The sequence below is a fragment of the Castor canadensis genome, chromosome 16, assembly GCF_047511655.1.
Source record: "Castor canadensis chromosome 16, mCasCan1.hap1v2, whole genome shotgun sequence".
Taxonomy (NCBI): domain Eukaryota; kingdom Metazoa; phylum Chordata; class Mammalia; order Rodentia; family Castoridae; genus Castor; species Castor canadensis.
In genome coordinates this window covers 6,992,955-7,131,259 of record NC_133401.1, presented here as the reverse complement: position 1 = coordinate 7,131,259, position 138,305 = coordinate 6,992,955, and the positions used below count along the sequence as shown (strand labels likewise).

The window sequence follows — 138,305 nt, the reverse complement described above, 5'->3', positions numbered from 1 at the left end:
AGGAATGAACCACCAAACCCCACTTGAATTTCACTTTTTATGTTAAAACCACTTTCTAATTTCCCTGGAGCCATGAATTACTTGGACATGCCTTGTTTATTTTCTAAGTGGAGATTTTCTCTTTATCTTTTTATTTTCTTGTGTGTGTGTGTAGTGGTATTCATGCTTGCAAGGCAGGTGCTCTTACCACTTGAGCCACACCCCCAGCCCTCCTATTATCATTTTTTTTTAATTTCTAGTTTCATTTCATTATGGTCCACACATTATTTTCATCTTTTTTTGTGGTGCTGGGAGTGGAACCCAGCCAGCAAGCATTAATTTCAACTTGTATGTAACAAATCACCATACACTTAACACAGCATACATTTATTGGCTCACAGTTCTATAGGTGAGAAGTCCAGGAATGAAGTGTGAGCTCTGCTCAGGCTCTTGCAAGATAGTGTGTCTGTAGAACAGTCTGGCCTCTGGATGGCTGAATTCTGCCACCCGTTGCAAGGCTAAGGGTGGAGATCATTCTCTTTTTCTGCTGGCATCAGCTGGGCTCTGTCTGAGCTCTTAAAGACCACTTCTATTCCTTGTCATGTGGTCCATTTTTCGAAGATGTCAGCAGACATTTCTCGTATATCAAAACCCCTCTCACACTTCGAGGCTCTGACTTCTCTCACCCCTAGCTTCATATTTAAAGGCCTCACGTAATTAGGTTAGGCCTCCCCAGATAGATAATGTCCCTTTCTTAAAAAGTTAACTGGACCATAAACCTGAGCTAGTCACAGGAGCAAATCCTATTGGATTCCCAGTCTTAGAGAGTACATAGGGGTACAAACCAGGGGGCAGGAACTTGGGGGGTGTATTAAAGTCCTGCCTACCATGGGCAGATAAACACACACACACACACACACACACACACACCCTGCAAAGGCAGTGTTACCTTCCTTTCCATATGCTATGTCTACCCCGCTGCTTATCACACCGAGTAGAATTCCAGTACTATGTTAAAGAGCATGGACAGCAGACATCTTTGATCCTTGCCTTTTTTTTTTTTTAAGTGCTGGGATTGAACCTAAGGCTTCAGGCATGCTAGGCAAGCGCTCTACCGCTGAGCCACACCTTCAGGCCCTTGCCTTGCTCTTACTCCTAGAGGAAATCTGGTTTCTCATCACGAAGTGTAATATGTACTTGGTGTGTTTAAGTCTGTTACACCCATTACTTTATTATTTTATTATTTTTTGGCATTACAAGGCTAAGGAAGCACTCTGCCAACTGAACCACACCCAGCTATTATCATTATTACTATTATTTTGGTGGGCCTGCAGTTTGAATTCAGGACTTTGTGCTTGCAAAGCAGGCGCTCTGCCACCTGAGCCATACCTCCAGTCCATTTTGCTTGGGTTATTTTGGAGATGGGATCTCTTGAAGTATTTGCCTGGACTGGTCTCGGACCTCAATCCTTCCAACCTCAGCCTCCCAAATAGCTAGGATTCCAGGTGTAAGTCACCAGTGCCTAGTCTTTTTTTTTTTTTTTTAACTAAAGACTGGTAATTTGTTTTAAGAAAGAAAGAAAAGAAGGGAAGGAGAGGCAGGGAGGAAGGAAGGAAGGAGAGAAAAAGGAAGGAAGGAAGGAGAAAAAAGTAAGTTTATTTCTTACTGCTGTGGAGGCTGGGAAGTCCCAGATTGAGGGAACACATGGAGGAAGGGTCTTTTTTTTATCACCCCGCAGTACTGGGGCTTGAACTCAGGACCTCATGCTTGCTAGGCAGTCACTAAACCATCTGAGCACCCCACCAGCCCTCCAGCTATTATTTTTGATGGTAAAACTGCACCACTCTTGGCCACTGGAAGCACCTTCATGTAGCTCCCATGTCAAAAATGATTTGTTAAGAAAATCTTAAGTCATCCCAAGAAATGTGGCCCCAGGCATCTTTTAGATAATGGGTTTCCCAGAACCATCTGCCCTGGCACTTTCCCAATAAACTCTACTATCAGTTTCACTACAAAAATTGTTTTGAGCATACTTTATATAAAAATGGTACCTTTTCCCATTGTATTTCATTTTTTTGCAGTACTGGGGTTTGAACTCAGGACCTACACCTTGAGCCACTTCACCAGCCCTTTTTTGTGATTTTTTTTTTTCAAGACAGGGTCTCACAAACTACTTGCTTGAACTGTGATCCCCTGATCTCTGCCTCCTGACTAGCTTAGTGCCTGGCTATCACACTTTTTTTTTTTTTTGCAGTTTGAACTGGAAATTGAACTCAGGGCCTCACACTTGCTAGGCAGGTACTTTTACCATCTGAGCCACTCTACCAGCTGTTCTCATCATATTTTAAAATTGTCCCCTTCCCCATTATTAGGGGTGGAACTTAGGGCTTTTCACATGGTAGGCAGAGCTCAACCACTGAGCTACATGCCCAGACAGTTTTTAGTTTACTTTGAGGCAGGGTGTCTCTAAGTTGCCCAGGCAGGCCTCTAACATGTGATCCTCCTGGCTCAGCCTCCTGACCAGCTGGATTTACAGCTGTAAACCACCATGCTTGGCTAAAATTGGTTCTTAAAGTAGGGGGAGGGGAGAGACTGAAGAATGTTTACTAATTCACAGTTAGATAGAACAAGTACTGGTGTGCTATTGCACAGTAGGGAAATTATAGATAATGTACTGTACATTTCAAAAAGCAAGAAAGGATTTTGAATGTTTTGAATATTTTCACCATAATGAAATCATAAATAAAAGAGGTACATTTAACCTGATTTGAACATTACACAATATATACATGTATGGAAATATCACACTGTACCCCACTAATATGTAGTTACATTATCAGTTAAATTAAAAGAAAAAAAAACCCTTGTTCATGCTGATGGGTTTTAGTTTTCCACCTCTGCTTTCCGGCAGTTTTTCAGTTAATTCTTAAATTTTCCAGATATGTAATCATCCAAGGCATATGATATATTAAACTTTCTGTTTTAGCCAACTGTACTGATGAGCCCATCAAGAAAATAGTAGGGCTGGAGGAGGGGCTCAAGTGGTCAGGTGCCTGCTTAGCAAGCATGAGGCCCTGAATTTAGTCCACAAAAAAAGACAATAATAGCAATGACTATGAATAATAAAAAAGTGGCCTCAGAAGAGGCAAAAAGATTGAACTGTGGCCAGGCACTCATGGCTCATGCCTGTAATCCGAGCTACTCAGGAGGCAGAGATGAGGAGGATCAAGGTTTGAAGCCAGCCCAGGCAAATAGTTCGCAAGACCTTATCTCAAAAAAAAAAAAAAAAAAAAAAAAATCCATCACAAAAAAGGGCTTGTGGAGTGGCTCAAGGTGTAGGCCCTGAGTTTACACCCTGAGTTCAAGCCCCAGTACTGTAAAACAAAAAACAATTGAATTGCTCCTAAAGCCAACAGGGGGCAGTGTTGTCCACTGGGTGAGAAGGAACCCAGCCTTGGGAGGCAGCCGGCCTGGTTCCTGTCCAGGCCCCTTAGCTGATTCATGTGTGAACTATGCCATGTCCTTCCTTCTTCCCGTGCAGGGCTCCTAGTCTATAAAAATGCAGTCCAGAGGGCGTGTTCCCTCAAAAAAGTGACACTCAGAAGGTGAGAAGAACAGTAGCTAATACTTGACCCTAGAAGTTCTTGCTGGTTCTTTCACTATGAACAAGAAAAAGTAGTCAGAATCCACTACCTAAAAACATGTCACTAGCTCACTAGATTTTGTAGGCATTTTCACACCAAGTTTCCAGAAGCAGCCAATTCCTATGACATAGACATGGTTCCAGAACACAGAAACATCACGGAATTCTTCGTCAATCCATTTTATGTTACTGAACTGTGCAGTGGCTTAAGCCGAAGAGCACCTGAATGTTTTGCAAAAAAAAATTCATGTTGAATTATATCAAATACTTTTCATAATCTTATTTCATGAGATTTTAGTTCAGCCCATTGACAAAATTATTCCTGAGGATCCATACCTCTACTCCTGGAAAACCCTTGTTGGTCACTATTATTCTTTCAATACATGATGGATCTTGTTTGCTTTTATCTTATTTTGCTCCTGTGTTTCTAAGCAAACCATGCCTATTGCTTCCATTTTGGGACTTACTCTTATCTAGATCTCCTTGCATCAGATCCAGAAACATAAAATAAGTAACTTATTTATTTTCTTTTGGTGGTACTGGGTTTGAACTCAGGGCTTCACACATGCTAGGCAGGTGCTCTTACTGCTTGAGCCACTCTGGCAGTCCTCAACATGAATTTTTAAAAACTCCGTGGTCAGCCAAGAAGAGAAGAAAACATATAAAGTGGAGGCTTTTTTGGGGGGACAGTTTTTGGGGGGGTTGATCTTGGTCTTGCGCTTGCTAGACAGGTGCTCTACCATTTGAACCATGCTTCTAGTCCTTTTTGTGTGATTTTTGATACGGTCTTGCTTTATTCTTGGGGCAGCTGAGACCACGGTCCTTTTATTTGTGCTTCCCCACGTAGCTGGGGATGAAAGGCACATACCACCAGGCTCGGCCATTGGTTGAGATGGGGTCTTGAGAACTATTTCCTGGAGCTGGCCTTGAACCATGATCTTCCTGATCTTAGCCTTTTGAGTAGCTAGGATAACAGGCTTGAGCCACTGTGTCTGGTTGGAGATTTTTTAAAATCAGAAATCTACATCAATTGCTTAAAACAGTAGAATTACTACATGAAAAAGAGAAACAAGAACAAGGTACCAGGGGCCCACGCCTGTAATCCTAGACACTCCAGAGGCAGAGATCAGGAGGATCTCCGTTCAGAGCCAGCCAAGGTAAATAGTTCACAAGACCCTATCTCAAAAATACTCAACACAAAGAAAGGCTGGCGGAGTGGCTCAAGTGGTAAAGCGCCTGCCCAGCAAGTGTGAGGCCCTGACTCCAAACCTCAGTACTGCCAAAACCCTCCTCAAAAAAAAAACACCCCAAAAAAGATGGTAAATCTCAAATTGATAACTAATTAAAATAGGATTTAAAAAATGTAATATGGCAAACAGATTTTAGAGAAATCTAAGAAAAGAAAAGTTCCTAAGAAATTTTAGAAAATAACAATGAGAGAAGACTTGATCAATCAGATAGCAAATAAAGCTATAAAACTGTAGCAACTCAAACTTGATTTTGGGTCAGAAATAAAGTATAGGGAGCCATGTGTTGATTCTATATAAAGAAGATATTTAAAGCCAGGGGAAAGGACAAATTGACTTTGACTTTTTAAACTGGATACTCAACTGGAAGAATAAGTTTGGCTATCATTCCCTATAATACAAAAACAAATGGGCTGGTGGTTCACGCCTGTAATACTAGCCACTTGGGAGGCTGAGATTGGGAGGACTGCAGTTAAAGCCCAGTAGTTTGAGAGACCCTATCTCCAAAATAACCAAGCAAAATGGACTAGAATTATGGCTCAAGAGGTAGAGTGCCTGCTTTGCAAGTGTGAAGCCTTGAGTTCAAACTCCAAAATAAATAAATAAATAAATGATACAGTCTTGAAGAATTAAAAAGTTAATTATACAATTGCATAAAATACTAGAATGTATTTCCAAGTTTGCCCAAACAAGCCATAAAACTCAGAAAACATAAAAGTAAATTTTAACAAATTTGACTTGAGTTAAAAATTTCTGTGAAAGAACCACAAAAGTCATGTAAAAATATGAAAAAAAATTTAACAGAAAAAGGATCAATTTCCCTGACAAAAAAGAGCCTTTGTAAGCCTGTAATAAATAGGCAAGCAGCCATATAAAAATGGGCAAAGGACATCATTAATTTATAAAAGAAATGCAAAGAGTCAATAAACATTTGGAAAAGATAATTGTCTTAGCCAGCTAGGGTTGCCATAATAAAATACCGCAGACTGGGTGGCTTAAACAGTAGAAATTTATTTTCTCATGGTTGTAAAGGCCAGAAGTCTGTGATCTCTCGACAGTAGGTAGGTTTGAACTCAGGACCTTGCACTTGCTACATAAGCACTCAACCACTTGAACTACACTCCCAGCCCTTTTTGCTTCAGTTTGCTTTTTGGAGAGGGTCCTGCCCTTTTTGCCTCAGATCTGGATCCTCCTGTCTCCCTAGCTGGGCTCTGTAATGTCTACTTTTATAAGGGCACTCACTAATCCCATCACAAGGGTCCCTGCTTCCATGGCCTGATGTAACCCTAATTATCTCATAAAAGACCTAATTTCAAATACATTTCAGGGGGTAGAGTTTCAAGTATGCATTTCAGAGAAGGATACTATTTGGTGCATAGCAAGAATCAAAATCACTACTCATCAGAGAAATGAAAATTAAAGCAGTTTGTCATCAAAATGGCAGCCTTTCGTAAGAATTGGTGATCTGTCCTGGCAAGAAGACAATGAATGACCCATTTTGGGTATTTACTTTGCAACACTTTTGCAGAAGTCATCATGGGATGGGGCATGACAAATACAAAGCCATTCCTTCTACTTCCAATCCCCTAAAAAGAGCAATAGAGGCTGAGATCAGAAGGATCACAGTTCCAGGCAGGCCCAGCAAAAAAGTCTGTGAGACCCCATCTCAATGGAAAAACGTTGGGTGCAGTGGCAGGTGGTAACAGTGGGAAGCTTAAAATAGGATCATGGCCCAGGCTAGCCTGGGCAAAAAGCCAGATCCTATTTCCAAAATAACCAGAGCACAAAGGGGTGGAGGTGTAGCTCAAGCTGTAGAGTGCCTGAAACCCTAGGCTCAAACCCCAGAACTACCAAAAACAAACAACCCCTCCCCAAAAAAATTGAGACAAAGGGCAGAAGTTATCCTGGGGAAGGAGTGCCATCGTGCCTTGTTTCGGGTGCTGATTATATGCTGTGCTGCAAGTGAAATAACACATGCTGGCGTGTGTGTGTATCATTCGTACGCTTTTATGTATTTCAGTAACAAAAATATTTTAAGAGGGAGAGGACCCATTGTATGTTTGTTTCTAGATGTTTTAAAACAGCATATATTAATTATATAAAGAGATTGCATTGTGACCGTTCCATCCACACATATAACACACTTTGGTCAAAAGGTTCCCCCTTTCCAAACAATTTTAAGTGTTCATTATTCTATTTTCACACATGCATATGAAGTACTTGGATCATAGTCATCTCCTTTCACCCTCGTCCCTCCCAGTGGTTCTCACTCCCAAACTGTCCCTCCATTTTACACTCATGCCATTTAAGTCTAGATTCCAAATATGAGAGAGGACATGTGACATTTGTCTTTCTCAGTTTGGCTTATTTGCTTGACATGATTTCCAGTTCTGCCCATTTCCTGCAGATGACATAACTTCTTCCTTATGACTGAACCCACTGCACTATTGATTTAAATGACCTCCTGATTCCCTAACTGCATTTAAATAAGAAATCTAGCCCTGTCCTGGGTTCTTGGGGAGTATTTGTAAGGAGGGGGAATATTGATTTTTTTCCCTCTTTTTAACCCACACACCTTTGGAAAAATACCAATAGTCTCTTTCTGAGATAACAAGTAAAATTAAAAACATGTCCACTTTCTAAAAAAAAAAAGGATGTCAATTTTAAGTATTGCTACAAGGGTGACACATCAGAACTGAAGACTTCTAAGAGGTAAGAGTCACAGTCACCAGACATGGCAACAATGAATATCTTCAAGTGGAAGTTTTCTGAGCCAGGTGGCAGTGGCTCATGCCTGTAATTTTAGCTACTTCGGAGGCAGAGATCAGGAGGATCAAGGTTTGAGGTCAGCCTTAGGAACATAGTTCATGAGACCATATCTCAAAAAAAAAAAAATCACAATAAAGGGTTGGTGGAATGGCTCAAGACCCTGAGTGCAAACCCCAGTACTGCAGAAAAAAAGAAAAAAAAATCTGAAAGAGTACCTGTTGCTCAAGGCAAGGTTACTTGGCCTTGAGTTCAAAAACTAGTGAAATCCTAAAGACTCCATAAAGGGCTGGAGGCATGGCTTAAGGAGTAGAGTGCCTGATTAACGAGTGTGAAGTCCTGAGTTCAAACCCCAGTGTTGCCAAAACAAAAACAAAAACAAAACCTCCTAAGATTCTTAGCTCTGATAAATATTTTCAGGAAAGTAGCAGGATACAAAATCTACATATTAAAAAATGGTAGCTTTTCTAATAAACACCAAAAATAAATTCTCTGAGAAATCAGGAAAACAATCTATTCATAATAGCCTCAAAAAAAAAAAAAATCCCACCTAGCCAGGCAGACACCAGTGGCTACTTAAGAGTCAGAGATCTGAAGGATTGCGGTTCAAAGCCAGTTTCAGGCAAATAGTTCACGAGATCCTATCTTGAAAATATCTGACATAAAAAAGGGCTGGTAGAGTTGCCCAAGTGGTAGTGAGGCTGAGTTCAAACCCCAGTACCATCAAAAAAAAAAAAAGAAAGAAATCCCACCTAGTAATAAACGTACCCAAGGATGTGAAAGATCTCTACAATGAAAATTTTTAAGCACTAAGAAAGAAATTGAAGACTCTAGAAGGTGGAAAGATATCCCATGTTCATGGATTGGCAGAATTAGTGTGAGAATGGCCATATTACTGAAAGCCATCTACAGATTCAATGCAATCCCCATCAAAATTCCAATGATGTGATAGTGTGCCTGCTTGGCAAGTGTGAAGCCCTGAGATCAAACTCCAGTCCCACCCCCAAAAAATTCCAATCATGTTCTTCACAGAAATAGCAAAATAATCCTAAAGTTCATATGGAAGCATAAAAGAACCCGAATTACCAAAGCAATCTTGGGGAAAAAAAGTAAGGTTAAAGATATCACAGTATCTTCTTCAAATTATACTACACAGTCATAGTAACAAAAATAGCACAGAACAGGCACAAAGACACAGGCACATTGACCACTGGAATGAAGCTCATGCCTGTAATCCCAGTTACTTGGGAGGCTGAGATCAGGAGGATCATGGTTCAAAGCAAGCCCAGGCAAGAAGCCCAGCTCAAGAGATCCCATCTCCAAAATAACCAGAATAAAATGGACTGGGGTTGTGACTCAAGTGGTAGAACACCTCTTTTGCAAGCATGAAGCCCTGAGTTCAAACCCCAGACCTATCCCACACCCCCAAAAAGAACGACACTGAGATTCCATCTCACCCCAGTCATTTTGGCCATCATCAAGAAAACAACAGCAGCAAACGCTGAAGAGGGTGCCTGGTAAAGTGACTCTCATACACTCTTGGTGGCCATGTAAATTAGTCCAGCCACTATGGAAATCAGTATGGAGGTTCCAAGAAAAAACCCAACAAACTACTGTAGGCTCCAGCTAGACAAAGGAATCAAAGTGTTAGTATACATATTAGCACACCCATGCTTACTATGGAACTATTCGCAATAGTCAAGTTACGAAACCAGCCTCGGTGCCCATCAATGAATGAATGGATAAAGAAAAAAAGGTATATACAGGATGAAGTATTATTCAGTCATAAAGAAGAACAAAATGCCAGGAGCTGGTGGCTCATGCCTATAACTCTAGCTACTCAGGAGGCAGAGATCAGGAGGATTATGGTTCGAAGCCTGCCAGGGGAAATAGTTTGTGAGACCCTACTTTGAAAAACCCATCACAAAAAAGGGCTGGTGGAATGACTCAAGGTATAGGCCCTGAATTCAAGTACCACACACACAAAAAGAACAAAATCATGTCATTTGCAGAAAAATGGATGGAACTGGAGATCATCATTGTGTTAAGTGAAATAAGCCAGATTCAGAAAGACAAGTATCGCATATTTTCTCTTAAAATATGAAAGCAGAAGGGGAAAGGGAAGGGGAAGAGGATGGTGGGGGGATAAGTGAGGGTAGTAAGGGGCAAATATGATCAAAGGACATTATTTGCATATATGAAAATGTCATAATGAAGCCCATTATTTTGTGCAATTAATGTATGCTAATTAATTAGTGTAGAAAGTATACTATCATCATAAACTAGTGGCCTCAGTCCTGCAGCACACTCATGCAGGCACGATGAAATGCAAGCCCTATAGATTGAGCTAAAACTCTCCATCTCATTTTGTGGGTCGTGGGATTATGGAGACAAGGGTGCCGAATGCCCGTATGTCTCATTGTAGCAATTCAGTTGTCTCAAGACAGAGAATGCACCTTGCCAGTTTGCTTTGTATTTATGTGACGTAAATAGCAGAGGCGTGCCTGTGAGTGGGACGCAGGTTGGGGGGAGTCCGGAAGCTCTCTGATCTTGTAGCACCATGGGACTTCTTTGGGTCTGGGTGTTCATGCTGACGTGGACACTTCTGACCTGCCGTGTCTTTGCAGTTGAATGTGGTAGGCTCATCTGGGGCTGGTCTGAGAAGGGTCAGGGCTGGTTGACCCTCTAGACCCACTACACAGTGACCCCCTCTCCATACACTGCCATTGTCCCATAACGCATGTCATCCAGGCCAACAGAAGAGAATGCATGGTAACAGCTGCAGTTAAGGTGGACCGGGACCTTTCATGCTTCCTCCTCTTATTATTTGCGCTCTACCGCTTGAATAACACTGCCAGTGCTTTTGCCCTCTTAGTTTATTTTTCAGATAAGGTCCCATGCTTTTGCCCAGGCTGGTCTCCATCTTCCCAGTAGGTTACAGGTGTGTACCACCGTGCCCGGCTTCTGTTGGGTGGGACTTTGCAATGTTAACACCACATGTGCAAGAAATATGGCCATATTTTTCTGCATATTTTTCTCTGGTTAGGTGTATGGAAACAGACTTAACAGGACAGTTTATTTTCTGCTCAACCTCTTGAGGTGGTTGGGGGAAGAAGGCTGTTTCTAGAATGATTCAGGGGCCCAGGATGGGGGAGAAACTGACTTCATGAACTATTCTGCAAAATCAATTGTCATTCCTTGAGGTCTTGCCATTCCCTCACAAATGACAAAATCTGAAAGAGGTTTCTGTTTTCTTATCACGGCTCTGAGACACTAGAAGCCCCGTATCCCTGCTCGAATAGGAAAACACCTATTTCCATGTCCCTGGTTTTACCATCGGGACATTCTGAGTTCCACATAAAGTCTAGGAAACACAAGCCCCAGTGAAACACAGATACCAACACAGAAAACAAACAAACAAAACACTTACATGCAAACACGGGAGAAGCAAGAACATTCCCTTCCATTCTACTGGGTGAATAAATACTTTTCGGAAAACAGCAGCCCAGTGGAACTAAGAGAATCGAGGGCATGAGGTGTGGACCCCTAAGGTGGATAAAGACACGCGTGAGCTGGGTGGGTGAGGCGCTTGGATGTTGAGTTTCTTGGATGGTGGATTTCTTGGCAAGGGGGTGTCCCAGCTGTTGAGTTTCTTGCACGGTGGCTGGTCAGTGTCGGGGCGTGGAGCCCTGGGACGCTGGGCCTGGCCTTCAAACATACAGGAAGAACCCGTAAAAGAGGCCTAGGCCGACGAGGATGGCGTACACCGCCAGCCAGACCGTCCGGGCGGAGTTGTCATAGGCGTCTTCCCACTCGCTGTTCTGGTTGGCCTCTGTGGTCTGGGGGAGGCGGGGGAACCACAGATGAGGGTTTCTGAGCTCCTAGCCCTCAGGAACAGGGCTGGAGTCCTCAAGACGCTGGGAGAAAACCCCACCCGGGACCCGGGACAGGAGCAGGCGCAGGCGCAGGCAGAGGCCGTGGTCTGGGCGTGCTGGTTACCTTTTTGCTAAAGTGGAGAGCTGCCAGTCCCAGGGGGAAGAAGCAAACGATGCCAGCGATGGTCAGATGCTTGTAAACGGGAGCATAAAACTCCAGCTCCTCGGGTGTCTGCTCGAACAGCTCCTCCTCCTCCTCACCTGGAGCTTCGGCTTTTTCCGCGTCGCCTTTGGCCTCGGGCTGTGCGGCCTGGGGCTGTGCGGCCTGGGGCTGTGCGGCCTCGGGTTTGGCGGCCTCGGGCTGTGCGGCCTCGGGCTGTGCGGCCTTGGGCTGTGCGGCCTCGGGTTGTGCGGCCTCGGGTTGTGCGGCTTTGGGTTTGGCGACTGGTTTGGCGGCTTTGGGTTTGGCGGCTTTGGGTTTGGCGGCGGCGGCTTTTGGGGCTTTAGGTTTCGGTCCCATGGTCTTTCTGCTCAAAGACAGGTCCCCTTGGCTTGAAAACCGAAGCCAAGACCTACTACGCCTCCCCTTGCTCGAAGCGCAATCCCAAGAACCAGACCACCAAAAGCCCCAGTTCACAATGAAGATACCGGCACCTCAAGTCCTGATTGGCTGCCCTCACAAGAGGGCGTGGCCTTTCTGCTGTCTACTTCATTCATGCCTGGGGGGTGGAGCCGCTCAGGACATTGGCCACACCCCCTGCAAGGGATTGGTTGGAGGCCATAAATTTGGATGTTAACTCCTCCTCCATTCTGCATACACCCATATGCGAACAGCTAGGTGGTGGTACCAGGAAGGCTCCCAAGACCTTCGGGAGAAGGCAAGTAGACTAGCCCAGTAAGAAACTGGATTTACAGAGAAAAAAATGAACGCACGACAAAGTATAGAATTAACAAAGAGATTTTGTAGTCCATGTTGATAGGAAGAAAGAATAGAGAAAACAAATGAAAAAGGAGACTTTCCTTCCCTTTCCCTTTTTTTCTTTCTTTCTTGTATTGGGATTTGAACTCTGGGCTTGGAGCTTGCTGGGCAAGTGCTCTACTGCCTGAGCCACACCTCCGGCTTGGGGAGATCTTTCTTAAAGTAGACTCCCACCTACTAAATGTAGATGGGGTGATGGAATAGGAAATCACATTGTGGTAGGCAGACCACTGGGAGGACTCCAAGATTCCTGATCCCTGCTATAAGTAGCCCTTCTCCCAGTTTATTACATGAAGTACTAATCTGTGGTGAAGGGGTTTTGCAGATAGAATTATAGTCTCAAGTTGGTTAACTCAAAGTTAGGGAGAATAACCTCAGTGGGCCTAACCGAAACAGGTGAGTTCTTGCAGAGGATTTAGTCTTACGGCAAAAAGAGGTTAGATGTGTGAGAGGCCTGGAGGCAGGAGAGGCTGTTTTTGGCTTGAAGATATCTGGGGTCCTGTGGTTAGGAATGCAGGAAGCTTTTAGCTGAGTAGCTCCCCCACTCCACCAGCTGACAGTCAGTTAGGGAACAGGGACCTTAATACTACAAGAGCAAAGATCTGAATTCTGCCATCACTGTTATCTATCCATTTGAAGAGGACTCTGATCTCCAAATGAGCACCCAACCTCACAGACATACAGAACTGCGAGGTAATGATTAAGTTTGTGGGAATTTGTTATTAGAAAACTCATAGTAGCTTTCAGACGTGATAGTCACTCCGGTGAGAGTTGGAGCGGTGCGTCCCTTGGCTGGTAGTTTCAGGGAGGAGGAGGGTGTGTGGAACCAATTTGCTCGGAGTTGGAAGTGGATGGGAGGGAACACCATGAAGTCCACAAATGTAGAATCCAACATGGCATTTCAAAGACACAACTGTATTTAATCCCAGTCAGGGGCACAGAGCAGTAACAAGAACAGTAGGAACACATCTCATCCAAAAGTGAGGACGTTCTTTATAGAATGAATTGGTTCAGTGTTTCAAGGGGCAATGTAGATATTCCAGGACAAAACATATGGGGCCCTGAGATGAGAGAGGACTCAAGACTGGATGGGGTAAAGATTACATATTGGTTTCTGGCTTGAGTGGTAGGAATCTTGGAACGTGAGTGTGAGTGTGTGTGTGAGAGAGAGAGAGTGAGTGTGTGTGTGTGTGTGAGAGAGAGAGAGTGAGTGTGTGTGTGTGAGAGAGAGAGAGAGAGAGTGTGTGTGTGTGTGTGTTGAATAGTGAGTCCCTTGTCTGCAGGGGCATTGAGGTGTTAGCTTACCTAGGGTCTGTGCTCCTGGGCGCATACGTCTCTTGTCAGGTGAATCCTTTTGAAACTGGATTGTTGATCCCAAGTTCATGTCCTGGAGAAGTAGATGATTGAAGATGCCGGCCCAGGAGTTCAGAGTAAAGTGAGCACAGGTTTATTAAAAGGATAGCAAAGATGCCTACGTGGAGGGCTCAGTGAAAAGAGCTAAGCCAAGGAATGGCTGAGGTCCAGGAGATGATAAAGGGCTCTGCCTGACTTAGGTCTACCTATTCTACCTTGAAACTAGTTTGTGATTGAATATCATTGTAGTTGACTTCTCACTGAACCTGACCACCTGGTCACCCCCATCCTTATCAAACTGGACATTTTAGGAGGGTGTGGTGAGCCTTGAGGTTAGTTACTTACTTAAAGTTTAACTTACTCTTTACTTAAGAGTAGTTTATATCTGTATTTAACAAGACAACAGCCCAAATGTAGGAGCTGGATAGAGCAGAGGTTAGTAATTTCAAACAGAAACTCTCTATCAATTAGAGCAGGACATAGTTTATATAAGTAATCTCTCTTATAACAAGACACTGACCCCAAACCCAGGAGATCATTGCAGGGGCCAAACAAACCCAAAGCTTTAACAAACGTTCCAACTGTACAGCCCAACCCTGTCTTCTCTCCCTGGAAGTGACCTGCCCCCAACCTGCTGAAAGTGAATTTCTTTCCCAATGAACTGCGCCATTTCCACTTTATAGTTACCTTTTGGCCTGTCTCCCTTATTTAAGATAGCTCCCCTCAATTTTGACTATAGTGACACTTAGATGGCATGTTCTTTGGCTGAAAGGCTGCCTAACTTACAAGAGATGGGATATAGAAATTACATTTAGGTACAGTATCGTAACAGGCAAACCCTGGCGTAGCATTTGACACCAATTGCTCCTTCGCTATGTAACTGATCTTCAGTTATTTTCTTGATCTTTTGGGAGTGGGGATAAAAGAAGAATGTGACTTCACAGAGTGAATTGAAAGAACCACTCAGGATCTCCACAAAGGTTACAGAGCTGGGACATCATTTGCTTTTAGTTACTTGCTCTTAGCTTGTTAGAAATGAATTCAGAATATTGGGGTGTCACAAGAGAGACAACACAACTTGAAAGTCACTAGGCAAGGCAAAATTTTCTTTGGCAGCAGGGTGTGCCACTGACAAAAGTATCAGGTAAGCAAGCCCACTGGGCAAGAAGTCTGCTCAGGTTTTATTTCTAACTCATCTGCCCCTCACACTGATTGATTGGGTTTCAGGTTCACAATCTTTATTATTGGCTAATTTGGAAAGGGGGCATTTGGGGCAAGGGACCTTGGGGCAGGGAGAGCAAAGATTTACTTGAACAACAGTTGCCTTAAGCAAGCAGTTTTCGAAACTAGGGCACCTGGCAGTAATAGGAACTTGCTCAGCTAAGAACAGCCTTTGTTCAAAACAGGAATTTAAGCCAGGTGCAGGTGGCTCCTGACTACTCCTAGGTACTCAGGATGCAGAGGTCAGGAGGATTGCAGTTCAAAGCCAGCCTGGGCAAATAGTTCATGAGACCCTAGCTCAAAAACCCATCACAAAAAAGGGCTCCTGGAGTGGCTAAAGGTGTAGGCCCTGAGTTCAAGCCCCAGTACTGCAAAAACCAAAACAAACCAAAAAGGAATTTACAGGGTTAAGTGGCATCTCACAAGGCACGAAATCACCAATTCGAGGTGGTTAAGCTGACATCTGTACAAAGATAATATACTGTACATTAACCCTTTGACATAAAAGACTTGACTTTAGTTGATTCTCACAAGCTGACTTTAACAATCATTAATTTTGGAGATCACGAAGCTGGGTGATATATTGTTTGTCTCCCACTAGCTCTACTGTAGCTGACACTTCTGACATGGGTCATACTGACAATGGTTGCCAGGGTTAGTTATCGGGGTCTTGAAGACCACTTTTGTTGAAGCCATCGGCTCCTTACTTGGGCCTGTGCAGAGTCTGACATGTGATTTCTTTTGTTATAGTCATTGATAAACAGAAAATCCAGATTCTTATATCCCACATGAATGCATCCAGGTAAAATATGTATGCATAGCAAGTGCAAGGGTAATGATAAAAGTTTATTAAAGGTTAGGGAAAACAAGTTACAGATAGCCGTGATGGGCTAGGTATGAAACAGAAGCACAAAGAACTCCTATATCCGGGTGCTTTTAAAACCTGTGTTACCCTGTGGGAGGGGAAAAACCTGGGTGGTTCTTGATCACCAATAATCAGTGAGTGGGGAAGGATTTGGGTGGTCCCCGATCTCTTTCTTAGCCTGTCTCACTTTGACATTAGGGTACCAAAAACTCGCCCTCTGATCATGGTAACAGCACCATGTTTCTGAACTTGTGTCCTATGAGAATATATGAAGTTTGATTATACACGTGTAGGCACTGGCTGCTTTACCTCCAATCGCCTTTTATATTGCCTTGTTTATCCTGTAAATATCCCTAAGCCATATCCGTGGGGAGGCAGATTTGAGATTTGTCCTTCCATTTCCGCACGTGGTCACTTCATGAATAAACACTCTTGTGCAAAACTTATTTCAGAGATTGGCCTACTACATACTGGACAAAATGGGCCTGGTTTGATAACTGGAGAGCATAGACAAGAGTGTCAAACAGGTACTCTGGGTTGATAGGCAGAGAGATATTAGCTCCTTAGAAGAGGGAAATTTCAGAGGATTGGTAGGGAGCCATGGTGCAGAAGAAGAGAGGAGCGTAGATAGAGCGTAGACACTGTTTTCCAGAACTTTGGAGGTGAAAGAGGAAGGAGAGGCAGTGTGACAGCTGAGGAGAACGTGGTTTCCTCTTTGTGGGATGTTGTAGGGCTGATGCCTGTCTTTAGGGTGGTGAATTGAGTGTAACTTGTTGAAGTAGAGAGGATGTAGACACTTACTTTAAGCAGTTTGTCTCTAAAAAGCTAAGAAAAGCAAGACTGGGATAGAAGTGAGAGGGTGAGAATATTCTTTTTTAAAACACAGTGAAACTTTGAGGCAGGCTCGCAACAGGGAAAATAACCCACCATGGGACCCCTCTTTTTCTCTCTCTCTCTTTTTTTTTTTTTTATGGTACTGGGGTTTGAACTCAGGAACTTACCTTGAGCCACTCCACCAGCCCTTTTTGTGATTTTTTTTTTTTTGAGATAGGGTCTTGTGAACTATTTTTCTGGGGTTGGCTTTGAACTAAGATCCTCCTGATCTCTTCCTCCTGGGTAGATAGGATTAACCTCTTTGTAATGACTGCTTGGATTTTTCTCACTTTACAACTGATAAATTGGGCTAAAACAAAGAAATCAATGCTTCTGTGCTACTTGGCAGAGCTCACTGCTTTTTCTCTTGCAACACACCCTCTTCTTTCCTTTTCTTTCAATAAAGTGACACAAAAACTTGGAATCTTCTGGACTAGTGTCTTCTTAATGGAGATTCAGAAAAGATGGTGGCAGGAGTCCATGCTTTGTCCTCCCCCTCCTCCTTTTTTGTTTTTGTGGTTTTTAGGTACTGGGGATTGAACTCAGGGTTTCATGCTTGCTAGGCAGGTGCTCTACCACTGGAGCCACATCCCCAGCCCTTTTGCTTCAGTTTGTTTTCCAAGTAGGGTCTTGTACTAACTTTGCCTGGGCTGGCCTCAAATATTTATCCTCTTACCACTCTTCCAGGATAACTGGGACTACAGGCATGCGCCATCACACTCTGGCTTGTTTTTGAGATAAGGTCTTGCTAACTTTCTGACTGGGCTTAGCTTACCTTGGACCCTTGTTTCTTTTATATTTGCCTCCTGAGTAGTTGGACTATAGGCAGTCATGAGTCACGATACAAAAACAGATTTATAGCTCGGGTGCAGAGAGGCATCAGAGGGTGTGGTTTCAGTTTCTGGGTAACTAAAAAACACCTTCATTTTACCTTTATTCTTATTTTTTTTGACAGTACTTGGGGTTGAACTCAGGCACTCTATTCATACCCTAAGCCCATATGCTGTTGGTATTATTATTTTTTTATTTTTGGTGGGACTAGGGTTTGAACTCGGGGTTTTACACTTGCTCTTCTGCTTGAGCCACACTGCAAACCATTTGCTCTGGTTTTTTTGGAGATGGGATCTCTCAAAGTATTTGCCTGGGCTGGCCTCAAACTTCTTCTTTACTGGGCGGAGGAAAAGGACCCGCATCAGCCTTCAGACGGTATCAAATCCATCACATCCGTCACTTTTTTTTTTTTTTTTTTGCAATACTGGAGTTTGAACTCAGGGCCTTCACCTGAGCAACTCCACCAACACTTTTTTGTGATGGGTTTTTCGAGATAGGGTCTCTCGAACTATTTGCCCAGGGATGGCTTTGAACCTTGATCCTCTTGATCTCTGCCTCCTGAGCAGCTAGATTACAGGCGTGAGCCACCGGCGCCTGGCTTCCATCACTCTATTGAAAGAACTTCTTTTAACACTTCATCCTCGATTTGATTTGCTCAAAGTTTCCTCAAAAAGTTAGGTTAAATTCAGTTCTGGAAAATTCTTTGAGATTATTTCTTTAAATGTTTCCTCTGCAACATTCTCTTGTCTGGAGGTGTTGTAGGATGGCATGGTCTCTGATCAGATTTCCAAATCCTTGTGTCCAGCCTGGAGGCAAGACCCGTGGACATAGGAAGGGCTGTGACAGTTTGTTACAGGTCAGGGAGAGGAGCTGCAGAGGCCATGGCAGGGTCCCAGCTGCCAGATGGAAGGGAAGAAGCCAGAGGCAGGGGGAGAGGCAGTTTTAAAATTCCCGCTAACCTCTGGGAGTGGAAAGACCCCTGCGCAGTTTCTGATCGCCAATAACCAGCGAGTGGGGCGGGGTTTGGGCGGTCCCGGGGGTGGGGCGGGGCTTGGGCGGTCCCGGGGGTGGGGCGAGGGTGATTGACAGCTACTCTGCGCATGGCAAGCCAGCTCCAGGCACTCCAGCCGTAAGGCGGGGTGTGCCCAATACCCACGGGTTTCTGCTGAGGGACAGCGGAGGGCGGAGTCACAAGGAGTCCCCTGTGCAACCGCAGGGGACAGCATCGGGCTGAGGTAAGGAGTTTGGCATGAAAAGTGCCCAGAATAAGTGCCATGGGGTCTGAGGAGCCTGCCTCAGTCCGTCACATAAATGCCAGACCTTGCCGGTGGAGTGGCTAACGTGGTACAGCGCCTGCCTAGCAAGCGTGAGGCCCTGAGTTCAAGCCCCAGTACCACCCAAAAAAATTTCACTGTACTATGTTTAAAATTATAGGGCAGGGCGGATAATGGAGACTGATAGAGGGGGTGAATTCACCCATAATACGTTGTAAGGACCTTTGCAAATGTCACAATGTGCCTCCAGTACAGTAATAATAATTAAAAAAAAGTGACACACCTTCTTTTGTATTCCTTTCCCCCTCTACTCTGCAGTCTGTTTAGCTTTTTCTGACCTATATTTCAGTTACTTGTTCTCTTCTTCCGGGACTAATCTGAAAATCCCAGCCATTACATTCCGAATGTCATTTACTGGTGTTTCTCAATTCTTGAATTTGGTTTGCTTTCAAGTCTTCTCTGTCACTTTAGTTTCCAGTTTTTCCACTATTTTTTTTTTTTAGTTTATATTCATTACTTTGATTATAGTTATCATTCTTGTATCTAATGGTGACCATTATGGCTCTGTTTTTATTATCTGTCATTTCTTTTGGTTCTCACTCATGGAATCTTAATTCCATGTGAGCCTAGATATCATTAAGAGTTTGGCACTGCTGTAGTATGGAAATGTCCCCTGAAGGGCCATGTGTTTAAAGGCTTGCTTCCCATGGTGACACTCTTGGGAGGTGGTGGAACCTTTAAGAGGTGGGGCCTAGTGGGAAGTCTTTAGGTCATTGGTGGTGCACCTGTAAGGGGGATTGTAGGATCCTCAGCCCCTTCTTCGTTCTCTCTTTTGCTTTTTGTCCATGAATGAGTTGTTTTTTTCTGCCATGTGCTCCCATCATAATTTGATGCCTCATGACAGTCCCAAACCATAGGAGTGATGTCCTGCAACCTCCAGAACTGTGAGCCAAAACGAACCTTTCTCTACATAAGTGTATCATCCCAGGTATTTTGTTATAGTGATGGAAGCTAACTAATACTGGCACTGCATTTGAAAGTTATTATTTTTTTTTGCAGTGCTAGCCAGGGCCTCATGACTGCTAAGGTATATGTCTATATCTAATATATTCAACTTTTTATTTTGGTGGTACTAGGGTTTGAACTCAGGACTTTGTGCTTGCCAGGCAGGTATTCTATCACTTGAGCCAGGCCTCCAGCCCTCCAAAATTTAAAAATATTTTTCTTCCAAAAAATATTTTAAAGAATAATTTCAGACCTAGAATGATGTGTCTCCCTCCAGAGTGAATTTCCACTGTGTTCTGCCAGGTCTGTGGAAGTCCCGTTCATCTGGGCTGTCCATCCAAGGTCAGCCTTTGAGATTAATAGGTGAAGCACACCCAAGGCATGGGGAAGCCAGGTTGCAAGTCCTGATTTCCTTATGTATACTGAGGTTATAGTTCCTGGAGTATCGGCTAAAATGTGGGGATGGTTTCTTGGAATTCTGTCTTCAGCAGCTCCTGGACTTCGTGTTTTCCTCCCTTGACTATGAGGATGCTAGAATCAAACTCTGAGAACTAAGCTGGTCTTTGTAGAAATTTTTTTTTAAAGATAAAGTATAGTAGGAGTCCATACAATATTTCCAATTAAAAATCAAGACTACATTGCTTTTACCTGACTTTTTACCTTACATGCATCTCTCTCTCTCTCTCTCTCTCTCTCTCTCTCTCTCTCTCTCCTCTCTCTTCTCTCTCTCTCGCCATCCCTTTCCAAAGCCTCACTATATAGCCCAGGCTGCCCTTGAACTCACAACGTAGCACAGGCTGGTCTTGAACTCATGATCCTCCTGCTTCATTCTCCCAAGTGCTAGGTTTACAAGAGTGCACCATCAGGCCCAGCTTCATGCATCTCTTTTCTCATACCAAAAAATCCAAGTTGGTAATAATCCCAAGAGTGACAGAATTAGAATATCATCTAATTGCTTATTTTATCTTATTTATTTTCCCAGTGTCAGAACTGGGGAATACAGCACTACTACAAAAATTTTGACTCCTGAAAAAATTCAAGACTCTTTTTATCTTCTTTTTATCCTTATGGCATATCCATTGGGATGCAAAGTTAAATTATTGTGTTTAAAAATCTCTGAAATAATCTCTTTCTGTCTGGCTTTGCCACAACTAGACGCTCATTGAACTTCATTTATATTTCATTGTTAAGGATTGCATTTTAATTCCCAACTTATAAAAATAACCACATAAAACATTTACCTGGCTTCTAAGTCAAATCAACTAAACTTGAGATGTCCTAGATGCAGGTCTTCATCTAGCTACTCTAATTTGACAGTCTGCAAAAGTGTCCCTGTGCTTTTGTTAGTGTCTCACGTTCCTCTTCCCTTAGTCTTGTCACACTGGAGCACTAGCAAATCAGACATTGAAAACTTACCGCGATCTCTATCCTCAGAGTTCGTGGCAAGCACAGTCACTCAAACCTTTCCTTCTCTTCTGGAAACAGTGCTCAGTCTCGGAACTCCACAAGGCTAGGAAAATGTTTTAGTGCTGCAAACCAGTTATCACCATCAAAACCCTACAGAAGTCAGAGCCAGTAAAAGTTGGGTCCAACCAAAATAATACGTCAACTTTATTTGGTCCTTGCAATTATGAAAGCAGCCTTGAAAATACTTTGTAGGTGAGATTTTTTATGCCACACAGCAAATTCAATGTTAATCATAAAATAGCATTCAAATTCAAAGTTATAAAAATTATTTCCCCGGGTGGTGGTGGCTCACACCTGCAATCCTAGCTTCGCAGGTGTCTCCTCATCTTGAGGCCAACCTGCAAGTGGCTGGAGTTCGCAGATGCTTTTAGGAGGGGCACAGGAAAGTCCCGCCCCCTGTGGGAAAGGCAGACAATCACAGGAGAGTAATGTCCACAGACAGCCCAAGGAAACTGTAGTGTGCCAATTCCAAGTTAATCCTCAAGGGAAGGGGTGGGAGCTGGCAGAGAAACCACAGTTGGAGTGCTGTTGACACTGGAGCCAACCGGGAACCCCAAATCATGCTGCCTCACTCTTTTCTGGGCTGACTTTCCCTGAGGCCTTCTCTATGCAGGACACCCCCATCCCATGCGTGGACCCTGCCCGTTTCTCAGTAAACCCACAGAAAAAGAAGAAATCTACTACCCGCTCCCCACCCCCAAACTCTCCTTCCACCATGCTTTAGCTTGGACTATCCTTCAAAATGTGCCCACAACTCTTAGAATCAAACCCAAGCCTTCACTCAGGTGTGCAAGACCAGGGGCTCCTCTTCTTCCTCGCCTCCTGCCTCCTGCCCCTTCCTTAGTGCAGCCTAGCCACGCTGCCCTGATTTCTTAACCACTCCAACCTCCTTCCAACTCAGGACCTTTGCACTTGCTGTTGTCCACCAAATCTTTTCATGGTTGGATCCTTCTCAGTTTTCAGATGTCCTCCCTTCCCTCGCCCTTCTATCCATTGTCAAGTTGCCTTCCTTGATCACCCCTCCACATCGGACTATTTCTTTTCTTCCAGAGCAGGTGGTAACATCTGAAAAGTAACTCGGTATTTATTCATGGGATGTTTATCTTCTGTCTTCTCCAAGGAATGTGAACTCCACGAAAGTCATGGCTTTGTCTGGTTTTGGTCACCTCTTGGTTCCCAGAAGAACCAAGTATTTGGCACTGGGCCAGGAGCAAAGTAGGAGCAAAGTAGGTGACAAATGAGGATCTACGGAGTGAACTGGTAGCACTCATGGGATCTGTCTGCAGGGAGACTGGGGAAGAGCAGCTAGTTTCAGACACCCTCCCATTTGATATGAGATATCCGAGAATAATCTTGAGTTCAATGTCTTTTTCTTGTGGCCGTCCTGGGGATTGAACTCAGGTCTTGCCCTTCTTGGGCAAGGGCTCTACCACTTGAACGCCACCACCAGCGTGAGTTAAACTTGAGAAAGGAAAAGCAGGTATCTGAGTATCTAGTGCCAATCAGAAGATGGGGGCGGGCCTAGGAACCACGCCCTACATCCACCGAACCAATCAGGAGCCCAGATTGAAAGACAACCCTCGGAACTCCTCCCGCTTATGGGAAAGGAGCCAATGAATACCTTAGGTGGCGCACAGTCCAAGGCAAAGGGCCCATGCTTAATTTAGTGACGGTGGTACCCACAGTCCCCTGCCAACCTAGAGGGATGTTTAGAAGCCTTACTTAAGTGAGTTGGTTGAGGCTGCAGGGGTGTCAGAATGATAGAATAAGTTGTGAAGTTTGCCCCTTTTCTCAAAGGCTCTCCCCCATCCTTGCTCGTTCTTTTCCGTGGAAGCATTTCAGATGCAAATGCTCCAATCTGTCCTGTCCACGGGCGTTTGAGAATGAAAAATCATATAAGGCGCTCTTTGCCTTCTGACTAACCTTTCTCTTTCTGCGTGAGTTCCCTTGGGGTTCATTCAGTCACTCAGCAAACATCTACTGAGCACCCACTGTGAGCCAGGTACTGTTTTCAGCCTAGGAATACTGCATTGAAGAAGACAGAACTGACATTATCCCACAGAAGAGAAGAAGAAGAACAAATCATAAGGAAACAAGACCATTTCAGGCAAAGGGAGCACCTCAGAGGAAAGAGGGATGTGGCAGTGATTGGCGGTGTGACTGACAGTCAAGGTGTGGGTAGGATGGAAGGGAGTTCCAGCAGCTGGAATGGCAAGAACAACTACGGAGAGGAATTTGCCATGAGAGTGTTAGGTGGTGAGCTTGGAGAGAGGACAGTGGTCAATGCTGCAGCACCTTGAAGGCCATGGGTACTAAGCAGAAGGGAAGGGCTGGAAGATTAACAGGGGAGCGACATCTGTGTGCTTTCTCCTTCAAAGAAGCGCTAGCTGCTGAATGCAGGGTGGATTTGAGGGTGGGGCCTGCACGTAAGAATGAGTTTAGGTTGGGTCTTTCTATCGAAGGATTACATCAGTAGCCACTACTGTTGCAAAGAGTCTCACTAACTCGTTTCCCATATGCTCGCTTCATGGCCTCTGCTTAATCTGATGAAAGTTTCTATTAAGTACAAAAGGCTGTTTTCCTTAGCTGGGCAAGTTCCCGTTTCTGCTAGATGCCCTGGTTCCAGAGCTGACAACCTAAGTCAGTTAGTGCTTCCCTGAACTTTTAAACTGCTCTATCTCCAAAGCCCCTCTCCCAACTTGTCCCCTTTCCAATTCGCCAACCACAGAGACTGTGAACCCCAAACCTGCCCAATCCAGGTGAGGGGCAGCATTGCGTTAGAGATAAAACCAGAGCAGATGTCCCAGAATCTGTCAGGTGCACCCTCTCTGCAGAAGTAAATTTTGCCTTGCCTATTGACCTCTGAGTAGTGTTTTCTCTCTCATGACACCCCAATATCTTAAAGACTTTTCTAACCATGTGCAGACCATCTGGGATTTTCACATTGCCTAGGGAGCCATGGAGACCCCCACCTCAGAGGAGACGTGTCCTGCCACCTTCTTGTAGTGGCCCCAGGGCTGGGGGAATCTGCTATCTCTGTGGCCTACAACAAACTCAAAATCAAAACTCAGTTGGTGACGCAAGGAAAGAGGCTGGCCTAAGCAAGCTCTGCGATGGACCAGGTAACTTTGTGCATGGAACAAGGTGAGAAAGTCAAGCACCACATTGCCGGTTGGGACACCCCAGAGGCTGAGTGGGTATGGATGGGACTTGTTTCAGGCACAAAGCAAGGGCTGACTCCTGAGTCAGAAAAAGCACTTTGGGTAGAATATAAGAAACTTCCAATATGGGGGTTGGATATTCTTCTGGGGAGATAGGTAGAATGCAAGATACCTCCAATATGGGAGGTTGAGCTTTTTCCCAAGGAAACACACATCCAAGGTTAAGGGATGGGTAGCAAAAATTCAGTTCTAAAGAGGGAGACTCCCAAGAGAACAGATGCATCATCCACCATTCCACCTGGTAGCTCACTGGGCCTGATGTTAGCATCCTGGTCAGAGATAAGGTCCAGAACTAAGGGCAAAAAGAAACAAAAAATAATCAAATATTGTTGCTCTGAATACAAGAGCCAGTATTGAGGCCTTCTGTATTCTGGCCTAAATTTGGCTGCAATGAGTACTGGGAATGTCAGCTGCTTATGAAATAGGTTAAGTGGTAAGAGTCAAGTCAGTCAGGAAAAGATAGACTATGCCCTCTGCCGGCGGAGGGGACCTATGACCTTGTTCCCACTTAAAGTTTCTGGAAAAAAAAAAATGTGTGTGTGTGTGTGTGTGTGTGTGTGTGTGTGTGTGTGTGTGTGTCTCAAAGAACGAGGGAGAGAGAGATAAAATTTTTAAAAAGGCAGGGAAACAAAAATGAAGAATGAAACGAGGATGCATGGCTGACTGCAGCAGCCTCTGCTCCTCCTTCTTCCTTATACCCCTCTCCCTGGTCTAGAAAAAGAATTAAAGCAATGTAAAAAGGAAATCAAAAGCTGTTCCTTGATCTCAAAATATAGCCAAGGCCTTTGATGGTGCTGTAGAGAGCACTTGCTTGAGATCCTCCTAGAAAATTGGAGTGGAATCTGTGCTTTGGTTCAATTGGCTACCCTTTCACCCTGGCATTTCAACCACCCAGCCAGTCTAAGAGGGGACTTGAGTCCCAAAGTAAAAGAAGTACAGGCAGGGTGACTCCAAGTGTGTCATTTGACCCACATGTTTATACAGATTGGAGTCCCTTGGGGGGGGGGGTCCCTGATAAATTCAAGGCTAAAAATCAAATAATAGCTGACTTCAAGTCAGTCCTACTCTGATGGTTTACAGTCAATAAAAATGCAGATTAAATCAATTATATCTATTATAACCAACAGAGATTTGTCAACTACACTAGAAATGTCATCAAGGGAATAACAGAGCAATTAGATGCCACAAGCCAAATGGCATGGGAGAAGAGATTAGCCCCAGACATGCTGTTAACGAGAAAAGGAAGGTGTTTGGTAATGACAGGAGGTCAATGTGTCCTTCCATCCCCATAATGCCACCCCCGATGGCGATGGCACCATCACAAAGGCTTTGCAGTGATAACTACTCTTGCCAATGAACTTGCAAAAAAATTCCAGAGTAGATAATCCATTTAATAGCTCGATGAAACGATGGTTTGGAAAATGGAAGGGCGTGATGGTTCATTTTCACTTCCCTGATCAGTGTGTTAGGAGTAAGGACCACAGTAGGTGCTGAATCATCCCATATGAGAAGGCTCACTCACCGAACAGACTCCTGGCGCTTGTCAAAACAATCCCCTCTTGTTAGACACAGCCAAACAAAAAGTCAACTACTGCTGACTAAATTTGAAGAAGAGAACTGTTAAATAAAAGGAAAAGAGGAAATTGTAAGAATGAGTTCAGGTTGGATCTTTTCTGTCAAAGAATTTAATCAGTAATCATTGCTGTTACAAATAGTCTCACTAACCCATTTCCCATACACTTGCTTCACAAACTCTGCTTAATCTGATTAAAGTGTCTATTAAGAACAAAGAGTTGGGCTGGTGGAGTGGCTCATGTGTAGAGTGCCTGCCTGGCAAGCACATAGCCCTGAGTTCAAATCCCTGTACCACGAGAAAAAGAATAAAGTTCCCGTTTCTGCTAGATGTCCCTGTTCCAGAGCTGACAACCTAAGTCAGTTAGTGCTTCCCTGAACTTTTAAACTGCTTTATTGCCAAAGCCCGTCCCAACCTGTCCTCTTTCCAATTCGCCAACCATACAGACTGTGAACCCAAAACTTGCCCAATCCAGGCAAGGGGCAGCATTGCATCAGAGGTAAAACCAGAGCAGACTTCCCAGAGATTATGACACTACAGAGTGGAATTTTCACTATGCATGGGGGGTAAAGGGTAATCAGAACATAAGAGGAAGCAAAACCCACATCAGTTAAAACCTAATTTGAGGGCTTACTAGAACATATGCATAAATTGACAAATCCAGTCAGGTGCTGGTGGCTCATGCCTGCAATCCCAGCTACTCAAGAGGAGGCAAATCAGGAGGATCGAAGTTTGAAGCCAGTCCTAGGCAAGCAGTTCGTGAGCCCCTACATGGAAATAGCCAACACACAAAAGGGCTGGCTCATATGGTAGGGCACCTGCCTAGCAAGCGTGAGGCCCTGAGTTCAAATCCCAGTACCACAAAAAGTTCAAAATTTTAAAAAATTGACAAATGCAGTTCCCTGGGTCACTGACTCCAAGGACTTGTCAGCAGTAGTTTCTAAATGAGTTGGCTCTCTTGTGGTCATTTTGTTCTGGTGAGAATTAGTAAGAACTCGCCTTTGAAACAACTCAAGGGTGGCTCTGAGGTCACCACACCTTGGTTAGAAACTGGCAGATGACACCACTGAGACTGCAGCCCTCCAGGACTGGACCTCTAGGTGTGCATCTTCTTGTGTGACTTCTCTGAACCTGAGCAGCTTGCTGTAACTCCCCAGGGCTCTGTGGACATGCACCTTGACCTTCAGCCCGGCTTCTATGCTCTCAGTGGATCACCTTGGTCAGGGGTCATCTTGGCCAGATCTTTAAATATGTGACAGACTGGGATTTGAACTTAGAGCCAGGGTTTGAACTCAGGGCCTTGCGCTTGCCAGGCAGGTGCTCTACCTCTTGAGCCATGTCTCCAGCCCTTTTCGTTTTAGTTATCTTGCAGATAGGCTCTCATTATTTTGCCTGGGCCAGTCTCAGACCACAGTCCTTCTGATCTCTGCCTCCGGAGCAGCTGGATTTATAGGCATGCACTGTCATGCCCAGCCTTTCCTCTCTTCAGTAAGTTCCGGATCCTGTTCAGAGATGTTCCTGGGTGAGCTGGTCTGGGGACGGGTGACCCTGCTGCAGACTGTCCTGGAGCTGGTGTGAGTCCTGTTCACTTTGCAGGAGGCTCATCAGGTTCTTTACCCCAGCAGGGGCTCAGCTGACATGCAGGTGTTGCCTCTGCACCTCTGGATGAAGTCCCCAAGCAGGGTCCACGATAGCTCCGGGGTTCTGAAGTGTCAAAGGACCAGATGACAAGACAGGGACTGAGACCGGCTTGCCCTGCACTGCGCTGCTACCAAAAGCAGCCATCTGGGCATGTTGAACCTTCAGATCCGTTTAGGGCGTGCTGCTATCTTAATAATACTGACCTTCCTGAGCCACCAATGTGGGTGTCACTCCTCTCTTTCAATCTTCCCCAGTTCTTTCAGGAATGATTGATTGCATGTTTTTATGGTACAAGTTTTGTTTTTCTTTGATTCAACTTATGACTGATTGCATTGAGTCTATTATCTTATTATTTTTGATTCTATTTTAAAATGAAATTTTTGGATTGTTCATTTATAGTACATAGAAATATGACTGATTTTGTATTTTGATGTTCCATGCTGTGAAATGATTGGAACTCACCTGTCGGTTGGAGTCATTACTTGTGGATGGCTTAGACTTTAAGGCAAAGTCAGTGTGAATCAAGACAGGTTTTTTTTTTCTTCCTTCCAATCTGGGTGCCTTTTTTTCCTTTACAAAATAATGGGTTTCATTATGACATTATTCGTTTTGTACATGGATACAACATACATAGATTGTACTTACTCCCTGCTACCCTCTCTTGTGTCCTCTCTGCCCTCTCAGTAGTTCTCCTGCCTTGTCCTTGTCTTTTTTTTTTTTTGGCAGTACTGGGGTTTGAACTCAGGGCCTCATGCTTGCTAGGCAGGTGCTCTTACCACTTGAGTCACTCCTGCAGACCTTACTGAGTCTTATTCCTGTCTTTTTGTTTGTTTTCAGTTCTATATTCTGCATGAGAGAAACTATGTAATGCTTTTGTCTTCCCGGGTCTGATTTATTTCATTTAACACGATGATCTCCAGTTCCATCCATTTTCCTGCAAAAGACATAATCTCATTCTTCTTCATAGCTGAATAATATTCCACTGTCTATATACCCCATACTTCCCCCCCCCCCCCCGCGGTGGGTACCTGGGCTGGTTCCATAGCTTGGCCACTGTGAACAGTGCCATGATCAACAAGGGACGCTGACTGATTTCAGCCTTCCTGCCTTTTGTTTCTCTTTATTGACAGCTTGCACTGGCCAGGACCCAGCACATGGTGCCCAGTTCTGGGGTTTGAACTCAGGGCTCCCTGCTTGCTAGGCCGGTGCTCTAGCACTTGAGCCACACCACGTCCCCATCCTTTTTTTGTTTTAATTGTTTTTGGACAGGGTCTCAGGCTTTTTGTCCATGCTGGTCTTGAACCAAGATACTCTTACCTATGCCTCCTGTGTAGCAGGGATTACACTGTGCCCCACAACATCTGGCTTGTTTTTTGAGATTCGGTCTTGATAACTTTTTTTTTTTAGGCCCCAGGCTGGCCTTGAACCTTGATCCTCCAGATCTCCACCTCCCAAGTAGCTGGATTTTCAGGTACACACCACCATGCCATTCTTATTTTATTTGATATCTGAGCAGGAAAGCACTCAGTCTTTTACAATGAGACATGGCATTAATTGTGATTTTTTTTTTTTTTTGCAAATTTCCTTATCAGACTGAAGAAGCTTCCTCTTATTCCTAGTTTGTTAAAAATTTTTATCATGAACGAGTGTTGGGTTTTGTTAAATGCTTTGTTTTTCTTTACCTCTATAGAGATAATAACAGTTCTAAATTCTTCCTTCTCTCCCTTCCTTTCTTCCTTCCTTCCTTCCTCCCTCCCTTTTTTCCTCCCTTCCAGTGCTGGGAATCAAACCCAGGGCCTTGCACTTGCTAGGCAAGTGCTCTACCACTGAGCTACATCCCCAACCTAAAATTTATTCTTTTCAGTTACACCACCCTTGCACATCTGTGATAAATCCCACTTGGTCATGGGATGGAATCCTTTCAACACTGCTGAATTGAATTTGCTAATATTTTACTGAAGGCTTTTGCACTCATGAACGTTTACCTGACGTGTCATCGTCAGCCTTGGTCTTAGGGTGGCGCTGGCCTCGTATAGTATAACAACTTAGGAGGTGTTCCCTTCTCCTTTACAATAAATTCTGTGGTTTCTTTTAAATCATGTATTTCTGAGTATTTTATAATATTTATTTCTGTGGCAAAACCCTTTTTATGTTTCTATATTTAACTAATATGACATAGTATTTCTAGTATGGAAGTTATTTATTTAATGTATTTATTTGGTGTCTAAGCACCTTAATAAATTTGCTAGTGAGTCCTAACATTTTTAGTAGGGTTGTTTAGATTTTTCTAGCTAGACAATCACACGCTGCACAAATATAATCTGATATTTTCTGGTATTTATTGAATTATATTTCTAGATTACCTGACACTGAGCCATCTTTTAATTCCTGGAATAAATGCTATTTGGTCCTATGTATTTCTCCGTTGGCACAGTGATGAATTATGGATGCCCATTATAAACTCTGCACTTACAATAATAAATGAAATTGGTCTGTGATGAATTACTTATTTCAGCTTACAATTTTTCAACTTAAAATTCTTCCTCTTACCAGACACAGTGGCTCACGCCTGTCATCCTAGCTGTTCAGGAGGCAGAGATCAGGAGGATCGCGGTTTGAATCCAGCCCAAGTGAATAATTGGTGAGACCCTATCTTGAAAATAACCAACACATCGGTAACGTGATTTGGGTAGAGTGCCTGTCCAGCAAACGTCAGGCCCTGAGTTCAAACCCCAGTACTGACACAGAAAAAAAAATCTCCCTCCCTCTTTCTTTGTGGAGGTGGGGATCAAACCCAGGGCCTTGAACATTCTAGGCAGTGCTGTAGCACTGAACCATGTCTGCAGCTCTCCATGTGGTATTTAAGGCAGGCTAACTAAATGAATTGGGCAGATAGCTGTCATTTTCTATGGGGTGGAAACATTTAAAGATACTAAGAATTGGCAGTTCTGTAAAGGTGTGACCCCCATCTTGCTACTTTTTGAAAAGGTGAATATTAAATAACCTCTCCTCTGTAATGATTATCTTGTCAGGTTTTGTACCTTTTAGGGCAGGTGGCCATTCCTCTTAATGTAGATTTTGTTAGGATGATTATTTCGTCTAGGGTTTCAAATTTATGCCTCAGGGTTGTGCACACAATGTTCTCCTGTAAACTTTTAGTCTCTCAGGTCTGTGATTATGGTTCCCTTCTCACTCCTATTGCATCAATACTATCATATTTTTCTATTTTTCAACCAGAGCGTTTACTACTTTGACCAAAGACTGGATTTTTGCTTTATTTTTCCTACATTTGCTGTACTTATATTAAATGTGTTAACTTTCTACTTTTTTCCCTCTCTTTCTCTCCCCTTCCCTTCCTCCTTTCTTCCTTCTTTTGCCAGGGTCTTGCTACATAGTCTCAAACTAATGATGCCTCAGCCTCCTAAGAGCTGGGATTACAGGTAACCACCATGCCCGGTTTCTTTATCCTTCTAAAATCTAAAATTTGGTATTTAGGTCATTATATAATTTTTCAGATAATTATCTTCTTTATCATGTTCAGGCTGTATCCATTCCTTTCCCTCCTCCTCCTCCTCCTCCTTCTCCTTCCTTCCTTCCTTCCTTCCTTTCACAGTACTGGGGCTTGAACTCAGGCCCTTCTCCACCACTCCACCAGCCCTTTCTTTTCGTGATTTTTTTTTGTGTGTGTGATGTGCAAATAGGGTTTCGCAAGTTATTTGCCAGGCTGGCTTTGAACCATGATCCTCCTGATCTCTGCCTCCTGAGCAGCTAGGATTACAGGCGTGAGCTACCCTCTCGCCTGGCCTCTTGCATTTTCTCTTAATAGTCTGTAGCTTGGTTAATTCTTTCCCCACATAAATAATCTCGTTCATTCAGTCCACAAGTGTGTAGATTTCCACCTCATCCTTGAAGACTTTGATGGACTGTGTGTGAGGCTATAAATGGTTCCTAGCAACTGACTCAGCTTGACTCAGTCAGACTCAATGTCTGCCTTTGGGTTGGGTGAAGATATTCTAGTACTTTCCTCCACGTGCCTTTTTCTTCTTCTGGAACTGGTTTCTGTTTCTCACTTTCTTGAAATGCTCTTGTGCCACTATCAGTCTCTCACAGCTCCATTTCTTCTCTGCTTGTCCCCAAAGCCACAGCTTCTGGAACTCGGGTGTCCTGTTAGGGCCCAGACAGGAGAGGAACACCCAAAAGGTGCAAGATCCTGCAGCCAATGGCAAAGGGAAGTGTGGTCTTAGAAAAAGCAAGTTTTTATGGTTTCTGAGTCCATGCTTACTTGGCTTTGTTGTAGTGATGCAGAATATCATGGCATGCCCCTCACCTCATAGCATGTGGCGGGGGGAGGGAGAGAGAGAGAGAGAGAGAGAGAGAGAGAGAGAGAGAATCCCCCTAGCCAAGCACCCCCTTCTCCCAGGGACACCCTGCAGTCACTTCTCCTCATCTGGGAAGGTCACAGGGCTTCCTTCACTTGCTGGGTCTCCTCCAGCTCCATCCATAGGCTAAGGTAAAGGAAATGTTGAAAACCTTGACTTTGGTGGAAATCATTTTATAACTTTTCTGTAAGTCTGAATTTTAAATTTTTAAAATTTATTTATTTTTGCACTTGGGTTTCGAACTCAGGGCCTCGGGCTTGCTAGGCAGGTGCTCTACCACTTGGGCCACTCCCCCATCCCTTTTTTGCTTTACTTATTTTTCAGATGGGGTCTTGTTTTTTGCCCAAGGTGGGCCTCAGACTGTGATCCTCTTTCCCCTCCTGCCTCACTCTCCTGCCCCAGGGGCCTCTCAGGTGCCTTGGGGACTTGTCCCTTCCCTCTTTGCCCTCCAGCTGCTCTTGCTCCTCCCCAGGACATCCTTCCTGGCTCCTCTAACTCCTGTGTCCTGCCCACACCCAGTGCCCCTGAGGCAGGCTAGAGTTAGGGAAAGTTCCAGACTCATGGACGAGCACTGCCTTTCTGATTGCCCATCTCTGGCTCAGGGACTGCCCTCACTTGTCTGGGAGGCATCCAGGCCCCTCCCCACTCAGTGGCTATTGATGGAAGTCACCTGGTTCTCCCTTCCCGTGGGCAGGGGAGAAAGTTCTGTCCTGAGTCACACACATGAGGTATTTGTCTCCCTAAAACTTACATTATAGGGGTGGGAGGTGTGGCTCAGTGGTAGAGCGCTTGCCTAGCATGTGCTAAGGCCCTGGGTTCAAACCCCAGCACTGCAAACAAACATAAAACCATTTCAGATATATTGAGATAACAGACTGGGTAGAGAAGAGAGAGGGATATAAAACCACAAAATAGGTTTTAAAAGCACGTGAAGAGCAGAAGCACACTCGCTTGGCTTCTGGCTTCCCCCTGGGCCTCACCACGCTCCCCTTTGTATTTCCCTTCCTAACTTTGAATAAACTCCATTTACAGCCACATGTCCTGCCATGGATTCTTCTCCACAGGACACAAAGAATGTGGAAGTCTTCTGATCACAGACTGCACCCCACTGCCAACACCTCATCCTGTCCCCACCCCCCCCCCGCCCCGATCACTTTTCTGCTGGGAACAGAACCCTGCCCTTGCCTCCTTTGCCCACCATTCCCCATCTTGTGCTCCCCACAGGTGCCCCCCCCCCCTTGAAAACACTCCCACCAGCTTGACTGTGCCCCCCAGACCCAGAAAGCCAACCTCATTCTGGATCATAGGAAAGCGCAGGCATTTTCCCAGCTGGCCTTGGCCTTCGGCACCTCCAGCATCCTGGTGGGCTCCGTTATGGTCAGTAGCTCCATTGTAATCATGCTCTTGAAACAGAAATGTGAGGTCACCCCCAAAGCCTGCCTCCCTCCTGAGTCGTGGTCTCTCCTCCTGGAGCCTTTGGACTTGGACATCAGTGCTGCCAGGGCTGGAGAAAGTCTCTGTCCTGCAGTATGTAAGAGCAATAAAGTTGATGAGGAGGTGTCTGCTTTCCCCATTCCTGCTGCACGCACGGAGTACACACACCTGTCCACAGGGCCCTGCGGGAGCACCTTGTCAGACACTCAGTGAACATTTACTAGGAAACAGAGTCAGGCTCTGTTTTAAGCCTTGTGGTTCAGTCCTGAGTCACACACATGAGGTATTTGTCTCCCTGAAACTTACATTACAGGGGTTGGAGGCGTCGCTCAGTGGTAGAGCGTTTGCTTAGCATGTGCTAAGGCCCTGGGTTCAAACCCCAGCACTGCAAACAAACAAACATAAAACCATTTCAGATATATTGAGATAACAGAGTGGGCAGAGAGAGAGAGAGAGAGAGAGATGTAAAACCACAAAATAGTTCGAAGTCAGCACAGCCCAATAGAACTTTCTTCTAGAATATTCTAGGATCCACACTGCCAAACATGGCAGCCACTAGTCCAGGGTAGTTGTTGGTGCTTGGAATGTGGGCAGTGCAACTGAAGAGCTTAATCTTTTCTGCTCTAGAGCTATGGTTAAATTTAATTCCCCACATGTGGCTGCGGTACTGGGCGGCACAGTTCTAGTGAGTGACCAGTGTCACGAGAAAGCAGAATGAAACTGGGGAGCTGGAAGAGGGCCGTAAGAGGGTGTGGCTCAGGAAAGCCCCTTTCTGGGAGCCAGAAGCTGAGCCCTGACCTGAAGTGAAACAGCCATAGAAAAGTCTGGAAGAGATCCAAGCAGAAGAACAAGCACAAGGACTCCTAGGCGGGATGGAGCCTGGTTCTTCTGGGGAGAGAAAGAAAATCAATGGGGCTGTGACCACCCCTGAAGGTCACAGTGACAGAGGTGGCTTTTCAGTGAGAGGTTTGTTGAAAGAAGGTTGAGTTCCATGTTCCCACTGCATGTAAAAGGTCTCTTCTATAAGAGAAGAGAGAGAAAAAAAGAAACCAAGAAAAAAAAATTTTTTTTTTTTGGTATTGGAGTTTGAACCCAGGACCTACACCCTGAGCCCCTCTACCAGCCTGTTTTTGTGATGGGTTTTTTTGAGATAGGGTCTTACGAACCATTTCCCCGGGCTGGCTTTGAACCACAATCCTCTTGATTTCTGGTTCCTGTGTAACTAGGATTACAGATGTGATTACACTGGTGCCTGGTTCTTTTTTTTTTTTTTGCAGTACTGGTGTTTGAACTCAGGGTTTCATGCTTGCAAAGCAGGTGCTTTACTTACCACTTGAGTCACATCTCCAGCCCTTTTTGCTTTGGTTATTTTTGAGATCAAGTCTCCTTTTATGCCTAGGCTGACCTGGACCACAATCTTCCTATTTATTTTTTCTACATAGCTGGGATGACAGGTACACACCACTATGCCCAGCTTTTATTGATGGAGATGGGGTCTTGCTTTTTGCCTGGGTTGGCCTTGAACTGAGATTCTCCTGATTTCTGCCTTCCAAGTAGCTGGGATTACAGGTTTGAGCCATTGCACCTGGCTGGAATATATATTTATATATATAATATGAATAAATATATTTATTTTTTGGTGGTATTGAGGTTTGAACTCAGGGCCTCATGCTTGCTAGGCAGGCTTTCTATCACTTGAGCCACTCCGCCAGCCCTTAGGATCTCTTGAACTATTTGTCTGGGCTGGCCTGGAACCACAAGTCTCCTGATCTCTGCCTCCCGAGTAGCCAGGATTGCAGGCGTGAGCCACTGATAAAGACCTGAGAATATAAAGATGTATAAAAGGATTGAAATTTCAGATAATAAAGAGCCCTGCCCACTCGTGCCAGTTGGTGAGGCCAGAGCCCTTGAGGTGCTTCAGAGAAGCAGTGTGACTGGAACAAAGGAACCGGGGAAGAGCAGGAGGAGGGCTCAGGGGAGCAAGAGGGCCTCATCACCGAGCCTTGGCCTTGGTTGCCCGACGAGGACTTTGCTTTTAGCTGGAGTTGAGGTGCAGCCAGGGCAGGGCGTTGAGCCAGGAGGGCCCGATCTGGCTGCAGGTGGGAGACTGTGGAGCAGGGACAGGAGTAGGAGCAGGAGCAGGGAGGAGGCTGCTGGGATATTGAGGCAGGAGGGGTGGAGGCTGGGAGAAGAGGAGGAGAGAGAGTTGGATTTGGGTTATGACCTTGAGATTCCAGCACAAGGACAGCCTGGCAATTTGCTGGAGAAGCAGAGGGCTCTGCACCAGGCCTGGGATGTTGACCTTTCCAATCTGGACAAAGCCAGGGAAGGAGCAGAATGTGGGGGACCTGGCTGTCAGCTCAGCCAGCCTTGGGGCAACACCTTGCCCCTTGTTCTGGGACCCACCACCTGCCCTGAGCCTGCCCTGAAGAGAAGGGAGAAGCCAGGTCTCTACCTCAACGTTCCCAGAGGAAGTGACGGGAGTGAAGGGCACTGCTGAGCCCACTATCTTATCGGGGAGATGTAAACACACACCAAAAGTCACGGTCACAGTAAGGTCCCTCAATCAGCAAACACTCCCTGGGGCCAGCCTGGGCGGTGACTGAGACGTCTTGCATCCTGTCCTTGCAGAGTCCAGAGTGGTCATGAATCTCACCACTTAGGGCAGCCCAGAGTGCTCAGGACTGAGACAGGGAACCTGGGGGGTCGGGGGCCGGGGGACCAGACCCCTCTAGGGCGAGGGCCAAGGTTTGGGGGGGAAGCCACACCTGTGCCTAGCCCAGAAGACGAGCAGTTGAACTTGATGGGGAGGCAGAGGAAATTGCACGGGCCATGGTCCTGGAACCACCACTTTGAAAAGTGGAAGATCTGGGCTGATGTCTGAAGGGGAAAATGGCACGAGAGAAGGAGGAGCGACTGCCAGGGGTCTGCCTCATCGGGCCCTGGAGGGTGTTCAGTCCCTTAGTGTGCCAGAAAGTTCTTTTGAAATTCCCCTTAAAACCCACTCAATGTTCCCTATTTAATAATCCATCCTCTGGCGCTTCTTTCGCAGGAAAAGAAAAAAGTTTCAATTCTGACCACTAATGGTTTTCGAAAAAGCTTCCAAAGACCGGTGTGCCCCAGGCTCAGCAAGGGACCTGTTGCTCCTGTGGTAATTGAAGCCTGTCACATTTGCTATGTTCTGTGAGAAATCCTTGTCCCTGAGTTGGGCCAGGAGGTGGGGACTATAGATCATCAGGGAGCCAAAGATTTGGGGGCACTTCGCACTTTATCCAGAGGATCAAGAGGTGGACAGTGGAGAGGGTGAATTCGAGTGCAATGTCCCCCACCCAGCACACAACAACAATAATAAAAAAACAGGTGGACAGATGGCTCTGTGCCCCCTCCCAGAGGGGTGGTTAGTACTACTTGGACACCTAATGCAGTTAGAATAAGTTGCATGGGCAAAACAGCCCACCCTTAAAGACGCTGATTTTTTTTTTTTTTCTTTTTTGGTGGTACTGGGGATTGAACTCAGGGCCTCATGCTTGCTACTCAGGTGCCTCTGCCACTTGAGCCATGCCGCAGCCCTTTTTCATTGGTTATTTTTTGAGACAGGGTCTCACTGGGCCTTGATCATCTTATTTATGCCCCCTGAGCATTTCGTATGATAGGCAAGGCCAGGACCACCATGCCCAGCTATTGGTTGAGATGGGGTCTCTTGAACTATCTGCCCAGGCTGGCCTCACAAAATCCTATCTCAGTCTCCCAAGTAGCTAGAATGGCAGGTGTGGGCCACTGTGCCCAGCCTCTGTTGATCTTCTTATCTATCTAGGACAATGTAGCAATCATCAAATTTGGATGAAGGGTAGGCAGGGGTTATTTTACTATCTCTATAACCTATAGGTTTCAAACATTTAGAATAAGAAGGTGAATTTTCCAATAATATAGTAAAACTAAGAAGTGAGAATGAACACTGTGAGTTGAGTTCAGGGGGGCACCCTCTTTTGGCTGAGGTCTGGTAGGGTATCTTGGTCAACCATGGTGTCTTCTCTCCCATCTGTGACTTCATTTGGGGGTTCCTTGGTCTTTGCAGACACGACCCTGTAGTTGCCCCAAGCCCTGGGCATTTTGGGGGCAGAGGTCAGGGTGGAGGTGGTGGAGAACATCTGAGGCGTTCCCAAGGTCTGAGTGCCCCTCCAGCCTGTCCAGTGCTCCAGGTCCTTTAGTGGATATTCCCAGCAGTTAATGACATAAGTCCTGTTGCAGAATCAACAGTGTTTGTTAAGCGTCTACCGTGTGTTGGGAGGCTCTGTTTGGGGACTGCGTGTAGGACAACAAACACAACCAAGTCCCAGTCTTCCTCTCATTGGGCCAGATGGACACGAAGCAGATAAAAATTACATGCAATGTCAGATGGGAACCAGAGGTGTGAATGGGCCAAGGGCAGAGAATGGAGCATAATGGGAGTGCATATTGCAGGATGGACTCTTGGGAGAGGGGACGTTGCCCTGGGACCAGAAGGAGGTGAGAAGAGCCATGCAGACAGCTCAGGAAGAGGGTCCAGGCTGGTGGAGCTGTAGTGCCAAGATCCTGAGGCAGGAACAACCTTGGTCTACAGAAGGCATAGCCAGGAGACCAGTGCCCATGGAAGCAGGGAGGAGACTGAGGCAGGAGAGCTGCTCCTCCGGAACCACGTGCCTTTTATTCTGAGCAGGAAGGGAAGTCTTGGGAAGGTTATGAGCAGAAGACTGACGCAGCTGTTCTACACCCCTGGCCAGGCATAAGGAGCCCAGCCAGGGTGCAAATGGTACAGTGATGGCAGTCAGGGTGACTGCACCCTGAACAGCCGCCTCTCTCAGGGTCTCCTAGAGCCAGCTGGGGACAAGTGGCTGGGTGGGTGTGGGGGGGGCTCAGGCTGTCTACCAGCTTTGACTTCCCTGGGTGACCAGCTCCTGAGGAGAAGGACATCACCAAGGTGATTGTCTTATCAGGTACACTGGCACCTGCCCTTGGAGACACACCCACTCTGGGAGGCCAAGGCCCCTACTGTCCCACCAGCCCAGTCCTTCACTGCTGTCCCAGAGGTCCCTGCCCTGGGGGACTTGGAGGGGGCTCCCAGACTTCCTGGCACCTGGCAGTAAGCATCAACATCAAACTTGGACCAGGACCCTTGGACACATCTTGTTCCCACAATATGTTCCTCCATCTGGAACCCAGATGGGGGCAGGTTGGGGTGGGGGCAAAGAGAGCCCTGAAAGCCCTGATGACTGTAGCTTCCATTAATGTCCACTTTGAACCTCTCTGAGCCTCAGTCTCCCCATCTGCAAAACGGGAATAAAATAGTCACCTTCATAAGTGACCGGACATGTGCTATGTAGCTCACATGAGGACATTCTGCAGGTGGCCTACCTGGTTATAACTCCTCACACTACCTTCTCCTAGCTTGGAGACCCTTCCATGCCTCAGTTTCCCCATCTATAATGGAAAGTTAAATAATTTAATACACAAAAGCCCTCAGCACAGTGCCTGGCATGGGCATAATGAGCACCGCATGTTTGCTCTTTGTGCTGTTCCTGTGACTGTTCCCATTGGCTCCTGTGCTGAGTGGTAGATTGCAATGGGATGTAGGCAGGTTAGGGCAGCTGGTAGGAAATGCCTGGGCTGTCCTGGCCTGGAGGTCACTTCAAGGAGCCCTAATCAGGTGTAATCAGCCAGTTCTGTTCCACCCCCACCTGCCCTGGGTATATCAGGGCTCGTCCAAACCCTGGGCTCTGTCAGGGCCAAGGAAGGGACAGCACAGGCCACCATGGGGAAGGCAGTGAGTGGGACCCAGGGTCAGGGGCTGGAGGGTGAGGGCAGGGGTCCCACATGCATCTGATGCCTCCCCTGCTCCATTCCATCCCTAGGAGAATTACGAGCTATATTCAGTGGAGCTGGGCCCTGGCCCTGGTGGGGACATGGCCGCCAAGATGAGCAAGAAGAAGGCGGGTGGTGGGGGAGGCAAGAAGAAGGAGAAGCTGGAGAACATGAAGAAGGAGATGGAGATTGTGAGCCTGGGGCCGGGCATCGTCGGGGCGGGCTGGGGCTGGAAGGTGGGCTCTGGGCAGGGGAGGGGCTGGTGAGAACCAGGGTGAGTGTCCTGTCCCCCACCACACAGAATGACCACCAGCTGTCAGTGGCTGAGCTGGAACAGAAATACAGGACCAGCGCCACCAAGGTGAGCTGGGCACAGGAGGAGAAGGTGGGACAGAGAGGGAGAGAAAGCATTCAAGGTCAAAGTGTGTGTGTGTGTGTGTGTGTGTGTGTGTGTGTGAGAGAGAGAGAGAGAGAGAGAGAGAGAGAGAGAGATGGGAGATGGGGAGAGACAGAGAGGGAAGGGGACAGGGTGAGAGGAAGGCCCTCTAAACCCCACCAACCTCCCTCTTGCCACTCTGTCCTCAGGGCCTGACTGCCAGCCTGGCAGCTGAGATACTGCTGCGGGATGGGCCCAACGCACTGAGGCCGCCGCGGGGCACCCCGGAGTACGTCAAGTTCGCCCGGCAGCTGGCAGGAGGCCTGCAGTGCCTCATGTGGGTGGCTGCTGCCATCTGCCTCATTGCCTTTGCCATCCAGGCCAGCGAGGGTGACCTCACCACTGATGACAATGTGAGGAGCCAGTGCTGTGGGGCAGACTCTGGACTTAGGGACTGGGGTACAGAGGACATTCAGCCTGGACAAAGGGACATAGACTGAGGATACAGAAACATCAAGATGAAGTTCTGAGACACAAGTCCTGGGGGACAGAGATAAGTGAGATATGGCCCAGAGCCGAGGACATGGGTCACAGGGGCCCTGGATGAATCTTGTATAGGGGGACACAGGTGGGAAACACAGAAATGCAGTGTGCAAGATATGGGACTTGGGAAATAGGACATAGGACAGATTAAGGACACAGGGTATGGGGGACACTGGGACTCAAACATGGGACACCAGGGCAGAGAACACAAGGAACATAAGACATAGGATACAGCACATGGAGAAATATGACACTAGACATAGAGGTAGAGCAAAAAGACATACAGGACAAGGGGTCACGGACATGTGACAGGGTCAGAATGAAGGACCTGGGGACTCAGAAACTTGTGTGACATTGAACAGAGGCTTGAGAAGTCACAGGACAGGTGACACGGGACAGGGACTCAGAGGTACATAGACATGGGGACACTAACGATGGAGGACACGCAATATGAAGTCTTAAGGGGATGAGAGGACACAGGAACTTGTGGGCACAGTGGGTGGCATGCAGATTACTGGAAAGCTAGAATACAAAATTTGGGACACGGGGTGTGGGATGTAGAGACCTGAGGAGATGGAGTGCAAGACTCAGGGGACTCGGGAAACAGGAACACATAAGACCAAAGAACACAGTGACACGGGGCAATCCATAAGCCCAAGAAACGTAGTGACACGGAGCATAGGCTGCAGGACATGGAGATATGGGAGATCCAGGACTGAGCAGCCAGGGAATACGGGATTAGGGACAGAGGGGCACAAGGCATGGAAATACCGGGTCGACGAATGCAGGATGTGGAGAACATGGGGACGGGACTCAGATCACAGGGAACGGTGTATGAGGCGTCCTAGTAGAGTGGGGAAAACCCTGGAGGTGACCTCAAGAACACCAGGGAGCAGGTGGTGGCCCCGGGCAGAAGCTTCCAGTCCCTATGCATAATCCCGCGTCCCCCCTCCCCCCGCCCTGCCCCAGCTGTACCTGGCCATAGCACTCATCGCGGTGGTTGTGGTCACTGGCTGCTTCGGCTACTATCAGGAGTTCAAGAGCACCAACATCATTGCCAGCTTCAAGAACCTTGTGCCCCAGGTGGGTCCCCAGCCCCTGGCCTCTTCAGACTCCAGAAACCCCAGACTCACCCAGGAAGGCTCCTGCCGCCCCTTTCATCAGACCCAACCTGGACCCATCAACGACCTCCATCTCTCCCCGATGGCCTCAATTCTCCCTGTCCACATCGTGCTTAGCAGTGTCCACCCCCACCCCTGCCCCACAGCAAGCCACTGTGATCCGAGATGGGGACAAGTTCCAGATCAACGCGGACCAGCTGGTGGTGGGTGACCTGGTGGAGATGAAAGGCGGGGACCGTGTGCCAGCGGATATCCGTATCCTGTCAGCCCAGGGCTGCAAGGTGGACAACTCCTCGCTCACTGGAGAGTCCGAGCCCCAGACGCGCTCGCCTGAGTGTACACACGAGAGCCCCCTGGAGACCCGCAACATTGCCTTCTTCTCCACCATGTGCCTTGAGGGTCTGTGAAGCCCCTGCTTGCCCCCCAGTCCCCACACCGCCTTCTCCACGCTTCCCTCTGCTACCTTCAGTGACACGCATCTCACATCCCCAGGACAGCCGTGGAGAAGGCACGCCGCTTCTCTTCCACCTGCTATGCCACCCTCTTCCCACCCCACGCTGCTTCCACTGAACTCTGCCAGCAAACCCCTGCTGCTGCCCACCTCACCCTGAGCCGCCCTCTTGTCCCTGCTGCAGGCACAGCGCAGGGCCTGGTAGTGAGCACAGGTGACCGCACCATCATTGGGCGCATTGCGTCACTGGCCTCGGGGGTGGAGAATGAGAAGACACCCATCGCCATTGAGATCGAGCACTTCGTGGATATCATCGCGGGCCTGGCTATCCTCTTCGGTGCCACATTCTTTGTGGTGGCCATGTGCATTGGCTACACCTTCCTGAGGGCTATGGTCTTCTTCATGGCCATTGTGGTCGCCTACGTGCCAGAGGGGCTGCTGGCCACTGTCACAGTGAGTGGGGGAGCAGAAATGGCCACAGTTTGGCAAGAGTTTATCCATCTGTTTGCTCATTCATCCGGGCTTCCCCGTCACTTCCCTTCCTGTCCATCCCCCACCTTCCTGGCATCCATTCAACCAGGCTGCTCAGGGCTATGTCTGGTGCCACACCCGAGGGCGAAGAGACAAATAGGCAAGGTCCAGGATGGGCAGCCAGCGTGTAACGGTGCCTTCGACAGTCAGCAGCCAGTCTAAGATGAGTCAAGAGGAGACTTGAGATTATTTTTTTTCTTGTTTTGATTATGCTGATAAGGGAAGGCCCAGAGCCAAGGCTGGGGAAGCTTAGGGAGTTTATCCGGGCAGACTGGAGAGGGTGCAGGCTGGGCAAAAGCTTGGGGGCCAGAACAAGCCTGGTGGCTCCCTCCTCTAATCCTAGCTACTCAGGAGGCAGAGATCAGGAGGACTGCATTTCGAAATCTGCCTGGACAAATAATTCGTGAGATCCTACCTCGAAAATACTCAACACAAAAGAAGGGTTGACAGTGTGGTTCAAGCAGTAGAGTGCCTGCCTAGCAAGCATGCTGCCAAAAACCAAAAACCGAAAACCCACAAGCCTCTTTTGCTTCTTGGCAGAATTGCACTTGCAGTGCAGTGGCTGAGGTAGAGGGTCCCCGGTGCTGTGAAAGGAGAAAGGGGCGATTGGGGGCAGGGATTAGTGCCCATATCTGCCTTTCTCTTCTCTCCCCAGGTCTGCCTGTCCCTGACAGCCAAGCGGCTGGCCAGTAAGAACTGCGTAGTCAAAAACCTGGAAGCGGTGGAGACCCTGGGGTCCACATCAGTGATCTGCTCTGACAAGACGGGGACCCTCACTCAGAACCGCATGACTGTGTCCCACCTGTGGTTTGACAATCACATCCACACAGCTGACACTACGGAAGACCAGTCAGGTGTGGAGGTGCGGGGGACAGGGGCCGGGGTTAGGTTCCAGTTGATAGTGGAGGTCTGAAGGGGGCCTGGGGAAGGTTTTGCATTAACGGGGAGGGGACTCAGCTCCCGTTTCACAGAACGTTCAGTATTGGGCCTGGGAGAAGGCCCCGTCCTGGGGTATGAGGACAGGATCGAGTCCCATGCAGGCCGATGGAGGGGACTCGAACTGAACGCAGGGGGATGGGCTCGGTTCTGGTCCGGGAGATCCGACCAGAGGCCCGGACGCCTGGTCTTCAGGGCAGACTTTTGACCAGTCCTCGGAGACGTGGCGGGCGCTGTGCCGGGTGCTCACCCTATGCAACCGCGCCGCCTTCAAGTCGGGCCAGGACGCGGTGCCCGTGCCCAAGGTAAGAGCCGGAGTGCAGGGGGCAGGGACTTGGGGGGACTCCAGGAACCCGGCGAAGCCGGGCCCGACCCTGACCTCCGTCCTCGCTCCCAGCGCATCGTGATCGGAGACGCGTCCGAGACTGCGCTGCTCAAGTTCTCGGAGCTGACGCTGGGGAACGCCATGGGCTACCGCGACCGCTTCCCCAAAGTCTGCGAGATCCCCTTCAACTCCACCAACAAGTTCCAGGTGCGCCGCTGATAAGGCCGGCCCCGCCCCGCCCCTCGAGGCCACACCCACATTTAGGGCGGGCCTTCGCGCCTAGTCCCCCGCCTCTCCATGGCCAAACCCCGCCCCCACCTCTCGTCCTGCCCACTGCCTCAGCCAGCCTATGGTTAGGCCCCGCCCCCGCCGCCCGTGGCCCCGCCCCCAGCCCCGCCCCTCTCCCTCCACAGCTGTCCATCCACACACTGGAGGACCCGCGCGACCAGCGGCACGTGCTGGTGATGAAGGGCGCCCCCGAGCGCGTGCTGGAGCGCTGCAGCTCCATCCTCATCAAGGGCCAGGAGCTGCCACTGGACGAGCAATGGCGTGAGGCCTTCCAGACCGCGTACCTCAGCCTGGGAGGCCTGGGTGAACGCGTGCTTGGTGAGACCCGCCCTGTGAGGGGCGGGGCGGGGCGGGGTGGGGGGGGGTTACCGGTCCCCGAGGAGGAGGAGCTAGCACAGACCCCACCCCACCCTGACCAATGCATCCTTACCTGGCTGGACCTCCACCTTGCAGTGTCCTCCTCTTGACCCCGTGAGCTTCCCCAGTCCCTGCCTCAATTCAAGACTTTCCCAAAATCCTCGATCTGATGTTTGACCTCCCCCAATTTTTGTCTTGGCCCCCCCTAAACTTCCTTAACCCCTGCCTCTACTCTGGAAAGCACAGACCTGTTGTCCAATTGTGGGTCTTTCCCTTTGCTTGTGGTGTGACCTTGGGAAGAAGGGTTCCCTGTGCAACCTCAGTTTTCTCATCACCCCATGGGGGTGTGCCTCACCGTGGATGAGGGTGGATTCAGGTCCTGCAGATGAAGAGTTCGGCCCAGGGTTGGCCCATCCCTAGCTGCTTGGTGCAGGGGCCCTGCGAGAGTAGGGTCTGCCCAAACTCCTCCCTCACTGCCCTGTTTCCTGGCCAGGCTTCTGCCAGCTGTACTTGAATGAGAAGGACTACCCGCCTGGCTATGCCTTCGATGCGGAGGACATGAACTTTCCAAGTAGTGGTCTCTGCTTTGCGGGACTCGTATCCATGATTGACCCTCCCCGGGCTACCGTCCCTGATGCTGTGCTTAAATGCCGCACAGCAGGCATCCGGGTAAGCCACTGGGGAGAGGACTAGGCAAGGGCGAGGTCAGAGGATGGCAGTATTTGGGAGTGGGGAACACTGTGACAGAAACCCACCCGCAGTGGTCATAAACCAAAACATACTGGTTCATGACCCTGGGGGCTTGTAGGGAATGAAGCTTCAGGTACAGCTGGCTCCAGGAGCTCAGCATCCTCCCTAGGCATGCCATTCTTCCAGGAGTTCAAGTATTCTCTCACCTCAGGGCCTTTGCTCTGCTATTCCCAATACCAGGAATGTGCTTTCCATGAATTTCCACATGGCCAACTCCCTGACCTTAACAATTCCCTCCGTGGACAAAATTAAGTTGGGCTACCACTTCATGCATTGAGCCTATCCCGTCCTTCAAACACGCTATATAACTCATTTGTTTAGTCTATTTTGTTTTGTCTCCCTCACCAGAATGTCAGCTTTGCTAGGACAGACATGGTTGTCTGTTTTGTTCCAAGCACATAGCAGGTGATGCTTGCTTGAAAAAAATGAACAAGGGTATCAGCAGATGTCTACCTGGGAGGATGGGGAGACTGGGCTGACCTGAAAGGGTCAAGGGCCGGCTTGTCCCCCTCCAGGTGATCATGGTGACGGGTGACCATCCCATCACAGCCAAGGCCATCGCAGCCAGCGTGGGCATTATCTCAGAAGGCAGCGAGACAGTGGAGGACATTGCTGCCCGCCTCCGTGTCCCCGTGGACCAGGTCAACAGGAAGTAAGCCCTCCTCAGCCTAACGTGGTTCTCCCTATGCCTCCGGCAGGCTAAGGCCCCAGCAAAACCCTCCTCCCTCCCCAGGGACGCGCGTGCCTGTGTGATCAATGGCATGCAGCTGAAGGACATGGACCCCTCTGAGCTAGTGGAGGTGCTGCGCACGCACCCCGAGATGGTGTTTGCCCGCACCAGCCCCCAGCAGAAGCTGGTGATTGTGGAGAGCTGCCAGCGACTGGTGAGAGCCTGCTGGTGAGGGTGGCAGAGGGGCCAGGCCGGCCCTGCGCTGGCCTCTTGTTGACCACCCACCCACCTGATCCTGCCTGCAGGGTGCAATCGTGGCTGTGACAGGGGATGGTGTGAACGACTCCCCCGCCCTGAAGAAGGCCGACATTGGTGTAGCCATGGGCATTGCTGGCTCGGATGCTGCTAAAAATGCGGCCGACATGATTCTGCTGGATGACAATTTTGCCTCCATTGTGACGGGCGTGGAGCAGGGTCTGGGCCAGAGCAGGGGAGGGGCCGGCAGTGTGGGCGCAGGAGGCAGTGGTCTGGGAGGAGGCTGAAGTGCCTGCTGTGTCCCCACAGGTCGGCTGATCTTTGACAACCTGAAGAAGTCCATTGCCTACACATTAACCAAGAACATCCCAGAACTGACGCCTTACCTCATTTACATTACCGTCAGCGTGCCCCTGCCCCTCGGGTGCATCACCATTCTCTTCATAGAACTCTGCACTGACATTGTGAGTCCACGGTCCCAATGCCCTCACTCCACATGTGGCATCCACTACATACACCCTCAGACGGCCATCATGGACCAAGACACTCCGTACTCTTGATACAGAGTGACAGTCATGACATGTGCACACATCAATAGACAGCCAGAAGAGACACAGGAGTGGGCAGGCCGGGACAAGCAGAGGTCTTAGCAGACACAGGCATCCAGTCAAACATGGATCACAGACAGACACCCCTAAATGGATGTGGACCCAGAGATCCCTCAGACAGACCCCATGGTAGAGGGACAGAAAGCAGTCCCAGATGCAGCCCTGAAAGCCAATGCATGGTTGTGTTGACAGATGTTCATGTGACAATACTTGAATAGCACAGCAGTGGTGGGCCCCTGCTGATTTACTTACCGTGGCCCTCACAAGTGCCCTCAAAATGGGCTCTTTTATGGTCCTTCTCTTCTTACTGATTCACTCACGGAGACTCAGGCAGGCTGAGTGGCTTGCCCCAGGTCACTCTACTAGTAAATGACGCAGCTGGGATCTGAGCCAGGCAGTTGTAGGGCTGGGTCCCCTGTTCAGGGTACTTTGCTGCCACTCAGGAGTCACAGACAGATGAGGGGAACCCAGAAACTCAAGAGACACAGAGATAGTGGCAAAGACATAGAGACAGAGACATTGGGACAAACAAAACAGAGACAGTTATAGAGAAAGAGGTTGAATACAGAGATAAAGAAACAGAATAAGGGACAAGAAGAGAGAGACCAACAAGAGAACAGAGAAACCCTAGCTGCTGCAGGACCCCAGGGACCAGAATGTAAAAACACAGACAGAAGGAAAGGAGAAGAGGAGGAGATGGGGAGTAGGCGACGGGGAGGAAGAGAGGGCAAGCAGGAGAGCCAGTGACTGGAATAAAAGCAGACATTTTAATGGAGTTGGCCAACAGGACATGTCACATGGGACTCAGACATACTAAATTGCACAGGGGCCAGCTGGACTCAGGCTGTCCAGGTCAGTGGCTGTGTGGTCGCTGCAGATCCTGTCTTTGTTCTTGGCTGGAGGGTGGGGTGACTCAACAGTATAGGGGACAGGGGCCCAGGCAACCCTCAGTCCACTTCCTTCTGCTCCTGGCCAGTTCCCTTCCGTGTCCCTCGCATATGAGAAGGCTGAGAGCGACATCATGCACCTGCGTCCAAGGAACCCCAAGCGTGACCGGCTGGTCAATGAGCCCCTGGCTGCCTACTCCTACTTCCAGATTGGTGAGCACTGCGGGGCGCTGCTGTCCTCCCTCAGGCTCCCTGAGTCTCCGTGTTTGCATTTGATCTTGGGTTTCTGTTCTCTGTATCCCTGTCTGTCTATGGTGGTCTCTCTGGTCCCTGCTCTGTTCCTTGGTCATTGCCTTGACTTTTTGGTTTCTCTGTATGTCTCCCCTCCACCTGCTTTTGTTCTCTCTGTCCCTGTCTCTGTGTACGTTTCTTGCGTTTCTCTAGGGGCCTGTGCATGACTTTGTACCTGTCCTTGTCTGTGTTTCTACCTGTCTCTATGACACTTTTTGTGTCCTTGATGCACCTTGATGTGCATCTCTGTGTTCCTGTTTCCCCATGCTCCTGCCCATGTCTCCGTCTCTCACCCTATCACTCTATCTGTCTTATTTCTTCCTCAGGTGCCATCCAGTCATTTGCTGGCTTCGCCGACTACTTCACAGCCATGGCCCAGGAGGGCTGGTTCCCTCTGCTGTGTGTGGGGCTTCGGCCACAGTGGGAGGATCACCACCTACAAGATCTGCAGGACAGCTATGGCCAGGAATGGGTGAGCCCCTGTCTGCCCATGCCATCCCAGGGCTCTCTGGTTCCCAGTGCCACCTGCCTGGGGTCTTACCCTCGCTGCTTGAGGGGCCAGTTTAGCCACAGCCTCTCAGGCACCCTGGCTCTGCTGATGCTGGAGAAGGGGCCTTTCCTGTGCTGTCCTTGGCCTGCCCATTTCTGATGCTCTTAGCTGCATGTGGCCTCTCCCCACCCTGACAGGAGTGGAACAGTCCCTTTTGTCATTTTCCTAAAGGATCAGTCACAGAGTACTGGCATGGAGCACAGCAAGATGTGTCTAGTTTGTCCTAAAGAGTAGCAGGTTACAGATTCAGATATTTCCCGTGATCATTTACTATCATGGTTAAGAATGCAGACCTTGGAGCCTGATTTCATGGTCTGGAGTTGCTCCCCACAGGCTGTGTGATTCTGGACAAGTTGCCTGGCTTCTCTGTGCCTGGGCTTTCTCTCCTATAAATGTCTAGCTCAGTGGATTTTAGTGTGTTCATGGACCAGCAGCATCAGCAGCACCCAAGAACTCATTTGAACAGCAAATTCTCAGGCCCGACTCCTCCGGGGCCCCAAAACTGGAGGGGGGTGGGTCTTCTGGGGAGTCTGATGCATGCTTGTCTGAACATCAGCCATGTACCACAAAGGTTCCTGGGAGATTGGATGAGATTATACACAGGTAACACTGGCTACCCAGAGCCCAGGTGTTACCTTCACCATTAGCCATACTGAAGGAAGGGCCTGTACAGTGGCCGCCCATAGGCTCCTGTGCTCTCTCTTCCTTAAGGGCCCACACCATCCCCTTTGCTGTCATCCTGGTCTGTAGTCACTGGACTCCTGCCCAAGGACTCCAGTTCCCTGGTCCTGGCTCCTTCCCTTGGGTGCCCAGGAAGCTACTTCTCTGTAGTTGTGAAAGCCATGTGGCTCGACCCACTGAGTGCCAGGCAGCACCATTCAGGCTGTTAGATACCGGGGTTCCCCCAACCTGGCAGCCCGGGCTGTGATGTGAGGAAAAATGTAGGGGGTTTATGGTGGGGGCGGCAAGGATGTGCCTGGGCTCCGATTGCTCTTTCTTGTCTCCTGCCCCAACCCCTGTCCACAGACATTCGGGCAGCGTCTGTACCAGCAGTACACTTGCTACACTGTGTTCTTCATCAGCATCGAGATGTGCCAGATCGCTGACGTCCTCATCCGCAAGACACGCCGCCTCTCTGCTTTCCAGCAGGGCTTCTTCAGGTGCCCGCGGGCCCCCGCCCCGCACCTTGGCTAGCAAGTGCCAGCACTGGACGTGGTGGGCTGGGTGCCAACTACAGATCCATGCTTATCAGCGGGCCAGGTGCTCCCCTCACCCCCGCCCCAGGGCCTGCTCTGTTTCCACTGCCCCTCACTGGGACCGCCAGCCCCAGCCCACCACTGCAGAGGCATGGCGTCTGGTGTTTAGAACCTCTCCTGGTTGCTGTGACTCCTGGCCTACTTTGGCCTAAACCAAGTCCCACCTGGTCCCCAGCCTGCCAGTCTGAGCCTTTCCCACCGCCCCCTGCAGGAACCGGATCCTGGTGATCGCCATTGTGTTCCAGGTCTGCATTGGCTGCTTCCTGTGTTACTGTCCTGGAATGCCTAACATCTTCAATTTCATGCCCATCCGGTGAGGGGCTGTGAGGTGGTGGCAGAGGGGTGGTGGCGTAGGACACAGCCGGGTCCACCCTTCACTGTGCTGCTTCCCTGTGTGTTCAGGTTCCAGTGGTGGCTGGTCCCTATGCCCTTTGGCCTGCTCATCTTTGTCTATGATGAGATCCGAAAACTTGGAGTTCGCTGTTGCCCAGGGAGTGAGTGTGGAGGCTGAGGCCTGGGGTGGGGCTAAAACACTCTCAGAGCCATTCCTGATCTCTGATCCTCAACCCTTGACCTCCAAGCCCTTGACCCTCTGTATGGAACTGCCCCTGCTCCCTTGATTCAGCCCTTGTTCCCTCTGCCTACATGCCCCCAGCATTAAGTTTCCTGTCTCTCTCTCTCCCCCAGGTTGGTGGGACCAGGAACTCTACTATTAGAGGGACAGCTGCCTTCAGGCCATCCCTGCATCCACTTAGGCAGGTGGGGACGGGGCACATGGGACCATCTGGCTGACTACCAAAACACATTCGCACCTGAGTCCCAGCCCCACCTCTGTCCGCATCTGCAGCCCATGGCACCCTACCTGTGGAGCGACCCCACCCACTGCTCTTCCCATCGTAAAGCAGATCCTGGGCACACCATCCTGAGATGGGGATGGGGCCTGACAGGGAGCGTGTGGCTCCTGGTGAAGTGTCCTGAGGATGCCAGTCTGGACAGGAAAGCGGCAGTAATAAAACTGTCCTGTGCTGACTGGACTTGTGTGGTGCCAAGCTCTACCTTAAGCATTTCTCGTCAGCACATTGATCGCTCACAGTCCTGCAGCACAGACTATGTGTTCAGGGTCTAGAACCTGGTGTGGCAGATAGCGGGGACTCCACCAACCTTCCTGGGGAAAATGAATCTCTTATTTCCTCGCTCAGGGTTACAGAATTTGAAGGCAAGCTGGGATGTGCTCACAAGTCCCTCTAGAGCCTGGCTTTGAATCACTGCCCTGTGCACCCACCCTGGAAACTCCTCTCTCCTGGGGGACCCTAGCACAGGGGGGCCCAAATCTGCACAGCAAGTACCACTGCTACGCACACCTACACCCACACCTGCCTTAGGGCAGGGGCCTGCATTAACTCCACTTACTCACACCTTCACCTCTTTGCTGCAGTGGCCAGTCCTGAATGACTCCTGGCAGTCCCCTCCTCAGTCTTTCACCTGAAAAGTTAACCCTCCAGCTGTTGAAGTGCATCATCCCCACGCCTTGCACCTCTGGCCTCTTCCTTCCTCAGTGCCCTTTGCTTGTATTTCCTCTCCTCTTTGTTTCTATGGCTGGGTCCTGGACTTCTCCTTCCTCTTCCCCACAGACCCCAGGCCTCCAAGGTCTGCAGAAGATATGATGCCCATATCTGACTCCAGCCACCCACACTGGCATCTGCATCATCCCTAAACCTGTGCCATCTGCCACCCAATCTCAGATAGACTACTGGCCTGTCTGTGGATCTCTTCTTTGGGAAGCCCACTGCCAGCTTCCAAGCCCCAATCTTGTCCTCTATGCCTTTGCTTACCTGTCATCTTCCCCATTACATCCCCTGCAGATGAATAAAAGTCACTGGTCACCTCCACCTTGCTACTTGGCTTCTAGCCACTCCTCTCCCCTCTCCCGCTCCAGCCCTGGCCTCCTGGATTCAGTCGCCCCATCCTACAGCCATTGACAACACCTAAAAGCCAAGTCTGAGTTTGTCTTTCCCCTGCCTAGAACTCCCATGTTTTCCCATTGTTTAGGTCAGCTCTCACTCAGCCTGTAGAGATCTGTAGCCTTCCAACTTGTAGGCTAGTCTCACAAGCCCCTCTGAACTCATGTGAACAGTTATGTTTCCCAGCAGAGCCAGGCCCTCACTCTGACCTCTGGACTTTTCATGCTCACTGGCATTTCCTATTCCGACTCCTCCCACTAACTTCTTACAGGTCTCAGCTCACACACCCTGTACTCAAGGCCACCCCCTCCAGGGTATCTAAGGCAGTAACTCTGGATGCTCATAGCTCTCAGCTCTGTGACCCGGCTTATCAGGGTCCACCACTGTCTACACTTCGGTCAGAGCCCTGACCACTGTAGCCTGGCTCATCACCACTGCTCATGATTTAGTCACAGCCCTGATCAACGTGGCTGAGCTTTTCATTGTCCACCACTGCCCAGGTGTCATGAATATGCAATGTCCCCTACAGGCTTTTGTTGAATTCTTGGTTCCCGGCTGGTGGGATATGTTAAGTTTCTGGAAACTGTGGGAGGTGGAAGTAGGTCACTGGGGCATGTCCTTGGGGGCTAGAGCAGGCCCTCTCCTCTCTGCTTTTTTCTGCCATGTTGAACAGTGTCCTCCTCCACATCCTCCTCCTATTGCCACGACCTTCAGCCTCACCTCAGTCCCAAAGTAATGGGGATGGAGCCAGCCAACCATGAGCTTAAGCCTTTCAAACTGTGAACCAAAATCTTTCTTCCTTTTAAGATTTTTTTTTGCAGTACTGGGGTTTGAACTCGCGGCCTACACCTTGAGCCACTCCACCAGCCCTTTTTTGTGTTGGGTATTTTTTGAGGTAGGGTCTCAAGAACTATTTGCCTGGGCTGGCTTCAAACCACAATCCTCGTGATTTCTGCCTCCTGAAAGGCTAGGATTACAGGTGTGAATCACTGGTGGCCCAGCCTTTTTAGATATTTTGTCACAAGAAAAGTAACTAACACACTGGTATAGCCTTGATCTTGGTTATCAGTCCATCACAGGCCACTACTGCCCAGGCCACAGTCACATCCCTTATTACCACTGCCTTGGTCTTCCCAGGCCACCACTGTCTGGACTTCTCCATCTTGGTCCTGATAATTCTGGTCTGTGTTCCTATCTCAGCCTTAACCGCTCTAGTTTCTGTCCCTGATTCCATGTCACATGGGATTATTTCTGTAAGCTTCACTTGTCCCAATACATGTACTAGGCTAGGCAGGTCCTGACATGGGAGGGTGGGGATAAGGACCCCACCACGTATCTACTCAAGGCAGGCTGGGGGTGTGCTCTACCTCCTTTCCACAGAAAGTCAGGAAATCAAGCACTCCTAGGGCCCAAGAGACCTTTGGATGTCTTTACTCGGGCCACCCAGGAAGGGTGGGCTACATGGTAGCCTCCCCATCTAAAAGTAAAAAGCACCTTCTGAAACAGAGACTGTCATAGCAGAACCGAACAGAGCTGTCCTTTCCTAGGACTGAGTTTAAATATCAAGCATGACCTCAGCCTGGCAGAAGAGTGATGCGGCAATTGTCCTATCTTGCTGGAACAGGAAGGCTGGGAAGCACCTTCCTGAGAGGGGAGGGTTTGCATCAAGATGGAGCTTTAAGCATGACATTCAAAGCCCTCAGGAAGAAGAAAGGGATGGGGCAAAGAACTGGTCAAAAGGACTAAGTGTGGGTCCTGGTAGTGAAGGATGGCATGAAGGATGAGATCCAACTTGGTGAGCTCAACTGTTCTGCTATTTGGCTTTAGTTGACCCCGTACACCACTATGAGAACACATAGGCCAAGTTTGGTCTGAGGGTTAGAGTTGAATCGAAACACAGAGAAGCTAGAATCAAATCTATACCATGTTTCCTGCCCCCTTCCCAGTGGGCCCTATAGCTTGCATGATATTAAGAATCTGACTCGGTAAATCCTCCCAGGGAGTAGCTCCAGATAAATCCAGGGCAAAACCAAAGGTCACTGACTATCATACAGCGAGGAACCACAAATGTTATAAGCAGGGAAGGGTGACCTAGTGAGACAGGTTTCAGATTGATACCCCTGGCTGCATAAAGAGATAGATCAGCCTTGGAGGTAACCAGCCAGGGAAGGTTCCATGTGTGAAAGGACCTAGTTGAAGCTGAGGAGAGGAGCAGGAATACCCAAGAGCCTTCTCTTGGGTTCTAGCTCCCATTCCCTGGCCTCTTTTGTGCTCAAGTATCACTTCCTTCAAGCAGTCAGTCTACTGTGGGAGCAGAGAGCCTGAGGAACGGCTCCATAAGCACAGGACAAGTCAACCTGCCTATCAGGTTCTACAGCCAGAACAAAGGTCTCTAGGACAAAGGTGGACATGGTGGTGTTACACGGTTCCTAAGAGAGAAATAGAGGCAGAAACAACTTTCCAAATACTGTTTACTTCACTAAAACCTGGCACAAGGCGGGAAAAGGACGGCAACGTCTGAGACACCAAGCCTAGGAGTGCACATTGACGACAGCGACATACAAGGCCAAGGTGCTGAGGGCCAGCAGCCCCGTTACCACTGCACGGGCCAGCAGTGCTGTCCAGCTGCCCAGGGAGCAGAGGTGGACGAAGGTCCTGTGGGAAAAACATCACAATGAGGGACGAAGAATAGAAAATCCACCTCCATTTGGACCCAGCCTCAAACCCCACCCTGCTCACTCCATGACAAAGGCCTTGTAGACACTAAGGAACATCAGCAGGAGGACAGCTGGCCGGAAGGTGTGGTACAGATCATAGCGTGTTATCATCCAGACCTGGGCAGATGCGAGAATGTAATGGACCTGGAGGGAGGGAAGGAGGTGAGAAGGGGGGCCAGGCCTTGGGCAGTATGACCAGCAGCAGAAGGTTAAGCATGAGGGGGTGGGGGGGCGGTGGTGGCGGGGGTGGGGGCGGGGACAGGACTGCATACCAGACTAATGTTGGAGTCGATGCTCATCTGAATGTATTTCCAGTCAAACTCAATGCCCCGGGCTCCAACCCAGAGGGGGATGCAGCTGAGGAAGGCAAAGAGAGGCTATCTCCAATATCCCCAGAGCCCTCAGCACCAGACACTGAGCCCCCACCCTCCAGAACCCCTGTGGGACCCAGGGGTCCTTTCTCAGGAGTCTGGGCTCCAGGCTGCTGCACACACCGGGACATAATGAGCTCGGCGGTGGCCCAGCCCAGGGCAGCAACCATGATCTTGTACTCCCCCTTGCCGGCATTCCGGGACATGACAAGGTTTAGGCCTATCAGGTCTGCCACATCCACGCTGGCCTTCATGAACTCCTGTGGGTCAGGTTGAGGCTTGAGTGAGCTCAGGGACCAGGTGGCTCCACTCCTGCACTCCCTTTCCCTTCCTTGTCCCACTCACCCCAATGAAGTCATAGATGCCGCCTTCCCAGGTGGGGAAGAAAGTGGCCAAAAACAGCATCTGAGAAAAGAAAGCAGAAGGGCCACCTCCAGCTTTCACGGGAAGTTAGTGTGCACGTGGAGGACAGGCCACTTGGTTCTACAGGCCCATATGGGAGAGGTGGCAAGCTGCACGACTGGGGGAGTCAGAAGCAAGGGGGCTGGCAGTTCACGGGGGAATCTGAGTCAAGTCTACAGGTGACAGAGTACTGGGCTAGTGTCAGCAGCACCGTGTGACACCTTGGGGATCAGTTACGTTTTTAACTGTACCACAGTTCCTCTTAGTTGACTATCATAGTGCTGAAAGTTGCTCGGGTTCCTTCCAAGGTGCACCCTGTTAGGTGTTCGGGAGCCGTCCCTGTGCGGAGTCCCGAGGGCGGTCCCACCGTGGGGGATGGCGGCGGAGCCGGCTCCCCGGGCAGGGAGGACCTGGGGACCAAGACACATGGGGTCCGGGCGGCCCTCACCTTGCACAGCTGCACAAAGAGGTAGGTGACCCCGGCCTGGACGCATTTCCAGAAGGCGTTGTATTCAGACCTGGAGAAGCGGGCGGTGAGGGGTCGGCCCGGGCCCCGCGCCCCCTCCGCCCGCGCCCGCCCCGCACTCACAGGCCACTGCACTTGTACGTGATGAAGTAAGGGAAGTAGGCGAGGGCGAAGCAGTTCCCGAAGTGGAACAGGGTCATAACGCCGGCCGCCGGGGCCCGCCGGCGCGGGAGTCGCGAGAAGGCGTCTCCGGGCGCGGGTCTCCGCTTTGCCGGCGCTCTCGCCGGGACCGGGACCTGGCGCCCACCTGACTGGCCGCGGCCCGCGCGCGGCCTTCTGGGAACGGTAGTCTGACCTGCCGCGTCGCGCGCAGTGACGTCAGAGCGCCCGCGACCCGCCCAGCCGCTCCGCGCTCCGGAGCCGAGTCCGGTCGGGACAGCCTCCCCTCCACGCTGGCTCCCCCGCAGTGCGCCAGCTGTCCCGGCTTCCCCGAAGTGGAACCCGGCTCCGAACCGGAAGCCACCCCTCGCCGGTGGGCGAGCCTTGAACCCAGACCAGACCCCCTCGTGACCGGCACAGAGACACGGGCACAGCTGCGAGCACTCTGGTTTTTATTTCATCGCGGAGCTTGCGGCGTCAGGCCCTTCCGCTGCGCGCCCTCCCCCGCGTTCACTTGTTTCGGCTGAACATGTAGCGGAGGAGGTCGACCACCCGGTGACTGTACCCGTATTCGTTGTCGTACCTGTGGAGGAAAAGGAGGCGGCCTCAAAGGGATCCCCTCCCGACCACTCCCCCCACAATCCTCTCATCGCTTTCCCGCTCACCAGGCAATGAGCTTCACGAAGTTGTCACTGAGAGCAATGCCAGCTTTAGCATCGAAGATGGATGAGTGAGTATCGCTGATGAAGTCCGTGGAGACCACCTGGGCGTCAGAATTTCAAAGCTAAGGGTGGGTAGCAGAGCTCCGACCTCCAGGAGCTCAGACTCCGACTTTTAGGCACCTTGTCTACCCATTCATCTACGATGGTTGGAGTCCTACTGCGTCTGGGGATAGGGTGTGACGAAGGGAGAATGGGATCCTACAGGTGGGCTATTGGCAAAAAGTCACAGACCACAGAGACCCTTAATGCTGTACCAAGAAACATCACTTCTAGGGAACAACGTAAGCCTCTAGTATGGAGGCGATTCCATGAGCAGGATCTGCCTATTCCAGTACTCAGCACAGGGTCTGAGATGGAAGGAGCCTCAGGCACCAGGCCTTGGGGGTTTTATCCCTAATGCTGAAAGGCCACAAGAGGGTTTTCAGCAGCGGGGTTGATCTGATCAGATCCCATTAAAACAAGAGCTCCTGGCACTGTGAGAGTGGACCTGGAGGAGCAAATGCAGAGCTGTGACAACAAGGCAGCACAGAGATGGCATTTCTGATAGTAACATACAGTCCCAGGGAAGGCGTCCGGCATGGCCTGGCCCTAAGTGTGTGCTGAGTACCTGCTGTATGCCAGGCCTTGGGCAGACAGCTGGAGCTATACAGTGAAGAGACAGCTTTGAAATCCTTGCTTTCTTGGAGGGTATGTGCTATGGAAGCCAAAAGTGACTGTGTAATAAAATTTGTGATGAGGAAAAGGGCCACAAAGAGAAAACCTTTTGGAGTGGGGGACCTTGCTGAGGGGGGCAGGGATTGGAGTAGTGATCAGAAGTGGGAACAGGCCCAACTGGGAGGGAATGTTCCAGGCCAAGGAGCAGCAAGTGCAAAGACCCTGAGGTGGGGAGATCTACTTTCCCAGCCCTATGGTTCCTATCTTGACACATTGAGAGCACTCCCTGGTCGGTAGAAACCACACCCCCTCCCCAGAGGGCTTCTCCCAAGGATTCTTAGCTCCTACCTGATCCTCAGTGTAGGCAAGGATGCCAGCCATTGGCCCCTTGGCTGCTGCTTTTATGGCCTCCTTGATGGCCGAATAGGGGGCAGCCTGAGCCAGACGGCAGGTCAGGTCCACAACAGACACATCTGGGGTTGGCACCCGGAACGCCATTCCTGTTAGCTTCCTGGAGAATCCCACATTGGAGGGTGGGTGGGAGTCAGAGCCCAGGGACCTTCGCCTCCATTCCCCCTGCCTTGGGACCTGGCCATGCTCCTGCTTTCCCCTAAGGATGGGGGCCCCTCTCATCCTTCTGGGTCATGTCCTCATACCCTTTGAGCTCTGGGATGACTTTGCCCACAGCACTGGCAGCCCCAGTGGAAGCTGGGATGATGTTCTGGTGTGCACCCCGTCCATCTCGCCAGGCCTTCTTTGATGGTCCATCCACTGTCTTCTGGGTGGCCGTGTAGGAATGGACTGTGGTCTTGGAGAAGAAGAGGGCTGAGGTGAGGCCTTCTTGTGCCCAGGCTCCCGTGCCTCCTTCTCCTAGGGCTAGGTTGGTGGCTAGGTATGGAGGTTGCTGGGGCCACCACTGCAGACCACAGGAGAGGCACAGAGGCCAGGATCCAGCCTTGCCTGAGGGCTGCAAGGTTTTTCCCCTGGTGGGCCTCCCTTGAAATCACTGTCCCTGCTGACTCCACACACTATGCAGACCCGAGGACGAAGAGGTTGGGTTTCCCTGCTGTCCTCCTGCCCCAGCCCAAGCCCCAACTCACCATCAACCCTTCCACGATCCCAAATCGCTCATGGATGACCTTGGCGAGGGGGGCCAGGCAGTTAGTAGTGCAGGATGCATTGCTGAAACAGCCCAGGTGTGCCAGGACACAGTGAGATGAGTGAGATGGGGGCAAAAGGAGTCAGTGGGTACCATTAGATGAAGGGGGTTGCAGAAGTGCAGCTGGGGGAAGCTCCCTAAGCAGGCCCTCCAGAAGTCCTACTTCCTTTTTTCCCTTGCAGTGCTGGGGGTGGATCTCTGGGCCTTGCACATGTACTGAGAAGGTGCTGTACCACTGAGCTCCAGCCCCAGTCTGAAATTATGCATTTTTAACAGGTACTTTCAGGGTGACATTAACATGATGGCCTTTGAGACTTAAGAGTTGATGTGCAAGAAGCACCAGGGATGGAGTGGGAGTGAGTGAGGGAGGGGAGGGTGCGTGTCTTGAGGCACCACCCACACACCCCAGGATGCTGCTGCCCGTTACCTGACAATGTTCATGGAGTCAGGATTATAGTCATTTTCATTCACACCCATGACAAACATGGGCGCATCTGGGGAGGGCGCACAGATGACCACACGCTGGGCACCAGATGAGATGTGTGCCTGGGAAGGAGGTGTGTGTGTCGGGGGGAGGGTCAGGTGCTTCACGTGCCACAGCCCCCCAGCCAGCTCTGGATACCTCTCCCCACTTACTGAAGTTGCTGCTAGGGACAGGTACACGCCTGTGGCCTCCACCACGTATGGGCATCCGACATCCTTCCAGGGGATTTCTTTGGGGTCCTTGCTGTGGAGGGGTGACAGGTTGGTATCCCTGTGTGGGCCTCACCTTCAGAGTCCACAGTCTTCACCACTCAGAAGGCTGACCAGACACCTTCCTGCCTAGCCTGCCACTGCTTGTTCCACTACCCCATGCTCACCTCCCTGCTCCAGGTGGGTGCCATCCTGCTGGCCTTGTTTTTCATCCCTGTCCCCTTGCCCACCACTCTTTTTCTCTTGCCTGCACCAGTCCTGCTATGCCAGGCACAGGTTGCCACCTCCCAGCTCAGACCTCAGCTCCCTCAGGGGGATTCTTCAGGTCCTTTCAGCATCAGCTGTCCTGAGGGTGGGCTCCATGATCACCACCTGCATGGCTCTTTTCTGGTGCCCAGCCTGACAGCCTTGGGAGTCTTCCTATCCTCCTTGGGTCTTTACCACTCAGTTACACCCAGGAGCTTCTGCTGGAGGCCAGAAGTCCCTGAGGATGGACCCTCATGCACAGGGCAGCTCCTGGAGAGCCGTGGGCTACTTGTTTACAGTGGAAAGGTAAGGAAGCATTCTGTTTCCTGTTGTACAAAGGTGCTTTGTGTGTGTGGGGGACAGCAGTGGGGACTGAACCCAGGGCCTCTTGCGTATGACATTTTTGCTTGCTTTTTTATTTTTGAGACAGGCTGTCACTATTTAGCCCAGGCTGACCTTAAACTCTTGATTCTCCTGCCTCAACCTCCTGGGTGCTGGGATTACAGGTGTGCACCACCAGGCCTGGCTTTTACTTGATATTTTGACAAATATTTGTATGTAAAACATATTAAATACCTACTATTGTTGTTTTCTACTTGGCTTTAACAAGCAAGCATTCAAGCAGTCAACTGTATGCTTGTATTGTCCCTCACAGAGTTTATCATAAATGACAGGGATATTTGTTCTCTAATTATTTCTTTACATCTAGATCATTCCATAGCACAGGGCTGGGTGTTTCCTTTGCTATTGAGCTTGCTCCCTCCCATGGGAGCACAATCATGTTTGTGGGTTTTTAAATTGCTAAAAATTTTAATATCTTGGACTGGAGGCATGGCTCAAGCAGTAGAACACCTGCTTTGCAAGTGCAAAGTCCTGAGTTCAAACCCTAGTCCCACCAAAAAAATAAATAAAAAAACGTAACAATGAATTTCTCTCTGTGATGCTGGGAACAGAACCCAGGGCCTTGTGTGTGGTAGGAAGCTGCTCTACCACTGCGTGGTATCCCCAGCCTGTTAGTCATTTTACACGTGCTTCCTGAACACCTGCCTTGTGTCTGTTTCATGTGTTCTGGGTGTGCTGGCTGTATGAGATTCACAACCACACTCGAGGAATAAGCACTGTGGTTGTCATTTTTCAGAGGTGCCAGTGGCAGGGCAGCTGCAAAGGGAGTGAGAAGCAGAGCCAATCTGGAGTGTAGGCCACTGGCCCCAGGGTCTGCCCTCCTAGCCATACTGTCTGGATGAATGGATAAGCCAGCAGGTTTCCCCTTGCCTCCCTGGGCCACAACACATGGTTATTCTTCTCTGGTTTGTCATCTGCTGTCCCATAGCAGTTGCTGAGTTGGTGTGGTATGGAGTCAGCTCCAGGAGACCCCAGCCATCACGGGTCCTGCCTGAGGGCTAGTTTGATGACTCCACTCATCTGTTCTTTCTTCAAGGAAGTACTGAGTGTCCACCAAGAGCCAGGGCCTGTGCCTGCCAGTGCCAGGGCAACAACGGTGAGCACAAACCCACAGGGCCTTCCTACAAGGAGGCTGTGACCTCATAGGAAAGTGTCACATGTAAATGCCAGCCATGTTCCTGGTTCCTGCTGCGGGGTGCATGGTCACCATCCCCATCAGATACATCAGGCAGGTTTGGTCCTTTGCCCAAGGTCACTCCATGAGGAAAGGGTAGGCATGATAGAGAGCACACAAACACTGGTGCTAAGAGCCTGGACAGGAGGGGTGGGGACTCTGCAGTGACCAGAGAAGACAGCTTGAGTGGAGGAGCACATGGAGTGGAGATGAGGTTGGGGAAGGAGACGCCCCAAGTGGGAGCCACCACCTTGGTGAGGGTTGCATTGCAAGAGTGATTATGCCCACACAATTGGGAAAGGACATGGTGATTCTGACTGGAGACTGTCCTACTGGAATCGTTTTGGGGGTCATGATTTCATACTCTGGTCAGCAGCCTTCCATTTTCACTGACACTCCGGTCACCACCTTCCCTCACCCCCCCACTTCCTGCACCCATCCCTGACTCCTTATTATCCCCTCCCTCAGAAGGTAAAAGGGGAGCTGAGAGTGGACCTGCTGGGAGGGCATTAGAAGGCCACATATCTTGCCTGGGGCTACACAAATTTGAGGCAGGCAACCATGGGGCCAGTGGTGCTTAATGCTTTACTTTAGAAAGTAAGGTAGTTTTAATGTTTCCCATTTTTCAAATTTTTAATTCTTTTGATATTTTGAAAATGTTTATGTTTGAAACATAGTAACACAATGTTACTACTGCTTTTTTTTTTTCTTTTTTCTTTTGGCAGCATTGGGGAGCTCTAGAAAAGCACTCTACCAGTTGAACCATAACCCCATCCCTTTTTATTTCTCAGATAGGGTGTTACACTTTTGCCTGGTTCAGCTTTGGACTTTGATCCTCCTACCTCTGCCTCCCAGGTAGCTGGGACTATAGATGTTTATGACAACTCCCAGTTTTTTTAAAGATAGGGTCTCTAACTTCTGCCTGCACTGGTCTTGAACCTTGATCCTTCTGTCTCCATCTCCCTGAATAGCTAGGATTACAGGCATGAGCCACTGTGCCTAGTTACTGCTTCTGACATAAGGATTTTAAACCTATCTATAAACGAAGGGTGGGTTTTACTACCAGCAGGAACCATTCAGGTGGGGACTAGGAAGTCAGTATTGCCTGGGTGTGAGAACTGCAGGCCCAAGGTCCCAAGAAGTGGTGGCCAGTGGGGCATTGGATGGCGGCTGTGTGTGTAGTGCAGTGTGCGCTCGTCAGGAGCCGGGACCTCATCCAGGGTGAGGAGAAGCCATTGAGGGTTCAAGAGGGGCCCCAAGCTCTGGGGAGGCTTCACAAGAGCCCCTGGCTGCTGGGAGGAGCCGGCGTATGTCAGCCCTGGGAAGGGGGCGGGCTGACCTGGGTTGAGGGTCAGCAGAGTCGAGCTGTAGACACAGTGCACTGATAAGCGCATGTGTGTTGAGAGCAGGGCATCTTCAGACAAGTGTCTCTTCAGCACTCTAGGGGCCAAGGACTTTTCTGAGACCCTCTCTCCAAACTAGTACCCACAGCACTGCCATGCACGCATACAGTTGGGGGGTTACAACCTCTACAGGAGGGGCCAGAATCCGCTGGCTTGCTGTGTTGCTGAGGTGCCTTAAACGCTCCGCCCTTACCACTGGTACACCATGATCTCGTGGCTGTCCACAACCAGCCGTCCATTCTTGTGTTCCACGCTCCCCTTATATCTGCCGTGAGTGGAGTCATACTTGAACATGTACACCTGAGGGGGACACAGTGAGTCCTAGTCCTGGGGTGGCATGGTGAGCAGCCCCAGAGAGCCACCACCCACCTCGGTGAGGGTTGCATTGCAGCCTGAACCCCCTTCCCACCCCTATCCCACCCTTTCTGGTCCCACCCTCTGCCTGATGCGCACCATGTATTCTGGGTCAATGAATGGGTCGTTCACTGCCACCACCTTAACACCTTTCTCCATGCAGGCTCGCAACACCAGGCGACCGATGCGTCCGAATCTGTTCAGATATGTGGAGGAGGGGACTCTCTGGGGTTAATGTGGTCACTATGGTTTCAATGTCCCACCAAAACTCAGGTTGAGAAGTAATCCCATTGTGGGTACTGGAGGGTGGGACTTTGGGAAGTAATTAGGTTAGATGAAATCAGGAGGGTGGGAATCCCAATACCACTAAAGACAGACCCATGCTAACAAGACAGAGTCCCTGTGTCGCCTTGGACTCTGCAGGTTCCCACCAGCAAGAAGGCTCTCATTAGATGTGGGCCCTTGACCATGGACTTTCCAGCCTCTGAACTGTAAGAAACACATTTCCTTTCTTTATAAATTGTCAAATCTCAGGTATTTAGTTATAGCCACGGAAAACACTGAGATAGGAAAAGAGGCCCATTCAAAAGGATCAGGTGGGAGTTCGCTCTCTCTCTCTCTCTCCTATCTCTCTTTGAACTCAGGCTTCCTAGGCAGGTGCTCTACCACTCCTGCAGCCCCTACCTCCTAATCTTAATCTTGGAGCTTGATGGATCTGTTAAAACTTCAAGTCAGATTCTGTGTCTCAGCATGAAGACCTCCACATCTGTCAGTCAAACAAGACCCAAACTCCTTACCACGATGGACCAGGACCTTGCTGGACTTTCTCCCACCCCTTTTCTCTCTTCTCCTTTCTCCCCCTTGCCTGGCTGTCCTTGAATGCACTGAGCTTGTCTTCTCCACCCCAGAACCATTTCTTGTCCCTCAGCCTGGAAGACTTTCCCCAGATGGCTGCCTTTTGTCACTCAGACTTCACTCCATGGCCCTTTCACTGTCCCTTCCAGCCTCACTATCTGCTGGGATCCATGCTGCTTTCAGCACACAGCACAGACCCCTGAGCTGTCCTGTTTCTGTATTTCATTCTCGTCGTCTCCCTGGACAGCCTGGCAGAATGAGCAGTGATGGTGAGAAAGAAAGAGATGCCAGTCACCTGGCGGGGACAGGCTTTATGGTCCTGGCACAGGGAGACTCACCCATTGATGCCCACTGTCAGCTCCCGAACTGGGGTGATTTTCTTGGGTTGTGGAGGTGGGGACAGCTGTGGCTGGACCTTGACTTCCTCCTTTACTGGCTCTGCCTGGGGTTGGGGCTCTTCAGCCTTAGGCTCAGGCGAGGGAGGTGGTCTCACCACTGTAGGGATGAGGGAGGGAAGAGATGAACTATTTCAGCCTTTCAAGAGAATGCAGCTTTTGTTTTTTTCAGTATTGGGGAGATGAACTATTTCAGCCTTTCAAGAGAATGCAGCTTTTGTTTTTTTCAGTATTGGGGTTTGAACTCAGGGCCTACATCTTGAGCCACTCCACCAGCCCTTTTTTTAAATGAAGGATTTTTCCAAGATAGGGTCTCGTGAACTCTTTGCCCAGGCTGGCTTTAAACCATGATTCTCCTGATCTCTGCCTCCTGAGTAGCTAAGATTACAGGCGAGCCACTGGTACCTGGCTAGAATGAGGCATTTTTGCCACCCAGAACCTGCTGGTCTCCTGGCCCCTAGTGGCCAACCATGTAGCTAGTATTCCCCTAACCCACTTGAACCATAGGATGAACAATGCTTGGTGGTTTTATTTGGTGAATTAAAAAGATTTTCTTCTTTTGGCAGTACTGGGGTTTGAATTCAGGACCTCATGCTTGTTAGGCAGGTGCTCTACCACTGGGGCTCCAGCTGGGGCTGGTGGTTTTAAAAGATCAATGCTAGGGCCCTTCCCTGGAGGTTCTCCCTCAGTGGGTATGTAGTTTCAGCTGTTGCTCAGGGGTGTATGCTCTGTGCCTCAGTTTCCTCCTCTGTAAAATGGCAATCAAATGGCACTTTCTCGGAGGGTCACTGTGAGGACCAGATGAGACAATACATGCTTAGGAAGAGCCCAGGAAATATTCCTCACACATTAGTATTTCAAGGATCATTTTTTTTTCTGGTATTAGGGTTTGGTAGAGACCACTTGTGCCACACCCCCAGTCCATTTGCTTTAAGTTTGTTTTTAAAGAATCTATGCTTTTTCCTGGGGTGGTCTTGAACCAAGATCCTCTTACTTCAGTCTTTTGAGTGTCTGAGATTACAGGTAGGTACCATCATGCCCAGCCTTCAAAGATCATTTCTTGAATTGTCCAGTGGTCCCCAAATTGTTCTGATAAGACTTACCTGGGAGTTCTCGTCCTAGAAAAATCTGATTTTTTTTTTTTTTTTGTAGCAGTACTGGGCTTTGAACTCAGGGCCAACTGTTCTATCACTTTAGCCACACCCCCAGTCCTTTTGGTTTTTTAGCTTTTCAGATGGGGTGTTGTGCTAACTTTGCCTGGGCTGGCCTCAAACAATAGTTCTACCTCCACCTGTCCAGTAGCTGGGGCCACAGGCATGAGGCACCACACCGGGCAAGAGTTCCATCTTTAACAAGTGCTCAGGGGATTCTCATCCCGAAGCTTAGGAGAATATATCAAACAGGTGGAAACCTGAAACACATTCCCACTCCCATCCTGCACTAAATACCTGATTTTACTAGAAAAGGGCAGGAATTCTGGTACCCAGATGGTCATGAAGACAGGAAGAGAGACGAGAGGTGGGGAGCTGCCTTGAGCCCTGGAATCAGAAGCACCTGGGAGCAGTGGGCTAGGAGTTAGGGGCCTGTCTGCCTCTTTGACCTCTCCCTGCTGCCACAGACTTACGGCCCAGGGCTGGACTACTGGTGTTTCCAAGGGCACTGCAAGTTCATAAAGATATTTATTAGTCAGTATTTACTGGTGGTAGTGACCCTGTGGTCAATGGTGACCTTGAGGATGTGTGCATTCCTAGAGGCTTTGCCGCTGCTGTCATAAAATGGAGAGATTTGTCCACCTGGGTTAAGAATGGGTCCCAGAGCCACTCAGCGGCCTTTCAGAAGGTGGGGCCCCCTCCTCCCCTCCACTCTAGGTTGGTGGGTGGGTGGGGAAGAGCTGCTGCGCTGGCTGTGTACTCTTCAGGAACCATCCCTAACACATGAGGCCTGTGCTATAAACTTTTTACAGGGAAAATGAAGCCTGAGGTCACAGAGTGACCCAGTCCCTGATTGTTAACCTGTCTGCTGCTGTTTTCCTGGGTGTCATGGATCTTGGTGTCCTGCCAAAGCCAAATGTCCAGCCCCACCTCCCCTGCAGTGGCCTGCAAGCAACCCCTCCCACCCTGTGGGAAGTGAAGGAACAGAGGGGATGGGGTTTTCCTCTGGCTAGACCTGTGTTCTTCTGGCTTGAGTTGTGTGTGTGTGTGTGTGTGTGTGTGTGTGTGTACATGCAGGCACATGTGTGCATGCACACACACCTCTGACTGGGTGAGGCAGACTGCCCATGGCTGGCAGCAAAAATCTGGAGTCCCCAAGCTCTGGGTGGAATCCCAATTCCATCATTCCTTGGTTGAGAGACAGGGAAGTGGTTTGCCCTGGCTTAACCTCTGATGTCTAAAATGGGGACAGTGAACACCCTGGCCTCACCTGGCTGTTGTGAGGATTGAAGGACGGCATGCCTGGGAAGTGATTAGCATGGCCCTGGCAAATTGCACATGTCCTGGCTTTGTACAATTCAGGAGGACAAAGCCCACCAAAACCTGAAGGGGTCCTTTTCTCCTGGACGCCTGGGCCATCAATTATATGTGGCAAAACAGATGCCTAGGTTCTTGTCACGAATGCTCTTCTCTTCTCCCTCGGCTTGGGCCCTGCTTCTGCCGCTTCTACAGGCGCAAAGCCCCCCAGTCCTGGGGTGGGGCGCCAGTCCCCTGCCCCCTTTGCTATTGCTACAGAAACCCTTCATGGCAGATAAAAGCTTGGGGCTGCCCTGAGGGTGGGAAGCGGCTCCTGGGCAAAGGGACAGCGCAGGAACAGTGCGGTCCCACCCCTCCGTGGACCCGGGACTGTGCGCATGCACCTCGTGGATCCAGGGTTCGGGAGGCTGCAAAAGCCCTGTGCGGAGGGGGGTGGGGAGGGTAGAGGGGCTTCCCCGCCCCCTCCCCTTTGTTCCCTTTCCCAGCGCGCCCCAACGCCTCCCTCACCCGGGCATGGCTGTCGCAGTAGCTGGACAACGGTGACATTGGTGAGGACGATGTCGCGTTTCGACATGACCTCCTAAGGTATCATGGCCTAACCGTCGCGGACCCCGCCTTGATGTTACTGAAGTGCGAGGTGTGCGGTGCTGGCGGCTCCAGAGCTTCTGCTGGAGATGTCACAGGGCCTAGTGATGTCACAGAGGTGGCCTGTGGGCTGAGGACCCTGGGCTTCCGCCCCCGCCCACGTGGAGGCTGCGCACCATTCCGAGGCTGAGCTCTGACATCTGGAATGGAGTTCTCTGCTTTATGCGGAACCTCAGCTCCTTCCCTCTTCTCTTTTCAGGCACTCTGGCGCCATGTGTTCCCCTGAGCTGTTGCCTTCTGCCTGGAAGCGCCTGGAAGGTCCCACCCATGTCTTCTTGGCCGGCTCTTGGTTCCCCAAAGGTGCTGTCCTCTGAGAGAGGCCCTTTTGGACGCTCATGTAAAGTTCCTCCTTTCTCAGTGACCATCTATGCCCATCTTCCAGGGAGCCTTGTTTGATATCTCCATCCCGGGCTGGATGTTCAGTACGCAAAACTCCAAGCTGGGTGTGGTACCAGGGGCCTGGAGTCCCAGCTACTCAGGAGGCTGAGGCCTAAGGATAGGTTGAGCCCAGGAGTTCCAGTCCAGTTTGGGCAACACACCAACAAAATAAAGAAAAACCCAAACCACTTTAGAGCTGTACTACCTGCAATTTTATTTCCCTCATAGCATATGTAGAAATACCTAGTTTAATTTGTTTTCTTGCCAGTTGTCTCTGCCACTCACTAGACATAAGTTCTGGAAGGGCAGGGACTTCGTCTATCTTTGTCACTTCTATACACCATTGAGTAGAAGAGCTTTGACACTTAGATGGTGTTCACTTAGATGTATGTTCACTTAGATGGTGTGGACATACAGCAGGTTTCATTCCAGACCACTTTGGTGAAGCACATATTGCAATGAGGTGAGTCCCAGGAGGGCTTTGGTTTCCCAGTGTGTTTACATTATGCTGTAGTCTGTTAAGTGTGCAAAAGCATTATGTCTGCAAAACCAATGTGCATACCTTAATTGGGGGGCAGAGCTGGGGACTGAATCCTCAGCATCCCCCCCATGCCTTAATTAAAAATATGTAATTGCCAGGGCTGGAGTTGTGGCTCAAGCGATAGAGCGCCTGCCTAGCTCAAACCCCAGTACTGCCTGAGTACTGAGTTCAAACCCTAGTACTGCTGCCCCCACCCCCTCAAAAAAACAGAGAATTGTAAAATAGTGCCACTCTTTCTCTAATGAAGATATATTATTTATATTAACATGTAATGAGTTTATTGTTTCTTAATGAATTAACAAATATTTTTCCGGTGGGACTGGGGTTTGAACTCAGGGCTTTGTAAAGCAGGTGCTCGCAAAGTCGGCTTTCTACCCCTGAGCCACATCTCTAGTCTGAATTAAATATTTTTAAATTAAAAAAATGTTATTGCTAAAAAGTGCTGCTGACCACCTGGACTGTTGGAAAGTGGTGCCAGTAGACTTGCTGAACACAGGGTTGTCACAGCCTTCAATTTATGAAAACTTCCATTATCTACGAAGTGTGACATGTATTATGAAGTATGCCGGTTATTCAAAGAATAAACAAGTCTCCTTCTCCTTCTCCTCCTCCACCTCCTTTTTTGCAGTGCTGAGGCTCCAATCCAGGGCCTTGCAATATGCTAGGCAGGTGCTGTACAACTTGAGCCATCAACTCTTTTTGCCTTATTTTTCAGATAAGGTCTCGAGTTTTTTTCCCTGGGGCTGAACTTTGGATCACAATCCTCCTACTTATGCCTACTGCATAACTGGGATTACAGGTGTGTACACCATGTCCAGCCTGATTCCCCATCTTAAAGTGACCTCTAAGTCCTATCTTCTAACATCAGCCCATTTTCCTGCAGTTAGTTATATCCTAGTTACTGGTTTACTAGCTCCCTGCCTCCCTCTTTGGGCTCTGAGTCCCCTGTCGGGCATGTATTCTGGTCTCTCTTATCCACCACTGTGCCACCAGTATCTGACACAAGCAGGCCTTTAATAAGTATTTGGAGAAGACCAAGTAGATGAAGCCCTAGGGGTGGGGGCTTGCTTGTAAAATCAGTGACTCAAAGGATGGCACCCCTTCACCTGCAGGGTGGTTGACACGCAGCTGTGATCAAGGGGGTGTGGGGGCTTGCACCAGGTAGGAGTCACTATCCCAGAGAGAGAAGAGTGGAAATAAAAAAAAAAAATCACAGAATGACATCACCCCTTCCTGCCCCAACTGCATGAGAACACAGTTTGCCAAGCACCTGCCATGGGACAGGACTGGGGAGGCTCAGCTGCTTGGGTGGCCCAGGAGAAGTGGAGCTGAGAATAGACTGGGGGAAAGATGAGGTGATTTCAGTGAATCAAGACAAGAAGCAGATGATTACTCAAACAAAGGGGGACACAATCAAGGAGGAAAAAAATCCAGCATGAACACAGCCAGGATCCATTGGACACAATTTCATAACAACAGACATGAAAATCTAGGTGCTATTAAAATTATTCTTCAAAAAAAGAATCAGCTGGGCACCGATGGCTCAAGCCTGAAATCCTAGCTATTCAGGAGGCAGAGATTAGGAGGATCTCAGTTTGAAGCTAGCCTAGGCAAACAGTTTGTGAGACCCCATCTCGAAAAAAAACCATCACACACATACACAAAAACAGGCTGGTGGAGTGGCTCAAGGTGTAGGCCTTGAGTTCAAACTCCAGCACTGCAAGTACAGATATATCGGATCAAAACTGTTGAAGAGCTAGGTGTGGTGGTACACGCTTGTAGTCCCAGATACTTAGGAAGTGGAGCCAGGAGGACCCCTCTCTGAGGCCAGCACGGGCAAAAGGGTGAGACCCTATCTGAAAACCAACCAAAGTAAAAGGACCTGGGGGTACTACTCAAGTAGAGCACTTGCCTGGCAAGCACGAGGCCCTGAGTTCAATTCCTAGTACTAAAAAAGAAAAACAACTTGTGAAGAGCCAGGCATAGTTGTGCATTGCTGTAATCCCAACATTCAGGAGGCTGAGGTGGGAGAATGGAGAGTGTAAGCCCAGTATAGACTACATAGCAAGCCCTATCACAAGCAACTGGTATGGGAAGACTGGGCAAAGGAGCAGAAAGTTAGGATTTATCCTTCCAAAACTAGTTCAGGTCCAGGCAGTTTATGGGCAGATCTGCCCCAACACCAGGGAACACATATTTGCCATTCTACACTGACTCCTGACCTATGGCAACCCCTATGCAGAGAGGGCTGTGGGTGGGGCACGCTGTGAGGCCGTGAGGTGGGCAACTCCTCTGCGAGTACATGTGCTGTGCGGGGGGAGGGCTGTGATGGCTCAATACCAAACTTCCTCCGCCCACTCCAGGAAGCCCACACGACCATGGCTGCTGACTGGAGAAAGGACAACTCCAGATGCATCTCAGTTACCGACACAGATGCCAGAGATCTGAATCAAACAGTCACAAATGGGAACAGAGCTGAGGAGGGAGATTGGGGCTGACAGAGGGGGTAGGGATGGGCAGAGAGGAGGCAGAAAAGATGGGGTGCATTTCCAAAGGACAGGCTCTACCTCTCAATTTTGGGGTGGGTCAGGATTCTGAAACTTATTATCCACCCTTCTCTACCTGGCAGTGGCCTTCCCTGAGACTTCCATTATAGGGACTGCACAGGGTGGGAAAGCCACACCTGAGGTGGCCCAGGAATCTGCACTGATGAGCTCAAGCTTGTCGTAGTGGCCCAATTAGTCACCCTCTGTCGGCAGAGCCGAGGAAGGCAGAAGCTTATGGGTCCCTAGCCCAGGATACCTGATTCTGGGTGGGGTCCTGGGTCCTCTGAGGAGAGGGCACCTCATGCCCTGGTTTGAGCAAAGTCTGAAAACATATGCAGATTCCCACCACGCCTGGGCACCCACATGCATAATTCTGCTACCCTACTTGCTCACACCCTGCACATTCCTTCACGCCTGGCCTTCCCACCTGCAATCCCACTGCCACCCCCTCGCTCAGTCTCATCCTTGGCATCTAAACCCAAATATCCTTCACTCCTGTACCCAACTGTCCCCACCCTCTGGCTCTCATTCGCTTGCTCTAAAATAGCTCGCAGGTGGATGTGCTGCCACTGAGCTGCCACTGAGCTGCCACTGCCCTTCCCTCTAGTGGCTCTCTTCAGCCCTAGGCTAGACTCCCAGCTCGTGACCCCTTCAACCCGAGCCAACATGTCAATACTTGGGGCTTCAGGTCAGGGTTCTGGAGGCCCCAGGGGAGAAGGGCAGGAAGGAAGAGATCCTGGCCCCCAGCCCACATTCTGGCTGACAGCTCCTGTGCCTCAAGTCCTTGGCCCCTCCCTATGGCTGCCTCAACCGGCTTTTCAGGAGACACTGCGTCCTACCCCAGCTCATGGCAATCAGCCCCCTGCCCTTGCCCAAGGGCTGGGAGGCAAGAGGCCTGGATTTGGTGATGAGAATGTGGTCCTGGCTCCCAAATCTGCAACCCTACCTGAGGAACCCAGGACCGCTTCCCTCCAGCACTCTGGGAGACTCAGGCTTGGGCACTGACTGACTTCCCTTAGCTTTCTCTAATCCATCCCTGTGCTCCATCTAGAAATACTGACCAAACCCCAGTTAATGTTCACGAAGCTGGGTATACACAGTGACCAATACAAACGTCCTGTTCCCTGGAACTGTACAGTTTGGCAGGTGAAACAGAATAAAGGTGATTTCAGATCCTGGTAAGTGCTATGGAAACTAAAGGGCCGTGTAACTAGAATACCACGCTATGCTCAGAGGTGCTCAGGGATGGCCAGGGGGAAGGGTTTTTGGAGAAGGTGACAGTTGAACTAAGCAGAGAATGAGAAGAGCCAGCCACATGAAGCTCTGAGCTCTATATTCTAGGTAGAAGAGCTAATTGCCAAGGCCATGTGGCAACCATGAGCATTGGGTGCTTGGAGAACCAAGGCCTGTGTGGCTGCAGCACAGTGAGGGTGGGCCAGGGGTCCCCAAGAACAAGGGCTGATGACTCCCCCAATTCCCTAGGAAATCTCCCTGACTGCACCTCTCATCTCTCCAGACTCTTCCTGCTGGGGAAGCTGGAGGCCTGGATCCAAAAGGAGCAATGGGGCTGCAGAATCACTGGATATGAGGGATGGAGGTGACTGAAGATGGGCTTGGGAGAGGGTAGGCCTGGGCTTTGGTTGGTAGGGCAGACCCCTCTGCTGGGGTGGAGGGCCTTAGCAGAATAAGGAGCAAAGATGCTGGGGATCTTCTCCTTGCATGACTCACACTGTCTTCCTCCTTCTTTCTATTGCTCAATCTCAAATCTCCCTGGGAAATGCCTCCTTGACTGGGACCAAGTCAGTGCCTCACAGGGGCAATTGAGTCATGCGGGGTGGAGCAGAGGGCGGGAGGCCAAGGATAAATAGCAGCCTTGCTTCCTGGGCTCCTCTCTGTATCCTCCCCACCTCCCCAACAATATGCATCCTGCCAATTTGCTCAGCTCCTGCTGCCTCCTCCTGCTCCTAGGGGCGCTGCCTGCATGGGCAGCCAATGATGACCCCATCGAGAAGGTCATCGAAGGGATCAACCGGGGGCTGAGCAATGCAGAAAGAGAGGTGGGCAAGGCCCTGGAAGGCATCAATAATGGAATCACTCAAGCCGGAAGGGAAGTGGAGAAAGTTTTTAATGGACTTAGCAACATGGGAAGCCAGGCCGGCAAGGAGGTGGAAAAGGGGCTCAACAGCGGCTTGGACAAGGTATCCCATGGGATCAACAATGGCGTTGGACATGCAGGAAAGGAAGCAGAGAAGTTTGCCCATGGGGTCAACAACGCTGCTGGACAGGTTGGGAAGGAGGCAGACAAAATCATCCATCATGGGGCCAACCAGGCGGGAAGTGAAGCAGGGAGGTTTGGTCAAGGGGCCCACCATGTTGCGGGGCAGGCTGGGAACGAGGCTGGGAGGTTTGGCCAGGGAGTCCACCATGCTTTTGGTCAGGGTGGGAAGGAGGCGGAGAAGTTTGGCCAGGGAGTCCACCATGCTTTTGGTCAGGGTGGGAAGGAGGCGGAGAAGTTTGGTCAGGGAGTCCACCATGCTTTTGGTCAGGGTGGGAAGGAGGCAGAGAATTTTGGCCAGGGAGTCCACCATCCTTTTGGTCAGGGTGGGAAGGAGGCAGAGAAGTTTGGTCAGGGGGCCCACCATGCTTTTGGTCAGGGTGGGAAGGAGGCAGAGAAGTTTAGCCAGGGGGGCCACCATGCTTTTGGTCAGGGTGGGAAGGAGGCAGAGAAGTTTAGCCAGGGGGGCCACAATGTTTTTGGCCAGGGTGGAAAGGAGGCAGAGAAGTTTGGCCAGGAGGGCCACCATACTTTTGGCCAGGGTGGAAAGGAGGCAGAGAAGTTTGGCCAGGGGGTCCACCATGCTTTTGGCCAGGGTGGAAAGGAGGCAGAGAAGTTTGGCCAGGGAGTCCACCATGCTTTTGAGCAGGGTGAAAAAGAGGCAGAGAAGTTTGGTCAGGGAGTCCACCATGCTTTTGGCCAGGGTGGAAAGGAGGCAGACAAGGTTGGCCAGGGAGTCCACCATGCTTTTGGCCAGGGTGGAAAGGAGGCAGAGAAGTTTGGCCAGGGAGTCCACCATGCTTTTGGCCAGGGTGGAAAGGAGGCAGACAAGGTTGGCCAGGGAGTCCACCATGCTTTTGGCCAGGGTGGAAAGGAGGCAGAGAAGTTTGGTCAGGGAGTCCACCATGCTTTTGGCCAGGGTGGAAAGGAGGCAGAGAAGTTTGGCCAAGGGGGCCATAATGTTTTAGGTCAGGCTGGGAAGGAAGCAGAAGAGTTTGGCCAGGGGATTCACCATGGGGTTAATGAAGCCTGGAGGCAGGCAGAGAAGTTTGGTCAGGGGGCCCAGCATGCTTTTGGGCAGGGTGGGAGGGAGGGAGACAAAGTGGTCCAAGGAGCTCATCATGGACTTAGCCATGCTGCAATGGAGGCACAGCAGTTTGGCCATGATGGTTATTATGCCGCCGGGCAGGCTGGGAAGGAGGGAGAAAAAGTAATCTCGGGTGTCCATCCTGGGGCCAACCAGGCCGGGAAGGAGGTGGGACAGTTTGGCCAGGGACTCCACCATGCCGTTGAACAGGCCGGAAAGGAAGCAGACAAAGTGGTCCAAGGGGTCCACGATGGGGTCAACCAGGCCGGGAAGGAGGCAGAGAAATTTGGCCAAGGGCTCAACAGTGCTGCTGGTCAGGCCGGAAAGGAGGCGGAGAAACTTGGCCAAGGTGTCCACCATGCTGCTGGCCAGGCCGGGAAGGAAGTGGACAGGTTGCAGCAGAGTGCTCTTAATGGGGTCAACCAAGCCAGCAAGGAGGCCAACCAGCTGCTGAATGTAGGTGAACAGGGGTGGGGAAACTGGGGAGAAGGGGGCTGGGGGAGGAGAGGCTAAACCCTTGGGATTTTGGGGGAGCCCATGTAGCCTTTGTTTGCTAAAAGAAGCTTGAGCAGCATGTAACTGTGTTCCCCTTCTTCCTTCTCCATCTCCCTAAGCAAGGAGGTGGTGGTCAGCTGGTCAGATGGATTAAGCCATCTTATCTGCAAAGCCCACCCCAGACAGCATGGAAGGCACTTAGTCCCACATTCGGGAGCTGCCCTCCTAGTTAAGGGGCCTCATGAGGAGCAAGAAGCCTTTTCTAGGAACAGGAAACAGCTCTGAAGTTAGATCTCTAAGTGCAAACAGAAAGAGTGCTGAGAAAACTCAGAGCATGAGACAAAGGAGAGAGGAAGAGCTTTTGGAGATAAGCTGCGTTCTGTTTACTCTTCATAGCAATCCTCTGAGGTAGTGGGTGAGGACGCTAACTCCCTGATGCTCAGATAAGGACACTGAGGCTCAGAGAGGCTAAGAGCACTTGCTGGTCATGGGCAAGTGCCCAGCTGGTAATTTGCAGATGGGGTTCTTTCTCTTCCTCTGCACTGCCTCATGGGGGTGGGTTCTGCAGTACTCTTTTACCCGTTTAAATAGATGAAACAGATATTGAAGGCCAGGCAAGCAGCTCCACTCACAAAAGAATAGGGGCCAGGTGGACCCTGGGGACTAGCAGGAGGCTGACTCCTGCATGCCCCAGTCCCCTCCAACCTCCATGAGCAGTCATTGGATTCAGCAAACTGGGTCTGTCCCAGGTGTCAAAGCCCAGGGTTGTATGTGCTGCCAGGTGGGGAGCCAGGGAGGAGTGGATGGAGGAGAGAGTCCTGAGTCAGCCTGCTGGAGTGGCCTGGAGAGGGGCAGGAGCAGCCCAGGGGATAGGTGCAGTTGAGGAGGCACTGCTGAGAGACTGGGGATGGGGTCGCTGAGCTCGAGTTAGGGTTGAAGCTAGATTGTGTGCAGAACGTGAGCCATGCTGCTGGTGTTTGCATGGGTCCTCTGGGTTCCCAGTCACCCCCTTCGCAGTGATGGGAGCAGTGTCCTAATACCAAGATGAAGGGGAGTCTGGGAGGCCAGTGGGCAGGAGACGGATGACTGTGGTGACTCTGCTTACCTCTTGTCTCCCACAATGCGTGGGCTTTGGGGTCTCTCTGGATGGTGAATGGGTAGGCCAGAGGGCAGTCTGTGCCTCCCAGTCCTGCCCCATTTACCTAGAGGGCACTAGGAAAAGGAAGGTGGGAGACACTCCAGGGTAGAAAGGTCACAATGACGATCTGGGCTTTGTCCACAGGGCAGCCATCAAGGCGAGGCTTCCGGCCAACACGGAGGGACCGCAACCACCACATTAGTATCTGGGGTAAGTCTTGGGGTGGCCTTAGGGGATGGAGGCCACTGTGGGGTTCCGCGGGAAGGTGGTGGGACAGAGGCTGATGACTGACCTTGTCCTTGACTCCCAGGCCTCGGTCAACAAGCCTTTCATCAACTTACCGGCTCTGTGGAGGGTGAGTACCTGCCCCTCATCTGGAGACTGTCTCATGTCGCTCCCAAAGGCTGCCTTCAGACACCTTCCCTGTGGGCAGACTGGACCTCTGCAGAGACCAGCCCACTCCTCCCAGCTCTGCCCTTGCCCCTCTTCACCCGCCTTTAGCTTTCAGGTTCCTAGCGAGCACCCTACCCCTCTACCTGGGAAGCCCCAAACCAAGGGGCGACCTTCCTTAAGACTTTCCCCAGAACAGAAACAACTCAGAGCTGGTCTCCTCACTTCTTGAGAGGGGGTGGGGCAGGTATCTTAATCCCCCAACTGTACCCCTGCATCCACCCTCTCTCCTCTCTTCCAGAGCGTCGCCGACATCATGCCCTAAATTGACGCCCAGGCAACAGAATGTTCCTGTTGTCACACCAGCTGTCATGACCCAGAGGAGCTGGGGTGGGGGGTGGGATAGGTTCCGGAAGTCCCTTAGCAGGGCCATACTGAGATTTGTGAATAAATGTGACACATGTCCTCTGTCATCAAGGTCCACTGTGCTCCCTGAAGAGGGGTAGGCAGGGCAGGGTAGGGGTGAGGGCTGGCATTTCCTCTTCTTGATACCTGGCTGAAGGAGCTGGGGTCGGGGACACAGGATAGGTTGAGCTGATAGGAACAAGCCTCCCTTTCTTAGTGTGCAGTTTGTGCCACTCCCAGGAGAGTACTGAGGCACCTAGGTGGAGCCCGAGGGGACAGCGTTCTTTGTGGGGGGGCTCCCCAGAACACAATAGCAGCTTGTGTTCATTGTACAGTGAAGACAAGCTGGGCTCTTTACAGGCTTGGCATCACCACCCTGCAGCCACCCAGTTAGGTAAGAGGTGCTGTAGCTGCCCCCACGTGGGACACATGTGGAGGCCTGTAGAGCTGGGAAACACCAACCGCTGGAACAGAGAGAGAGAGTGGAGGGAGAAGCGGCTCAGAGCTCCAAACACTATTCTGCTTGGAAGGGGGGCGGGCAGTGAATATGGCCAGAAGACAAAGGAGAAGGATTGGGGAGGATGGAGGCTCAGGTAGGAGACACTCCCATGACAGGAGGGAGGGGAGAGCGACACAGAAGGCCCATTGTTCAGATTCTTAGACCACTCAAAGCCACCACTGTGTACTGAGCACTTACTAGGTTCACTAGAAGCCACTCTGTGATCACTTAAGTCTCCCTCGACCTAACTGCACCAGTCCTCTCATTAGCCCCAGTGGATGGATGAGCAGTTGAGGAGCAGGGGACAGGGCACTTGAGGGGAACCTGTTAGAGAGCAGCAGGCCCACATCTGGTTCCCGGCCCATCACCAGAACCCAGCGTCTCGCAGTGGCTCCAAAATCTCTCTCTGGCTCCCCAGCACTGGCCCGGGTGGGGGAGAGCTGCATTTCAGTCTGGAAACAGGTGCCTGTAGGCAGTTTACACACCACCCCCCCCCCCGCCCCAGGGCCACCATTGCCTCTGCATAAATCAGGATGAGGTGTCTGTGGTGAAGGCTATAATCACTGCTTCCAGCTCTCAAACTCCATCAATCGTGGGACCAAAAGGAAGAGTCAGAGTTCTTGCCCTTGGGGAGTTTGGCCTTTCTGGGGACAAGGTGTATGAACAGATTATGAAAACAAATAAAAACCAACACACCAGTAAGAACTGACTGACACAACTGCATTGGTATAATCAAGGCGATCTTCCTGACATGTATTCTCTTCCTTTTCCTTACTTTGTACGACAGCAGCGTCTTATTACCTCTCTTCCTTCCCTCTACCCGCAATATGTAATTTTGAGACTGTTTCAACCATGCTGAAAAGATGAAAGGATTTTACAGTGGACACCTGCGTTCTTACACTTAGATCCCCCATTATCACTTTGTTATACTTGTTCCATGATGTACCTACCACATATCAATGCTTTTTTTCTTCTTTTTGGTGGGCCTGCAGTTTGAACCTAGGGCTTTGTGCTTGAAAAGCAGGCACTCTACCACTTGAGCCACACCTCCAGTCTATTTTGCTCTGGTTATTTTGGAGATGGGGTCTTGTGAACTAATTGCCTGGGCTGGCTCTGAACCTCCATCTTTCTGATCTCAGCCTCCCAAGTAGCTAGGATTATAGGCCTGAGTCACTGGTGCCTGGCCTTTTTTTTTTCTGAGACAGGGTCTGCTTTGTAGTCCACGCTGCACTTGAACTTGTGATTCTCCTGCCCCAGCCACCTGAGGGCTGGTATTACAGGTATGCACCGCCAAACCCTGCATCAATACACTTTTGATGCTTTTTTTTTTTTTTGTATGTGTGGTACTAGAGATTGAACTCTGGACCTCTCACTTGCTAGGCAAGTGCTCTACCACTGAACCACACCTGCAATTGTTTTTAGTTTGTTTTTCAGATTGTGTCTCATGCTTTGCCTAGGCTGGCCTTGGACCAAGATCTTCCTACCTGTCTTCTGAGTAGCTGGGATTACAGGTGTGCACCATCACACCGCATCCCTCATTTTTTGAAGCATTTCAAAGTAAACTGCAGACATCTGTTTGGTGCACTTTAATACACAGAACCATTCATTTGTATCACACACTTGAGGGTCTACTCTGTGCTGGGCTGGTGAACTGAACCAGTCCCTACTTAAAGGAATCCTACAGTGGCTGCTTTGGCAAAGGCAATAGTCAAAAGCATCACTCTTTATCAAGTAAAAGCTTTCACTGACTTTATTTTATGCATATTTTCTTGTTGGGTTGATTTGCAGGGAGTTCTGAAAGAACCAAAGAAGTCTGAGATAATCCCTATGTACGAAGGGTCAATTCTGGGAAGCTTCTGGAATGGAGAGTTTCAAGTGGTCTTGAAGGGAAGAAGAGGTGCACAGGCCCCTCTCCTGCCTGGGGCCTTTTCTGCCATCTCTCTGCTAGGACTGTTCTCCATGTCCCCCTGTCCCCACACTGTTTCCTCCAAACCCCTCAGGTCACAGCTACCTTGACCCCCGAGCCTAAACCAAAGTCTACCCTTGTCATCACCTCTCATGGCACCCTGATCTGTCCTTTTTGGTTTTTTCCTTTGGCACATTGGGGCTTGAACTCAGGGCCTCACACTTACTAAGCAGGTGCTCTACCACTTGAATCACTCTGCCAGCCCTTTTATGTGATTTTTTTTTTTGAGATAGGGTCTCACAAACTATTTGTCCAAACTGGTTTTGAACCGCAATCCTCCTGATCTCTGCCTCCTGAGTAGCTAGGATTTATAGATGTGAGCCACCAGTGCCCAGCTAATCTGTCCTTCATCTTGCTTGTGACAATTTGCACTTATATTACAAATATTGCTTAACATCCATTTCCCTCCTAGACTAAGAGGTTCAAGAGGCAAGGTCAAGGCCAGGCACAAATGTCTAGCATTTGAGCAACTGGCTTGAGAAAGACAATGGAAGAGGGTGAGCAAGAAATAGGCTGCTTTGCCAAGAAGGGTGGAGCGGGGCCAGGAAGGGCTGGTTTCTGTAGATACTGGGGAACAGGGCAAGGAATCTGGGTGGCACCCTCACAGCCACCTTTTATTGGGTGCTTACTGGGTCTGTGTTGAGCACTTACAGACATGATTCATTTTATCTGCACAACTACTCCATGGGGCAGGTACCACGATTATCCCCTCATGGATGATGAAGAGGAGGCTCAAGGAAGGGAGAGTTGCCTGTGGCCACCCAGCTAATAACAGTCATGGCAAGGCTCCAATCAAGAGTGTTCTCTGCTAGTGGGGTGGGCTGCCTTCCTGCCACCAACAGCAATGGGAGTGCCTGTTTCAAAATGGGTCCTGCAGGGGCCTGGAGGTGTGGCTCAAGCAGCAGAGCACCTGCCTAGCAAGCACAAAGCCCCGAGCTTAAACCCCAGTGCCACCAAATGGGTTCTGCACAGTGGCTCATGCCTGTAGTCCCAGTTACTCAGGGGGCATAGGTAGAAGGATTGCTGCCTGAGGCCAGCCCTGGAAAAAAATACAGGCCCTATTTAAAAATAACTAATAGCAAAAAGGGCCGGGGGCATGGCTCAAGAGATAGAGTGCCTGCCTACCAAGTGCAAGGCCCTGAGTTCAAACCCCAAGTTCCACCAAAAGAAGACAAGAGGAGGAGGAGGTAGTAGTGGTGGTGGGAGTAGTCACAGTACTTTCTGCATTTGGCTCTTTCAGAACAGGTGTGTGTGTGAATCGAACAAATGTCAAGAAAGCATTCCCACACACCCAGCACTACCGAGGAGATGTCAGTGGAGGGCTTCTGTGTGCCCTCAAAACGCACTTTTCTAAGCTCTATGTTCTGCTACTCCGAGCCTTATACTCACCTGTCTTTACAGAGGTGAAACTGTTGCACAGATGAATTAAATATCACAGCCAGTAAGTGATGGAGCTGGACTTCAACTTGGGCTCCAGGAGGGGAACTGAGGATCCCCGGAATCCCATTGAAAGGAGCAGAGACATCACCTGCACTCAAGACCTCATCATCCTGTGATATTTGAGTGCAGCCTCTGTTGTCTCCCTAAAGCCTCCTCCCTGGCATCTGTACTCTGTATTCCACAACCTGCATCCCTCCCATCTATTAGCACCCTAAGGGCTTCTGAATACACTGAGTCAAAACCGAAGTCCTCACATGGTCCTCAAAGCCCCAGGATCCCCTCTCCCTCTATGACTTCAATTCCTCCCATTTCTCCTCTGCTCCAACCACAAATGGTCCTCAAATACAGTGAGCAGGCCCTGCCTCAGGGCCTTTGCACTGTCATCCCTCTGCCTGGAATACTCTATCCTAGATACACCCATGATTTGCCTTCCCATTTCTTGCAAGTCTCAGCACATTAGGCACATCTCAAACAGCCCTTCCCTGACTGCCCTATTTAAAATACCTCCTGTCTTCTCTGTTTCCCCCACTGTTTTTCTTTGTAGGGCTTACTACCACCTGATTAGCTTATTGTTCGACTTCTCCACCACCGTGAACCTGAGCACCCAGAAAAGGAGCCTTGTTCATCGTGCTCCCTAGTGCCTAGAAGAGGTGCAGTGCACAACAGGAGCAAACCCCATAAAAATCTGCCAACTGAAGGGCTGGTGGAGTGGCTCAAGTGGTAGAGCGCCTGCCTAGCAAGCATGAGGCCCTGAGTTCAAATCCCAGTACCAGCAAAAGCAAAACAAAACAAAGATTTGCAGAATGAATGAAGCAGTGAATTAGAGAGAAGATGAAACCAGTGGGTCTCAGACATGACACACATGTCAGTTTTGGGGATGTTTTTAGGGATGTTGAAGAACAAGCTCGGTCAGAAGGATCTGGGTCATGGTTTAACAGTTCCATTGCATCACAGTCATTTCACATATGACCTTGGGTGTGTTTAACCACTCTGGACCTCAGTTGCCTCATGTACGAAATGGGAGCAGTACTGACCTTTTGGGGTTGTAGTGAGGATTAAGGTCAACACCTAATAATCCATTTGATTACAATAAGTATTTCTTTAAAATTTTTTTTGGTGGTACAAGGATTTGAACTCAGGACCTCAAGATTGCTAGGAAGGCCCTCTGTCACTTGAGCTGTGCTCCCAGCCTTCAACAGGTATTTAACAAGAGTGTAGAAGGCTGAGCTGAGGTAACTACAGGCCGGTGATGGATGAGGGACGTTTATCCTAGAAGGCGGAATTGGGGTTTGGGAGAAATTAGGTGGTTCATGGGCATGGCTTTGAATAACTCCAAATTGGACCATAAGAAGCTCACTCCTCAATTTTCTTTTAAGCTTTTGAACTGTGTTAAAGGGAAAGACACAGTTTTTGGGGTGGTGTACCCGGACACCTCTCAGACTTGCTGAGATCTTTTTTTTAATAAAGAGAGAGTGGGCCTGTAGCTATGAGGCAATGCCACTGTCTGATTCTCATTGTGACTTTCTGACACTTTTTTTTGCAATACTGGGATTTGAACTCAGGGCCTACACCTTGAGCCACTCTGTCATCCCTTTTTGTGTTGGGTTTTTTTGAGATAGGGTCTTGCAAACTATTTGCTTGGGGCTGGCTTTGAACCGTGATCCTCCTGGTCTCTGCCTTCTGAGTAGCTAGAAACACAGGCGTGAGCCATGGCGCCCTGCCTGACTTTCTGACACTTTCTATCCATGGACAAGTTATCCTGGCTTCCACTTAATGAGTGGCATGAAGTATTTGTTTGAAGTATTCTATTTTTTTTTTTTGAGATAGGGTCTATGTAGCCCAGGCTGGCTTTGGACTCAAAATCATCCCACCTCAGCCCCCATGCACTGGAGTTACAGGCATGCACCATCACCCCGGGCTCTTGTAATATTCTTAAGTAAGAAATCTAAAGACAAACTTTATAAATGGCGAAGGGAGAAGGCAGGTGTGCAGTGCTGGTAAGATGGGGTGAGATGAGGCCGGCTCGGAAGGAGCCTGTGAGTCGGCGGGTGCTCTGCCCAATGTCCCTCCTCTGACCCGTGACCCTGAGCTGCAGAAGAGAGAGGCAGCATGCTCGGGGCGGGAGGGAGCCCCACTTTCCTCATGCAGCCCTCTCCTCTCACACAGCCCTAGAGCAAGACCAAACTCAAGTTTGTCCAGAGAACACGGAGGGGTGGGTGTGAGACACGAACATGACGGACGGGGCTTGAGAGCCTGAGCTCAGGCAGGGGACAGGTCTGGGCTTGGCTCTTGGCTCTACTGCATGATCATGTGCCATCTCCGAGCCTCCGTGTCTGTGTCTAACCCATCTTTCAAGCTGTGTGATTCTTACAGCGCGTATAGTCCAGTACCGGGCACAGAGAAAAAGCCTTTGAAAGCTGGAGCTGCAATTATTGTTATTTTTATTATTCTTACTACTACCATTATTATCATCATTAGAGTCAGATGGGAGGTGGGAGTAGAGGAGACTGGTCCCAGTCATGGATGGTGTTTACATGCTAAGGAGGGTTGGATGTTACAAGTCAGGTGCGGGTGTGGGGTGGAGAAGAGAAAGACAGAGACATTGAGAAAGGCAGATGGAAACCGGCCCCTCCTAACTATGATGAATCCCAGTGATACAACACAGTGCCAAGCGGGAGGACCTGGGGCCCCTGGGAACAAAGAAGTGGCCACACTGGCCAAGCAGGGAGGAAAGATGGGGAGGATGCCGGAGTTCCAGATCCTAGTGGGGACTAGGGATGAGAAGCATGGTGCCTAGGGATGTCTCCTGTGCTGAGCCCTCCTCGTTTGCCAGTGCTACCCTGGCCCTGGGGGAGGCTCAGGTGGGTGTGACAAGCTGGGTGATGATGGTCCTGAGCTCACCTGTGTCCCTCGAGCTGGGTAAACAGGATGGAAACCTGGTCAGCTGCCCCCTCCCTTGGTCTTTCCCTCCCACTCTCCCCTGGGGGTGGCTGGCCCGCCCAGCTCCCCTGCTCCACGCCCAGGTTTCTCAGCGACAGCAGCCTGAGTGTTAACTGAGACACTTTAGCAGTCACTCTCAGGGGAGAGCCATTTCTTCCCAGGCACTTGGGGGCTTCACCAAGGGCTTTCCCCAGTTTCAGAACTTGAACACAGCCCCATGGCTCCCAGTGACTCTGTGTGGAAGAGCATGAAGGCAGGCATCTTTAGTGTGCAAGGGAGAGTTGAGGGAGCTGCAAGGTCTGCTGAAACTGAGAAGAGCCAAGCAAGGGCACCTGCCTCCCATCCTGGTGCCCCGACCAGGTGGCTTACCTCGGACAGGTCTCCTTCCACTGGGCTTCCCTCTCCCTGCTGGGGTCCTGCCTGTCTGAGTTCTCTCTCCTAAGGTGGGACCTGCCGCCTCCAGGAGACACCAACACCTATCTCTTCAGATGCTCCTATCCCCACCCTGCGCCCCAAATTCCTGGGGTTGGGCAAGTGGAACACCTTTGCATCCACCTCACCCCATCCCTCCCTTCCCCGTGCTTAGCTCCCTCTCTGTTTCAACACAGTCTGGCAGACTCACAATTACTACTCATTACCCTATCGGTGGCTGGGCCCTGAGTCACTGGGGGAGGGACCCCGCGCTGCCCAGCCCTGTCACCTTCTCCAACCTACAGTATAAGGGGTAGTGGTAAGGAGGACGGCTCTGGAAAAGAAAGGGAGTCTGGGAAAGGACAGAGAAGGCTGTGGATTCAGAGGGAGAATAAGAAGGCAGTGGGAGAGAAGGCAGGGGGCACACAGAACCAGCAACAGAAGTAGTAGTCTGGGGCGGGAAGAAGACCCTCGAGAGAGAGGGGAGCTGGGCAGAGATGAAGCTACAAGGGTCCCTGGCCTGCCTCCTGCTGGCCCTGTGCCTGGGCAGTGGGATGGCTGGGCCACTACACAGTGGAGGGGGGAACGCAGGAGCAGTTGCTGGACAAGAGGTGGAAGACGCCATTGGCCACAGAGTTGGGGAGGCCGTTGGCCATGCAGCCAGCCCTGGAATCCAGGGGGCTTTTGACCAAGGGCAGGGAGGAGGAGTTGAGTCTGGAATCAGGGAGGCCAGGGGAGATGCTTTCAGCCCCCAGCTCAGGGAAGCAGCCCAAGAGCTTGGCAACACTGGAAGTGAGGCCAGAAGACAGGTGGAGGGCATCGTTCGACGTGGACTGGGTGCTGCCCACAACTCCAGGGTTTGGGTGAGTAGCTGGGAAGCCTTGTGGGGCAGCTGGGTTAAGAACCTTAGGAAACGGTTCCTCTGTTGCTATCTGAGGCCGTTTCCTGTCATGCCTTGTGCCCTTCTTCTACTTCCGTGAGCTCTCTATGTGCTTGCTCCCTCTGCTTGCTCTGGCTCCTATCTTCTGCTGGCTTTGCCTGCCCTCCCTCCATCAGTCAGAGATGGCCACAGTTAAGAGCAGGTGTGTTGTCCTCGCAGGGAACATCTGGAGGCCACGGCATGTTTGGTTCTCAGGGTGGCCAAGGCCAGGGCAATGTTGGAGGTCCAGGGACTCCCTGGGAACAAGGAACCAACTCTCTGGAAGGCTCCGTTGGTCAGGGAGGCGATGGAGGGCCATTCAACTATAGGACCAATTCTCAGGTAAAGGACACGCCCTTCCCACCCTTTAAGCCACACTCTGCACACACCCCTGGGTCCTCTGAGACCCACACTCAGTCTCATCCTCCCTTACCCCTGCAGGGAGCTGTGGCCCAGCCTGGCTATGGTTCAGTGAGAGGCAGTAACCAAAATTCGGGGGTAAGAGGGCGAGTCTGGGGATGGAGTGGACATCTGGGTGCCTGTGACATAAAGTGGGGAGAAACAACAAGGAAAGACAGAGGGAGAGGTGAGGGATGGGGGCCCTAGGAAGAGATGGGTGTGGAGGAGGCTAGGAAGAAAGAAGGGAGATGGGAGGAGAGGAGACAGGAGGAGAGGCCCCTGGAGGTGATTGTGACAGAAATCTCTCACCTCACCTGTCCCCTTTCCTCTGCAGTGCACCAACCCCCCACCGTCTGGAACTGAAGACAGCTCCAGCAACTCTGGGGTAAGAGGAGGGATGGCCTGTGGCATTCAACACCAGGAGAGGGACACTGCTCCCCTTAGACTGGGGTGGGGAGGGAGAATGTGCCCCACCAGAGGGCAGGGGAGGAGGGACGAAATCCTGGTGTTCCTGTCTTTAGTCCTTACGGCTGTGTTCTCCTGCCCCTCAGGGAAGCAGCAGTAGCAGTGGTGGCAGCAGTGGCCAGGGTGGCAATGGTGGCCAAGGTGGAAGCAGTGGCCAGGGTGGCAGCAGTGGCCAGGGTGGCAATGGTGGCCAAGGTGGAAGCAGTGGCCACGGTGGAAGCGGTGGCCATGGTGGAAGCGGTGGCCACGGTGGCAGTGGCAGCAGTTCTGGGTCTGGAGGAGTAAGTTTTGCTTTTTTTGTTGAAAGCAGGAATGGCATGAGGGTCCCATGGTCGCTGCTGAGGAGACAGGTTCTGGGATTCCTTAAGAGCTGTTGCCACTCCAGAGTGGGTAGCATCAGTGGCAGTCACCCTCCTGTGGCTCCCTCAACCTGTTTGTTACCTCCCATTCCCAACCATGGGGCTCCTTACATAGGCAGGTCAAGTTTCTATTAAAAAAACAAAACAAAAAAACCCTGCCAGAATGGCGCTGGGGTCTCACACCTGTAATCCTAACTACTCAGGAGGCTGAGATCAGGAGGATCGAGGTTCAAAGTCAGCCCAGGCAAATAGTTCCTGAGATCCCATCTCCAAAATAACCAGAGCAAAATGAACTGGAGGGATGACTCAAGCAGTAGAGTGCCTGCTTTGCAAGCACAAAGTCCTGAGTTCAAATCCCAGTTTGAAAAAAAAACCACTCCCCTGACTACTTCTGCTTCCTTTCTTCCCTTCCACCCTGTTACGGTGAGGAAGTTCTGCTTCCTGTCTAACCTCTATTCCTTGCTGGTTTAGCAAGTCTGAGCAGAGCTGGAGGTGATGGAAGGAAGGAGAGAGGTGGCACAGAAAAATCAGACATAACAATTGTTGGGGAAGCTCCTAGAAGAATGGGGGTCTGGGCTGCAGGCGTGGAGACTTGAGGACATTTGTAGAGCTGTGGTGTAGACAGCATTAATGATGTCAGCATGCGTCGAGAGGGCCAGAGGGACTGCCATAGGTGGAGGAGAGGGGAGAAGACAGAGGGGAGAAGGGAGCCACATGGGTTTTCTCTGGGGCCTGAGAGTCAAATTGTACACGGTGACTGCTGTCAGCAAAAGGATGTAAGTAATTATGACAAGCCCTAATAGCTTTAATTTGCAGTTCCTTACATGACCCTCTCTCCCCCATCTAGGACAGAGAAAGTTCTAGAGATTTTGATGAACCCTTTTCGGTCTCCAGGGTAAGGGCTCTAGGCTCCCTTCTGCATCCTTCCTTCTAGGAGCAAGTGGGGAAGTGCTGGAGCAGAATGAGCCCCAGCCTGCCCCCTGGTGGCCAGATGGCGGCTCCCAGTGGCCATTGTGGGGAGGGGGAGATATGTTCCCCAAATCCCTGACCATTTTTTGCAAATACACTTGACCACACCTGGCCTCTCTGTGCTCAGACTACCTTCCCTCAGCCATCAGCTGGCTAAAGCTGGGAAGGCATGGAGGTTGGAGGGGGTTGACAGAAGATCCACAATGCAGCTGGGAATTACTGGGTCCCTCTGCAAATCCCTTTAAGACAGCACATGGACTGTTTTCCCTTGTAGGGATCTGGTTCCGGCTCCTCAGGCAGTAGCAGTGGAAACAGCAGAGGCGGTGGTGGTGGAAATAGACCTGAGGTCAGTGGTTAGGGGTTCCCTGGACACAAATCTCCCTCAAACTCTGGAAGAAAAGGAGGAGGGGTCAGCAGCCCCTTGCCGGTTTGGGGAGCTGGGGCTTGGCTGAGAATGGGGAAGATTGCTGTGATGAAGCCAGTTAAAATGCTGCCCTTTAGAGGCTGGGTGCAGTGGTTCATACCTGTAATCCCCAGCTACTCAGGAGGTGGGAGGATGGTGGTTTGAGACCAGCCCTGGCAAAAAGCTCACAAGACCCCATCTCAACCAATAAAGCTGGGCATGGTGGCACATGCCTGTCACTCTAGCTACGAGGGAAGTATATATAGGAGAATGGAGGTCCAGGCTGTGTCTGGGTAGAAAAGTGAGATCCTATATCCTATTCAAAATATCATGAAAGCAAAAAGGGCTGGGAGAGAGTGTGCGTGTGCGTGTGTGTGTGTGCGTGTGTGTGTGTGTGTTAGGCAGAGCATCTGCCTAGCAAGTGCAAGATCCTGAGTTCAAACCCCAGTACTGCAAAAAAAAAAAAAAAAAACAAACCAAACAAACAACAAACCTGCCTGTTGGGCTAGAACTGGTGCTGGGAGGGGACTGAGAGAAAATCTTCCTTTTCTCCCACAGTGTGACAACCCAGGGAATGAGGTGCGTATTTATGGAGAATCTGGGAGTCAGGTGAGAGCCAAACTGCAGGTGGTAACTGTTGTTTATCACTGTCACTATGCCTGCCCCCTCTTGCCCCGTCTTCAAGGAGCCACACTTTAGCCAGAAGAAACTCAACACATACTCAGAAAAATAGTGTCCAAAGTAACAATTAATTGCAAACCCTTAAGTACATGGTTCGCTTTCTACCCAGCTGGGTCTGGAGAGCCGAGGTAACCTATCCTATTAGAAGTACAGTCATTCAAGTGTCCATGCATTGGCCAGTGGATGGATCCAGTGACCTCTGGCAGAGAAGTGTTTTAGAAAGTGTGTTTCCTCCCAACCACTCTGGCAGTCTGGGCCTCAGCCCAGTGCAGGCTGAGTAAATGTGGCACTCATGTCCACACCTGGAGGCCTTGTGCAGACACAGGCTCTGATCCCTCAAGTCTGGGGTGGGGAGCTCCTCACCAGCTCCCTGGGGAGGCTGCCCTGCTAGGCTGGGCATTGGTGGCCCCCATGGATCACAGGGTGAAGAGCAGGTCCCCGTGGGAGAAAGTGCCCATGGTGGGTAGGACAAAATTGAGCTGGCTGTTCAAAAACTCCTTGTCATATATATTAGGGTGCTAACTTTTATGGGTGCCCAGGTTTTAGGAAACATTCTCCAAGTTTGTAACTCTTATTTCTACTTTTTATACACCAAAATCTTAAGTACATAGAGTCAAAAATGTCAAGTATTTTCGCTGTGATTTCTGCTCTTGGTGTATTACTTTAAATGTATTTCTTCTCTTCCAATATTATAAACTCTTGTATAATTGCACTTTTCAACGTGACTCTTTAACCCATCCAGACTTTATTTTCCTGTATTAGGTCTAGTCCTACTCCTAGATCTAACCACAATTACCCTATACTTTGGATCATAGCTGTGTCCTCCTTTATGAAGCAAAAACCCGTTAAAAGGACTTTACTGATAGGGTGTAACTAATGTTTCCCCTCCTACTTAATGGTACTCCCAGTCCCATGAATGGAATTGCTTCCAGCACTGCTTTAAATCCCCCTCGCAAACACCATCACACTAGGGGCCACGCTGGGAGTTGTGTTTTGCTGAGCAGATGGATTCATTGTTCTGTTTACTTAGGTAGCTTATGGTACATAGTAATATCTACCAGCTATAAGTCTCCCCTTGCCACAGATCTTTTCCAGAGTTTTCTTACCTATGCCTAGACCTTTATCCTTCTAGACAAATTTCAAAATTATCTTGACAGGTGCCCAAAGAGAATTCCTTTGGAACTTTGGAGAAATCATACTAAATCAATACATGAAGGTTTTGAAGATGGTCCAGGATTGAGAAAAAGAATCTGTGTTTGACTGTCTTATCCCCTGGGGCTTCAGGGGAGGACAGGACTGCCCCAGTGGCCCCAGGGACATCAGGGTAGAGGAACTGCAGTCCTCGAGAGCAGAGACTCCCTGAGGTGAATGGGGTGGAGGTTGTGTCTAGCAGCAGTGCAAACAGCTAGCGCGACATCCTGACTGCTCTACACGCTGGTTCTGGGAATGAGGACATGCAGATGGATGAGCCTGACTGGTTAGGAGACAAACCAGTCTCTGGGCCACCTCAGCTCCCACTGAATCACATTCTGTCCAATGCAGACTTCAGCCAAGCAGAGACCTCCAGTTTGAATCAGTTCAGTCCAACAGCTGGGCTTGCTCCTGATTCAAAAACAGGGGAGGCTTCAAATGCTTTGGTGGCAAAGGCCCCAGCTGCTGGATTTTGAGCAGCTTGCAGAAATAAGTATTAACAGATGGTGATGTTCTCCATAGCCATTGTAAGTGAGGAGTAACCTGTCCATCACGTGAGGTAGACAGAGATCTGCCAGAGAAGATGGAGTTATCTAGGGAGAAGGAGCTCTTTCTTGGGTTTCTGCCCTCTCCTCCCTACTGACTCCTCCACTTTCTGTCTTCCTAGGAAAGCAGAGAGAATGGTCACTTCCTTGGGGGCTCCCAAGGCAATCATGGGGTGAGCCAGGGGACATCCAGGGTTGGCTTTAGCAGAAGGGATGGTGGAATGTGGGACAGAATACCAAAGGCCTGGGAAAAGAAACAAAAACATCCGTTTCTTCTTGCTCTGCTCCAACTGGGAGCAGAGCAATAGGACTTGGCAAAACAAAGTCCTATTTTGACAAAAGTAACAGGAAAGGTCAAGGGAGACTTTTAAAACCACACTTAAGAAGAAGTCAGTGTTGAGAAGTGGAAAGTCGCTGAACATTGGGTTAGAAGATGGGGGTTGGAACATCAGTTCTGTAACTCTCTTGTCACCTGTGCATCTTCAGACAAGTCAGTTAACCTCTGGGAGCATGGGCTTCCTTGTGAAAAACACGGACAGTGAAGCCTGACATGCTCACCTTCCATAGTTACCGAAGAGAGGTCTGTATAAGAATCACACCAAGGTGGTGCAGGGTATAGACATAAGAGACAGATGCTGAGGCCAGTGGGTGGGAACCTCCGAGTTTCATCTGAAAAATGGAGTTATCTCCTGCATATGGCAGAATAAGGCATGGTGCTCAGCACATAGTGGGACCACACATTAGCTACTTTCATCACCAATGGTGTTTTGGGGATAGGAGGGCGGAGGCAAGAATTTGAATATGATTCAAGGGATTGGGTCAGGTTACTTTGTCGCAGTCATTCTAGGACAGTTTTTTGAGGTGGGAATTGAAGGTGTTAGGTAAAGAACAGACGATGGTTCACAGAGAGGTGCAGAGGATCTGGAGCAATGGTGAAGATGAGTGGGCCAGGAGCAGCTGGTAGGTGCATGCATGACAGTAGGTATATGCTCCCTTTTTTTCCACCCAGGGGCAAGGGTCCAACAGCAATGGTGGAAGAAATGACGCTGTCAGTGGACTCAATACTGTGGTGAGTACAGGCCTCACTCTACCTTGGGCTGGGACCACGGTGTTGAGCACACTTCGCCTCCCCTCCTGACACCCATATCTCCCACCCCTATCTCTAGCTCAGTAAGTTTTTAACCTCATTCCATTTCTCGTTGGTTCCTTAGAACTCTGGGACATCTCCCATGCCCTTCAACTTTGACACCTTCTGGAAGGTGAGTTCTGAAAGATTGCTATGCTCCATGTACTTTGGAAAACCAACCCCTGTCCCTTGGCCTTACAGCTAGAAGTCCTCTTTCTAATCAGCAGTCAGCCATTGCCCTTGACCTCTTCTAGCTTGAGGCTCTGAACCAATTACTCTATGACCTGAGTTGTATACTCTGTTTTCTCTGCAGAATTTTAAATCCAAGATGGGTTTCATTAACTGGGATGCCATTGAAAAGGTAAGGGCTGGAGGGCTGGGCACTTCTGATCTTAGTATGAGAGGAATTCAGGGATGAAGCTAAACCTCTGATTGGGGAGCTGGGAGATAATAATAATGGCCACTAAGAAGGTACTTAGGCCAGTGCTAAGCACAAAATCCAAACCAACAATGAGGGGAGAGACCTGAAAAGAGGAAGAATTTGGAAGCTTTTGGAAGTAGGGGATGAGGAGAGGGAATGGCCCTATTAAATGCCTCAACATATAGATTAGGTTCTGAACCTCAGTTTCCCCTTTAGACTAGCAAGATTGTAGGGGAGAGACCGAATGAGGACTCAGACTAGGACTGAAGCACCCAGAGACAAGGGACAAGGACCAGAACAGCTGCCAAGTGATGGGCACTGGTCTCACCCTGCACACACGTAACTCTAGAGGACAGCTGGGGCCCAGGACCCCTCCTGCCTCTCTGCCCACCCATCCCTCTTGCAAGGGACCCCCTGATTTGACACCCAGAATAGCTGGACAGGGGAGAGGATGAGGCCAAAGAACATTCCATAAAAAATCCCCAGGCAGAAACTGTCACTCATGGGCCAAGACCCACTCATGGGTCTTGAGTCATTTTTAAAAAAAGCATATGAATTAGTTGTCAAAGTTTAAACACTGAAACACATCACTCAATGATTAGGAATTATGACTTCTCTTGAAAGACCTGGCAACTCTGGGCAGTGAGTAACAGGCCGGCTGCTGCTTTTTGCCATGGGCCCTAGCTCCCCAGTGACCATAATGGCCCTGGCCGTCAATCATTTCGACAGCCTACTGGCCCTGGGAGCAGTTGAGGTTTTGGTCCTTAATGTAAGGGAATAAAGACCAGGGTCCCAGGATTCCCAAGACCAGTGGTCTTTATGGGAGGAGGGGTTGATAGTAGACAGGGATCCAGACCTCTGGAAAAGCAGAGGCTCTCGGGAATGAGGGGTGTGTGTGTGTGTGTACGTGCGTGTATGGGGGGAGTGATAGGAAAGGGCAAATGTGCCAGCTGTGGTGCGTTTCTGGTTTGAATGAACAAAATAAATTCTGTTTTATTGAGAATAGTTTCTCATGGGGTGAGACTGTTTGCTGGACCCTGGGGGCACTGAGGGTCCCATGAGAGAGCCTGGGTGCACCCCAATACTTCCCAGAGGGCCAGGACAGACGGGCAGAATTCATAGTGGATGGCTTCCCTGGCGGACAGATCCAGGAGGAAGAGGGTCAGGGCAGAGAAGGCTACCATGCTCAGCTCTCCTTCCTAGTGAGGGAGAGGGGGTTAAGCAGGACAAGGGCTCTATGGAATGTTCCCGGCCAGGGTCAGGGTTCTCAAGACCAGCCTGGGACATCTGGATCTGTCCTGGTGATGTGGTAAGCTAAAGGGTCCTTGTAGGTGTGTAGAGCAGGGGTCTGTGCTACCCTGCCTTCATCTGCTGCTCCCCGGAGGTCCTACTCCTCAGACTTCCTCTTAGAACCTATTTCTTTGCTCAGGACGAGAGTTCTCGCAGCCCGTGACCTCCAGACAAGGAGCAACCAGCTGGATGGGAACCCCACTCCCTGCTTGGGAACCCCCTTCCCTAATCCTAGCCCTTACCCTGGAAATAAACCGTAGCTTCCCCCACACTCCTGGTCTCTGCTCTTTTCTTCGTCTCCACTGTTGTCCTGGGGATGGGGAGATGCCCTGGAGGTGCATGGCAGGTGAGGAGGTGGGAGGTCCTGGTCCTGAGGTTTTGCTACAATTATGCTGTACCTCGAGGAGGACTGGGAGAAAACTGCATATGTGTGTGCTGGGGGCAGGTGGGCAGGTTGACGGTTCTGAGATGTAGCCTTTCTTTTTGTTTCCAAAACCAGTTTCTGGTGCCCCTAACGATTCCCGGCCTCCCCTCCAAACCTTAGTTACAAAGAGATTCTGAGATGAAGGCTAACTGCTGCAGGAGTGGGCGCCAGGGCTCAGAAATGCAGAGGTCAGGCTCCTTGCTAACCTGCTCCCTCTTTCATCCACAGGGCCGCGTCCCATCTCCCAGCACCCGAGCCCTGCTCTACTTCCGCCGACTCTGGGAGGTAGGAGAACCCCCCCTTTTTAAAGACCTTGGGGTCCTGGTCATCCTGTCCCTCTGCATCCTTTCCTCAAAGCAGCCACACCAGCTCCAGTCTACCCATCACAAAATGACCCTTCTTGTTTTTGAGATGGATCATCTCACCCAAATCCTATTACGTTAACGCCACCTCAAAATCAAAAGCCCTGCAACCCCAAACCACCCCGCCTCTCAAGCCACTTCCTACAGTAACATGGTGAGTCTGGGCTCTGCTCCCTGGGGCTCACTCTCCTCTCCTCCCTCCAGGACTTCAAACGCAACACTCCTTTCTTCAACTGGAAAGAAATTGAGGTAAGGGCAGAACTTCTCGTTTTGGGGTAAGGAAGCTCAGCTCTAGACACCTGAGTTGGGGCCTCCGTAGATGGATTGATGTCCCTGTCTCCATTCTTCCCCTCCCTGCTGGCTAGTGTAACCCCAAGTGCAGTGGGGTGGAGAGAAGCTGTGAGTCACGGAGGAGCAGGGTGGGAGAGCCTTTCTAGCATAAAAGCCCAGTGCTTGAGGCTTGGGGCTTCCACAGGCACAGGCCATGAAGCTAGCCACTGTCTCTGCTCTGCCGCTGCTCCTGCTGGGCTCAGCCTAGCTCGGGGGCAGCCACAGCAAGGTTCCAGGAAATGGGAAAGAGACAGGGATCTGGGGCTTGGGCCAACTTGTAGGTGCTACAAAGAGGATGCTGGGGAGGAAGGCTGAGGGGAAACAGGAGGGCAGTGTGGGGGTGGGTCAGGGTCAAGCATGGGCAGATGCAGAAGGTCTGATGCTTAGGTCTTGGAAAGGATGAACAGGACCCCTAAGCCACATCTCAATTCTGCAAGGCCAGTGCTCTTGAGATACAGAACCCTTGGGCACTGGGGTGAGGGTTAGACATGTGAGGCTGGACAGGTGGGGCCACGCCCAGGGGAAGGTCAAGTCCTCCAGCACCAATGTTGCTATGTCTGATTTTTCAAGGAAAACTAGAAATCTGATTTTTAATTGTTTGCAATTATTTTAATTTAAATTTTTTTTGGTGGGATTGAGGTTTGAACTCGGGGTTTCATACTTGCAAAGCAGGTGCTCTACCACTTGAGCCATGTCTCCCGTCCATTTTGCTCTGGTTATTTTTTGGAGATGGGGGTCTCACAAACTACTTGCCCATGCTGGCCTTAAACTGGGATCCTCCCAATTTTAGCCTCCCAAGTAGCTAGAATTACAGGCATGAGCCACTGGCACCTGGCTTATTTTAATTTTTTTAAAAAGGAGGCAAAGCCAAAAGTGGAGGCCTGTGGACAACCAGTTTGTGAACTCGGTGTCAGGGCTGGTACTGCAGTGAAAGGCCAATGCCAGGGGTGGGTAAGGCAGAGTTAAGTCAGACAGCCCTACGGTGTAGGCAAGTGTGTGTGTCGGGGTCTTAGTAGAGAGTGGCGATGCAGGACTGAACTTCCTAACACTAGAGTTTTTCCCCCTGCCTTGGAGGGAGGGGTGACAAGTCACCTGCTTTAAGTGGCTTTATCAACCTTGTGTCTCTCCCCTTTCTCTTCATCCTTTGCCTGGGAGCTCAGCTAATCACTCAGCTACCAGGACTCTGTAGAGAACTGTCTTCGCACAGGGATTAAAGGCATTGAGGCAGCAGTAGGCCAAGGGCAGGCTGGAGCTGAGGGGCCTGTGTGGGTTCAATCACTTTGTCATCCATCATAGCACAGTCTCCAGCCAGAGCTGCTAAGACTCCAAGTGTATGTGTGGAGGGGTAGTGTTGTCCAGCTCCGCCCTCTGCCATGGCTTCCCAACTCTGAGTGTGGAAATCCGTGTTCTCTATTTATCTGGGCCATCAGGACCCTTCAGCCCCACTGCACTTGGACCATCAGAGAGGTGGGGTGAGCCAGGCTCTGCCAAAGGAGGGCAGAGCCTAGGCAATAGGACGCTAGAGTCTGACAAGGCCTGGAAGACCATGGAGACCCTAACTGTGGCCCTTTTCTCCCTCTTAGGACTCAGATGAATCATCAATCCAGAAGAGGGCAGGAGGTGCTGACCAGGTGGGTCTTTTTGCCCTCAGTCTCTCCTAGAAGGCCCTTGGTCCCTCTTGGCCCTGTTCCTGGGTCTTTCCAATCTGTCACTCCCCCATCCACTCCTTTTCTCAGACTGGTACAGGAAGACAAGAAGAGGCAGTTGTATGTAACTTCTGAGGCATGATATCTACATTACTGCCAGATTTAAGCTCCATGTTTTCCCTTGGTCTCTTACCCTCACTTCCCAAGTTACACTTGTGCTGGGAGAGGGACCAAGGAAAGAGGTCGCAGGCCCTTTGGGCTAGACAGTCGGACAGCACAATGAGGAGGGAAGTCAAGGGCTTTGAGAAACATCAGCCTGGGCAGGGTAGATTATCAACCAAGCAAAGGGCCTTCATCCTTTCTTCTATCCTCAAGCCGTTGCTGTCCACTTGTTCCCACAGAACTACAATTACAACCAGCAGGCACATCCTGCTGACCATAACTTGCAGTACTCAGTCAAGACACCTTCTAAGGTAAGACTTGGGATGGCCCTGTTTTTCCCATGTGAGGCCTTCTGCAGTGAGTAGGGGGAGAGGTCTACCGCAGGGTCCACCCAGTTCACCGTGGAAGCCAGGCCTCTACTCCCCTTTGGGAGCAGTTCAGAAAGCAGGCCAGAGGAGTTCAATGCTCCACACAGCTACCCTCTCAGAGAAGGCTGAAGGTGAGCAATTTCGGTGCAAGAAGGAAACAGGAAAACCAGATCCTCTCAGTAAGGACAGTAGAAGTGCTGGGAGTGGTGACTCACACCTATAATCCCGGTTACTTGGGAGGCAGAAATAGGATTGCAGTCTGATGCTGGCCTGGGCAAAAGCTCAAGACCCTATCAAAAAAAACAAAGCTAACGCTAAAAGGCTGGAGGTGTGGCTCCTAGTAAACTTGAGGCCTGCGCACTTGGGAAGTTTGTTTCTCTCACTTCCAAAAAAAAAAAAAAAGGAATGTCTAGGAGTGAATATGCAAGACACTTCAGGCTAGCAAAGAAAACCAGGCAAGGGGGGTCTCCCTCCATCTCCCTGGGGAGAGAAGCTTCTAGTCAGAGATGGAAACTATTGTTGAGGAAAAGGAGGTGAGGATGAAGCTAACACCACCTGTGGGCGTACACATGGCCACTATCTATTCAACCAGCTGGCCTTGGTCCCTGTGTGCTCAGGGGCCATGTTCAATGTCATCTTGGATAAAACTTACTTAGAATAACAAATTGGTGGGCAAAGTCTGTAGACTGAATGTCCACAGATGGCAGGAACTTGGTGACCATCCTAGCTTGCACCTGCCCTGCTACTGGATCTTTGGTGCACTTGAGGCCAAGGCAGAGGACAGAGAGGCCCCTGTGACCTCTGTCACTTCCTCTGATTTTCTCTTTCAGGGAGGAATCACTCCTTCTTCCTCGGTGAGTGTGGGGGCTGAGAAAATGTGGCTGGACACAGATGGACTCTAAGGCAGGACAGGGTGGAGGGGCAGTGGGATGTCCACTCAGCTGTCCTCCTCATCCTGCAGGCTTCCCGAGCACAACCTGGCCTGCTGCAGTGGCTGAAGTTTTGGTAGGTAAGTGTCAGAGCAATCTGAGGCAAGGCTGGGACCTTGGCATTTCCTCAGTCCCCATATGGCAGTCACGTGAAGTGAGGCCCCCGGGTGGGTGCTGTGGGGTGTGGAGACACTCCTAAGAAAAAGGCCCAGGACACTAAGAAAGCACTGGTGGGCTGAACTTAAGAGAGGGGACTGCGCGCGCGGGCACAGCTCTAAAAAGGAGAGGGGGCGGGCTGGATGAAGGACAGGCAATGGGACAGGGACCGTTCAGGGCAACTGTAGAGAGGTGAGTCTTTGGGCAAAGGTTCAGAGGCAGGAAGAGTGAGGCTTGGAAGGGAAGTGGCTATTGATTAACTTGGCAGAACCACAAAATTTGCTTTATGTAGGAGCAAAAGCAAGGGAACCGAAGGTGGACTGGATAGGACAGCAAGGTCATCACTGTAGCCCGGAAGCTGGAGAAACAACATCCAGTCTCAGCAGATTTAGGAGTGGCCACATTCTATCATTTGATTTTCTCCTTGTTTCTAGAAATTTCTTCCAGTCTTTGCTGAGACCTCACGAATGCCTGTCTTCGAGGAGCCTGGCTGTGCTTCCCCCAGCCCTCCCAGCTGTACCAGCCCTGACTGGGTGCTGACATCCTTTCTCCTAGGCAGGGCACTAGGGTTCATCTAGTCCTTGTTTTTCCCCATGCCACTCTGGCGTCTCCATGACCACCAGCCTTATCAGAGAAACCAGCCACTCTCTTCACCTACTCCATTTTGTGACCAGAAGTCACTGTGACTTTGCAGTAGGAGCTTCCTACTTTTGAGTTTCTCTGTGGAAATAAAACACGAATCGTTTCCCTGTGACTTTCTCAACTAGTATTCTTTAATACACTGATTGCGTGGGTTGGAGGGAAGGAAGAGTGGTTTAGAGACAGATAGTGTGTCTTTCTCCTGAAAGTGATATCAAGCAGGGGAGGTGGGGAAAGATAAGCCCTGGGTTTAAGTCCTAGCCGGACAAGGAGTAGCTAGCCAATCTCATCATGGATCGGTTTCTCAGCTGTGAAAAAATAACCCAACCTATAACTGAATGCCATGGCTGCCATACTTGGAGCAGCTGTGGGTGTTTTGGTGGTCTGAAAGAGCAACGAGGCAACTGTTCAGATCAGGAGGTTGGAGTAAGGTGTTCACAGTGAGACTAGTCCTGGGGTAGGGAAAGAGCAGGGTAGAGGAGCGAGGGCTGGTAGAGAACATGCCTACCTGTGCATGTGAACACACTCAGGTTTGGACAAGGGGGAACAGTTGGGCTGTGTGCTCAGGAAGTTTGGGGGATGGAGCAGGAAACTTCTGTCATTATTACTGGACCAAAGGGAGTGGCTGAGGCTCTCGGTACAGGCCAAGCCCAAACTTATCACAAGCTGAGTAACCCTTGGGGGCAGTGTTGGAGAGTAGAGAGCCTCTGAATCCCATCAAGCTGGTACAGTGTGCCCCAGTGAAGGAGCTCCACCACTGCATCCCCACATATCCCTGCAGGGGAGCTGGAAGTAAGAGCAGGACATGAAACACTTGGCTAGCCTAAGTGGCTCCTCTCCAATCCCACGTTCAAGGAGGATATGATGTGGCCTTGCCTGGTATTGCCCCATCTTCACTACGGAGCTTTAGGGAGTTGATGAATAAATGAAAGAAACCTGGCCCCCAATTGACTCAGGGAGCCCTCTTGATCAAACCCACCTGCCTGGCAGAAAGATCAGGCTTACTCTTTTGCTCTGCCGCCCTCTCACTTTGGTTTCACTCAAATTGTGGCCCCCAGTTGTCCATCCAGGGTTCCACTCTGTAGGGGAGATGTGCAGTACTTCCTCACAACCACAAGGGGGAGGACACAGGGCTGTCCCAGAGAGGACCCTGGCTGGTCACTGGTGACTGACCAGGCTTCCACCATCAGCTGGGAACTCAAGTCTCTTCAAGCCAGTCCCAGTTCCTGGTCCAAACAGCCAAAGCAGTCCTTTCAAGTTTAAAGTAACACTGAGGTCCTTGAGGCTGAGGTCCTTTGGGGTGAGGGACCCTTAAAATAAAGAGCAGTTCTTTTTTTTTTTTTTTTGGCTGGGGCCTCTACAGTAGTCTCCTGAAGTCACAACTTCCATTCATTCTCTTTCTTTGTGGAAATGGGGTTTAACTCTGTGCTTGCTAGGCAGGTGCTCTGCTAGTTGAGCCACATTTCCAACCCTTTTTGCTTTAGTTATTTTTTCCCAATAGGGTTTTTTTTTTTTTTTTTTTTTTTTTGCCGGGGGCGGCCTGGACTGTGATCCTCCTGTTTATGCCTCCCACATAGCTAGGATGACAAGCATGTGCCACCACGCCTGCCCTGTTTCTTTATAATCCATTCTCCCATGACAGCCAGGGAGGATTTCCAGCTTAGAACCTTCCGTGAGCTTTACGTCAGCCACAGAATAAAATTCCAGCCGCTCATCATGGCTCTGGGTCACTTTGGCTATGGCTTCCCTCTCCAAAGTCATCAAGTACCTGCTGGGAAAGACTTCAGGGGACACCAATGGTTGTTTCCTGCCCCTAGATTCCCACGATCTTCCCAAAATCAGCACTCCTATGGCTTTCAGGTCTAAATTCTTTTTAGTTATTATTTTAACTTTTTGTTTATTTTCTTTCTTTTTGTTTATTTCTTTGTAGATCTAAATTCAGGTGCCCTCCCCAGGCCATCTTCACCAAAGATCATCATCATATCACCCTGCTTTCTTCAAGCTCCTGTCATTCTCTGAAATTCTTGTTTGCTTATTTGTCTTTGGTGAGACTGTGATGTCTCCTCCAGTGGAATGGGTGCTCCATAGGGCAGGAACTTTGTCCATCTTGAATTGCCAGCATGAAGAGCCAAAGTGGCTATTGGATAAATATTTATGGATTAGCAAGTGGGAGGGAGGACTGGAATTAAGTGGGACCAATCCAGGAAGTCTTCCTGGGGGAAGTTTAAGCAAAGAACACACAAGGTGGGTGGCAAAGAAAGAACTAAACCTGTTGGGCAATGCAGCTACTTTTGTGAGTGTGAAAATAACATTGGCAGAGTGGGAAAGAATGGATGGGACAGGGATGCCCTGAATTCTGCCTCCAAATGTCCCATGCCCTCTCCTAATACCCCAGGTGTCAGCTCTGTTTCTCTCCAAGGGTTTTAGGCTTTTCAGCCACCTGTTCACCAAGGCCCTAGGCCCCAGTGTCCATCCCTTCAACCCCCAGGAGGCTGGCTCCCATGCCCTGTGTGTATTTGTGATGTAGCAATCAGGGCTGGGCCTCACCTCCTACATTCAAGTTCTGGCAGATTTGGGGTGGGGTGGGGGCAGGCCTGTGGGAAAACAGGGGTTTACTGCTATTCTCAGAGAGAACAGGGAAATAGACAGAGCCGGAGCTGCAGTTAAAGAGCCAGTCTCTGTCTCTGTCTCTGACTCCATCACTCTGCGCCATACACCCAAAGCAAAGAGTCCTGGGTGGATTTCTCTGCCACCCACTACCTGAACTGCTGTGACCTCCCCCACTGGTGACACTCTATCACTCCCTTCCCCCATCTGTACAACTGTTAGACACTGAACACTCAGGGACGTAAAGTCACTGTGGCAGTGTGGATGGGGGAGGGCAATGAGCATGGAAAAGGGACACTAGATTCTAAAGCCAGCACATACAGTAAGAACCATGTAAAGACACAATTACCCCAGAAAAATCTATCAGGAAGGTGACAATGGGAAAAAGCCAGCTTTTTTCCTCCAGCACAGGAACAGATTTCTTTGGCTGAGCACCTGAAGCAGGTGGCTTGAGTCCAGATACATTATGCTGAAAGCACCTATCTTGAAACACTAGAACTATGAATACTAGGAACTGTTTTAATTTAATTTTTTTTTTTTTTTTTTTTTTTGCCATTCTAGGGATTTAACTCAGGGCCTTGTGCTTGCTAGGAAGGCATGTACCACTCAAGCCATGCCCTCAGCCTTTTTTGCTTCAGTTATTTTTCAAATACAGTATTGCATTTCTGCCTGGGCCAGCCTGGACCTTGATCCTCCCATTTCCACCTCCCAAGTAGCTGGGATGACAGGTGTGTGCCACTAGTCCCAGCTTATTAGTTGAGACTGGGGTCTCCCTAACTTTTTTTTTCCCAGGCTGGCCCTGAACCCTGATACTTCAGATCTCTGCCTCCCAAGTACTTGGTAATATAGTTCTGAGTCACCAAGCCCAGCCCCTGGCTTATGTTTTGAGATAGGGTCTCACTAACTTTTCGTCCAGGTTTACCCTGAATCTCGATCCTTCTATCTCCACCTCCTAAGTAGCTGTGGGCCACCGAGCCTGGCCCTAGAACACTATCTTTAAACACCTACTTGGTGTGGCAAGAGGCAACTGCAAGTTCATTCTGGGGCATGAACTCACCGAGTGCCCTAACCTCTGTTTTCATTTGCTGAGAGTGTCCAGTTCAATTCATTTAAATCAATGCACATGTTCAGAGATGCCACCACAAAGGACTCCTGGCAAAAAGAGCTAACGAGTCTGTCCCCCACTCTGGCATTTTGTGCATTGTAGGACATAAAAGAGTAATTCAGGCTCTGCCTCCAGAGTTCCAGAGCTGAATGCTGGCCGTGCCACACACTCACTGTGTGACCTTGGATAAATTGTTTAACCTCTGTAGGCTGCTTCCCCACCTATAGAATGTAGATAATTATAGTACCTCTGATATCTCAATGAGCTCATACATGTAGAATATTTAGCACACAGTAAGCTAACATTATCATCGGCATCCTTAGGTGGAAAGAAAAACATTGGGAGGTCAATATATTGCAAAAGGCCAATCACAGAGCAGACTCCAGCGCCCAAGAGATGACAGTGTTTGGATTCCGTGCTTTGGAGTTTTCATGCCAAGAATGACATTGGATTCCTGTATTAGCAAGTCTAAATGTAGTGATCTGCATAATACCTGATTTACCTTTGCCTGATTCTTCATTCCTTCCACTCCTGCAGCTGACCCTAACTGGCGGAATGGTGGCTAATGAGCTCTTCCAGTCACTGCTAAAGTTAAGAGGCCATTACCCATAGAAACTTGTGTCCTCCAGAAAACTTTGAGAAGGAACTCCACCCACCTCAATCATTCTCTTACTTGTCCCCTCCAGTCGAAACAGCTGCACATGACATCCTGCCACTGTGCATCTGTGCTTAGCGGGTGCTGTTCAAGTATTGTTTCCTGCAAAGCCACTAAAGTGTGGGGGCAGCCAGGAGGCTGAAGTGCCCAGACCTTGGGTTCATAAAGGTTGCTCATAAATGACATCTGGCTCTCCCACCCCAGGCCTGCCATCCCTGTGCCTTGCATCATGTTGAGCCCCACCCTCAGATAAGAGTTTGCTTTGCTCTGGCAGCCTTAGTCTCTGTCCCAGCGCCTCACTATTACACCAGGAACCGGCGGGGCCACCTGAACCTCACTGTGGAGGAGGTTGCTTCATTAGGCTCTTTTGTCACCTTAAGTGATCCAGCTCCTAAGTGAGGGTTGGGGTGTGAGGTGGGATAAGCCCAGTGAAATGGAGTAGGCACTCAAAGTGCAGGATGGCTACATTACCACCTTGAATTGGGTCTAAGACTTGCTTTTGCATCTTTTGTGTTTCTCTGTCCTTTGCCTTTTGAGGTCAAAACCGTCATCTCTGAAGACCCAAGATGGTCAGCTGGATGAGGGGCAGGGTCCAGGTCCAAGAGAGGAAGTGCAGAGTTTGGTGGAAAGATGCTTGAATACGAATTCCAACAAACCCAGTGTAGCAAGTATTGGCTCCACTGTGTTCTGTGTAAGGCATGGAAAGAGGACAGAGGGTGATTAAGATACGGTTCCTGAGCCAGGCTCCAGTAGTGCATGCCTGTAATCCTCGCTTTGATTGCGAGGCTGAGATTGAGAGGATCGAGGTTTGAGGCCAGCCCAGGCAAGTAGTTCATGAGAGCCCCATCTCCAAAATAACTAGAGAAAAATGGATTGGAGGTGTGGTTCAAATGGTACAGCACCTGCTTTGCACTTGCAATTCAAACCCCAGTCCTACAACAACAACAAAAAGATAGTTCCTGATCCAAGGAACTTACTATGTACAGGGAAACAAGAAGAGCAGAACATACTCTAGGAACACTGCAGAGGTTACAAAGGCGTTGCCAGGACAATTCTGAGAGGGGAAAGGTGGGGAGGTGCTGGGGATTGTGGGGGAAATTAGGGAAGGTTGATCAGGGTGGATGTTGGCTTCTGGAACCTGGAGCTGAGAAAAAGGTGTCTGGGGAATAAGGAAAATCACAGTCAGTTGTCTGTGGAGGAAAACGGGCCTATTTGGTAAGGAGTCCAGCATGGCTAGAAGACAGGGCACGTATAAACAAAGTAAAACAAACAGCTTTTAGAAAGGCAGATGGAGCGCAGCGCAAGGAAGGCTTTCAAATGACAGACTTCAGATTTTCAGGGGGAAAAGCCTGAAAGAAGAGGTGGATGAGTGACAAAAGGAAGACACACAAAGACAAAAGGAGAGGTTGCTTGGGTGCCACTGCCAACCCTCAGAGGGACAGGTCCAACCTGTCTCCATCCCATCCCCATGTGCGTGAAGAGACCCATTGCTGCCTCACCTTCTAAATGCCTGGGGCAGAGTGCGAATTGAGAAATGAAAAGGCAGATGGGGAACAGGCCCTGCCTCCCCTCCCAGAGCCCAAGGGGTGGGCGAGATGATCTGGGGTGAGTCAGTGGGGTGGGGACCCCACTTCTGCTCATTTCCACCTCCTTGGGAATATAAAGCACAGGTAGTGAGGCCCCGCCTCAGAGCACCCCAAACTTGACACCATGAAGATCCCAGTGCTTCCTGCTGTGGTTCTTCTCTCTCTCCTGACGCTCCACTCTGTCCAGGGGGCTGCCCTGGGAAGTCCTAAGGTGAGCACTTCACCTGCCCTTGTTCTTCCTATACCTCTTATCCATCTGTCCCTCAGTTTCTTGCCTTCTACTCATCATTGGATGAGTAGCTCGTTTTTGGATATGGTCAGGGAGTGAGTGAGAAGCTGGGGTTCTGAGGAAGGGAGGAAAGGAGTGGGGCAGGCATTTAGGAACAGAGATGCTTACATTTCTGGGAGGGATGATAAAGTGTGGGGTGGGAGAGGACAGGGGTTGAGGTGGTTCATCTGGGTTCAGCCTAATCTTTGCTTCCCTTATAACCCAGGTGATTGGAGGCTCCTACCTTATGATACAGTCCCCTGTGATGCATGCTATTTACGATCTAGTCCCCAGTCAGTGAGAAATCCTGGATTCCTCTCCCCCTAGCTTATCCTAAGGTCCATTCTGGATTTTAAAATCTAAGTAAGACAGGGGTCCCAGACTGTACTGCTGAGGATTAGAGCTAGAAGTGCTGGAGAGCAGGGGAAATCTGCCCAATCTAAAAGAGTCTTGTCTCCATCTGACCGCTGCTAAGTGAGAAAATGTGGCAGCGTTTTAAAACTTTCTAAGAAACTGGAAATCTTCATTTATAATTCTTATTAAAATATGTGTTAGCCAGGAGTGGTGGCAGTTCCTGTTATCCCAGCACTCAGACCCCAGAATTTTGGAGGCTGAGGCAGGAGAAGCATGAGTCGCAGGTCAGCCTGGGTTACATTGTAAGATCTGTCTCAAGGAACAAAAAAAAATCTTTTAAATTCAAATTAAAAACCAAATATACCACCAAATAATTGAGATCTGAGCATTTGGATCCAGCCTGGGGGCTGGAAGTAACAAGGAGGCTGACAAGAGGGACATGCTGAGGTCGGGTACCAAACGAGGGAAGGAAATGCCAGTGTTGGTGACAATCAAGTCACAAAGCAAACCAACAGCTTGGCTCCCACCTGCACTAATCTTCCCCACCCAGCTACATGGGCGAAGCATGGGTGTTCCCAGAACACTGCAAATCAGCTACTCTTGGAATTCAGTCAACTGCAGAACAATTTCAGCTAGTTTTTCTTGGGAGGACTCCTCTTTTCTCCACCCTTTTGATCTGCTGCCTACAGGGATGAGGATTGGGTTTTTAAACTCTTATACTTACCAATCTCCAGTCCTTCCTCCTTACCTTGCAAGTGGACCAACCACATGCATGAATGCAGTGATGGACAACGGCTTGGGGCCTCCTGGGGACAGGCCTATGGATGGAGGCAGAGCAAGTCCAGAAGGACATAGGGGAGAGGCACTTGACTCTTTGTGACCCTCTGCCTGTATGTCTCTCTCTCCCTTTCCAGGAAGAAACTACCATTGGTAATTATGAAGAAGGATCGGAGGTAAGCAAGTGTCCCACAATCTCCAGCCCTGTGTCCCCTCCCTCTGCAACTTCCTTAACACCCTGCTTTTCTGCCTAGGCCTTTAACACTCAGTTCCTGAACCTCGACAAATTGCAGTCTGTGAGTACAATATATACTTGATTCAGGAGATAACCAGCTTGCAAGGCTGCTGTGACACCTTCACTCTTTTCCAAAGGGCTGGGGTTAAGCTCAGTCCTCCCCAGGAACTCACCTGCTGCTGACCTCTTTCTCCACAGGTTTTTAAGGGTGATGAATTCCTGAACTGGCATGCCATCACTGAGGTAAGTGCTTGGGTCCCCGCCACTCAGTTTGTTTGTAGTCTTTGCAGGGCAGTGGCTGCCATCCTAGTGTTAGTTCTTTTGTTTCATTCCTGAATTCTAAGAGGAAGCAACTGTCTGCCTGGGTACTGCCCGGCGTATTGTCAACCAAAGAAAGCTGGATGGCATAGCTACATTCTATTTTCTCAAGGTGAGGAGCAGAGCCACAGAGCCATAGAGCCAGTTCCAGAAGAGGGGATTTCAGTCAAGATTTTATTTGAATTCCCTCATCCTTCATGAAGCAACTGAGGTCGATGGAAACTTAGAAGGCTGAGTCAGTGACAGGGCTGGCCTAGAGCTGGTATCTTATGACTCTGTGCTATGTGACCCCGTGTCTTTGGTTACCTGAGCCTTGCTTTTCTCATCTGTGATGTGGGGATGATGTCAGTACCGATCTCAAAAGGTGGCTGGGAAGCCCAAATGGAACCATGCCTGCAGAGCAGGGAGTGCAAGGCAGGCAGAATAAGACCTCAGGGAATACCAGTTCTTGCTGTAATTACACAACAGCACCACAGACACTTGAGGAAACTCATTCAGTGAGTGCTTACTGATCCCTGCTCACCTGACGTGCAACACACCCCTAATTTTTTCTTCTTTTAGGCTTTCAAAAAGGCATTTCCTTTCTTTAACTGGGAAGCCTTCCCTAAGGTAAGAGCGCCTTCCCTAAGGTAAGAGCGGTGTCCACCAGGAGGATAAGGAGGTCGGGGCAAGGGAAGAAGTAGAGGATCCACAGAGGGGCAGGGAAGTGAAAGGAGGGGAAACCTCATAAAAACTAAGGGAAATCTTGGTATTCAGGGAATGGAAACTTCCACCAGACCAGAAATTCTCTACTATTGGCACTCCATACTGGCTTCCTGAGGGGGACTGTAGCACCCAAGTGTCCCTAATCTGAACAAACCATTCTCCCTCCAGCTGAAAGGACTAAGGAGTGCAACTCCTGATGCCCAGTGACCTTTCCCTTCAAGACCCGGGACTGCTGACCCCACTGGAAGAGGATGCTAGTGTGGCATCTGACCTCCTTCCGCCAACGACTGGTTCAGTAACTTCAATAAAATGTTTTCCATCCAAACAGCTCCGAGTCTGCGTTTCTGCCCTTATCTAACTAAGCTCTCGAGAGCTCTAGGGAGGAATGAAGGCAGGTAGGCAGAAATCTTGAATTCTGAGAGGAGAGTAAGTACAGAGATAGAGGAAGTAGGAAGGGCACTCTGTTACTGAACCAGGCCCATTTGGCCCACTGAGCAGTATGCCAATCACCGAAGGAACAAGTTTTGAGAGAGAGAGAGTTTATTCACAAGGCACCAGTCATGTGGAGACAATCACAAATCCTCTTCCCTGAGAATAAGGTTTGGGAGTACCTATAGAACAAAGAAACCTGGGAAGGTGATTGGAAGGAAGGAAAAGTGGTGCAATTGGTCTGCACGTGCATAACTGGACATCATGGCTCTTCATAGGATGCATGCTCAGACAATGGCAGTGTTAGCAGGTCTGTACATGGAGTTTTGGGCCCTCTGAGCAAAAGGGCACCTGTGCAGGCCCAAGTGAGGAGGTCAGTGACTTCAATTGGTTAGAACTAGACAAGACTACCTCAAAAGCGCTAAAAAACGACTTAATATTAGCAAGGTGACCATGCATCACAGGTGTTATCTGCAGTAAAGCTAGACTGTAACTTTACTGTTGACTAAGTGACTTCTAAAATCAGTGATGGAAGTAACTAGAAGCAAGTTAAGCTAGGGGATTATTCAGGTTTTCCCTGGGTGTCAAAAGGAAGAATGTGCTCTGCCTGGATTTTACACTTTAACTATGGAAGGAAGAGTCTTGAAAATTTCTCAAGAGAATATTTTTAGTAATTTCACTATGGAGACTTGGTTATAAAATCAAGTTCCTTAGTATTGACTGATGGCCTTCAGAAGAATGAAGCTGTGAGTTTCTTAGTAAAATGCCCAAGAATTTAAACCTTCCCCTTGGCCTGTAGGTGCCTTCCCTCACCTGTCTTCTGAAATCTGCATTTCTTTTATGATGTTTTGTATAACAGACTGGAATCCAAGATTGAGGACTCAGCTTAAATCATGGGAGCCCATCGGAAATCCTTTCTTCGGGGAATTAGGCAGGTTATAAATAAAGAAAACTAGTGGTATGACCCTGGGCCTCTCTAAATCTCCATTTCTTTATTTGTGAAATGAATGAGGAAATAAATGAGAATGATAATAACTACTGTGTGGTGTTGTTATGAAGGTCAAGTAGATAAATATGTAAAGTCCCTGGCACAGAACCAGTCACAGAGTAGATACTCAATAATTGTTTGTTTCCTCCAATCAAATCCCCACTTTCAACCAGAGAGCTGCCCCAATGACTCAGATTCATTCATTGACCCACCCATTAGTCTGTCTGTCCATCCACCATCCATCAATTGCACATGGAATTGGGACAATAAAAGGGAAAAATCTTTTGGTTGCAGCAAACTTGTGTGCTGGACAGGTTGCTGGGCCATTCAGACTGACATTCCCCCCACCCCTCATACTGGTGAGCCCAAGGTTAACACTTTTCAACTAAACCAGACAATCTTACCCCCCACCACCTTATCTCTCTCTGACCAGTGAGGAGTAAACCTCTGTCAACCAAGACACAGAACTGTGGAGATGTGGCACCAGTAAACTGGGAGATAAAATCAAAGGCCAGCACCTGTTCTGGGACATGCATTTTGTCATGTACTCTGAGAACTGAGCCCCTGAACTCCCCCTTAAATACCAGACATGTTTTCTCTGAAGTGGGATGATACAGCTTTGACAGACTGACTCTCCTTGTCCTCTTCTTCATCTGACAAAGAATAAACCTTATTTCCATTTCCTCAAGACCCTGCTCTCATTATTTGTGAATTGGCATTGAGTTCAGGGGACTGACTTTCCAGTAACAAAATGATCTTGAAACATGAAATGGATTCAGTTTTTGTTCCTACAGATATATTCTGTATGGTCCTGCTTCCTGCACTTAAAATGCTGAAGTAGTTGCAATTATCTCTGGCTTCTTCTAAAAAATGGGGAAACTGGAGAATGACGGTTCTGCAATTAGCTTAAAACCAACCAGCAGCCGCTCTCTTCCCACAGTAAAGGGCCTCCACCTGGCAAGCTTTATTTATTTCTATTGTTGTTTGGCCTTGCTGAACAACTGAATTTGCAAGCTGTGGCCCGCAGTTTAATTGAGGAAGGGAACTACAAGAGACACTACACTTGGTTCCTGCTTTCAAGGAGCTTACACACTAGATGAATAAGACATATACTGTTGCTGATACAATTCCTTCTGGTTAACTAACAATATCACAAAGGTGAGGAGACCAATAAGTGGGATGACAATAGAAAAGAAAAAAATGGAGGCTGGTCGAATTAAACTGAGACAATCAATTAAAATACTAAGTAAAGATTGAGCACTCACAAACTGGTTGCTAAAGTATAATGTAGAGGAAGGAGGGGACAAGGACCTTAAGAGATAATTATTGAGTAACTGGGTTTCAGAGGAGGACGAAAGGGCCCTAAATGGATGTCTATCAATACAAGTTCAGAAACGGCAAAAGTGAAAAGGGACTTTATTTGGGGCCTTCGGAAGTGTAAATCAAGAACCACTAGACTCATACAGCTATGAATAAGGCAGGAAAATAGGAGCTTTTATATTGAAAAGTTCCTTGTTATGCTGAATAGGGGCCACATGACTGAGACAGAGGATTAAAAATAAAGAGAAGAATGTATAAATAGAATGGAAATAATCATAAAATAGTTTAATAACCTTGAGATTCACCTTGAGCTGCTGGGCACAGTGGAACTGTCCAGTTGTTTAGGATATTCCAGATGCCCACTGCCAAAGGGTAGAGGTGACTAAAGTTTACATTTCAGGCAGCAGTTGGAGTCCTGTATAAGTCCTGTTTGCAAAATGCTCCCCCACTCCATTTTCAGAAGCTCTTTTAATGTTGTCTTCATTGTAATTTTCCTACTATTTTTCCAAGGACTGAGTCATCATTGAGATAAAATGCAGTTGATCCAAAGTGTGGTCCCAGTGTGCAAGGACTCCCTGTTTGACTCTTGGCTAGCTCGCCAAATGTTACTGGTGTCCTAGGGCAACGGCACAATTTTGGGAAGTCCCAACAGATTAGGTCTGGTCACTTGTCCCATAAAACCAATAGCAAAAGCGGGTGAGGTAGGAAAGGAATTTATTCAGTACAGCCATATTGGGAAGCACTTGGGGGACCTAGTGTCCTCAGCCCTGTGTTCAATGAGCTTGCAAGAACTTTGTTGCGGTCAAATAGGGAAGGAGAAGAAGAAGGGTGGGCAGAAGCATTGGTCCAGCTGTGGCCTGACTGATCATTCTCTCTGGATGGCCATGAGCAGCCTTGTTGGCAATGAGAAAGTTGCTGTTTCCTGGGGGTGGTTTGGCCTCATCACAAGATGTTTATCAGTCAGGCCCATTGTTTGTGGAATCCAAGATGACTACAGGAGAGAATGGCTCAGAGAAAGACCAAGTCAGGAAGGTAAGATGGGTGAGTTCTTTCAGGTTTAGGGCAGTGATTGGAGATGTCAGGTGCTGGTACAGGGGTTTGGAGTGGGATATTGTGAAAGCTGGCTGTTGACAATGTGTTGATTGTTATGTCCCTATAAATCTCATAAATATTACAGTTACTCATCTTGGTGCCTTCAGCCTGGAAGCTTTAGATGAACACTCCTTAAATGTTAATGTCTCCATATAGAGCTGTACAGGAATCAGACCCAAAGTCTAAGGCAGCAAAGGAGACAGATACAAAATGAAGGCAGAGATACCAAGTTTCCTCCTGCTTTTAGTCACCCATCAGGTCCAAGTAAAGTAAGTGCTTTTAGCAAAAGCAGCCTCTAAGTCCCATCAGGACTAGCAGCAAAAGGATCACTTGAGAGTTTTAAAGAAATGTAAACTTTTAGGGTTGGGCGCAGTGGCACATTTCTGTAATTTCAGCTGAAGAAGTTATGGAGACCCTATCTCAAAAAACAAACTGGGTGCTGGTGGTTCATGCCTGTAATCCTAGCTACTTATAAGAATGAGATCCGGAAGACTGAGGTTAGAGGCCATCCATCCATCCATCCATCAACTGCACATGTAACTGGGACTACTAAGATTTACGTCCCTATAAATTCACAGGACTCAATGTTCAAAGTGCCCACAGCAATGTGGGCTGGAAGCATGGTTCAAGCAGTAGAGCACCTGCTTTGCAAATGCAAAACCCTGAGTTCAAACTCCAGTTCCACCCAGAAAACAAAATCCTGTAACTGCAACTATGCAGGAAGTAGAGGTAGGATAATGCTGGTTGGAGCTAGGCAAAAAGCACAAGACCCTATCCGAAAAATAAAACTGAAAGCGAAGAGGGCTGGGGCTTGCTCAGGTGGCAAGGCCCTGAATTCAGACGCTAGTACTGCCAAACACCAAGAGAAGTGTGAATTCTTTGGTAGCACTAAGTGATGAAACTGGGGATGAGGCCCAGAAATGTGTTTTATTAAGCCCTCCAGGTTAATCTGATGCACTAATGCTTGAAAACCATTGAGAAAGGAAAGTTAGAGTTAGAGGACAATTAATTCAAAATTCAGGATAGCAGTAACCAATTAAAGGGAGAGACCCCATGTGACAGGAGAGAGGTACATGGGAGACATGGGTTCCACATCCATGGATTCAACCAACTTCTTAAAAACATTTTTAAAAAATTGTGTTTGTACTGAACATGTGCAGACTTTTACTCTCCAGTAAGCATAACAGCTATTTCCACAGCACTTACGTTGTAGCAGGTCTTAGTCACCCAGAGATGACTGAAGTATAGGTAGGACATGTACAGCTTCTGTACAAATACTGGACAGTTTCACAGAACAGGCTGAGCAACTGCAGAGTCGGTATCCACAGGGTGTCCTGGAGCCAATCACCCATGGATACCGAGGGATGTACGCATACATTTATACACACTATGTGTGCTGTATGCCACACTTTATTTTATTTTTATATTCATATGTGCATACAATGTTTGGGTCATTTCTCCCCCCTTCCCCCCCAGTCCCCTCCCTCTCCTCCCCACCCCCTTGATACCCGGCAGAAACTATTTTGCCCTTATCTCTAATTTTGTTGAAGAGAGAGTATAAGCAAGAATGGGAAGGACCAAGGGTTTTTGCTAGTTGAGATAAGGATAGCTATACAGGGCGGTGACTCGCATTGATTTCCTGTGCATGTGTGTTACCTTCTAGGTTAATTCTTCTTGATCTAACCTTTTCTCTAGTTCCTGGTCCCTATGTCACACTTTAAAAAGAATTTCTAACTTGTGAGAAATGAGGAAATACACAGTAAAGAAACAATTGGAGCATGAAGCCCTGAGTTCAAATCCTAGTATTGTTACTGGAGGGTGGTCTCAGAAGACCCTGGTGGAGAACTCCTCAATCCTTGTGTCTTGGAACAAAGCACTGGACAGACACAGATTGCAAAGCAGGAGCAAAATGTCACTGAAAGGGAAAGGAAGCAGGCTTGGTGGCTCTGGCTAGATGGCACAGAAGCCCTGACTTTTGTTCAAAGGCAATTTATAAGTTGTAAGGGCAAAGGCTGGAGGGGTAGGATCTGGGCAGTTTCTGCAGGATGGAATAGGATGATTGACAGGTGTGATTGAAAGGGTCTTGTTATATAACATGGGGCATTCTGCTCATGTGCTTACTCTGAGGGCCAGGTTTTTAATTGTATGTGTGAGATGTGACCAATATTCCTAATGTCTTAAATAGAGGGCTTTACCTAAAAGGTCAGATTGAGGACAGATTTCCCTTTACCAGGCACGCACTATTTTCCAGTCTGAACCAACTTAAGGGATTCCCCTGTCTTTTGGGAGAATTTACAACTGCAATCTTGGCCATAAAATGAGTACTAGAGGGGATGTCCGAGGATGGCACTGGATGGGGACTGGGTGGGAGAAGTTCAGCATGGAGTGACCTTTTGCTGAAGAGGATCAAGTTCCATGGCAGTTTTTCTGTTTTTGTTTGTTTTGTTTTTCCCTGTTACTAGCCTTCCTCAGCATCAAAAACCAAATAAATAAAATACCCACTTATCTTATTCTAAAAAAGAAACAACTGGAACCCAAGCATACAAAAGACCCTTTGCGTTCTAAGGGAGGAAAGCCAGCTCATAGACTGGGGGAGTAGCTTCTGTTTACCGAATGCATGAAATGGATTTCTCAGCTTTGCCCTCCCTGTTCTCCTCAAAGTGTGCTCCTTGGACCAGCAGCATCAGCACCATTTTGTGTTTGCTTGTTAAAACTGCTGAATACCAAATAAAGAAAAAAGAAATTTTGTTGTTTGCAGATCATGTTGAGATAAGCCAGGTTCAGAAAGACAATATTGCTTTTACTCACATATGCAATTGAGACATTAATAGTAATAATAATAATAACAGTAATGACATAATTGTAAGAGGGAACTGCTGCATAGAGAAGGGGAGGAGGGATGGAGAGGGTGATGAGGGTGATGAAGGTGAACGTGATCAAAGTACATTACATATATGCATGAAAACAGCACAATGAAACCCACTAGAGACTTAGAAAGAGGGAAGAGAAAGGAGGGCTAATAAAGAGTAGATGGGGTGAATCTGACTGCAGTACAGTGCAGGCATGCATGTAAACATCACAATGAGCCTCGCTCTTTGTACATTGACTTTTGCTAATAAAAATTAAAAACGAACACAAAAAATTGCTGAATCCCAGCACACCTCTGAGATAACTGAATATGCATCTAACAAGCCTCCCATGATTCATACAAGGAGGTGTGAGATGCACTGCCCCGGGCCTTATGTTAAGTGCATGCAGAATGCCTTCAGGGAGCGATGATCCAGTTAGGATAAAGGAAGCACATAAGGAGAAGGCGCCCAACTACAGAAGGGAGGGAATACTTCAGAATGAGAGTGAAAAAACAACAGCAAGGATTTTGAGTGGGGCACTAATGAAGGGACTAAAAACCAAAACCAGCTGGGTGCCAGTGACTCATACTTGTAATCCAGGCTACTCAGGAGGCAGAGATCAGGAGAATCGAGGTTTGAAGCCAGCCTGGGCAAACAGTTCAAGAGATTCTATCTCGAAAATACCTAACAAAAAAAGGGTGGTGGAGTGGCTCAAGATGTAGGCCCTGAGTTCAAACCCCAATACCACAAAAAACAAACAAACAAAAAAACCTCACTGATTATTTTTGGAGGCTGCCGGGAATTAACTCATTTGAAAATTGATCATTAATAAAGGAAACAGATCAAACATTTATCATGTCTCTCCTGTATGAATTGTACCTCAGGGTAAACAAGTAATTTTCCTTTACTTTTGTTTGTTTCTTGCTTTTTGTTTTTTGAGAAAGGGTCTTGCCCAGGCTGGCTTTGAACTCATGATCCTCCTGCCTCAGGTTCCTGAGTGTTGGATTACAGGCATGTACCACCACTCCTGGCAATAGTTTTTCTCTATACAAGAATCTGAAGCTAATAAATGAAAAACTGCATGATAGAATTATAATATTTCCAGTGTCTAAAACAATAAAATAATAGATCTAGGCTGGCATCTGTAGGGGGAGGGAAAAAAACCTTGTCAACCCTCTTAGGTTCAGTGACGGTGGCATGCAAATTAAATTGACAAAAGATAGATTTATAGGAGGAAAAGTTTATTAAGCATGCATGTGTTGGGTCTGGAGACCTAAAAGGCAGATGAGTGAGTATCCCATCCCTCCATGGAGAGCACTGTGATTCCTGCATCCTGAGAAGGAGCTGTAAATCTGCATTCCTGCATCCTGAAGAGGAGATACAGGGTCTGATAGATCTGCACAGGGCTGATGAGCAAAATGCTCTCAAGATTGTCCCCCTCCTCCCAATAAGGGGGCAAACAGACCAGTTCACATAAGAAAGCCTGTGAATCCATGGCCAATGAAAACAGCCCATCTAATCCAGAGTTCAAACGTCCATTAAAGCCCCAGTCTCACCTGAGCAGCAAGCTACCGGTTTCCGGGCTCTGCGGCTCTGCTCTAGCTGTAGCCTTTGCTTTCTCTCTAATAAATCCTACTTCCTATACAAATAGGAAAAATCAATCAACTGCCTCCTCTGGCCCGTGAAGGCAAGGACCCTTGACACTGGCCCGCAACACTTCACACTGGCACACAACACATGTAAGTCCTTCACAGAAAAGAAGTGCAGCCCCAAAGACGTGGTTAACAGCGCTGGTGTCGTCTGTGATCAGAAGACTTCCAGATTCTGTGTGTCCCGCAGGAAGAATCCATGGTGGAACATGTGGGTGTAAGTGGAGTTTATTAAAAAGTTAGGGAAGAGACATAAAAAGGCAGCATGGTGGGCCCAGGTGGAATCTGGGGGCTGAGACAGCGAGCTTCCCTTCCCCAGGTACTTCTAAAACTTATGCTAACCTATGGGAAGGGAGGAACCATGTGGTTCCCAGACAATAATCACTGACTGGAGAGGGACATCCAGGTGAGGGAGGTTCCTGAGCCAAAGCATCTGAGATGTAATATTTTTCTATGAGTCCTGAACTTTCCCAAATTTTAGCTTGTTTCAGTTAGGCTTGAGAGCTAATCTGCCATTTTAGCATGCAGGGTGCTAAGTCACGGGAAGTTTGGACTTTGAGGGGAGGTAAGTTGTGGGAAGGTAAAAATACAGGGAAACCAAGGGTTACCTAGACAGATCTGTTTTCAGACGCAAGTCTCCAGGGGTAAGAGTTCTCTCTTCCTGGTATAGGAGGTGTATATGGACCGTATTATCACACAGAGAAAATTCAGCACTACTTTTAGACAGAAACTAGGAGGGCAGAAAGTTTCTCTTGTCTCAGTTTCTTTCACTCACAATAATCCTTAGGCCAAAGTGTTCTGATCTTCTTTCATGGCAATGACTGTTAAAGCAATCAGATGAAATGCTGATGGGAGGGGCTGAGTATAGTTTAGTGTCAGAGCTCGTACTGAGCATGCTCAAGGCTCTGGGGTACCCCAGTACCAAAACAACAACAAACCTGACAGGGAAGTTTATAACGTATAACTTATGGTGGATCAGGCAACTCGTGAGCCTGAATGCTGAAAAACACAGGAGACACCACCTGCAGACCTGGCCCAACAGAAAGCATAGAGCATCACCTAGAAGGTAACCTTTCCAGAATTCATCCCCAACTCTGATTAAACCTCTTCTTGAGAGCTAATGAACAGCTTTCAGAAGAAAGGGCAGGCAGGAACAGAATAAAGGATTCTATAGGGAAGAAATTAGCAGCCCCCACCTCCTAGCATTTACCATGAAATTCCAGAAGACCTACAACCTAGCTTCTTCAACAAAAACACTGTAGGAAAAAAGAGGAAAGAGGAAGGAACTTCAAGACAAAAAAAAAAAAAAAACTTAAGCACATGTCACTTAAATACAAATGTATAAATTTTGTCTGTGTCCTGAGTTGAGCAAACTAACTGGGAAAGAAAAAGATTTGAGATGTTGGAGGAAATTTGAACACTGACAGACTAATAGTAAATTATTGATTTTTTAGATGTGCAAGTGATACTACAGTTAATGTTTTAAAGAGCCTTGAGCTGGGCACCGGTGGCTAATGCCTGCAATCCTAATTACTCAGGAGGCAGAGATTAGGAGGATCGTGGTTTGAAGCCAGCTTGGGCAAATAATTTGAGAGACCCTATCTCAAAAATACGCAGTGCAGAACAGGACTGGCGGATGGCTCAAGTGGTAGCATGCATGCCTAGCAAAAACCAGGCCCTGACTTCAAACCCCAGTACTTCCAAAAAAAAAAGTCTTTACTGTAAAGCTATATAGTGATACATTTATGGATGAAATGATGGTTTGGAATTTGCTTCAAAATAACCTAGTTGGGTGAGTAGATTGGGGTCATAGGAAATAAAACTGGTACTTAAGCTAATGATAGATTTAAAACAAAAGATTCATGATGCTAGCTTTTTACTTTTGTAATGTGTTGACAATTTCTATAATAAAAGGTTATTTTGTTTTGTTTTGTTTTTTGAGATAGGGTCTCAGTATGGAGCCCAGGTTGGCTTTGAACTTGAGCTCCTCCTTTTTCAGCCTCCCAAGTGCTGAGATTATAGGCCTGTACCACTATGTCTGGTTTACAATAAAAAAAAATTAAATATATTTTTAAAAATGAAAAAGTATGCTTTTGAAGCAGGGAGAGGGAGGAGGAGGTTCCGCAGTGGGCAGAGCACACACAGACCTAGCTGTTCAGCCTGGCACCGATGCAGGTGATGAAGGCTAGAAATGCAGGTGGGGTCAGATGATGGAGGGCCATGAAGGCCAGGCTGAGAAATTTCTACTTGGTCCTGTGGTTAGCAGAGTCCTGCAGGTGGTGATGCCACAGTTGCTCTAGTTTGGGTCTTATCATGACTCAGGCATGGTGCCACGTTGCACATGTCTTATCTCTGTTGAGTCACATAATAACGCTATTACACTGGCATCACTGTCCCCATCTTACAAGTGAAGAAACCAGCTCAGAGATGAAGTAACCTGCAGTACCGAGCAGAGAGAGCCAGGGTTCCACCAGGCCTTTCACATGGCCCCTACAATAGTTCTGCCATCATTTGCTTTACAACCTGGGGTTTCATTTAAGACTTTGAAAACATGCTTCAGTCCTTAAAAACCATTTGGAAACCACTGCTGAGGATGACAGACAGCCATCCTTATAGCTCATCCTTATAGCTCAGTGGTTAAAACACAAGTTTTAAAATTCATCAGACTGGCTTGCAATGCTGTTCCCACCACTTTCCAAGCTATGTGATCTTCAGTGGCTACTCTGTCAGGCCATTGGTTTCCTCATTTATGAAATAGGAATAATACCAGTATTTTATAGGGATTAAGAAATTCTCAATAAATGTTAGCCTGGCTTTATTAGTAAGGATGGCAGCTGTTACAAAGCTATGTGACTTCAGATAGATCATGACCAGATACATTTGCTCTTAGAGAACTAATACTTGCAACTGTACTCATTTGCTCTCTTGTAACAAATGAAGAAACTGAAGCTCAGAAGGGTGAAGTGGCTTTCCCAAGGGCACCCAGAGAGGAAGTTATAAGAGTCAATTTTCCACCCAGGGTCTAATGGACTTCAGAGCCCAGAAATGTCCAACTATTTATTTCTGCCTAAGGGCAGAAAGAACTCTTGTGTACTGAGAATCTGCAATGTATAAGACAGCATTTCAAGTATTCTACATTAGTGATTTCAATTAATTCTTGTGAGTTTATGAAGTAGGTCCTGGTGCCATGTCCATTTTACAAAAGGAAAAATAAAACTCAAAGGGGGCAAACACATGGCTGAGTTTAACTTTCTATTTCTGAAATTTTGCATCAGATTCCTGAACAGCAAGACCCAACATTTAAGTACACTCCAACAGCTACCATCTCAGGAATCCACTACAAAGAAACTGGTGCATCTACATCTAAAAAGAGGCAGGTAGAGCAGCAATGCTTGCAATAATAGCTCCCAGTTGGAAGCCACCTACATGTCCATCAGTAAAGAATGGATAAATAAACAGGGTGGATCCATACAGGGGAACAGTAGGTATCCAGAAATGAAAATAAGTGTTACATGTATCAACTTGGCTGAGGCTGAAAAACATGATGCTGTTTTTTTTTAAAAGTTGCAAAGTGAGACCTACATTGTCAAACTATTTCTATAAAACTTAAAATCACGCAAAGCAGTACTCTATGGTTGTGGGTACATCCATTTGCAGTAAAAGGGTAAAAACATGGGTTGGATAAAGCCCTACTCACTGGAGGATTGTGTTACCTTTGGGAAGAGAAGAAGATAGGATGGAGAAAAATTGGGCTGGGGGTGGAGCCCAATGGTAGAGCATTTGTCTAGCATGCACAAGACCCTAAGTTCAAATCCCAGCACTGCAAAGGAAAAGAAAAAAGAGATACAATCAAAGCTTTCTGTCTGAAATGTTTTATTTCTTAAAACAGTCTGGCGCAAATAGACCAAAACATCAAGATGGATTAAAACTGGGGGATGTGCTCATAAAATTTTGTTAATATGAGCTGGACACCATGGTTTACACCTATAATCCCAGCCACTTGGGAGCAGAAATTGGGAGAATCACAGTTTGAAGCCAACCTGGGCAAAATGTTAGTGAGACCTCATCTGAACAAAACAAGCTACATCTATGATCCCAGCTACTCAGGAGGTTTAGATAGGGGGATTGCAGTCCAAGGCTGGTTGCTCAGGGAGACTGTTCCTGAAAAAAACTAAAGCAAAGAAGGGCTGGACGTGTGGCTCAAGTAAGGGTGATATCCTGAGTTCAAACCCTAGTACTGCCAAAACACCTGTCCCCACAAAGATCCCTTTGTTAATATGATTTCTTGTGTTTTTATGTGTGATATTTTAAAACGATAACCAAAAAGGCAGCTTACATTCAAACTGCCCAAAGTCATTCAGCTGTGAGGGTCAAGGCTGGGGAGTTTGATGGCTGACTGTGTTCTTTGGGCCAACTCCTAAACACAATTCCTCAAAAGAGCCCAGTTTACCTAATTACAAAACCCCAAAACGGGGGCACTGTAGTGACAGCCCAAGAACTTTGACAGGGTGTAATGTCTTCAGATGCTCCTAAGAAGTGAACAGAAGTGATCTATGACTAACCTATTAAAAATTTCCATCACTTGTCCTGGCACCCAACAGAAAACCCTGCAATGTTCCTGGGTGCTCCTCCTCCAAAGCAATGACAACTGAAACAAACATGAAGTGCCAGGCCTCTCCCACTAAACACTCCTCACATTCCTCCTGAACCCACGGCTCATTCCCAAGCTGGTCACCTCAGGTAATGTTCATCAGTACTGCCCTCTACTACCAATGACCTCTTTCACATCCATTACCCTACCAGGCCCTCCACCACACATGGGATACCTAGTTGCCTCCCAGGACCTCTAAAAATCCCTCTCATGTTATATCACATGACACGCTCTCTTTCCTCTCCATCGTCTCATGATTTCCTATTACTTTCAGATTAAACTCCCATAGAAAACTATGGCCCACATCTTTGATCTCCCTTGCTCCCTTTGCTCCAACCACCAAGCCCGTCTGAGGCTCTCAAACGAGCCAAGCTCACTCACTCTGCCTGAATGACTCATTCCCTCCTTTCTCCCTCACTTCATTCAGGTCTCTGTTGAGACTACAACTCTTCAGTGAGGCTTTCCCAGGCTAAAGTTATCACATGTCCTTTTGAGCTTTCCACTCTTTGTTTTTCCTTATAGCTAGAAATCACCCTTCGCTATGACAAATCCATACATTCCACCCCTCATCACTCACTGCCAACGCAGCATCAAGGGTGGAGCCTGGATGGCCCTCCAACACTGGTGGCCTAACAAGAACATCTCTCAGGACAGCTCCAATTCAGCTCCCTTACAGCTTATTCTTAGGGTAGCCCTGTTCACTAAATCCTAATAGAACACTTGGGGCCCCTCACCAAAGGGAGCAGGAGATAGGAAGACTAATTTTTCACTCTTCAAGTTATCTTTTTTTTTTTTTCTTTGCAGTACTGGAGTATGAACTCAGTACCCTGCCCTTGATAGGCAGATGCTCTATTACTTGAGCCATGAACCCAATTCTTTATGTTTTAGTTATTTCTGGGCCCAAGTGGCCTGGACCTTGATCCTCCTATTTACTTATGACAGGCATGTGCCACCACACTCAGACTTTTTGGGTTGAGATAGGGTTGCTTGACTTTGGTCTTGAACCCAGATCCCTCCATCTCTGCCTCCTGAGTAGCTAGGATTCTTTATCTTGAACTGAAATTGTTTTGAGAGTCACAGAGGTAGACCAACTGGACTGAGCCCAAGGTCTCATTCACTGCACAATTGAGAATGTGTCCCATTGCCAGATCACCCAGTCATTACTTATAAATCAAACCACCTGCACAGCAGCACTGCCCTAGGTATCTTTTTGTAGGATGTACTCAATGCAAACACTTATGACACACACATATATATATTTTAACAAATTTTGCTTTGCCATCCACTCAATCTCAATAGATGCCCATGGCACCTCCCAAGGCCTAGGTGACCTCACAGATGACCTTCACCGCCCCTTCCCACAAAGAGCCTGCCCAAAAACACATTCCCTTCCCCTCCAGGCCCAACTCACCCTTCTTGCTGCTCTTTGTGGGATCCATGTGCGGTTCCATCTCGGCTTTCCACCGCAAGGCTAACTTCGCCTCCCGCTCAACAGCCTCTGCTGGGGCTGACCTTCGCAATCTGGGTCCCTTGCCTTCCTCTTCCCAGGGACGCCTCAACTCCCAACGGTGGCTCTCCACACTTCCGGTCCTTCCTCATGCACTTCCGGTCGGGCAAGGCGCGCACCTGGGCCGCGCATGCGCCCTGGCTCTGGATCGCCTTCCCTTTGCAATCCGCTTCTGGATGGCCGGGTTCCCCTCTTCACCACCCAGGGTGACTTGCTGCTTTCGTTTTGGTTGAGTAGATACACTGGAAGGCACCTTCAATCCTCCCCCTTTCTTTCTAGGCAGGCCCTGAGGGACGCATGCACACTGAGACGTACAGAAAATGTGGGAAAGGTGAGGCGCAATGTTGGGGGCATTGAGGTTCTGTTTGAGGTGGGAGCCTGTAAAACCCCAAACTCTGAGGCAGGACCTGAGCTCCTCAGAACCCAGAGAGTAGGGTTGTTTGTCAGTCTATGGTGGCAACACACACACGTAAATCATAAAATAACCTTTTTTTTTTTTTTTTGAGACAGGGTCTCATTTAGCCTAGGCTGGCCTCGAACTCACTATCCTCCTGCCTACACCGCTGGAGATGCTGGGATTACAGGCAGGAGTCTTCTCACCAGGCCTTAAAATAGCTCCTTGTCAATTACTTGCTGAAATAATAATGCTCTGAACATGAAGGGTTCAAATATACTATTTGTTAATTTCATCACACTTTTTAAACTTCTTTTAATGTGACTATTAGATAAAGATTTAAAAATGGCTTTCGTTATATTTCTGTTGGAGAAAAGGGATACATTGCAAAGCTCTTAAGCCAGTGACTTGAACATAATAAATGTCTGCTTAATTCTCCAAACATATTTTATGGATTGTTTCCCTGTGAAAAGCTTTCTGCCTTGTGGAGTTCAGCTCTAACTGTGAAGACACAATTAAGAGAACACAGAGAAAAGGAACTTTGGATCATGACAAATAAGTGCCAGAAAGGAGATAAAATAAGGGCAGTGGAACAACAGGACTTGCCAATGACTCTTAAATTAAAGCGTCAAGGAGGGCCTGTTTGAGCTTTTCACAGTAGAGTGAGACCTGGTTGACTGACTGAAGGAGCTGCCTCTGGACAGCTTGGGACAGGGATTCCAAGCCCAGTGAACAGTGGCTGTAGAAGCCTGAAGCAGGAATGAGGTGATTGTAAAAAAAAAAAAAAAAAAAGCTCCTTGCTCTGGAAAAGGATATAGGAAATGAGTCCACAGAGGTGAAGGGGTGGAGGACGGCAGGTCACAAGGGCCTTGTAGGCTGTGGTCCTTGGCATTCCAAGTATGACCAGAAACTTTTGCAACTGTCTTCTCCCAATTCTTGAGAGAATTATGTCCTAAGACTCTAAGGCATCCTCTGCATTAGAATTAGGTTATCTCTTACTACATCAAAAGGTGACATTAGTGAGTATCAACCCTAGAAAAGTTGAAAAAGTCACTCAAACCATTCCCAGAGGGGCTCAGTTCTGTCCCAAAGCTCTGAGAAAGGCTGCATGAGAGGCTGTTTAGCAAGATATCTTCAAAGATCACTAGTGAAGAGAGTGGATAGAATGGGGGGAGGACAAGAGGTAGGGAGATCAGAGGGAAATCCTCATAGTGGCCTAGGTAAGAGAGATGGCAGTAGCTTTCTCTTGAGATGGTCAGAGCTGGATAGTGAGAAGTGAACATGTATTTTGGAAATTGGAGCCAATAGATAGTGGAAAAAGAAAGGAAGTAATTAAGGATGACTACTGAGTTTTTGGTCTTAGCAACTATGTATGACAATTTGGGTTCTCTCAATTATGCTGGGTAACCCTGGGCAAATAAATGATTTCATCTCCCTCCTGTGCCTCAGTTTTCTCAGCTGTAAAATGAGGATTGCTACAAAGATTTGATGAAATCTAGAAAAAAGCCCAGGTCTGGCACATGGTAGGCACTTACTGTAACCGTCCCTGCCCCATTAGCATGCTGATATAGGTAGAATTGTGCTTGGAAACCAGCTAGACCTGAGTTGAGTTCTTGAATTCTAGGACATTGGGAGGTCAGTCCACATCTTGAACCTTTAATTCCTCCTCTCCAGAGGGGATTATGGCTAATGCCACCTCTCTAGACGCAGGTGTGAGAATTCCATGGTCTTAGGTGTGACTGCTTGGCACTTGGTGTAAATGTACATAATCATTGCTCAGCAAACAGGCCCTGAACACTAGAGTTAATTGAATTTTGTGTTTGTGTGTGTGGATGTTTGGTGAGAGAATCAACTTAAAATACATTTGTATTTTTTTATGAAATAAAGTATGCTCATTGGAAAAATATAAATATACAGAAGTACATAACATAAGAAATGAGAGCTGACCTGCCTCCCTTTTCCCTAGCTCGCTAAGTAGCCACTGTTGACTGTTGTGTAGCCTTCCAGAATTACACCTAACGTTCAGGATCGAGGCATGCATTTGTACTTTCCTTGAGAAGGTTGAGAAGTCAAAAGTCAGAGTCATAAAGATCCAGGTAGTAATCCTACCCCTGTCACTTGTTTTCTGTGAGAACTTAAAAAGTTACTTAACAGTCACTGTACATTCCAACTTACCTTTCTATAAAAGGAAAAGTCATGGCAATATCCACCTCATTGTGCTTTGGTGAGGGGTCACTGGATGGTGCAGGCAGAGGTGTCAGTGCTGTGCACAGACCTTGCACGTCACAAGGCCTCAAGAGCACTCTAATAACACTCAGTTGCTGTAATTATATATGTTCATTTTGGATTATATAAAGTATTGTTTTCTCTTTTTAAAATTTTTTATTATATTGTTGTACTGGGGTATATTGTGACATTTACAAAAGTGCTTACAATATATCTCAGTTAAATTCATCCTTTCCATCATTCTCCTTTATCTCTCCTCCCCCCATAGTACTGTTTTCTTTTTGCTGTTCTGTAGCTGCTTTTGTAGCTTAATAAGACATCTTGAACTCTTCCTATATCAAATTATTAGTTAGCTTTTTATAACTGTAACAAAATATCTGAGATAATAAACATAAAAAGAGGGAAAGTTTGTTTTGGCTCACAATTTTATAGATTGCAGTCTATGGTAAATTAGTCCTGTTGCTTTTGGGCCTGTGGCAAGGCAGTACATTATGGCAGGAGCACACTGCAGAACAACCTGCTCACATTATCATGGCCAGGAAGCAAAAAGAAAGAGTACCAATATTGGTGTCCCAATATTCCTTCATGGGTATGCCCCCTGTGACCTAACTTCCCTAGTGGGGGATAAATATATATATATATATATATATATATATACACACACACACACTTGGTTTTTGCTTGTTTGTTGGGAATTGAGGTTTGACCTCAGGGCCTCATGCTTGCAAAGCAGGCACTGTACCACTTGAGCCATACCTCCAGTCCATTTTGCTCTGATTATTTTGGAGATGGGGTCTTGTGAAGTATTTGCCTGGGCTGGCCTCACACTGAGATTGTCCTGATCCTAGCCTCCCAAGTAGCTAGGATTACAGGTGTGGGTTGCTGGCACCCAGAAGGGCTACATATCTTAAAGGTTCCACTGTCTCCAAGTATGGCCATAGGCTAGTAACCAAGCCTAAAGGCACAAGGGCCTCGGGACACATAGCATCAAGATTCATCTTGATTCGATGCAGGGTTAAGGAGGTAGACTCCTTGCTAACTCCTTCCTAAACTCTCTGATTCTTAACGATGCTGTGGCTGGATGTGAGTGACAGAGGCCCCAGCCTGTGTGCTGTCTGGGCTTCCCGGGCTTTGGAGGAAGATGACAGGCTATCTACTCAAGAGCCAGGAGGTGGCAGGCAGAATCCAAGGGAGGAGAGCAAGCAGTGAAAGAAAGTTTCTAGCCTGTATCTCTGTGTCCTTAGGACCCAGGGTGATCTTTGAGGCACATCTTATCTCCCTCCAGGGGGCAAAGTGCCCTACTTTCACTTTTCATGGGTGACCTAAGGCAGAGTTCAGGCTTTCTAGACACCAAGCTAGTTAGATCTCAAGTTTGATGTCACTGTTTCACAGGACCTAATGTGTAGGACTTTGCTTTTGTTTTGGAAACAGGGTCTTGTTGTGTAGCCCAGGCTGGCCTTGAACTCATAATCCTCCTGCCTCAGCCTCTTGAGTGCTAGAACTCAGGCATGCACCATCACACCCTGTTTAGAATACTTTCAAAGGGTCTTTATGATTACATTGTAGGATCATTTTAATTCCCTGCCCTTTTTGGTAGGATTGGGGTTTAAACTTAGACTCTGACGCTTGCAAAGCAGGCACTCTACCACTTAGCCACACCTTCAAGCCCTTAATTCCTTTTTAAAAAAGGGAACTTACTGGTTATGGTAAATGGCTATTTTCATCCTACTTCTTCTCCCACCATACACATACTGCTCTTTAGTTCTAGGACTTACTCCCTTTCTTTCCAGTATCTAAGCCCCATTCATTCCTCTCCCAGGATTAACTTCTTTTCTATGATCTGCTGATTCAGCATCCCACTTTTCTTCTCTTGTCTGCTCCAACCATGTCACTAAACTCAGATGTCCTCTTTGCTTGAAAATCCTTGCACTGTGACCCCTATCTGTACTCATTTCCCTCTTTATGAGACAGCTCATCCTGTATTCTTGAGGACTATTCCTTTGTGATTGTACAAGCCTAAAGTCTCATCTGCAGAGGAAGTGCTGGGAAGGCCCAGACAAACATTTGCTGACTTGGGGTGAAAGGTCAGGAATAGCTGGCACAGGATAGTTATTATATTAGGGCCAATATTTGCCCTTTTCCTATCTGGATCATTGGCTATTGTCAGACTCAAATGAGATAAGATTTCTGAAACCACTTTATAGCATGGAAAGCACTTTTTAATCTGCTAGGTGTCATTAGTTATCAAAACCACTCATACCTCAGGCATGCTATGGCAGGAAAGCCAGGTCTACCACCAGCTTGTTGGTAGCAAGTTTCCTTCTCCAGCAAACAGATTTGTTCACCTGTTTAACATCAGTGTTGAGCATTGGTCTGGGTTCTGGGGATGCATAAGTGAACAAAATAGACAAGTTATTCTGGAACCTATATTCAAGAGAGGAAGACAAATGGTAACAATAAGGAGGAAGTAGTTGAGGCTAATTATATTAATTCAAATGAACCTTCTCTTGTTGCCTCTTGAAATCCTACTATAATGTCAGTAAAGATATCTTTCAGGAAAAAGTGTTCGTAAATTCAGGGAAAATGCATGAGGACACTATAGCACCAAAATTTTGGAAGCTAGAAAAACAGATAAATGAGTATTAACAGTAACTAACTGATTTAGCACACCTATGTAAGCTGAACCATAAGCCAGTAGTTTTTACTTGGCTCATGAACTGGTAGTAACATCTGGAATTGGGGGCAAAGGACAAAGTAACATAAGGAACATGGGTCGAAAGTTTATTTAAAAGAATTCCCTTATCTCTTTCCCAGTTCTCTGATGCTGGGCGTCTGTCGCTTACTCAGGAATGGACTGGAATTTTGTTCTCTGGAGAGGGAGCACAGAGAAGTTTTGGAATATGAGATACCAGACACAGTTAGAAGAGGGAGCAGCATAATGCTGGTAGAATATTCGGGAACATTGGGGATTCAGATTCATGGCCTCCTCCATTCGTCTCCTAAATTTTTTTTTTCTGGGAAATTTGATTAGCCCCAAAAGAAAAATTCCATGTACTGACATCAAAGGTTCTCAAACTAAATGGTCTTGTTGAATCATGCTACAGTGAAGTCTGATTCGTGTGCTCACAGCCTCCATTCACCATGTAGTATCTGTGGAAGGAAGCCTCTAAGATGTCCCCAGAGATCCTGCATCCTTCTGTTCATACCCTTTTATAATCCTCTCTCCTTTCAAGAATGGCTGAGCAAAAACTATGGGAGATCACTTCAAGGATTATGTTTGTGAAGATTGTGCCGTTTGTCCTGCCTTTCTTGTTGCTCTTGTCAGCTGTAAGGTTGTAACTGCCCTATGGAGCAGCCCACATGGCAAGGAACTGAGGGCCAGTGAGGACCTGGGGACCTCAGGAAACTAAATTCCTCCAGCAGCCACAACCACATTTTTATTGTGACTATTTCCAAACATGATCAAGAGTAGAGGGAACAGTACAGAAGAACCCAATTTATCCATCTCCTTTCCTTTTGGCTTTTAAAGCTAATTCTGAGTGGCATGTTATATTACCTTCACTTTTGATGCTCCTAAAAAGAGTCACCTTCCTTCTCTTCAATATGAGCAGATGACCAAGGATTACCAAGTATCCGATATCATTAACATAAAGGATAGAAACCCACAAAAAAATAGTAACTCAGCAAAGGGGAGGAAAATTCTTTAGTGAGATCAGAGTGGACTTTACAACCCTGAAACAAGATCAAAAGCCATGAAAGTATAAAAAAGAGTATTGCACAATAAAAATGACTACAAAAATTAAAAATTAAACATAAGGATCGATATCAAGAAAATCTCATAGAAGGCAAATAGTTGGGACAAAGGAAAATGGGAGACAAGGGAAAAGTAGAGGGCCAGTGTGGGAGAGCCAATAGCCCCCAAATAATGGAGTTCCAGAAAGAAGAGAAAGAGAATGAAGGCAAGCAAATCATCACATAGTGTTTCAAGAGAATCTCAGAATCAAAGGATATTACTATTTTGCAGAGTGAAAATGTTCATTGAATACCTAGCACAGTGGATGGAATTTTAAGATTATTGTGAGGAAGGAAAGACCCTATAAGCTTCCAGAAAGGAAAATTTAGCCCATGTACAAAGAACAGGAATCAGAATGTCTTAGGAATTTTTCCACAGGACAGGAAGCTGGAAAGCAGTGTGCAATACCTTTCTGTTCTCAAGGAAAATGATGGTCAATCTAGATCCCACTTGTAACCTGATATTAATAAATGACAAAGGAATTTTCTGACTTGAAAAGTCTCAAAACATTTATTTTCTAATAAAGTTCCTAGATGATATCAACCAAGGAAGAGAAAAACAAGGGCAGAGAAGCAAAGAGGCTGTCAAGAACCTTGGTACAGCTGAACACCTGGTGTCAATTACTACCAGTCCAAACTGGAGCAGATCAGAAAGTTCTGGGTGAGATTTGTCCAGGAAGATGAAATCTCTATCCTGCTAACACCTTTGAAGGTCTTGAGAGGAGACTAGACAACTGGCAGAGAGTTTAGAGTTGAAATTAGTGTTAAGTATGTAGAAATCTACACAAATATAAAAAAAAGGCAATTATCAATTACAGAGAATGGAAGGAAAAGATGTGCAGGACAGAGAAAGTAATTGTATTTTCCTCCGACTCCACTGATGAAATTTACATAGTAATGATAATGTGAGCATTAGATACTGTTCTAATGTGATTGTGATAGATTAGGAGGACGCAGAGTGGAAGGGCATGTGTGTGCTGTTTGTATTGGAGAGAAAAGAGGAGCTAAATCTTTATTGCCATACTGGAACTTAACAGATAAAGCCCAATATTGCAAAATGAAGTGTAGATGACAAGCAAGTGCCTTAAAAAAGGGACAAATATTTCCTTGAAAAGTGGTGAAAGCAGTTGCCACCAAGTAGAGTAAATGACCATGGTGGGGGGAGAGGGAAAGGATTGTATTTTTCACAGCAAATCATTTGGCTCATTAAACTATATGCATTTATAGCTAACTATAACTATATGCATTTATATAACAATAACCACGACTATATGCTTTTATAGTTAAAAATAACAGTAGAGCCAGCTGTGATGATACACACATGTCCAGCAGCTCTGGATGCTGAAGCAGGCAGATTGTGAGTTTTAGGCTAACCTGAGCTACATAGTGAGACCCTGTCTCCAAATAAATAAATAGACAAAGAAATAAATAAATGAACTAAATAAAAATACAATTAATAAGTATACAGTCATCAGCTGGTGATGAGCTCAGTGATTAAGACAGTGAGTGTATCAGAGGGAGGCAAGTTTGGAGGGAAAGTCCTTTGAGCACATGAAGTTCAAGTCAGGCACCCTGAAACGTGGTTCAGCCGTGTGAGAATCTGGGGAAGGAATGGTTCAGGCAGAGGGACCAGAAGGATCAAGTCTCCGAGGCTGGACCAGGCTTAAGTGAAAAGTGGAAAGAGTGAAGCAAGGAATATGGCTTGGGGAGGAGAAGGAGATGAGTTTGGCCAGATTGAAGTGCAGCCAGGGCTGGGAGTCACCAGACTGGAGGCTTTCTAAGATTTCCCTGAGCCTGTGATGCTCTCCCCACACCTTCCTTCCTGCCATAGGCCCCTGGGCTCCAGGATAGAATGAGACCTCTCTTGCTTACTTCTTAGCTTCCTGTCTCTTTGCTTGGAACATTCTCCCCCCACCCCTAGTTCTTGACATCCATGGTTCCTTCTTGTCATTCTAGTTACAGCTCAAAGATCACCTTAGCTACTCATTCTAAAGTAGTTACCCACCAAGTTCATTCTCCACCCTTGACTCTGTCTGTCTTCACAGACCTTAACATCACCCCAAGTGTCTTTTCCTTTGACACAGGGTCTTGCTATGTAGCACAGGCTGGCCTTGAACTCGTTATGTAGCTAGGCTTCCAAGTGTCTTCTTTACTGATCTACCTGTCTGCCTCTCCCACCAGAATGTGAGCTTTGTGAGAGCAGAGATCCTGGCCTTGTTCACGGCTGTGTCTGCAGCATCGAGAGCAGGACCCAACACTTACTAAGCCTCAGTCAGTGCCTGTGGACGAATGGATGCCTCCAGCTGTGGAAGCTGTAAGCCCCATGTTTGCTGAAGCACTTAGAAACTTTAGACTGTTTTACACATGGGTGGCTTTTCATTTAAGACGTCTACATTTGGGAGCAGTATATTTACTTTTCTGTTTCCTTAAAGTTAGTCATAACTCAGGTGACAGATGGCTGTGGATGAAAGATACCTGGAGAAGAGAGAGGCCTTGAGATTATACTGGAGCTGTGGCTAGTCACACCCCCACCCCGGGCCCCCATAAGCTGCAGGTGAACAGCTGACAGTGACCTGCACTCGTAGGATTGGCTTCCCACCCTCCGTCACTTGACCTCACATCACCTATCTCAGCAGACACTCAAAACGTCAGGTGGGTTATGGGATGACAGCTTCTGAGGGCTTAGCAATCTTTGGCCCAATTTCCTGGCTGGATGTGCAGTTTGTACATGAGAAATGTCCTCATTTCCTGTAACTAGAGGAAAATAATGAAAAGAAAAAAAAATGGGGCAAAAATATTTAACGACAGGAGATAATCAAGGTGATAAAAGGAAATGAAAGGCAGAGAGGTTCAGGGAGGGGAGTGGGCTGTACTTTTTCTTCCCCACCTGCCCACCCACCTACTCCAACCACAGGGACTGCCACAAAACCACACTATACAGGAGCTCTGGCTGTGGTCAGATGAGAATTTCAGAGGCCCAACAGCATCTTTTCCAGAAAAGGGAAGTAAAATAGGCAATGCCATCTTCCCCTTTTCCTGCTGGTTGTGCCCCAGGTCAGGCCCAGTCAGCTCCCCCTACCTCTGTTTCCTGGTAGCGGCTCTAGGCTGCTGTCAGTGTTACTCATTAACCAGGCTCTAATATTTCTGTTTACCCATCTGTCATACTGCTTCAGGACAGGGGATACAGAGGAGCCCCAGAATCATTCAGCCACCCGGATGCTCTTGGATCAGGCCCAGCCAGTCACATTTAGGTCCTGTTCATTGTGTCGAAAGCCCTGTGCCAGAGCCTTGTGCTATCTGTAGCCAGGGAACGATAAGCTTTTCCTGGGGAGGGTGTGACCTGCCTGTCATTTGAGCGTGTGAGCTGATTATTGGCATCTGTTGCGAAACCCGTGATCAGTATCCTCAAATGTTGTTAGAAATTAGCTCTGGGAGAAGTGTGTCTGCCACAGGAATTAGCAATGGCTACAAACCAGGGCCTCCCCATCCCTCCTCTCTCCTACCGCCCCATCTTACTCCCCTCACCCCACTCCCAAGAGCTGGTTGTTGGACATTTCCCAGCATACCACTGGGACCATCCATTTACCAAGTAGATGAGTGATAACTGGTAGGGCCTCTCCTGGCTATTGGGTCCTTGGATGGCCAATTATAATGAAAGAAGTGGGGGAGGCCGCCTTCCAGGAGCTGCTATTCTGATGAAACCCCTGCGTGTATACATTATAGTGCTCTATAGTCTCTTAAGCTTGTCATGCACATTATCTCCTTGATCCTGACCTTCACCTTCCTGGTGGTAGCCACAGTTGCCAGAGTTATCTTCTTAAGATGGAAATCAGGACTGGGAGTGTAGAGCTGTAATAGAGTATTTGCTTAGCATGTACAGGGCCCTGGGTTCAGTTCCCAGCAACACACACACACACACACACACACACACACACACACACACAATGAAAATCAGATCAGTCCACTCTCTGTGCTATCAAACTCTCTTGCTTCAAACTTTTAAATGATGTTCAGAAGCTCTTAGACTACATTTAAACTCCTTTCTCTAACCTGAAAGAATTTGCATGGTCTTGATTCTGCTCTCCTCCTTCCATTCCGTCTCCCACCAATCACTCTTTCCCCAGTTTACAGTATTCCAGCCAGTGGTTCTCAAAGTGTGGTCCCTGAACCATGTCACCACCACCTGTGGTATTGTTAGAAATACAACTCACAGCCTGGCATGGTAGTGCATACCTGTAATCTCAGCTCTCAAGAGGCAGAAGTAAGGGATAATTACCATCTCAGGCCTGCCAGGGAGAAAGCACAAGACTCTAGGACTGGAGGTGTGGCTCAAGTGGTAGAACACGTGCTTTGCAAGTATGAAACTCTGAGTTCAAACCTCAGATCCATGGGGGGGAAAAGCAGAAGACTATCTGAAAAACAAAATAAAAGCAAAAGAACTGTAGATGGGGCTCAAGTAGTAGAGAGCTTGCTTAGCAAGCATGAGGCCTCGAGTTCAGTCCCCAGTACCACACATACACACAAAAACCCACCCCCAAAACCCAAACACTAAGAAACAAAAACACAACAACCCATGCCTACTACAATGGTTAACTTTGTGTGTAACTTGACTGGCCCAGGTGTGCCCAGATAGCTGGCTAAACATTATCTCTGGGTTTGCCTACAAGTGTTTCCAGAAGAGATTAGCATTTGAATCAACCTAGTAAAGCTCCAGGGTTGGACAGACATTTTCCAGTCTTTCGTCTGCCATCTTGTAGCTGGAGCTGGGGTACCCATCTTTTCCTGTCCTCGTCTAGGACTTATACCATCAGTTCTCCTGGTTCGCAGGCCTTTGGTCTCAGATTGGACCCACACCACCAGGTTTTCTGGATTTCCAGTTTGCAGGGGCAGGTTGTAACAGATTCTCAGCCACCATAATTGTGCCAAACAATTCCTTATAATAAGGAATTGGTTCTGTTTCTCTGAGAACACTGACCAATATGCCTAACTGACTGGGCTAGTCCTCCCAACACCCTCAACCTTCGTTCTGCTTTCTCCCATAACCTGTTTTGGGTCCTTGGGAACCAGTTTCTAGTTGCCACAGTCTGAAATGACTTTGCTATTTATTTGTTATATGTTTCTTTTTTCTTTCCTATTTTTTTTTTTTTTGGTGGTATGGGTTTGAACTCAGAGCTTTGCACTTGTGAGGCAGGCTGACCTTTTCTTGAGCCACATTTCTAGCACTTTTTGCTAGATAGAGTCTTGATTTTTTGCCTATGTTGGCCTGGACTGAGATCCTCCTATTTTATGCTTCCTACAATAGCTAGTGTGCCACCTTGCCTAGCTTTTTTCTATTGAGATGGAGTCTCATGAACTTTTTTTTGCCTGGGCTGGCTTGGAACTGCAGTCCTCCTGATCTCAGCCTCCCTTGTAGCTGGAATGACAGGAACATGCCACTGTGCCCAGTTATTGGTTGAGATGGAGGTCTTGTTAACTTTTTCCCCAGACTGACTTGGAACCCCAGTCATCCTGATCTCAGTCTCCCAAGTAGCTAGAATTACAGGTGTGAACCACTGGCACCCAGCTTGTTCATGGGTTTCTTTTTTTTTCCAGTACTGGGGCTTGAACTCAGGGCCTTCACATTGAGCTGCTTTACTAGCTCTACTTTTTTTGTAAAGGGTTTTTCGAGATAAGGTCTCGCCAATTATTTGCCCAGGCTGGCTTCGAACTGTGATCTCTGCCTCCTGAGTAGCTAGGATTACAGGCGAGAATCAGTGGCACCCAGCTTGTTCATGTGTTTCTTAACCACCTGAATGGAAGCCCCAAGAGGGCAGCTACCTTGTCTCTTGTACACTCGGTATGTTCAGTCCCTAGCAAAGTATCTGGCTGATGTGATGGTCCCCAACTTACAGTGGGTCAAGTTAATGATTTTTCAATTTTACTTTGGTGTGACACCAGTCATATAGCTACTATACTTTGAATTTTGGTCTTTTTCTAGTGAAGCTGGGCTCCCTGCGAGCCATGTGCGTGCGATGGGAAACAGCCAAGACTCCACAATGTTGCATTGCTGTGCTATGATGCTCAGAAGGCTAGATCCATTTCGACTTAGGATATTTTAGAATTAGGATGGGTTCATCAGGTTGTAACCCCATCATAAATCTAGGAGTATTGGCATTAGATAATCGATTCATACTTGTTGAACAAATGAATCACTGATTTCCCAGGGGGAAACGGGCTGATAAATTAAGTGACTTAATGAAAGAAAGTACTTGTGAATAGCTAAGCTTCACCCTGAAAGTCTCAGGCCACCCAGCGATTTTCTTATAACCCTGCGAAGAGCAAAATGACTTCACTTTGTCTTCCTGGTAAGTGAGAGCCGTGGGGCTAAAGAACCTAAGAATCTCAGACTTGGAAGGGGCTTGGCAGTGAATTGGTTCAACCCTTCTTTCTGAGACGTGTGTTTCTTTGATGTCCTAGGATGCCTGATTGCTGTCTTCTACTTGAAGGTTCCTGGAAACTGAGGAATGATTGTGTTGCTGGGGTAGTCAATGTGTTTAAACAACCCCAGTTGTTTGAAATGTATCCTCTTGTCATGATCTTTGCACTTCCCTGTGGGGCCACATAGACTGCATCTTCCATAAAGATGTCCCGTGCCACACAGTCACAATAACCAGCGTTCCCTTACTTCCTTCTCTGCTGTTCATGAAAAAAGCAGGTACTTTGAAGACCTGGCTTCAAACTCCCTCTCACTTACTGATCTTGGAAAGTTACCCTCAGCTCTCCACAGCTTCTCTAGCCAGTGCCTGGCATTTCACGTAAACCCTTCTCCTTCTCTTCCTCCTTTTCCTTCCTCTCCTTCTCCTCCTCTTCCTTCTTCTCTCCCTCCCACTCCTCCTCCTCCCCATCCCCCTCATCCCCCTCTCCCTCCCCTCCTCCTCCTCCTCATTATTATTATTATTATTACATGGTTTTAACTCTTCAAAACATTTCAGTTAAATTTTCATGGCTCTATTCTGCGAGTTATTGTCCTTCTTGCAAATGTGTCACTTAACACTGAACATGCTGCTGACTGATAAGACTTAAGTGGAGTAGTGTTATTTCTTTTAATGCTACCTAAACCACATTAGCTTTTTAGAAGCTATAATGCATCACAGACTCATAGTAAGCAGAACATCCTCCAAATTTTCTCACATATAACTGCTAAAGCAGCTTACAGTTGAATCCTGCTACATTATTTCCAGTATTTTTAAGTTTTTGCTTATATGTGGGCTGGGGTGTGACTCACTTGCTTAGCATGTGCAAGGCCCAGGTTTGATCCCCAGCACTGCAAAAAAAATCTGAAGTTTTTTACTTATATTTCTTTTAAGGGATAGCGAGGCAGGCTAGAATTAGGGAAAGTTCGGGACTCTTAGAAAATATATGACTTAATATTATATTTCAGATTGAACATTCCTCTCTTTCTCTAGCCTTCTTTTCAATTGCAAATGTGAGTAGCTTTAGGATCACCCATGCCCCTCCCAACTCATGATTATTGGTTGGGAATCACCAGGTTCTTCCCTTCCCATAGGTTAGCATAAGTTTTAAAAGCACCTGGAAAAGAGAAAGACGCTCTCTGCGTCCAGTTTCCAGCTTCCAAATGGTCCCATCATGTCCCCTTTTGCATTTCCCTTCCCTAACTTTTAATAAACTCCATTACACCCACGTGTCCTGCCATGGATTCTTCCACATGGGACACAAAGAATTTGGAAATCTGATCACAGACTGCACCATTGCCATTAACAATAGTTCATCCATGCTTCATAAGGATTGACATCTTGGAGCTAATGAATACTCTATAATTTCTCAGCAATTTTACATCTGCAATCACATCACTTTTTGGTGTGGGGATGGACCTCAGGGCCTCTTAAATGCTGAGCATGTGCTCTACCCCTGAGCTCCATCCCCAGCTGCAATCACATTTGATCCTCAGAATAAGCCTGAGAGGAATACACTCTCCTCTCGTTGATGGAAATGAGGGGTGGGGAGGGCAGGATGTGACTTGCGCCTAGCCACCCATCTGGTAAGATGTACAGGCCTGAAGTCAGGTCTCTTAGGACGCCAGTCTAGCCTTCTTTTGAAGAAGGGAACCAGATAATGAGCTCTCAGTTGGGTGGGAATAATAAAGAAAGGTTTTCTGAAAAGGTGAGTATTGAGTGGGGTTTATAAGAAGGGAACAAGCACATGATTAAAAAATGGGGGAAATGTGGGAGAGGTGAGGCAGGAAAGGTCTCTGAAGGCTAATTGGCTTGGACAGATTGGGACCCTGAGCCAAGGCAGCAGTCCCTGAGGAAGTCACTTTGTGACTCTCACCTGCTGGAACCCCATCCTCAGAGATCCTGTCAGTAGGTTTGGGTGGCTCTCTGTAGTATTTTCACTTGTAAATCCTTTTGTTTTGTTCTGAGACAGGGTCTCACTATTGTAGGCCAGGTTGCCCTGGACCTTGAGTCTCTGCTGCCTCAGTCTCCCTGGGATCGTAGGCATATATTACCATACTCAGCCCCTCTACCTATTCCTCTGATGTACAGCCAAAGTTGCAAACTACAATATAGGGCTGGAGAGTTAGTGAACTCAACTGGAGAGACTGGTCAAGGAGTCCTCATAGTGGAAGAATGAGTTAGGCAAGTATCATTGGGAAGGGAGAGAAGGCAGGCAAAGGGACGATAGCTCTGAGCTCTCGAGGTACAGTCGTGCTGGGTGGGAACTGCAGGAGGGAATGTGTTTTTAAGCCTTTATGATGGATCAGATAGCTCTGAATCAGGACTCACCCACCTCCTCTTTCTAAGCTGGCTCTTTAGTCATCAATCTAAGCAGGATTCCATCAGCACCCCCCACTTACTTCGCCCTCAGTACATTTTTATCTGAAAAGGTTTCTGGGGTGCCCCCTACATCCTCTTCTCCTTCTGCTGCTGCTGGTTTCCCCATCCCACGTTTGCCCTTCTTGGGCTGTCAGAAGTGTCGCAAACACCGTGGACACTCACTTTAGAGTTTCATAATCTTTATTTTCAATCTTCCAGACAAGATTGCTCTTTCCTGTGCTAGTCAGTTTCAATCTCAGATTGATGGGTACCAAAAGCCACATCCTGGCCTGAGTGGGGTGCAGTGGAGGATAAAGAGGAGACCCCATACTTCAGGCAACTCCCAGTTTAATGGAGGGGACAAGATACCATGGGATAATGAATGGAGTACACTTACAAAGCCTCACATCACACTGATACAATGAACCCCATATCATTAGAGATCTAAGCCCCCAGTCCTCCCCTATTTTGTCCCCCGGGCTCAGAACCTTTTGAAATTTCTTCTCTCTCATTTGCTGTTTCTTTTCCATCTCTTTCTGTTGCCTTCCTTCCATGAAAACAGCCAGACCCATGCCTAGCAGTGTAGCAAGATTGCTTTAAGACTTTGTATCTCACAAGGACTGAATTCATAGTAGCTACCTTGCTTTCAAGACCCTGCCTGATGATGCTTCTAGGCCTACCCATTTCTTGTTGCATCCTTGAGCTATACTCATTAGGAAGGGAAAATTCAGTCAGGCAGGGATACCAAGCTGGCAAGAGAGGTTTTTTAAACCAAGTCCCAGTCATGGATCATGTCTAAGGATGTCTGTATCTGGGAGCTTCCCTCTCCCAGGGAACACAATTTCCTCCAGGGAAATCTCTAGTCAGTGGTGAAGTCCGAACTTGGCATCCCCTCTCCTTGATTCATGCCCCTGTCCCCAGTAGTCACCTCTGCTGTCTCTTTGACTCTGCGTCCCAGCAGGGAGGAGCCCCGGCTGCGCAACAGCCTCAGCCCTTGCCCAAAAGCTCTGCGCATCACTGAGGAAGAGAAATAGAACAGCAGTGGGTCCAGAGAGGCATTGAGCGAACTGAATAACACAGCCTCCACCCGCCACGGGGGGCTTTGTCTTTGGTAAAATCCCACCAGGTGGGACAAATTATAAGGTCCGAAGCACAACAGGAAATTGAGCAGCGTCACGACAGCCAGCCCCACAGCTCGGTGCCGCCTCTGGGTCCCGACGTGGGGCTGGGTGAGCATGATCCACACAAAACGCCAGTAGCAGAAGATGGTGACCACCATGGGGATAAAGAAAAGGACCAGACACAGCTCCAGCCGCATGGGCAGCACCACCTCCAGCTGCTGTTGGGTGAAGTTCTCATAGCAGGTTATTTCGTTTCTATTTCCAACCTGCTGGGTTGAGTTCAAGTACTGAACAACGATCACGACAGTGCAGTGACCAAACGACACGATCCAGGCCACCAGAGCAGCGATCACCCCATATAGGGGCCTACGGGAGAGCTTGTACTGCACGGGGAAGGCGACGCCCAGGTAGCGCTCGATGCTGATCCCGGCCAGCAGCCACGTGCTGCAGTAAATGCTACTGTAGAAGCCAAAGCCCGTGAGGGCGCAGACGATCTGAGGCAGGTACCAGCGGAAGTTGGACGCAGCCTCGATGATCCTGAAGGGCAGCAGCAGCAGCAGCAGCAGATCCGCCAGGGTCAGGCTGAGCAGGAGGATGTGCACGGGTGCAGGCTGGGGCTGGCGGACCCGCTCCACGAAGGCACGCAGGGCCAAGAGGTTGGCAGGGAGGCCAGTGAGGAAGATGAAGATATAGGCGATGAGGATCAGGGAGCTGTGCCAGTCGGGCATCATTCTGCAGGAGGATGCAAAAGAGCAGTGTCAGGAGGCCCCACTCAGCCTGTGGCCCCTCTGCTTCTGGTTCAGAATGTGCACATTCTCCCTGGCACTCTCCTATTCTCAGGCCAAAGCTGTCTGCTGCCACCACTGCTTGCTGACGCCACCTGCCAGAACTGCCCAGAGCAATTATTGACTTTGCCTTGGGCGGGATATTAGGCAGCCCTTATTACCTTTGCCATCCTGTGTCGCTGGGGGAGACCAACCCTTGGCTTCCGAAGGGAATTTCCCCTCCCACCATCCCCGGACATATAGGAAGTTGCTGTTTACAGCTCCACTGAAGGCCTTTCTCAGTGAGAGCTGGGGAGAGGAAGGCATAGCAGCCAGGAGAGTGCAGGAAGGTGCATCCCAGGACAAGGAGGCTTCCAGAACACGAAGCCTCAGGCTGGCTCAGAGCCCAGATCCCCACTTTTTGTCCTCCTCTTTTGCAGAACATGGATTTTCCTCCACCCTGTTCACTTGTCCAACTCTGGGACTCTACTGAAAAGAGGAAACTCGACAGCACAGAGCAGGGGCAGAGCGGAAGGAAGGGCAAGCCAGCACTGTGCCATAGGGACTGTCCCCAAGACAGATATTCAGAAAACCCTCAGGCTATGACTGTCTCCTCAGTCTGTGCTTTACTCTAAATGGAGCGCTTCTTCAGGGAGTGACTCAGTTTCCACTTGGCTGATGACCCATGCTGCCCACACAGCCTTGCCCCTCTGTCCTTTCTTGATTCCCTGGGCCGTGGTACCTTGCCCCACACATTGGCATCTGCACCTGGTTCTGAGCCTCACACTCAGTTTCTGACAGACTTCCTCCAGCCCCAACACCTTCCCCTCAAATTCAGGTCCTGGCATTTCATCCCAGGGCACACACACTGTGCTAGCTGCCTTGCCTTCTCTTCGTTCC

General features: G+C 48.6%; 8 protein-coding genes, 2 long non-coding RNA genes and 1 other non-coding gene across 25 annotated transcripts in view; 7 read left to right on the top strand and 4 right to left on the bottom strand.

The window, feature by feature from the left end:
- Positions 1-10,100: 10,100 nt before the first annotated feature.
- On the bottom strand, positions 10,101-12,173 carry Pmis2 (PMIS2 transmembrane protein). Its single transcript, XM_074057050.1, has 2 exons — positions 11,635-12,173; positions 10,101-11,474 (listed from the first exon to the last, which is right to left on the bottom strand). The coding sequence occupies exons 1-2, from the start codon at positions 12,028-12,030 to the stop codon at positions 11,346-11,348; spliced, it is 525 nt and encodes a 174-aa protein (XP_073913151.1). The 5' UTR covers positions 12,031-12,173; the 3' UTR covers positions 10,101-11,345.
- Positions 12,174-30,364: 18,191 nt separating this feature from the next.
- Positions 30,365-39,650, top strand: LOC141417866 (uncharacterized). Its single transcript, XR_012442513.1, has 3 exons — positions 30,365-30,454; positions 36,679-36,777; positions 39,515-39,650. It is a non-coding gene; the product is annotated as an uncharacterized lncRNA (long non-coding RNA).
- Positions 39,651-40,119: 469 nt separating this feature from the next.
- Positions 40,120-50,681, top strand: Atp4a (ATPase H+/K+ transporting subunit alpha). The gene is made up of 19 exons (XM_020167881.2): positions 40,120-40,253; positions 41,353-41,466; positions 41,651-41,903; positions 42,140-42,408; positions 43,142-43,340; positions 43,618-43,727; positions 43,820-43,954; positions 44,161-44,353; positions 44,886-45,061; positions 45,658-45,794; positions 45,876-46,026; positions 46,118-46,286; positions 46,377-46,531; positions 47,652-47,775; positions 48,180-48,325; positions 49,430-49,563; positions 49,871-49,972; positions 50,062-50,153; positions 50,347-50,681. Exons 1-19 carry the CDS (start codon positions 40,176-40,178, stop codon positions 50,373-50,375), a joined length of 2,766 nt encoding a protein of 921 aa, XP_020023470.2. The 5' UTR covers positions 40,120-40,175; the 3' UTR covers positions 50,376-50,681.
- A 3,393-nt stretch (positions 50,682-54,074) lies between these two features.
- On the bottom strand, positions 54,075-55,914 carry Tmem147 (transmembrane protein 147). The gene is made up of 7 exons (XM_020167867.2): positions 55,700-55,914; positions 55,559-55,628; positions 55,054-55,113; positions 54,832-54,968; positions 54,610-54,694; positions 54,360-54,481; positions 54,075-54,275 (listed from the first exon to the last, which is right to left on the bottom strand). The coding sequence occupies exons 1-7, from the start codon at positions 55,774-55,776 to the stop codon at positions 54,152-54,154; spliced, it is 675 nt and encodes a 224-aa protein (XP_020023456.1). The 5' UTR covers positions 55,777-55,914; the 3' UTR covers positions 54,075-54,151.
- Positions 55,915-56,180: 266 nt separating this feature from the next.
- Gapdhs (glyceraldehyde-3-phosphate dehydrogenase, spermatogenic) lies at positions 56,181-120,370 on the bottom strand. 2 transcript variants are annotated; one of them, XM_074058153.1, is made up of 11 exons: positions 120,200-120,370; positions 63,736-63,892; positions 62,642-62,738; positions 62,382-62,488; positions 58,907-58,997; positions 58,698-58,816; positions 58,212-58,293; positions 57,768-57,919; positions 57,460-57,622; positions 56,401-56,498; positions 56,181-56,318 (listed from the first exon to the last, which is right to left on the bottom strand). In XM_074058153.1, exons 1-11 carry the CDS (start codon positions 120,237-120,239, stop codon positions 56,246-56,248), a joined length of 1,179 nt encoding a protein of 392 aa, XP_073914254.1. In that variant the 5' UTR covers positions 120,240-120,370; the 3' UTR covers positions 56,181-56,245. The 2 variants fall into 2 exon arrangements, with proteins under 2 accessions (XP_073914254.1, XP_020024107.2); XM_020168518.2 differs by lacking the exon at positions 120,200-120,370 and adding an exon at positions 66,768-66,834.
- On the top strand, positions 56,306-71,879 carry LOC141418091 (uncharacterized). The gene is made up of 3 exons (XR_012442728.1): positions 56,306-56,465; positions 67,105-67,746; positions 68,540-71,879. It is a non-coding gene; the product is annotated as an uncharacterized lncRNA (long non-coding RNA).
- On the top strand, positions 72,244-76,228 carry Sbsn (suprabasin). Of its 3 annotated transcripts, none has more exons than XM_074058141.1 (5): positions 72,246-72,568; positions 73,943-74,188; positions 75,510-75,575; positions 75,676-75,720; positions 76,057-76,228. In XM_074058141.1, exons 1-5 carry the CDS (start codon positions 72,290-72,292, stop codon positions 76,078-76,080), a joined length of 660 nt encoding a protein of 219 aa, XP_073914242.1. In that variant the 5' UTR covers positions 72,246-72,289; the 3' UTR covers positions 76,081-76,228. The 3 variants fall into 3 exon arrangements, with proteins under 3 accessions (XP_073914240.1, XP_073914242.1, XP_073914241.1); XM_074058140.1 differs by having other exon boundaries at positions 72,246-72,655; XM_074058139.1 differs by having other exon boundaries at positions 72,244-74,188.
- Positions 80,765-80,840, top strand: Trnaa-agc (transfer RNA alanine (anticodon AGC)). Its single transcript has one exon. It is a non-coding gene; the product is annotated as a tRNA-Ala (tRNA).
- On the top strand, positions 83,714-97,315 carry Dmkn (dermokine). Of its 11 annotated transcripts, none has more exons than XM_074058145.1 (19): positions 83,714-84,279; positions 84,552-84,677; positions 84,777-84,833; positions 85,069-85,119; positions 85,286-85,480; positions 86,406-86,453; positions 86,802-86,873; positions 87,489-87,539; positions 89,470-89,520; positions 90,357-90,416; positions 90,559-90,606; positions 90,787-90,834; positions 92,837-92,893; positions 93,175-93,219; positions 94,884-94,931; positions 95,348-95,419; positions 96,307-96,330; positions 96,438-96,485; positions 96,996-97,315. In XM_074058145.1, the coding sequence occupies exons 1-18, from the start codon at positions 83,914-83,916 to the stop codon at positions 96,483-96,485; spliced, it is 1,467 nt and encodes a 488-aa protein (XP_073914246.1). In that variant the 5' UTR covers positions 83,714-83,913; the 3' UTR covers positions 96,996-97,315. The 11 variants fall into 11 exon arrangements, with proteins under 11 accessions (XP_073914246.1, XP_073914245.1, XP_073914244.1 ...); XM_074058144.1 differs by having other exon boundaries at positions 83,716-84,279; positions 84,516-84,677; positions 87,489-87,509; XM_074058143.1 differs by having other exon boundaries at positions 83,716-84,279; positions 84,516-84,677; positions 96,438-96,481.
- On the top strand, positions 103,209-106,135 carry Krtdap (keratinocyte differentiation associated protein). Of its 2 annotated transcripts, XM_074057671.1 has the most exons (6): positions 103,212-103,364; positions 104,690-104,728; positions 104,807-104,848; positions 104,986-105,030; positions 105,667-105,714; positions 105,979-106,135. In XM_074057671.1, the coding sequence occupies exons 1-6, from the start codon at positions 103,278-103,280 to the stop codon at positions 106,015-106,017; spliced, it is 300 nt and encodes a 99-aa protein (XP_073913772.1). In that variant the 5' UTR covers positions 103,212-103,277; the 3' UTR covers positions 106,018-106,135. The 2 variants fall into 2 exon arrangements, with proteins under 2 accessions (XP_073913773.1, XP_073913772.1); XM_074057672.1 differs by lacking the exon at positions 104,807-104,848 and having other exon boundaries at positions 103,209-103,364.
- A 15,383-nt stretch (positions 120,371-135,753) lies between the features above and the next one.
- The window catches only part of LOC109689119 (free fatty acid receptor 2), a 2,646-nt gene continuing 94 nt past the window's right edge, over positions 135,754-138,305 (bottom strand). Inside the window, exons 1-2 of the mRNA XM_020167841.2 lie at positions 138,292-138,305; positions 135,754-137,373 (exon numbers count right to left, since the gene is read on the bottom strand). The exon at positions 138,292-138,305 is cut by the window's right edge and continues 94 nt beyond it. Of these exons, the coding sequence (XP_020023430.1) occupies positions 136,380-137,372 (993 nt within the window). The 5' untranslated portion in view covers position 137,373; positions 138,292-138,305 and the 3' untranslated portion in view covers positions 135,754-136,379. The remainder of the gene's footprint in view (positions 137,374-138,291) is intronic.

Bases quoted from the DNA above. Each gene is read 5' to 3' on its own strand.
- Krtdap (XM_074057671.1), top strand. From the start codon at position 103,278: ATGAAGATCCCAGTGCTTCCTGCTGTGGTTCTTCTCTCTCTCCTGACG. The intron at 104,849-104,985 runs GTGAGTACAATA...CTTTCTCCACAG, and splicing joins ACCTCGACAAATTGCAGTCT to GTTTTTAAGGGTGATGAATT. The intron at 105,715-105,978 runs GTAAGAGCGCCT...TTCTCCCTCCAG, and splicing joins ACTGGGAAGCCTTCCCTAAG to CTGAAAGGACTAAGGAGTGC.
- Sbsn (XM_074058139.1), top strand. From the start codon at position 72,290: ATGCATCCTGCCAATTTGCTCAGCTCCTGCTGCCTCCTCCTGCTCCTA. The intron at 74,189-75,509 runs GTAGGTGAACAG...CTTTGTCCACAG, and splicing joins AGGCCAACCAGCTGCTGAAT to GGCAGCCATCAAGGCGAGGC. The intron at 75,721-76,056 runs GTGAGTACCTGC...CCTCTCTTCCAG, and splicing joins ACTTACCGGCTCTGTGGAGG to AGCGTCGCCGACATCATGCC.
- Dmkn (XM_074058142.1), top strand. From the start codon at position 83,914: ATGAAGCTACAAGGGTCCCTGGCCTGCCTCCTGCTGGCCCTGTGCCTG. The intron at 86,874-87,488 runs GTCAGTGGTTAG...TTTCTCCCACAG, and splicing joins GTGGTGGAAATAGACCTGAG to TGTGACAACCCAGGGAATGA. The intron at 89,521-90,356 runs GTGAGCCAGGGG...TTTTCCACCCAG, and splicing joins GCTCCCAAGGCAATCATGGG to GGGCAAGGGTCCAACAGCAA.
- Tmem147 (XM_020167867.2), bottom strand. From the start codon at position 55,776: ATGACCCTGTTCCACTTCGGGAACTGCTTCGCCCTCGCCTACTTCCCT. The intron at 54,695-54,831 runs GTGTGTGCAGCA...TGCCTTCCTCAG, and splicing joins GCCGAGCTCATTATGTCCCG to CTGCATCCCCCTCTGGGTTG. The intron at 54,276-54,359 runs GTGAGCAGGGTG...TTTTTCCCACAG, and splicing joins TACAAGGCCTTTGTCATGGA to GACCTTCGTCCACCTCTGCT.
- Gapdhs (XM_020168518.2), bottom strand. From the start codon at position 66,834: ATGTCGAAACGCGACATCGTCCTCACCAATGTCACCGTTGTCCAGCTA. The intron at 57,623-57,767 runs GTATGAGGACAT...GGGATTCTCCAG, and splicing joins GTCATCCCAGAGCTCAAAGG to GAAGCTAACAGGAATGGCGT. The intron at 56,319-56,400 runs GTGAGCGGGAAA...TTTCCTCCACAG, and splicing joins TTCGTGAAGCTCATTGCCTG to GTACGACAACGAATACGGGT.
- Atp4a (XM_020167881.2), top strand. From the start codon at position 40,176: ATGTGGGTGGCTGCTGCCATCTGCCTCATTGCCTTTGCCATCCAGGCC. The intron at 43,341-43,617 runs GTGTGGAGGTGC...CCTGGTCTTCAG, and splicing joins CACTACGGAAGACCAGTCAG to GGCAGACTTTTGACCAGTCC. The intron at 49,973-50,061 runs GTGAGGGGCTGT...CTGTGTGTTCAG, and splicing joins TTCAATTTCATGCCCATCCG to GTTCCAGTGGTGGCTGGTCC.
- Pmis2 (XM_074057050.1), bottom strand. From the start codon at position 12,030: ATGGGACCGAAACCTAAAGCCCCAAAAGCCGCCGCCGCCAAACCCAAA. The intron at 11,475-11,634 runs GTAACCAGCACG...CGCCTCCCCCAG, and splicing joins CTCTCCACTTTAGCAAAAAG to ACCACAGAGGCCAACCAGAA.